The sequence below is a fragment of the Pinus tabuliformis genome, chromosome 3_1 (genome assembly GCF_031772625.1).
Source record: "Pinus tabuliformis cultivar Carrire ecotype Pingquan chromosome 3_1, CPIR1, whole genome shotgun sequence".
NCBI classification, from domain to species: domain Eukaryota; kingdom Viridiplantae; phylum Streptophyta; class Pinopsida; order Pinales; family Pinaceae; genus Pinus; species Pinus tabuliformis.
Window position 1 is genome coordinate 273,423,369 of NC_142301.1, and position 144,179 is coordinate 273,567,547.

General features: G+C 39.5%; 1 protein-coding gene across 7 annotated transcripts; it reads right to left on the reverse strand.

Annotated features, from left to right (window-relative positions):
- Positions 1-6,037: 6,037 nt before the first annotated feature.
- Positions 6,038-63,642, reverse strand: LOC149186848 (uncharacterized). Of its 7 annotated transcripts, none has more exons than XM_089411181.1 (11): positions 63,455-63,642; positions 61,292-61,508; positions 60,755-60,839; positions 59,942-60,504; positions 59,672-59,773; positions 59,387-59,569; positions 59,086-59,151; positions 7,591-7,656; positions 7,427-7,495; positions 6,754-7,272; positions 6,038-6,496 (listed from the first exon to the last, which is right to left on the reverse strand). In XM_089411181.1, exons 4-10 carry the CDS (start codon positions 60,482-60,484, stop codon positions 6,790-6,792), a joined length of 1,512 nt encoding a protein of 503 aa, XP_089267307.1. In that variant the 5' UTR covers positions 60,485-60,504; positions 60,755-60,839; positions 61,292-61,508; positions 63,455-63,642; the 3' UTR covers positions 6,038-6,496; positions 6,754-6,789. The 7 variants fall into 7 exon arrangements, with proteins under 7 accessions (XP_089267307.1, XP_089267309.1, XP_089267304.1 ...); XM_089411183.1 differs by having other exon boundaries at positions 59,942-60,478; positions 63,455-63,641; XM_089411178.1 differs by having other exon boundaries at positions 59,942-60,616; positions 63,455-63,641.
- Between the last annotated feature and the right edge of the window lie 80,537 nt (positions 63,643-144,179).

A 144,179-nucleotide genomic window follows, 5' to 3' on the forward strand; every position in this document is an offset into this window, starting at 1 on the left:
GTAGTACATCCCAAAAGGACCAACATCATAATGTGGGAAGAAGAGAGCCATTGTAATATGATGAGACTAGTCCATAGGAGAATCATTAATTAAAATTTGTGGGACATGTTGTAAACCTATCAATAAAAACATCAAAAATAGCATTTGTGTTGGAGGGTTATATAGACAAAATATCAAAGTATACGTCCATATACCTCATCTGAAAAAACTTTAAAAGTGAGATTGATGAAGTCATAGTTTGAAGAAGGGCTCACCACAATAGATCAAACCCATGTGTATAGTGCATGTCCTTATATGCATTGGTATTATTGTCAAAATTATCCATGTCACAACTTATAAATTTATTGAAGACAAACCATGTAAGACTTTGAGAGATATCGTTCATGAAAATTTGCATATATGTTTCTTATTTGATTGGCCCAAATATAAGCAATGCCATTTACTATGGAAAATATCCACTTTGAGTCCATTATGTTCAAAGATGGCACAAACAAGATGCAAAAAGTCACCTTGATTAGATCTAAAGAAGGAAAATAATACCAACTTATTCCAAAAAAATTATAGTGTACCGACTCTACACTAAGATGGAAAATGCCTTAGCTAAAGAGCACAACCAAGAGAGAGAAAACCTATGAGAAAAATGATAGCACTGTATTTGAAAGAGGATTTATTAAACCCAAAATGAGAGATGATACAAAACCTTTAGCTTCATAGACCTTGAGGCAATGCCACAAGCCAAAAATAATCACTAGATCCACAACTAATGTGTGTGTGTGTGTGATGAGGGTTGGGGGGTACATGGAAACCCTGATTTTGCAACACTTATAGCAATGCCACTAGCCAAAAAACTGAGGATCAATTGTTGAAAAAAATCGACTCTACCTACTTTGCAACCCTTGGGGCAATGCCACTGGAAAAATGTCTCTAAATGAAAAACTAAAACAATATGAGCTAGAAACCCTAATCGTATAGCCCTTTGGGAGATGCCAATAGCCAAAAAAAAATGGATTGGTTATTGGATGTAAGATAAAAAATGATGGATTGAAACGCTAGTTATATAGTGAAGAAATGATGATGCCACCAATTCATTATGATAGAGAAACTCACAAAAATATAACTGAAATAAATCAATGAAGAAGCCATAATTTTGGACACTCAAATATTGCACAAGAGATTTCAAAAATAGCACAAAAATCCACCATAAAAAGTTGTCCAACTTTAACTAGCATAATCAATATGAAACAACTCCAATACTCCACACATTAGGCATGGTCTTCTTCTGCAAAATATAATAATAACCGATAAGAATAATTCTTAACTAACAACGAAAAGGGTAAGGGATTGACCCCTACTTTGAAACCATGTTTTGATCCATGAGAGAGAGAAAGTGTGGTGAAAGGATTAAATGGAACCACCATCGAACCTTAAAATTTTGCAATGAAATGAAAAGAACGCAATATGGTAGAGTTGAACCATAAGTCCATTAGATATAATCACTAAGAACAAGAGGGATTTAAATGCCAAGGCACACGTATACATAAAAGGAAGATATGTCAATCACAATAGAATGACATCTTTATGTAGGCAACAATTATTTTGTAAGAGAGATGGTGCCCAAAGGCTAAAGAATGATGAAGTGTCACAATATGATGAATTCCAAGAGTGTGTATTTATACTCAATTCAAGAGGTAGGATAACCTCCTAAGAGGGGTTATGGGCCTGCATATAAGTTGATTAAGTTATGCTTAACCATCATCTAGCCCTGCAATAAATCAACATAAGTTGTTTGTAGTTAAATACATTAATTATACAATTTAGGTTTTTCCATAGCCACATGCGTTCTCATTCTCAATAATATCATAATTTGTAATATAGCAGTTTGAATGTGTAGATGTCTTTTTGTAGGCATTTCGACAAACTATTTGTCAGTGTCCTCTTGACTTGAACACCTTGAATGTTTCACAATGTCACTAGAGACTATATTTAGATTCTTAAAGCCCTTGCAAATGACTCGTCGCTATTCAAATTCTCTCATTGTTGCACTCTCACTACCATATGTACCAACATAGTCCTTTTTGTAGCAAACTTTGCAACAAATCATAAAGATTTTGTCCAGTAAGTACAATGCATATTATTTTTGGTTGTTGGCACTTTGCCAATGGTATGTCTCCTCTAACCTTAAGAACATTGTTCAAAGGCTTGTTACTTTCTAATTACCACCCAACACTAATGTGTATGAAAATATTTATTATTAGGTTAACCCTCTCTTCCCCCTTGCACTACATTGATAAACCTTTTTAATGTACTACAAAAGCATCCATCATTGTCAATTCTCACAAAAAAATTTGATAACCAAAACCTCTATAGAGCAAACTATCAACATTACCTCATCTCCACTAATTAGCTAGGTCAAACTAACATGTTATGCCTACCAATTTGTTGGTGCGACTTTCACCACCTTGTATAATAAGTTCAAAGAAGAAACACGAAAATGATAATAAAAAACATACCCAAATTCATCTAATTTATAAATCTTCTATAATCCAAATTTTATCTTTTACTTTTTATTTTAGTTTTTTCTATTCAAACAAATATAAATACTACTTACTATTGTACTTATCATTGTTTCCTTGTCATCATGTTATTTATTTCCTTGCATTGAGATCGTCTAAACTAAAGTATTATGCTAATAGAATATTATCATTGTACAAATATTTAGTTCAAATTGTTTAGTTGGAGTATTTAAAAAATTGAATGACTTTATTTTTAATTTCTTATATTTTGTGTAATATTTCAAATTTTGTATTATTATTTAAGAAAAAAAAATATATATTTTATCCATATTGTTTTTCAAGGTTACCTTATAGAATTGATTGTTTTTCAAGGTTACCTTATAGAATTGATTATTTTTGAGGTACACTTTACATCATAGTATAAAGAAAATGTATAATGTCCCTACCTAGCACTCATAACATATATCCAATATAAATATTAAAACTAAAAAAGAGTATAACATCAGTACCTAGCATTATCACGACATTATAGGTTAACCCAACATAATATTTAAAACATATTATAATAATAATATCCTAATATGTTTGTGTTTGAGTTCACTCACAGGGCATACATAGAACAATTAAAGATAAGGTGCACTATCAAGGAACTCTTTATTTAAAGGCCATTGGTTCAAAATATGTGGATTTAGCTAACCCAAATATTTATTTAAAAAATCAACATGTGCGAGATGTGTAACATAAATACTTTGTAAACAAAAATAAAAATAAAAATAGAATAGTAAAAATAAAATTTAACAAGATTTATATATATTGAAAAAACTGCTCTTATAAGGCTTATAAGATATTGAAAAAAACACAGTTGTGGCATGAACATGACATGATATTATGGTAAAACCTAATTAATCACCATGTGAAAACCACTCCTCTTACAGGATCTGTAAGATATTCAATTGAAGTAAAAAAAACTACTTCAAATATTGACAAAAACATCGTGAAGAAACTGACCAAGATCGACATGAAATCTTGTGGAGAAGCCAAAAAAACGAGGACACTCTTACAGGATCTGTACAATATTCAGTTGAGGGATAAAAAACTACGTCAAATGTTGAGAAAAACATCGTGAAGAAACTGACCAAGATCGACATGAAATCTTGTGGAAAAGCCAAAAAAAAAACGACATGACAAGGACAATGAAGAATACAATATGTTCAATACATAACATAATATGTACAATAGAGTGTTGTTATAAGGAAAAAAACATAACGCAATATGTTCAATACATAACATAATATGTACAATAGAGTGTTGTTATAAGGAAAAAAAAGAAAACCATTCAGAAATCTGACCAGAATGATGGAATCATGATTATAAATATTATTTCAAACATAGAAAATAATTTAAAAAAGAAAGGGGGAGACCGAAACAAAAATCACAAATGAGAAGGAAGATAGAAATAAGAAAAAGACTAGTCCACTATAAGCAAGGAATATATGATATATTCACGTAGGACGATAATTTCTAATGTCTGTTGCATTGAGAGAAGTGAGGTGCACTTTATAGATAAATATGGATTAGCTGTTTAACCTAATAGATCATTGCAAAACTAAAATAAATAAATAAAAATTGAGATCCAGAATGTAAAAGTGGAAAAAAAAATCATGATAAAAAAATAATATAAAATATTAAATATTAAATATTAAATATTAAATATTAAATCAATCGGTTGATAAATAATAAATATCAATCGGGTCTAGCCTTAGTGGCTCTGAGTGTTATCCTCCCTACCCGAGTCAATTTTTGCAAAAGACGTGTGCTTTGTGAGTATCTGTTGTAACAACCTCAAACCCCTATGTTTGACAAAGCCTCTAGCTTTTGTATAATCTGATTTTCAAAATGAGAAGTGCCGACCTAGTTTCAAAATGAGAAGTGCCGACCTAGTTTCCTTGAGATATATGCATTTACAGAGAAAAATAATAAATAATAAAATAAAGAGTGTAAATCCAACTTAATAAGTGCCCAGAGAGTTTCCTTGAGATATGTATTTCACAGAAAAATAATAAAATAAAGAGTATAAATCTATCTTAATACTGGTCATTTAAGCATTAAGATGGTTTCCCTTGGACTTCTTTTTATATATATTTTTTATCCCTCTCGGTCAATAATAGATCAACGGTTAAAACGGTTCTATACTAGTTTGATATAATCCCCTTATTGTTGATTAAAAAAAGGAAGGAATCCATTCCAAACCATGCTTCGACACGCACCAACTTCTAGCATCGAAATCAATCTTCTTAATGAATCTCCAGATTTTAAAGCTGTTGGTCTCAAAAACCTTGAAAAATCGTTCCCTGTTTCAAAGCATAAATGGCCAATATGGTTCGTGCACCTATACTATGTTTGAAGTAGAGATACAACATTGACTTATCCAGAAATCCTCCGAACATAGAACTCATACCAGACTAGAATTCCGTACTTCACCCTAGTAAATTTTAAGGTATACCTGCCCATAATTAACGAAAAGGAAAAATGGCCCCCATCATTTTCCTGTATATATGAACGCAGTAAAATTAAAAGCAATTCTAACCCACTTGCCATGATATCTTTCAATCTTGCTCTTGAACGTAAAACTTTCCAAGATTGCAGCTTTCAAGTTTATAGTAAGTATTGGTGCATGCAACTAATTTTCCTGTATATATGAACGCACTAAAATTAAAAGCAATTCTAACCCACTTGCCATGATATCTTTCAATCTCGCTCTTGAACGTAAAACTTTCCAAGATTGCAGCTTTCAAGTTTATAGTAAGTATTGGTGCATGCAACTAATTTTCCTGTATATATGAACGCACTAAAATTAAAAGCAATTCTAACCCACTTGCCATGATATCTTTCAATCTCGCTCTTGAACGTAAAACTTTCCAAGATTGCAGCTTTCAAGTTTATAGTAAGTATTGGTGCATGCAACTACGGATCATATTGCATGGGTAATAATTTTCTCTAATATAGAGATTATATTGTCTTCCAAGTTCTTATTTTAAAGGCGAGACCCTAGCTCTCTAAAGTTGCATGCGTGGTTTTCTCAATACAAATTGTCTCTGAGTTAACCTCTTCGTGCAAGAGAGTGAAGGAGTCGGCCTTCAAAGAATATATCCTTGCAAATCTCCACTGTTTCTTTGAAAATAGATGTTTATCCTACGAGAATGAATGTCATAGGTAGCCTGTTGAATCCTGACTAGTTTTCTTCCAACTGGAAAGCGACTTAACTAAGATGAAGGTCATAGAAAATGTTGTGGGACAGCACTTCACATTCTTAAAAAAAATAAGAGCATCTAAACAGTAAGAACATCCTGATAAAGATACAGGGATTAGACTAACCTATCTTGAATTTTCATTGTAGAACTAAAAAACTAATTAATGAAAATATTCTACAGGGTGGTTTTGATTGTCTAATGAGAGAGAATATTCTTGTACTGAAAATTTCCAACATTATTGAAACAGAAAACAACCCAGTGGTAATACTGATCTTGGTATTGAGAACATTGCATTTAACATTTGTTGAAGCAAATTGAAATAAGATCATCCAATTGTTTAAAGTTTGGATAAATATCCACTTATCCACAAATCAAAACTAAGGGACACAGGAAAATGGACGCCTAAGCCATCTTGGTATCTCAGTAGCAGGACCCTAGTATGGTCAGCACCAGTCATGTTCAAGTTAGAATAAATACTTGGTAACCTTAAATTTGCCTAAAAGGAAAGTGGAAATAAAAAGGTTGGCAACCTTGCACCAACAGAGTTCCACCAATATTTCTCATTAAAACAGGGGTTCACTTATACATTACACATTTTGCTCCTATTGAAATCTCACACGATCCCAGACGTGTGAACCATAATCAGTGGTATATATCATCAGCCATAACCTATCTGTTAAAAAATTGCGTACTAGAAAATCTCACCAACCGCCTTAGCATTGAGGCTCACTCCTGTCGAATCAAAACAAAGTTTAATAAATGCCAAAACCTATAATTGGCCCTTTTTCTACTAATCCAAACATGAATAGTAGGTCAAAATGATGCTCTAAAGTGTAAACCTCATTTTAGAAAATCTACTATTAAGATTATCTTTATATTTTATCTTCTTTAAAACAAATCTGTATTCTAGTATCCAAACATTATATCCAAGCAAAGAGAAATAATGCATCCCCAAAAACAAATCCTTCCAAGAAACAACCGTGAAATACCTGAATACCGAAATCAGACACACTTGTAGACAGAAATCATTGTGCTCGCTTCAAGAGTTCTTCCCTGCTCTGTGATCCAACCTTGGGCACATCAGATGATAGCCCAGGTGAAATGCCATTTGATTTTTCTGCCACAACTTTTTCTATGCTAGCTTTATTCATTGAATTCTCATTTATAGGGGCATCACTGCCAGATGCAGTAGCTCTGAGTCCCATGGTTGTCGAACTGCTACTAAAAGGTAAGACAATGGATTGCATGTCAGAATTTTGCTTCTCACTACTATCAACGCCTGTTCCTGGCACAGTAGCCAGTACAGGCTTTCCACTTGAACTTGATATAGCTGTTGCAAGTGCAATGGGCATCAAACAAAGTCCTTTATTTTGTAAATATTGCATAGCTGAGGTCATGTTGGATTCCATGAGTCTTGCAACTTCCTGTTCAAAAGCAAGACCATCCTGTGACAGAGTCAAGGGCCCACTTGCTTGGCCCAAGGCTGTTGACATGACGCCACCTGATCCCTACACAAACATTAATAATTATATATATATATATATATATAGAATAAGTGGGCTTCAAAAACAAAAGGCTCAGATTCACCAAATATGGTCCATTCAGCCAAATTATTGCACCAGGACTGAATTGTAATCATTAGAGATATTCAAGTCAGAGTACCTGAGATGGAACATCAGCAATCAGAGGTGCAACTGCACCAGCACCCCCAAGCCTACTCATGCTCAAAACCTGTAGAGCAAGAAAGAGATTACTGTTGATTCCAAAATTGCCTCTATCAGCTACAGACATGCATCTTTAAAAAGAGTGTAAGTTGTTGAATAAACCTTCACTTGCAGCTGCAAAAACTTGACATACTCTATGATCTCATCAAGCATGGATGCTTTGTCTGTCTGCACAAAATAAATATACACTTTAGACATCCTGCCGTGCTAGCTTTTAAAACTTGTTAGCAGATAAAATAAAAGATATAGTGTACAAATATGGAACTTCTGAATATCAAATAAGCCAGCTTCTAATCTGCTTCAGTGCTACAGACTAGCTCCCTTCAATTTTAATCTCAACACAATTCCAAGCTAGAATGCATACCTATTGAGATACACTACAAAGAGGATTTAACATTTCGATTGAAGCCCGGACTTCTCTATTATCCTGTGTTCAAGCATTCATAAGGGTTTTTTTCCCTTCCGATGAAGTACATAATCTCAATACTCTAGAAAATGAATTTTTCTTGATAAAAAATTGTTGGATACTAATAGATATTTTTCTTCTTACATATTATCATTTAGAGTTTTACACTCAGCAGGAAAATGTTACATTATGATTAGAAGACTACCTCTTAAGGTTATCATATTTTATGCTCCTACTTACAATTTTAGGCTCAAATATTCTATGCTACACCACGGAAGTTAAACATTTGCATTAGATCGTTGCAACAAAAATTAATGAGACTAGATTTATACCAAGAAGCAAATTACTTCACCCAGACGGACTGATAGGGACAGAAGCCATTGAAATGCAGGGGAGATGGTGTGACCAGCTTGCAGTGATTAATGGTGAGGATGACAATTCAGTGAGAACTCGAGGAGTTTATGAGACGGGACTGTAATTATGCCTCCATGATGGCCCTGTACCAGAGCTGAGAGAACCAGAACAGCACATGCAGTGGGATGATTAATGCCACACAAAAGGATTCAGGTACCGCATCATTTTCTTTACCAGCTATTGTCCGTAGTCATTTGATGGGTAGAGGCTATAGGAGCATAGCAATAGAGGCCGAGGAAGCATATAATTGCCTTTACCAGCTCTTGTCCTTAGCCATTTGATGGGTAGAGGTCATAGGAGCACAGGAATGGAGACCAAAGAAGCCATTTCCCACCACCTAAGAAGATGCCAATGCTTTGTTTGCAGAGAAAATATGGCCACTCCTGCAGTGAATTCTTCTTCTACTGAGCCCAGTCCGAAGCAAGCCGTCCATCCAGATTCCAGCTACATAGAGCAGCGCAAAGGCTGATGCAGTGCTCCAGGAGGCCGAGTTTTTGATAGGGGAAATCCAGCTAGAGATTGCCTGTGGGAGAAGGGTAATTCCCTTCAGTGTTTTTCTTAGATTTTCTTGTTGTTTGGATTGCCAGTTGGGCATCCATAGATGTACTCAGATTTCACTGCTGCACCGGTTTTCCCAAGTTGGGTTTTTCCGGGGACATTTGTCCAAAAATAATTGTGTAAATTTATGTGTGCGCTAGCATTTCTTCCATAGTTTATTCTTCCACAGTTTGATTTGTGTAGGTTGCAATGTGAGTTATTCAGTATTTGTTGTACAAAACAGTAAATAAATTGTTAAATTTAATTAACAATTAGGAGAATAATTTCCAGTTGCTGCAATAGGATTCGGGTTTTCAAATTTTCACACTTACTAGAAATAGAAATAAGTTGTTGATATCCACTTACTCCTCCCAGAAGAATTAATAAAATATCCAAAGAAAACAAATTCAAAATGTTCTTATGTAAGCAACTCCATTAGAAAAGCCAACAACGTTAAAATATAGAGTTAGTTATGCACTTGAGTGTGAAGGACTTGTTACTGCTCAAACTAGCAAGAGTCCTAGGAGGGGATCCTATAGAACAACTACTAGGTCAAGGGCAACAATGGAGCGATAGCCCACTATCACCTCAGCTAAAGCTCCTTGCTCTTTACGAACTTTCACCGATGGGAGGAGACCCAGTATAAAGGGGAATCACTAGATGAATGGAACAATGAGAGGGCAAGGAGTGATTCCTAAGGCCTATTCACAAGAGAGACTCAATTATATGGCTTTCTTGCTCGAGAAGCAAGGTGATATGCTCTCTAGGAAGGGCTAAGAGGATTCTCGAGGTTAGGGTTTGGGAATATATATTGCAAAGATGATTCCTAGGCCTGGAAATCCGTATCGAGAATTGGTCTTTGTGTGATCTTTGTGGAATTGGCGTCAATAGGTTGTGGGATCACAAGGGACCAAGCGAACCCAAAATTAGGTTAAGGGTATGGAGTTGATCACCCAATGAGGGGCTTGATCTAATTAGGGAGGACAAAAGGATCAAAGGACAAATTTTTTTTGAATTCAATGATCCTAATGAGGACACTAGCCAAGGGAAAACTAAGGCAAGAAATAGTGCTTGAGCTAGGGCTTGTTATATCTCGAGATCCCACTGTCGGATTTGCTTCAAATTTGGAGGGCCTCTAGAGCAAACCTAAGTGTAGTTGTGGACCAAAAATCGAAGTGTTTGGTTTGCTAGATTGTGAGATAATTGATGCCCTAGGTAACCTATGTAGGTTAGGCCTAGAAAAAGAGGAAGGTGAAAAGAATAATCGTTGAAAATGATCACCAATGGAGGATTAGTGCCTTGTCCTTTGGGAGAGATGGAGTCAACAAGGATTTATGGTTTGGGAAAAATTCACCCAATTAAGGAGGCCTTCAACAACTTCGCGTGCCATTTAGAGCATTAGAACAACTGTTTCAAGGACTTTATACTTTGATTTGCAATAAATGATGACTTATCGAGATGTATTTAACATAAATTATCTCTAGGAACATTCACCCATTCATACATGGCCCATGACATGATGCAACGTTATAAAGAACAAAAATTCCCACAATTTCATATAGAGCAGTAGTAAATTTCAGACTTGCATAGCGAAAATCCCAGCAACATTCATGTGACAAAAGTAAATGACAAGAATAAACATCAAAAGAGTACTTATATGTATTAAAATGTATATCCAATCATTAAATTATGCCAATAATGAAGCCCCAAGACAAGAGAGAGATATCCAAACATCAAAACTCATCCATAACATCCAAACTCGTCCTCCAAGAGGGATAGCGAAAATTTCACGAGAGCAAACAACCCAATCCAAGTGATGATGACCAAAATGAATCACCTCACTTGTATTTACAAAATCACTAATGAGATTGATTTGCCTAATTTGGCATAATTGAGACCCAAATAATAAAATAATATGCAATAATAACATTCCTTGGTGACAAGTCCACCAAGATAGCTCAATAACATAATAATAAGCTTCTCAAGAGGGTCGAATGATCAATAAAGTGAGTCGTTGGGCCTTTGAGGAGGCCTAATGAAGTCCAAAATGTGCCATGATGTGAGAATGGACCTCAAACATAGTGGACAAGGGGTTGGTCCCTTGTTTCCAAGCAAATCCCTGTGGTGCCCCCAAGTCCCTGTGAGGGGCACAAGGCCATTCTCATGGGTCTCCATTGTCCAAGTGGATCGAAATGGCTGTAAACCATCTGTAAGGGCTAGGATGATGTCATAAGCCCTCTGTGGTGCTCATTTGCACCTCGAATCATCTGCCAAGTCTGTGATGGAAGTGTGGAGCCGTTTGGGCATGGAGAACCAGGTGCATCATCGTCATCCAAAAAGGTGGAACACGAGCAATCAATGAGTGGTGTTGGGGATCCATGAAGTACTCTCTGATATGGTGCAGGCCCATGGCTCTCAACGCTCAATGTGGCCCTCTGGAGGGCTAGGACCCCATATAAGGAGACCAAGCCCCAAATGAAGACCCACCTACAATCTTGCATAAGATCCAATGCGCCCCCTTGCCCTCCAATACAACAAATTATTAAAATAATCTAGTAAAAGAGCTTACAAGTCATGGAATCAATGGGGCACTTCATGGTGGCATGCCCTTCCATAGTGGGCTTTGGCATGTACAAGTATCTCCAAGCTCAATGGGGGGTTAGTCAAGGACCCTATTAGGTGGTTTCAACTTTTAAAGGGGGTGATATGTCCATGGTGGTAGGTGGCAAATGATATAGTAATGTAACAAGGTGGGGATCAGGGGAATCATCTAGACTACATGTCATGGTACAAGGGTAGCTATAACAAGGGAAGCCCACACCTGGGTATATGATTGTAGGAGGGAGAAAATCACGGTATATGAGTTACTTCGGCCTTTGTTTTCCCACCCTTCTTCATATTCCTTTTGCCTTTGATTGATTTTTCTTCATAACTACTCGGGGTTCCAGGGGATGAGAGCATGATGTGTAATATAAGCAGTGGATAACCCCTTAATGTGGGGCAATTCACCGCCCACCAGGGGTCGGGACAATCATGGGTTCCTTAATGATTGAGGGGGCTCATCTAGGGCCCATAGGAACCAGAGTGATGGCCATGGATAAGGGGTAGAGCTCATGCTTGCTTTTGCCCACGTGCTAAATTTGTATGTCCTAGCCATCTTTTGCATTTTGTGGTACATTTCCTATTGAGAGTGGCCAAATTATGCTTTTTCTTTTCCTTTTAGCTGCATCAACCTTCAGGCATCGTTCCAAGCCTGACCCAAGGTGTGGACAAGGGGAGTGGGAGGCTAACCCTATGTGGACCCAGCGAACACATGCAGACCCGAATGGGAAAAGAGATGAATGGGGCTAAAATAAGTCGAAGGGACTGATGTATATGGTGTCGGGGAGCGGGACCACGCAACCAAAATTGGGATTTCCCATGTAGAGCCAACCCTAAAGCTAATGGCCAGTAAAAGAGATCCCATGGGATTAGGATACAATGATAACCACAAAATCGGGCAATGGAGACGAGTACAGACCTAGCCCACCTTTTTTGCTGAATCCCCCCACCAATCCATGCCCAAAAGTGCCCATGACAAGTAAGGAAAATTACTTAACTATACCAATAAAAAGTCATACCTTCAGGGTTAGGAGGCCCACCTTCAAACTTACATCATAACAAGTGGGCGAGGGACCACATGGCTGGCTCAGGTGGCGAAGATAATGGCACATCGAGCTATCTAGTGGCTGTAAGGGGCTGTTGGCTACCGGCTGAGAGCCATCTAGGAGAAAAAAATTATCTTATATACACTACCCACTGGTGGCAAGTAACATCTGGCTCCAACTGGGACATGAGCTCTCAGAGAGATGCATGAAGCTACTCAAACGGGAGGTCATGAGAACACCAGCAATCTCTTGGTACCGCAGACCTGTTACCTGCACATATCAAAGACCAAGTACACGGGGCAACATGTTTTTGTGGTGTCTTATGATCACCCATGCTTAGTATTAGGCCATAAAAATCAACAAGAAAGTAAAATGCAAATTTAATCTAAATGCATCTAATCTATCATGAAAATATCATATGATGTTAGTTCTAATGAGAAAAGTGAGCATGCAATGCATCCTACCCTAACATGCATGTTACATCACCCAAATGCTAAGTGTAATCATTGACCCAATGTAACCAGCATATCATCCAGTCAATATGAAATCAATTGCCCTTATGCTCAGTCATGAAATAGATCCATACGTGGGGGTAGGAATGGCAACAAGGAAGGTCACAAGGGCGGGAGGCGGGAAAATGAAGTGAGCATGCATGGAGTATCACGGGGAAAGAGGGAGCCAAGGGATGCAATCTATACCACAGGATCCTTTCTTAAAACCAAAATATATAGATATCAACAATTAAGCTCGTAAACCTCAAGTGGATAGCAACCTCAAGCATATCACCCCCATTATTATGGTCCCCATCATTAATGGCATGTTTTATGACCAACATAGGGTCATGACTGGGAGGAAACGGAGACTAATGACAAGGGGAGACACAACAAGCAGGTTTCTCATGACGATCATATTCAAAATCTTGAGGGTACGCGTTGGGAGGAGAGATACAACTAATGGATAGATCTTCCTCAACATCATACCTATTAGGGAAAAAGGATCATCAATGATGGTGCTAATGTGAGAAAGGGCAAGGTGCGGGATTAAGGTAATGTAGTTATGCTATCGGGATCCTTGGGAAGGTATGGGAAAACAAGGCCTTCATCAGTGTCATCACCAGTGTCATAAATGGGGCCCGTCATTTCCAATAAACCCTCTTCGTGTGAGGGAAAACCATGATCCTCCCTTTCGATGATGTGAGTAGGGATATCATTATGAGTAGTGTTTGTCATAAATAGGGTCACTGTCAAAATGATGGTTGCCCACATCCCATTTTCCCTCATTAATGCACAAGAAATGAGAAATGTCATCTTCACAGTAATCTACAATACTCATATCTTCAAACCCCTTTTCTTAAATGTAAGCATCCATTTCATCATGTTCGTCCTTATGATCTTCAATGGGGCTCTTACTTTTGTCATGCACATTCTCAATCCTTAGGTTTGCATCCTGAAGGTCCTTTGTGGTATTATGGCTATCATGATCTTTTCTAGATGGATCCCCTTCTTCCATATATTCTTCACTTTCATGATGGCCCTTCACACTTGAACATACTTTAATGTCACCGTGGTCATCCGACTACATTGTGTGGGACTTTGCGACTGATTATAATATTTTTCATTGATTAGGTCAATCAGAATATTGAAAGCACAGGTTAAGCTAGCAAAGTCAAAGAGACGACTAGGATCCTTCTCATAGGCACACATCATTATGTAGAGTTGTTTTTGTGTTGACCTATGGAACCTGAGCATGAATTCCTTATCCATATTTTCCAATAAATCTTCATAAAACTCAACATATTTGTCCACATTCTTTTGTAGTTCTTGAAGATCTTAATCATTGAGTTTTGAAAATGGAGAGCCAAGTATAATTTCTCTTTGACAATAATACATTTTTCATGATTTTGCAAATTAGGATCAAAATGGAGTCACTAAGGTGAATTAAAATGCCTTGATATATGTTTGCTTCCCCCTACAAGCATTAACTTTAAAGTTCAATGAAGAACTAGGGCTTCGTTCTTCCAATGGAATCGCCAAGAATGATATGTCAAATGATGTTATAAAGAAAACAAGACACATGTCTGTCCCTGGCAAAGACGCCAAAATGTTACTGCTCAAACTAGCATGGGCTCTAGGAGGGGATCATATAGAACTGCTACTAGGTCAAGGGCAACAATGGAGCGATAGCCCACTATCATCTCAGCTAAAGCTCCCTGCTCTTTATGGACTTTCACCGATGGGAGGAGACCCAGTATAAAGGGGAATCGCTAGATGAGTGGAACAATGAGAGGGCAATGAGTGATTCCTTAGGCCTATTCGCAAGAGAGACTCAATTATATGGCTTTCTTCCTTAGCAAGCAAGGTGATATGCTCTCTAGAAAGGGCTAAGAGGATTCTCGAGGCTAGGGTTTGGGAATATATCTTGCAAAGATGATTCCTAGGCCTGGAAATCCTTATGGAGAATTGGTCTTTGTGTGATATTTGTGGAATTGGCATCAACAGGTTGTGGGACCACACGGGACTAAGCAGACCCACAATTAGGTCAAGGGTATAGAGTTGATCACCCAATGAGGGGATTAACCTAATTAGGGTGGAGAAGAGGATCAAAGGACAAAGTTTCTTTGAGATTTGAATTCAATGATCCTGATGAGGAAACTAGACAAGGGGAAACTAGGGCAAAAAGCAATCCTTGAGCTAGGGCTTGATATATCTCGAGATCCCACCATCGGATTTGCTTCAAATTTGGAGGGCCTCTAAAGAAAACCTAAGCACAGTTGTGGACCAAAAATCGAAGTGTTTGGGTGGATAGATTGTGAGATAATTGATGCCCTAGGTAACCTATGTTGACTAGGCCGAATCCCCCCACCAATCCATGCCCAAAAGTGCCCATGAAAAGTAAGGAAAATTACTCAACTATACCAATGAAAAGCCATATCTTCGGGGTCAGGAAGCCCACCTTAAAACATACAATCATAACAAGTGGGCGAGGGACCACATGGCTGGCTCAAGGGGTGGGGATAATGGCACATCGAACTATTTGGTGGTTGCAAGGGGCTGTTGGTTGCCGACTGAGGACCATCTCGGAGAAAAAATTTCTCGTATATACACTACCCATGGGTGGTGGGTGACAAGACCCAAAACTTCAACCAAACAATGGATCCAATTCAAGGCAAATTCATGTGATACCCACAATACATGCAACAAATAATCAATCATTTTGTAGGCTCAACTCAACGTAATAAAAAGGGAGCTCCATAAAATTAAAGTGTAACATTTCCTCCTTAAAGCTCATGGGCTACGTAATGGAAAGGTCAACCCATAGTATATTATCATATTTGCTCAAAGGCACAACTCCATCCATGTGAACAACTATCACATGATGGATCCAAGTGCCAAGAAATAGAAACAACTCCATAGCCTACTATATGCATCCACCACTATGATGATATGTAAACATGAGGAACCATGACATCATAATGGTGGCTCCATAATATTAAAAGGTGGATAGCCCATGTGACAAATAAATTATGTATCCTTCATAACTCATGGGCTAGGCATGTTTACCCACGACTCCATGAAATAGTGATGTACAACCCCCATGAATATGATATTGTTTCTGTGTAAACATATGTGCCATAGATAAAGAGTGGGGCCAACCATATGTATGGGCAGCTCAAATCAAGAGTAGGACTACACCATATAATGTGCAGGATATAGTACAAGTCATAAGTTTGTGCCCGCCATGGTATAAAAAGGGATTGGCTTCACCAAAATAATAATATGTTGTTTCCACATATGTGCCAATACAGTCCCAATAATAAATCAAGAGAACAAATGGGAACGTGCCAAACACTTTCCTCAAATGTGGTCCATCCTTGCCAACATGTGATGACCATAGGAAATATATCAATAAATTCTAGGGAATCTCAACAAACAAATTCATATATCACCCCACCTTGGTCTCACCAAGTGCCAAGTGATGATCAACAACATAAGAAAAGGGTAACATGTGATATGTACCTTCCTAACCACTCAATTGATGATTTATCATCACCGCAATAGCCAACCCCTTGGGGAATTAGACCCAATATACACAAGCATAGTTGTAGTACTCTCTAAACATAATAAGCAACATACCAATAACATCATGATGCTAAGAATAGCCACATGAAGCAAAGTTTAAGCACCATAACCAAATATCCAATAGCATATTGATACATCAATCATAGATATGCCACCCTAAATAGAGAACCAATGGATAAGCCATTACCACTGATCCTAAAAAGGATAAAAAAATCTCATCCAATCCAAAATACTAAAGCAACCTAATGGAATTACCATCCCAAAGTGAAATCACTTGTCATAAAGCTACCATCCTGCAAATCCCTATAATGTTTGATAAAAATCACAAATGCAATCCTCATGCAGTATGAAGGGTAAAGATGGCAGAAGTGGAAATAATATAGCACATTGATGATTGAGGATTGGAAGCTCGGTGCTTGTGGTTATGTGTAATGTCCTTGATTTTGTGAGTGTGGAAGTTACTAAGAAGTTTGCCCAATTTTTTATGATATTAATAAAAAGGGGCAAATATTATTTTATTAGAGAAGGGCGACAGATATTATTTTATTAGAAAAGGGCGGCAAAAAGTTGTTAGATTATGGTAGCAGACAAGTGTTCTAATCTATATTATCTTAGCCATCAGTTGAGATGTGATCGTGGCCGTTGAGACTCCAATGAGAGATTATAAGAGTAGGTCGAAGGGTTTGGAGAAAACATCGAGCGAGTTCAAGCAGTTCAACTACCCAGTTGCAGGGATTTAGCAAGGGCGCAATTGAAGCTAGGGAAATCATCAGAAGCAGGTGATCAACATCCATTTGGGAGCAAGTGTCTAGAGGAGATTTCCTTAGTATTTTCCAGTTTCCAGGAGATAGGGAGAAGAGGCCGAATTATATGCAGAGGAGGTAAAAAAAACAGTGCGAGTTAGCCAGTTTATCTAGTGTGAGTTGTTGGAGAGACCACGCTTCAGTTGCCAAAGGTCGGATATATCTACAGGAGGCAGAGTGAGTGGGTCTAAGCAGCTACAGGAGGCAAAACGACTTGCAGGGAAGGGTTCCCAGGGTTGTGTGAATTATCCTCAGCCAACAATGTGTATTTCAGGAGGACAGTGCGAGCGGCTAGGAGGAGGCCGAGTTGGTTAGCTGAGGGAGACAGTTAGTCTCCAAATTATTTTGTCAGTAGATATCAGTGTTTGTCGGAGGTTTGCCAGTGAAAGGAAACCAGTTGTAATTTCTCCTAAATTGTTGAATAATAATAATAAAACCTTCATCTGCTGCACTGGTTTTCCCTTCGGGGTTTTTCCAAGGACGATTGTCCAAAAATAATGGCACCATATTTTTATGCGTGTGCGCGCATATTTTCTCAGTTCTAGTTTTTATTTTTTGCGGCGTTTTTATTTGTGAATATATTTGTCATAAAGTTAATTACAAAAGACAAATAATCTCCCGTAGATATGATTAAATTCCAGTTTATTGCAATCATGGAAATTTCACAAAAGCCACTTAGTCGAAAGTAGCCCCCACAAATAAAATAATATTAAAAAAAGAAGTATAGAATCTTGGGGAGAACTCATTGACATCTTACAAAAGGAGGTTGGGGATCATTTTCTAATGATTCTATGTGATAATTTCTCATTGTTATTGAAGAGAAACTCAAGCAAGTTTCAGATCAAGGGTTTCAAGCGAAATCCTCACCCTAGTTTAGGTGGATCCCTTGCCACCCTAGCTAGCATTTCTCCTTCTTCGATGGACATTATTGCCACCCTAGTTGGTTTATTTCCAATGTTATTCTTGAAGATCTAAGTAAGTTTATTTGCAGAGGAATTTCAGTTTCGTGGGGCAAAAATTGTTATTGCAGGAAGGCAAGGATTCCTCATTGCAAGAGGTCGCGTTTCTCCAGGGCTACATCATGTTTCAATCGCCGATTTGACCTTCTCCAAAGAGGTTGAAAACCAACTGCCAAGAGGACCGATTTCTAAGTAAATTATCATTGGCTGGGCTGAGTTGTTTAGTGCAAGAGGACAAGTTGTGCAGGGGACAAGTTAATTTTTCCAGGGGTATTCGCACAGCCATATCCACAAGCCATCACAAAGATTGCATTCAGGGAAAGGAGGGTTGAGTTCACAAAAAAGGAAGTCCATTTACCCTTGAAAAGGCACACACATTTTCCAGTCAAAGCAGAGGATGAATTTTGATAAGAGAAAAAGGACCAGATTCCATCAGTAGGTCAATTTTGTGGGGTTGAGGCCGATTTTCCTTTGCCAAAGAGGATGAATTAACTCCCAGGTTGCTGTAGGGAAAATCAAGATACTGGAGCAAAGGTTATACACAGTGTGGGAGTCAAATTTCTCAGCCATAGAGGTTGTGTCTCCACTATCAATACTAGGTTGGGTCTCCACTATCAATACTTGGTCGAGTTTCCCATCATTTTTCAGCTGAGAAAGTTTGATACTGTAGGCTGTGAGTCTTCCTTCTAAGTTGGCTGAGTTCCGGGCTGAAATAGAGCAACTCTTCTTGCAAGGAACGAACCTTTGGACTGTGCACAGAAATGGCATCTAATACCAATACAGGGGTTGCGTTGTAAGGAGCTGGAACAGACTTCAAAAGAGGTCGAGTTTGTGCATGAGAGAAGCCAGATCTCTCCCTTCTTCACTAGCTGAAAAGCCACTAAAAGAGGGGTATATAAATTGTCATTTGGCTGAGTTTATTCCTGTGGTCGAATGGGGGAAATAAAAGGGTCAAACGCACAGTTGTAGCTGATTTATATCATTGTGCATCAAGTGTTGGAGTTGACTGAAGCTAAACATTCTGGGTAGCCTCCAAATCAGGTTCCCTTGCTTACTGAAGTGCATTTAAATTAATTACCACTGCTATAATATGATTTTGGGAATCTTAAGCTACCGTGTGACCTCTTGATTCATATACAAGTGAAGAGAAATGTTGCTAGTGATTGCCATTGTTGTTGTCTACGGAATTTATGTTGCTTGAGTACAATGTGAATGATTTGACATTGATTTGAAGTGATATTATACTCTTGGTCTGATATAATAATCTGAAGTAAATAAGGAAATACACCTATAGCAGTGCATCTCAAACTATTTGACAAAATCCTTCACTGAAATTTTCACTCAAACTCAAAAAATATGCAATAGACATTTTGGGTATTTTCAAGCTGGAATATTACAGTGGTATCAGAGCATGATCATGAACAGTTGTGGGAAAGCTAGCAAGATCATGGAATATTTGAGCATGCATGCATAGTAACTGGTGGAACTACAGCATTTCAGTGACTCAGGGAAGAAGTACGCAAGGAATCATGGACGAGATCCTCAAGAATAATAAGAAGCTAATAGAAATGTTGGCCCAGTTGAGTAGCAGTAAGATGATATGCTATAGCCATTCTCGTCCTTATGACAGATACCCTAGAGGTGTGCATGCCATGGGGGTGAAGCCATTTACACCATATAGGGAGGTAAGTTGAATCAGGACATACAGAAGATAGTGGGAAAAATAACCCTCCCAAGCTTTAATGATTGAGCTAGAAGTTCTACCAGAGTGGGTGTGAAAATTGGACAGTGTAACCTCTTGATTCATATACAAGTGAAGGGAAATGTTGCTAATGTTTGCCATTATTGTTGTCTACTGAATTTATGTTGCCTGAGTACAATGTGAATTATGTGACATTGGTTTGAAGTGATATTATACTCCTGGTCTAATATAATAATGTGAAGTAAATAAGGAAATACACCTATAGCAGTGCATCCTCAAACTATTTGACGAAATCCTTCAATGAAATTTTCACTCAAACTCAAAAAAATGCAACAGACATTTTGGGTATTTTCAAGCGGGAATATCACAGTGGTATCAGAACATGATCTTGGTGAGCTATGGGAAAGTTGGCAAGATCATGGAATATTTGAGCATGCATGCACAGTGATTGGTGGAACTATAGACATTCTAGTGACTCAAGGAAGAAGTACAAAAGGAATCATGGACGAGATCCTCAGGAATAATGAGAAGCTAATAGAAATGTTGGCCCAGTTGAGTAGTGGTAAGATGACAAACTAGAGCCATCCTCGTCCTTATGACAAAGACCTAGAGGTGTGCATGCCACAGGGGTGAAGCCATAAACACCATATAGGGGAGGCAAGTCGAATCAGGACATACAGAAGACAGTGGGAAAAGCAACCCTCCCAAACTTTGATGGTTCGGCTAGGAGTTCTACCAGAGAGTGGGTGTAAAAATTGGACACATACCTCTAGCAAAACCCCATGAGAGAGGTGGATGTTATTAAGTATGCCACCTTACATTTGGATGGAGATGCACAAGAGTGGTGGTATCATGGGCTGATCACTTTGGGTCATGCAGGCATCACGTCATAGTTCATACACAGAGTTTACACAGAGGGTCATAGAGAGATTTGACCATAAGGACACCAAACCTCCTCAAAAGGAGTGGACAAGACAAGGATAGATGATGAGACTAGGAGGGATCTTCAAAGGAGGAAACTTTACTTCACCTGTCAGGAGTCGTGGGCCCCAGGGCGCAGATACACTAAGGGCAAAGCTCACTACATAGAGGTGTTTCCTGACAACAGCCTGAGGAGGAGGTTGAGCATGAGGCAAACAAGACCAGTGGTTGTGAGGAGCATGTAACGAACAAAGTTTGTATACTTAGAGGAATGATCTGATACCAACGTAAGGAACAAAGTTCGTATACTCGGAGGAATGCTCTGATACCAATGTATACGACTTTTGGCCATTATATTGGTATCAAAGCATTCCTCTGAGTATACGAACTTTGTTTGTTACATTGGTATCAGAGCATTCCTCTGAGTATACGAACTTTGTTCGTTACATTGGTATCAAAGCATTCCTCTGAGTATACAAACTTTATTCATTACATTGGTATCAGACCATTCCTTTGAGTATATGAATTTTGTTCGTTACAGGGCACTTAGATCTGCCTAGTGTGACTTAGGAGTCACCACTATTGGAGAACCCATTGATGGCTCAGGTTGAGACATTGGTGGAGGGAGTAGGACATGTACCCGTAGAGCCATCCATTGATGAGGTGCCAGGTGGCACAGAGGTATCTAGAGCAGTGACAGAGTTTTCAGATGGTAACCACTAACAGCAAATTCAACAGCTTAAGGCTAGCCTTCTAGCAATGAAGTAGGCCAAGGAAGTCTGTGAAATCTTGTTACAACAGAATGATGAACTAGAGGACATGAGAGAAGTCAGTGGCCAAGCTGACTCGCGTTGGGGAACAGTTGAAATCCCTAACAATGTAGTGAGAGGAGTATATGTCTCAGTGTCAAAGCAACCCACTTCAGGCATACATAAACGGGGGTTACAGCATTGTTAGGTTACCTCTGCACATTGGAGAGAGAGAGAGGCAAATTTAATTGGACAGATCTTATGTGTTGACCAGACCAGTGAGATGAGGTGACATGAGTTGTGCAGGGCGCAGCGTTCGCATGGTGGAGTTGTTACATGCACAGGTGTTCTTGCATTCGAACCCTCTCACGGTAGGTTGCCAAAGGAGCTCGAGGGTCAAAGTATTTTTGGGATCCAAGTGGGATTCCCCATCACATCATGGATTTGGTTAGTGATGGTATTAGTGGGGTGGTGGATCCGGTGATTGAGCGCACCCACACTTTCATATCCCCATCAAAGTCCCAAACAACACTAGTGATAGGATTGACAAGGGAGCAAGCAAACTCTGTGAGTTGTCTTGGAATGGTGGTTGTATATGGGGTTGTCGGATGATTAGTGTACTCAGGCAGGAGCTTGTCGAAGGAGGTGGCATCGGCAGGCCACTAGACAGGACCATGTATGGAGACGATGATTTCCCACAGATATTTGGGGCACAAGGGTCACCAAGGAGCAACACTATAGTGACACCACCACTGGCACATAGGGAGATTTGCCTCTCAGATCTCTCAGGGAGGATCAGGAGGGGAGGTCCACACATCAAGGGTTGTGGTAATGAGACAGTGGATACGGTGATACCAGTGATGCGGGGGAGCGCCCCCCCCCCTTCGAACCCGCTCCCGAAGCGCGCTCCGGGCGGGAGCGGCTCGGGAGCGGGTCGGGAGCGCGCTCCCCAATCGCGGGAGCGATTTTCGGAGCGCGCTCCCGTAAAAAAATTTGCGCTCCCTGGTCTGTGAGGGAGCGCTTCAGGGAGCGATCGCTCCCGCGCTCCTGTAGCGCTTTTTAATGCCCGGGAGCGATCGCTCCCTGATCGCTCCCGGGCATTAAAAAACGCTCCGGGAGCGAATTTTAAAATTCCGGGAGCGGTTCGGCGGAAAAAAATTCCGCGGACCCGAAAAAAACAAAAAAATTAACTAATTTTTTTGGGTTTATAAGCCCAATGGGCCAAAACAAAATCATTTCAATGAGATTGAGCTTGAGTTTGAGAGCAAAGGAGCAAGGAGCAAGAGTTGAGGAGCAAGGAGCCAGAGCTGAGGAGCGAGGAGCAAGTGCCAAGGAGCGAGGAGCAAGCTTGCAGAGGTAAGTAACTTAATCATTTAGTTAGTTTAGTTGGTTAGGTAGTTAGTTTGTTTAGTTTAATTTACCTGTTTGAGTTTAAAGATCATTAATTTAAATTAAATTAATAAATTAAATGAATTAATCCCAATAAACTAAATTAATTTGCAGATTCAAGACTCAAACCCTACAAACATCAAACACGATGGACCTGGGGATTTTTATTGGCATTTTCCTCTTCCTGGTCCCTTTTCTGGTTATTATGGTGGTGGAGAGTAGGAAACGGAGGGGGCCTGAAACTGAAGAGGTGGATGAAGAAGCCGGAGGAAGTCAAATAGGTGAAAACCCCAGTGAGGAGGATGTGGAGGGTGAACATGAGGGTCAAAAAACTAAACAAGACCAAACTCCATTGTGGAAATATGTTCACAGGCCTGAAACAGGGAGAGGGGGTGGAACCACTAAATTTCATTGCCCCCATTGCAACAATGATTTCACAGGCTCATACACCCGTTTGAGAAGACACCTTTGCGGGAAAAGGGCATGGGATGGAGAGAAACAAATAGGAATCAGAACTTGCGACGCGGTGTCAACAGCAGATAGAGCCAAATACATAAAGGAAGAGGAGGACGCCCAATACAAAGCAAAAAGATCAAGGGGTTTCTTTGAAAGCTCACAAAGAACTCCTTCAGCATCCTCCCAAGGTAGTGGATATGGACATGGAGGTCATCATCTTTACGCCGTAGAACCATATCAGATTTCCTTGATGAGGGGTGTAGGAATGATGTGGATTCAAAAATTTACAGGTTCCTCTATGCAAATGGGATACCATTCAATGTTCTACGCTCACCTTATTGGCACGAAATGGTTTCTGCCATAAATGATGCCCCTAAAGGATACAAGAGCCCTGGGTATGACAAGGCAAGAACAGTTGGCCTTGATCATGAAAAAGCAAAAATATCACATTCTTTGAATAAAATGACAAGTTCTTGGACTGACAATGGGGTGTCCATTGTATCTGATGGATGGACAAATGTAAAAGGCAAGCCATTGATAAGTGTTCTTGCTGTGTCCCGAAGTGGTCCCATTTTTCTAGCTGCACATGATTACTCAGACAAGTTCAAGACCGCTATCAACATTGCAGAAGCATTGCTTGAAACAATTGAGCGTATTGGCCCATACAATGTCATCCAAGTCATCACTGATAATGCTCCTAATTGTAAGGCAGCGGGAGCAATTATTGAGGATAGATACCCGAACATATTTTGGTCTGGATGTTTGGTTCACACATTGAACCTTCTGTTGCATGATATTGTCAAAAACAAAAATGAACAATACCAATGGATTGGTGATTTGTACAAGAGAGGAAAAAAAATGATAAAATTTATTACAAATCATAGCAATACGCATGGCCTTTTCCGCAGTCACTCGAGATTGGAGTTGCTGAAGATTGCGAGGACTAGATTTGGTAGCTATTACCTCACCTTCAGGCGCCTTTTGAAGGTAAGAGAGGGTTTAGCTAGCATGGTATCAAGTCCAAATTGGCAGGTGTTAAAGGAAAGGGCTACAAATGTAGCTGAAATTGCAGGTTTTGAAACGGTGGAGGAGGCCGCTCTTGATGGGCAGTTTTGGACAGCTGTGAGACAGGTATTGGATTTCACCAAGCCAATTTATAACATGATTCGGTTTGCAGATACAGACAAACCAGTGATTGGCGAGGTGTATGAGCAAATGGATACCATGTTGGGGGAAATAAAAGACATTGTTAATAACAGAGATCCCGACTTGTACAATCTGATTCACGATTGTGTGTGTGAACGGTGGAAAAGGCTTAACCTTCCACTACATTGCTTGGCGTATATCCTTACGCCAAAATACTACTCAGATTCTTGGTTGGGCAAACCTGCAGCAGGGGGTGGTGTTAGGACCAAACCCCATTTAGATCGAGAGGTAACTAAAGGATATCTAGATGCATTAGAAAAGTTGGTGCCTGACAGGGAGGAATGTGCAGCTGTGCGCCTTGAAATAGGCAGATACTTCACTGGCAGTGGTTTGTATGGTAACTTCCATGCAATGGACGACAAAGATAAATTTGATTCTCTCACATGGTGGGAAACATATGGCGGCGACGGACTTTTGCGAAAATTGGCATTGAAAGTTCTTGCACAGGTTGTAAATTCTTCTTCTGCAGAGAGGTGTTGGAGCACCTACAGTTATATACATAATGTGAAAAGAAACAGGCTCAACGAAAACCGAGCAGAAAGCTTGGTTTATGTGCACTACAATTTGAGGTTGTTGAGCCATTACTGTGATCGGGCTAATGAAGATCCCACATATAAAATTTGGGACAATCACCCTGAGGACGACAATTTGGAGGATGGCATTGTACATATGGAAGAACTAGAAGATGAGCTTGTACGGGATGAAGCTGAAGCAGCTGCAGCAGCCATGCCACCTCCACCTCCACCATCCAGTAGCAGTTCTCGGGGCCCGAGTCTTGTTCCATTGCTGTCGCCACCTCCATCGACACCCTCGCGTGGAGGCTCTAGTTCTGGTCGTCGGTCTGGGCGGGAGACTCCTAGAAGACCGCCAAGACCTACTTATACTCCTGGAGACTCTCGTGGCAAGGGCCACTTGTAGATTTACAGTTTACTTGTCTTTTTTAGTTTCTATTAGACTTGTCACTTTAGTTTTCATAACTGTTCAGTGTTGAGTTTTGAGTCCTTGACTCTTGACTCTTGACTCTTTCATATCATTATGACATTATGATATTTTTTGTAAACATTATATCACTGTGACAATGAAAATTTGAAGTTTGAAGTTGGGCCTTGGCAATTATAACTCATTGGTAATGATTGTGAATTATGAATATGATGCTTTGTGAAAGACTAAAGTTGTTTCATTTCATCTCATTATTCATGTTTCATTTTATAAATTTTTAACATTTCATATCATGTTAACAGTTAGAAGTTAGGACTTAGAAATATCTTCGATATTACTTCTTGTAATGGTTAAACTTGGCTTACAAGTACAACTTGTTACTTTGGTGATCAATGATGATAAATGTTATTGAATTGAATGTTATTTTAATTTATTATTTTACTAAGGTTGATGACGATTATAATTTCTAGATGATTGATGTGATATGGTTCAATGATCAATTTATGTTTTTTTATGTTTTTTATGTCTATTTCATCATTCTACATGTTTTTGTTGACATATATGTATCAAAAATTAAAAAATATAAAAAATATATATATTTTTAAAAAATCGCTCCGGGATTCGCTCCCAAACCGGGAGCTTCTGAAAATGGTCGCTCCCGCTCCCGCTTCCGCTCCCGCTCCCCGCTCCCGCTCCCGCTCCCAAGTAACACTGGGTGATACAAACAAAATGCGAGTTGATGCATACTGACTCAGTCTTGGACCGTGGCATCCAGTGGTGTATAGGGATATGCAACGATGAGCAGTGGTATGCAAAGGAGCACAGAGGCGCATGGTGGTGTGCAATAGTGTACAAGGTTGCACAACGGGCTGGGAGAGTGCTGCTAGGAAGGAGATATCTTGTCGACAATGTCAAGCATACCATTGGGGTGGGCATACCCAGGTTTGGAGAGTGGGTCAGTCACAGGGCTAGCCATGAGTGTCCATACGGGTTCTTTGACATACCCATCGAAGCCCACGCATCTATCACTCTTTGGCATCATGTACAGTCGAGGGGAGCCTTGTTGTCTCTGACTGGTGCTCTCGTTATGGGTAGCAGGACTTGGGAGATTTGCCTAAGACCGCTCTTTGAGATTCAATGCATCAAGAACACAATGGAGATTCTCTAGTGGAGGAGCAGAGAAGGTGCACAAATCGGTAACCACAGGTTGGGGGATGAGATGATCTTCAGCAGAGGTGGTATACATTTCATCCTTGAGCCCACACTTAGGGAGATGATCATGGGGGAGACACGTGTCCTTCCTTCCATAAGACATGTCGAGATTTTGCATCAGCGAAAGGTACCATGTACGACTGAGGCAATTTTCCAATGGGTGACCGAACGCCAAACACTGTATAGGTACATTGTCGAGAGTGGGGGTGGTAGACTTAGTGGTGATGGTTGGCAGGAGCAGTACAAATCCGCATGCACTAAGTCAATTGCAGGAATCAGATATCCGTCTATTGGCAGTATTTAGGGCGTAGCTATATGGCACATGTGGGTTCCAACAACTTTTCGTACTACACAGGAACAACCAGTAGGGATCGGGAGTTGTGAATTCTCAATTTGGCTAGGGGATCCAGTTGATTGGTGGGTCGCTCCATTTCTTGGTGAGTAGGGTTATGATAACGGTGTTAGTTTTGGTAGCAGCGAACAGATGTTCTAGTATCTATGGTGTCTAAGAGGCTAAGTAACATATGATCTCCAAAACCCAAAAAAGGTTTCACAAGAAAAGCCTTAGAAACACCTCAATTAGATTAATTGACCAATAATTAAATATTTCCTAAGTTTAACTTAGGAAAATTGGTTAATTAAATCAGATTAATTGAGGGAAATCGATTTTTCTCTAGAGACTTTCAAAAAAGTGAATTGATGGAGTCAATAAGATCTTAGCCATTGATTGAGATGTGATCATGGTCATCCGTTGTCCAACAAAAGATTATAAGAGCAAGTCGACGGGTTTGGAGAAGACACAAAAGACAGTTGAGCAATTCGACTACCTAGTTGCAGTGATTCAACAAGGGAGCAGTTGAAGCTAGGGATGTTGAGAAATCTAGGGCATCAATAATAAGGATATTTCTCTTCTTGATAATTGCTTGTGACATACTTCTTCGGTTATGATCTTTCTTTGTTATATTATTAATGTGTTCCTTTCATCAAGACAATTACCAAATAATAGAAGACAAGTGACACAGTATGTAGGCTTGTCAGCTACGGCAAAAACCTATCCTTCTTTGAGAGGAAAACCCAATCAAAAAAATTATTCTTATAGATCTTCAATTGATGAATACCAATACCATGACAAAAACCCTTGACTCTAGTGTCCTCCCAAGACCCTTGTCACTAACCTGGATGTTCTGCCTCTTCTCTTTATCGGCTTCTTCCGCTCTTCTTGGCTTAATCTCGGTCTCTACTTTTTTGGCTACCCTAGAGAGTCTTGGTCTCTAATCTTCTTTCTCAGCTACCCAAGAGAATCTCGGTCTCTACTGCTCTTCTTCGGCTTCCTTCTGTGAGATCTTATACCCAAACAATGTTACTTCAAAGCAGTAGTAATTTCGATTTTCTCTCTATGCTCTCGAACCTCCTTTCTTCGTACATGGGAGAGAGTATATGCCCAAATCAGATCTTCCAAAAGTATCCCTTCCCTTCGCTATCTTTCTCTTGATCTTCGCTCTTTTCTCTAGATCTGCTTCACACTTCTGCTTATCTTGTTCACCGAATTTCTTTCTTCTAAGTGAGGCCGAGTGTGGCTATATATATGCATTGCCTCATGTCCTTTAGGCCGACATGATCACAAGGAGGAGAGTCGACATCATCTTCTAGGTAACTCCATTCATTGTAGGCCGACTTGAGGAGGGCTAGTGACAAGGTCTTGGAGGAATGTTTTACATAGACAAGTGTGACTCTATTCAATGTGTAACATGACTTCAATACATGACAATGACTCTTTTATTCTAGATGACAAAATTCCTAAAGACTCTGAATGGGAGTCTTGACTCAAAAATAAAATCTCTTGCTCATGAAACCCATGATGCAAGTATTACAATATTTTATTTTTCTTCTTTACATCTCTTTACATATCACAATTACATGTCACTATGAAGACCGAACTTAGTTACACTTTTCAACCAGGGAGACACCAGCAGCAAGGTACTCAACAATGAGAATTTCTTGAGAAATTCTTAGGAAGTTTTCAGTGTTCCAGAGTCAGGGTGAAACCCATGATGCAAGTATTACAGTATTTTATTTTTCTTCTTTACATCTCTTTACATAAAAATCACAATTACATGTCATTATGAAGACCGAACCTAGTTACACTTTTCAACAAGGGAGACACCAGTAGCAAGGTACTCAACAGTGAGAACTTCTTGAGAAATTCTTAGGAAGTTTTCAATGTTCCAGAGTCAGGAAAGGAGGCTGAGATTTCCAAGAGAGGAGGTTGATTCAGCTAGTGCAAGTAGCCAATTCCCCAGTGCGAGTTGCAAAAGCAGTATATCACTTCCAGCTATCGGAAGGAGGTGCGAGTAGCTTCAGGAGGCAGAGGGAGGTTGATCGACTTGCAGGGAGTGAGTCCCAAAGGCTGTGCGAATTAATCTGAGAAGGCAGTGTGCATTCCAGGCAGACAATGTGAGTGCCAAAGAGGAGTGCGAGTGACTTGGAGGAGGTGAGATCAATTTTCTAGAGCGAAAAGTAATTTCCAACATTATTTTCTAGTGAGATAAATTGCTAGAGCTTTGTCGTAAAGGCAAGCAATTGTAATTCTCTATTCAGCTAAAGGATAATATAAACCCTCATCTGTTGCATTGGTTTTCCCTTCAGGGTTTTTCTAGGGATAATTGTCTAAAATAAGAGTGTCAAAATTATTGTGTGTGTGCATTATTTTCTCAGTTCCAGTGTTTTATATTCTGCAGCATTTTTATTTGTGAAGAATTGCAGTATGAGTTATTCGATATTTGTCGTTAATAATTAACAAAAGACAAATAAACTGCATAAGTTAGGAGAATAATTTCCAGTTGTTGCGATTCATGGACATTTCACATGGTATCAGAGCATATCAGATCAAAGAAGTTATAGAGCAAGGTTGGTGCAGATCAGAGGGAGATCAGAGCACTGAAGAGCAGCTCTGCGCAACCCAGTCAGCCAGTGCGTGTTTCTGAGGTGGCAGTTCGATTCCCAGTCCAGGGAGATGATCTCGAGGAAGTGTGAGTTGTCTTAGTGAGCAGCAGTAGGCGATGAGGCGTCGAAAAGGATTTCCAGAGGAAGATCAAATTTCACAGAGCATATCTAGCACAAAGGGTTTGCAACAAAAGGGATTTGCAAGAGTAAATCAGCACAGAGCCTAGAAGAGAAAGTACGAGGGTTTTATAAAGCAGTTTATTAATTTCTCCGATGTATTTGAGTTCACAAATTTTCCAGAGATAGTTGAAGAGATTTATAGACCAGGATAAATTGAATTTGTCTTCTAGGTTGGAAGATGAATTCGCTCAGATAGCTTGCCTTTCTGTACTGGTGCAGTCTTATACCAGTACACAGGCTTCTACCTGCAGAAGGCTACAACCTTTTCTCGTTCTCCAACTTCTTCTGGAAGGAAGCTACAACACCCTAGCTCTTATACTAGATGATGTACTAATACGTAGGTGCTGACCTACAAAAGGCTACAACCTTCTCTCTTCCTCCAAGGACCTCGTTTCATAAATTTTCATACTGGATACTCCTAGAACACAACATTATAATCTGAAGGCCACGTTTCATCCAATTTTCATACTGGACCCATCAACAACATTGAAGCTCAAAATCAATCACCACTACAATATATCCATCAACTATATCTGCATCAACTAAAGCTCAATCTGAATCAACCAAACTCAATCAATCACTGACAACCATTGAACCTCTGACACAACTGAATCAATCATTCATTCATACTTTAACCAATCAATTGCAACAGATAGATCACTTGATAGATTACTGTAACCAGTACACAGATCTGAGTTACATTATCATTCAAAATCAGTTGCCATCTTAAAACCATGCTTCAGATTGTATACGCTATTTGGCAGAAGCCAACCTGCGTGTATACGCAGCTTCCTTGAAGCAAACCAGCGTGTAGATCTGCAAACATTTTGTGGCACTTTCAGACTTCAGACATAATCACATATAGAGGATAAAACATGTGTTAGTGATCAGATCTAGTCCATTCATTATCAGATCACATAATGTTAAGTCATTATGATCCCAATTCATCATTAGATTTCATCCATCAACACTGAAACTAATCACAATCAACCAATCTGAATATGCAGAATACTGTCACCAGAAAAATAGTCGCCAAAACACAATACAGAACCCAGAATACTGCAACATTAAACAGAACCCTTATAGATCATACTTCAGAAGATATACGCTACATCCATAAGCCAAACCAGCGTGTATGCGCTGTTTTACCAAGGTCAACCTACGTACAGATCTAGAAATACTAACTTAAAGCATCTCGATTCTCAACTATTTCAGACTTCATTCAGACCCAGATCATCACATTTACATAATAATAACATGCGTCAGTATTAAGATCTAGAATGTTCAAGATCAAACCACATAATGATAATAGATATAAGTCTTCATGATCCCAATCCATCAACGTTCATCAGCCATATAGGTGCCTCCTTAGATCAAATCAAGCAAAGCATCACAAACCCATAACCTACATACTTGATCTCATACTTCACCGGATATTCAATACTTGAAATATCTTTGCCTAATGATCTCCTCCTCCTTTTATAGTCTTAGGCGTTATTCAATACCATGGTCCAAAACCACTTAGAATCAATACCTTGGACCAAATACCTGGGGTCAACACTTCGGACAAGATACCTTGGACCAATACCATGGTCCAAATACCACAGACCAAAACCAAATTCTCCAACATGTACGCGCCTTTCCTTGCGTGAAAGTGTGTGTATACGCATACGCTCCTTTTGTTCAATGAACCTGCGTGTATACGTGGGTTGGTCGAGGTGAACCTGTGTATGCCTGCCTTTCTTCATTCTGTGTACCCTGAACTGTAATTCAATATTGTTAACCTGTAGTACTTTGATCTTCATTTGCGTGAGTTGCCATCAGGGACAACACTTGTATCATAATGTTAACTTGCTGCACTGTGAACTGTCATTGTACATTTCCTTTGAACTGCCCTGCATCACATCTCTTAACACAACTACCATGTATTAATGTCACATCTGATATCTCTTGTGTAGATTCATCTAGTTACCATATAGTTGTTCTACTACAAGTGGGTTGCCATCAAGTACAACACATGCATCATAATGCCAACAATCTCCCCCTTTGGACTTGATGGCAACAACAACACCAAGTCACTCTCCCCCTTTGACATCAAGGGCAAAGGGCCATGCTCCCCCTAAGTGCATGCTGAATTCTCTGATATGCTGAAGTGTGTTGTCCATGCTCCCCCTAAATATAAGCAAGGTCTGCAAAAAGATGTTCTAAAAGAAAAACATGACTCTATACATACATCATAAATGACCTTCCTATCATCAATGAGTCATACATACATCCATCTCCCAACCAAGTGGGGATATACCAACTTTGACTCATCCACCCAACCAAGTGGGGATATACCAATTGTTTATACATGTCAAAACAAGAACATTACATCATCCATCCCATGCATAGTGGGGTAACAAAATTGCATCATATGACCAAAAGGCACTCATCAAAAGACTACAACAGATAGAGACAAATGATATACATGGAATTTATAACAGAGACCAAATATCTAAACCAGACCATGATAATCATCAGTAACTTATCATACACTATGTATGATCTGCTCCATAAGCATCTGTCAACAACATCCAGACCAGCAACCTGTATATGTCCATGTCAGTGTAAATATCATCAAAGTATGTCTACATATAGATATCAACTCATCCTCTTGATCTCATCAAGATCAACTTGTTTCCTTCCATGAATCAACTCAGCATATGTCATATCTCCAAGCAGTAACAAAATCATTCACACCATACTATAGTCATCACATGATCTTTCACATCATCATCAAGAACTACATGATCTTTCCACAAGGACCTTCAATATATCAACCATGTATCATCACTACACCATATGAACTTTATGCATTTTTGAAGGCATGATGACAGCAACATAAAAGAAATGAATGGCTCACATCAAATAATGAAGTTGTGTACTCAAGCTTTGTATTTCTCCTTGTCCTAATGAAGATCACCATGTAAACAACATATGTGAACTATATGCATCATCAAAAATTCATCCACAGTGACCACAAGAATCATATGAGATTTTGTCATGGGCGACTCTTAATCGTATCATAACAACATGTATCATTTAGCCATATAAGCATCATCATTATTGATTAGGTATCAACGACTTCTAACCATAATGCCAACAATGCTTTATTAGAAGCATAGCATGTTCTCCCCTTGAACCTGTTCCATCTGTTCACTGTCAGATCTGATCATCCATATATCAGCAAGAAGTATCAAGGCATCATCATCAATCAGATATACATCAATTTAACTTGTGAGGAACAAAAACAACATCCTATGAGTATCAATACATTTCCACACATTATCAGCAGATTGTAACCATCATCAATCGGAGCAAATAATTGATCGAACCATATCAGACCCCTTTTTTTTCGAGTCTGTCCTACTGCTTTTCCTCAAACTAACATATACGCGACTATGCAGTGTCTAACTCACGTATGTACGCGACTTCTCTTCATGAAACTTGCGTATGAGATTTAGAACACTGAAGTTTCACACTTTCATCAGATGTTGATCTTTAATCTATGCATCAGAACCATATAACAGTAACCAGGTACAGTAAAAACAGAGTGGACAATCATACACAAGAACACAAGATATAAGGTGGAAACCCATTGTGGGTGAAAACTACTTGCTGTAATTCGTCTCTATCTTCTTTTAATAAGAAACTTCTTTTTACAATATTTCTGTACTGGTGCAGTCTTATACCAGTACACAGGCTTCTACCTGCAGAAGGCTACAACCTTCTCTCGTTCTCCAGCTTCTTCTGGAAGGGAGCTACAACCCCCTAGCTCTTGTACTAGCTGATGTATTAGTACGTAGGTGCTGACCTACAGAAGGTTACAACCTTCTCTCTTCCACAAAGGACCTAGTTTCATAAATTTTCATACTAGATACTCCTGGAACACAACATCATAATCTGAAGGCCAAGTTTCATCCAATTTTCATACTGGACCCATCAACAACATTGAAGCTCAAAATCAATCACCACTGCAATATATCCATCAACTATATCTGCATCAACTGAAGCTCAATCTAAATCAACCAAACTCAATCAATCACTAACAACCTCTGAACCTCTGACGCAACTGAATCAATCATTCATTCATACTTTAACCAATCAACTGCAACAGATAGATCACTTGATAGATTACTGTAACCAATACACAGATCTGAGTTACATTATCATTCAGAATCAGTTGCCATCTTAAAACCATGCTTCAAATTGTATACGCTATTTGGCAGAAGCCAACCTGCGTGTATACGCAGCTTCCTTGAAGCAAACTAGTGTGTAGATCTGCAAACACTTTGCTGCACTTTCAAACTTCAGACATAATCACATATAGAGGATAAAACATGTGTTAGTGATCAGATCTAGTCCATTCATTATCAGATCACATAATGATAAGTCATTATGATCCCAATTCATCATTAGATTTCATCCATCAACACTGAAACTAATCACAATCAACCAATATGAATATGCAGAATACTGTCACCAGAAAAATAGTTGCTAGAACACAACATGGAACCCAGAACACTGCAACATTAAACAGAACCCTTATAGATCATACTTCAGAAGATATACGCTACATCCATAAGCCGAACTAGCGTGTATACGCTGTTTTACCAAGGTCAACCTGCGTACAGATTTGGAAATACTAACTTAAAGCATCTCAACTATTTCAGACTTCATTCAGACCCAGATCATCACATTTACATAATAATAACATGCGTCAATATTCAGATCTAGAATGTTCAAGATCAAACCACATAACGATAATACATATAAGTCTTCATGATCCCAATCCATCAACGTTCATCAGCCATATAGGTGCCTCCTTAGTTCAGATCAAGCAAAGCATCACAAACCCATAACCTACATACTTGATCTCATACTTCATCAGATATTCAATACTTGAAATATCTATGCCTAATGATCTCCTCCTCTTTTTATAGTCTTAGGCCTTACTCAATACCATGGTCCAAAACCACTTAGAATCAATACCTTGGACCAAATACTTGGGGTCAACACTTCGGACAAGATACCTTGGACCAATACCATGGGTCAAAATACCATGGTCCAAATACCACAGACCAAAACCAAATTCTCCAACATGTACACGCCTTTCCTTGCGTGAAAGTGCATGTATACGCATACGCTCCTTTTGTTCAATGAACTTGCGTGTATACGCGAGTTGGTCAAGGTGCACTTACGTATGCCTTTCTTTCTTCATTCTGTGTACCCTGAACTGTAATTCAATATTGTTAACCTGTAGTACTTTAATCTTCATCTGAGTGAGTTGCCATCAGGGACAACACTTGTATCATAATATTAACTTGCTGCACTGTGAACTGTCATTGTACATTTCCTTTGAACTACCCTGCATCACATCTCTTAACACCACTACCATGTAATAATGTCACCTCTGATATCTCTTGTGTAGATTCATCTAGTTACCATATACAAGAGAGTTGTTCTGCTACAAGTGGGTTGCCATCAAGTACAACACATGCATCATAATGCCAACATCTAGTACATATACAGTGGAGCATCAACACACGTGACAGGAGTTAGAGACTACTTCTCTAGCTATAGGGAGGAGGAGATGGATGTCCATATTCAGATGGGAAACAAGACGAGATGTACTCCAGTTGGGAGAGGTATCATCGACATTCAAAGGGAGTCAGGTGCAAGCACCAATGTTATAGATGTGTTGCATGTACCAGGTTTGGGCATGAACCTGATTTCAGTTTTTGAACTACACGATATGGGATATGATGTCTACTTCATAGGGAATAAGGTGCTCATCAAGCACCATAGTTGGAAAAAGGTGAAAGGGATTGGGGTTCGAAGCAATAGATTATATAAGTTGTAGCTCCATACATCAAAGGCACTAGTTAGTAGCAACAGTAGCAGTGGTAGAGACATGGGTGAATTGTGGCATAAGAGAATGGGACATTTACACTATGGAGCACTGAAGATGCTCAAGGAGACAATGATGGGTGTTCCAGAATTAAGCATAAAACACGATGATGTATGGGGGTGTGTGCTTGGGAAATTCGCTAAGGTAGTGTTCCCAAGAAGTGATAATAGAGCAGATGGTGTATCGCAGTCTGTACATTCAAAGATTTGTAGTCGAATGTCCACCAAATTTCTCAGAGGGTACGAGTATTTCGTAACTTTCATAGATGACTACTCCAGTAAGACCTAGATCTACTTTTTGAAGACAAAAGATGAGTCTTCAGTCTCTTCCAAGAGTTCAACGCTCTTGTGGAAAACATAACAGGGAAAAAGATCAAGGTGCTTCATATAGACAATAGAGGAGGGTACACAGATAGTGACTTCACTAGAATCTGTGCAAAAGAGGGCATCAGGAGGGAGTGGACAACGCCATAAAATCCACAATAGAATGGAGTAGCAAGGCAGAAAAACAAGACTATAATTGGGGCAGCAAAGGCTATGTTGTATGACTAGGACATGCCCAAGTTTCTATGGGCAGAGGCATGTCGTACAACGGTGTACATACGGAACAGGGTTCCTTACAAGGCATTTGGGAAGATAACACCAGAGGAGGTTTTCACGGGGAAGAAACTAGAGGTCGGTCACTTCATAATCTTTGGTAGTATAGCTTACTACCATGTGCCGGATAAGAAACGCCCTAAGTTAGATCAAACTACAGAGAAGGGGTATTTTGTTGGGTACAGTGAAACATCCAAGGTATACAGTATCTATGTTCCAAACAGTAGTAGGATCATTGTGAGACAAGACATGAAGTTCCAGGAGGAGAAAGTCTTCAAGAGGTCTAGCAAGTTGCTAGCGAGTGGTCATAGTGACCCAGCAGAAGCTTCATTGGTTCAGCAGCAAGGAGAGTCGTAGGGACAGCAGAGCATGAGTACAGTTATCAATATGAGCACTAGCTTAGGTGCAAGTGGTCCATAAGTTTGCAACAGATGGAGCAGCGGAGGCAAGATGAGGAGTTCGTAGAACCACTCACCATTAGTGGTAGAACTAGAAGAGAAGTTCATCAGATGCTGAAGGATGCGCAGGAGTTTATGGGGACTCCTAGGATGGGAAAAAGGGAGCACAGAAAACCAGACAGGTATAAGGCGTTGGTGACAGAGATCATCAACAAGAAACCTTCTAGTTATGAGGAGGCTGCACAACATCAAGTGTGGCAGGATGCCATAGTGGAGGAGTATAGTTCAATCATGATAAACAATGTAAGGGAGGTCGTGACTAATCCTGTGGATCAGTGAGTGGTAGGCTCCAAATGGATCGACAAGATCAAGTATGCTATAGATGGCAATGTAGAAAAATACAAGGCTAGTTTCCTAGCCAAAGGTTATGCGCAAAAGGAAGGTATAGACTATGATGAGATGGGATGGCAGATTCACTAGATGGACGTCAAGACAACATTTTTTTGAACAGGGTGATAGAGGAGGAGGTATATATTGAACAACCAGAGGGCTTCGAGATGCATGAAAGAGGAACATGTGTGCAAGTCGAAGAGAGTGTTATATGAGCTCAAACAAGCTCCCAGGGCATGGTATGGTCAGATTGACAACTACTTGCAGTGAATGGGATTCGTGAAGATTGAAGTGGATTCCAACCTTTACTATTTGATGGTAGGGGTTGAGCCACTCATCCTAGTTTTGTATGTGGATGACTTCTTCTTGACAGGGTCATCACAGCTCATAGAGGACTACAAGAGGAACCTAACAACAAAATTTGAGACGAAGGATTTGATGAGAAATCTAGATGCTTGTAGATTAGGGGCGATTTCTTTTATTTGATAATTAATTGTGAATGTTGTTGGTCTTTTATTACTTATATTATCTTCTCTTCATCAAGCAATGACAAAAATATACAAAGGATGAAGATCAAAAGAGACAGAACACAAAGATGTAGGCTCCAACCCAAGGCAAAACCGCACAAAGGAGAAAACCCAAACAAATCCTCTTCTTATAGAATCAGATCAAAGTGAGATATCCAAAACCCAAAAACCAAGACCAAGGCTGCCAGAAAAGCCCCAAGTCATCCCTCCTTCAAGTCTCCTTCAATGAAGTCAAAGTCAAAGTCAACAAAGTAAATGCTAGTCAACACTCAAAATCTGGTCAAACTATGAAATTTTCGGACCTGCAGTATCTCCAAAGTTTCAGCCCTATGACAACTCCGAAATCTCACACATGTGAACAAAATTAGGGCAGAAAATCTCAATTTTCTCCTTTTGAATTTGCTCTTCCTCCTTTGACTTTATCTTGTTTTTCCTTTTCTTCTTGGCACAAAAATCAAAGTTGTGAGTGAATGATGAAATGAGGTCAAACTTGTCTTATTTATACACATCCAGGAGGGTTGAATAACTACCTCTTCTAGGCCGACTTGTCCAGGAGGACCGACTTGGCCTTGTGGATGACAAAATTGACTTTTTGACTCAAACAAAATGATTTTTCCTTTTCTTACAAACATTCCAAATGGGACTTTGACTCAAAATAAATTTTCTATTGATTCAATGAACCCTATAAGCCCTATAAGCATGAAGAACATGCTTTGACTAGAAATAGAAATAATAATTACGATCATAATAAATGAAATATAATAATTACATCAATAGTACATTCGAATTTCATTATGAAGACTAATACTAGTTACATTTTCAACAAGATTTTGAGCTGATGCATTACTTCCTAGGCCTGAAGGTATGGCAGACGGATAGGGAGATCTTCCTTGGGCAAGGAACATATGTTATTGAGATCCTGAAGAGGTTCAGGATGCAAGACTGTAGGCCCATGTCCACGCTTATGATTACTAACTGGAGGAAGATAGAAGCTTCAAAGGACATAGATGTGGACCCAACCTTGTATAGTCAGCTCATCGGTTCACTCATGTATCTGATCAACACAAAGTCAGACATTTGTTTCGTGGTCAACACTCTTAGCGAGTTTATGGTGGAACCTAAGAGGGTGCACTAGACAATGATAAGGCATATATTGGGGTATTTTCGTGGCACGGTCGAGCATGGGTTGAGGTATACTCGAGGTAATGGTGTCAGATTATGTGGATATATAGATGCAAACTAGGGAGGCAGTTTAGTGGATCAGAAAAGCACTTCAGGGTGTTGCTTCAGTATTGGATCAGGGGTTGTCTCTTGGTGCAACAGGAAGCAGAAGTTCAGGGCACTGAGTTCTGCAGAGGTAGAATACATGGCAGCTAGCATGGCCACATGCAAAGCTTTTTGGCTTTGGAAGCTGCTAGTGAGTTTGTTCGGTCAAAAAGGATGGATTTGACCAATATCTATTGTGATAATCAGAGTTGCATTAGGCTCTCTGAAAATCCAGTGTTTCATGATAGGTCAAAGCATATCGACATAAAGTGCGGCGTGGATTAGTTCGACTACAACATGTTCCCACAAATCAACAGGTTGCAGATATACTCACAAAGGCCTTGGGTAAGGCAAAGTTTGTTTCCTTAATGGATAATATGGGAGTAATGGAGAACACCTTCCTCACTAATAGGAAGTGTTAGTTTTGATAGCATTAGACGGGTGTTCTAGTCTCTATGATGTCTAAGAGGCTAAGGAACACGAGATCTCCAAAACCCAGAAAAAGTTTCGCGAGAAAAACCTTAGAAACACCTCAATTAGATTGACCAATAATTAAATATTTCCTAAGTCTAACTTAGGAAAGCGGGTTAATTAAATCAGATTAATTAAGGGAAATCGATTTTTCTCTAGAGACTTCTGTAAAAGTGAATTGATGTAGTCAAGATGATCTTAGCCATTGATTGAGATGTGATCATGGTCGTTGGTTGTCCAACATAAAAAATTATAAGAGCAATTTGATGGGGTTTAAAGAAGACAAACAAGAGGGTTGAGTAGTTCAATTACCCAGTTGCAGTGATTTAGCAAAGGCACAGTTGAAGCTAGGGAGACACCAACAGCGAGGTATTCAGCAGTGAGAATTTCCATAGAAATTCTCAGGACGTTTCCAGTGTTCCAGAGTCACGAAAGGAGGTCGAGATTTCCAGCAAAAGAGGTTGATTTAGCTAGTGCAAGTAGCACAATGCGAGTTGTAGGAGCAGTATATCACTTCCAGTTACCAAGAGAGTTGTCGGAAGGAGGTGTGAGTAGCTTCAAGAGGTAGAGGGAGGCAGATCAACTTGCAGGGAGTGAGTCCCGGAGGATGTGTGAATTAATCTGAGCAGGCAGTGTGCATTCCAGGCAGACAGTGCGAGTGTTAGAGAGGAGTGCGAGTAGAGCTTGGAAGAGGCCAGATTGATTTGCTGGAGAGAAAATTAATTTCCTAGATTACTTTTCCAGTGAGATATACTTTCGGAGCTTTGTCGAAAAGGAAAGCAGTTGTAATTCTCTATTTTGTTGAAGAATAATATAAAACCCTCATCTACTGCAATGGTCTTCCCTTCAGGGTTTTTCCAGGATAGTGTCAAAATTAGTGTGTGTGCATTATTTTCTCAATTCCAGTATTTTACATTCCACAACATTTTTATTTGTGAAGAATTGTAGTGTGAGTTATTCGATATTTTTCGTTAATAATTAACAAAAGACAAATAAATTGCATAAGTTATGAGAATAATTTCCAGTTGTTGCAATTCGTGGAAATTTCACAAGCGGGTGATCCAATTCATTCTTGGGTTGACACATGGGGGATCACTAAGGCCTCCATCATATGGCGAGGTAGGTTTTCCCTATTGTTGCTCAAGATCGTGATTAGCCATGGATGGTTAGGCTTTAACATTGTGGAGATACCTTGGCAGGATATGTTTGGCCCTTTCAAATATTTTGCCATCGAGTTCCAGGAGAGGAGGATTATGTATGAGCATAGTGGGTAGTCAATCATAATCAGAGTGGCGCAACGTCAACATGGTGGTTTCTTTTTGAGATTTCCGTGGGACCCCAACATTACAGGGCTTGGCAGCGTAGCTACCATTAGGGATGAACTGATTTTTACAGGGGAAGATCATGCAAATCTTCCAATGAACCTCAATTTCGTGGAGAGCATTTCACCTCTACATGACTCGTTGATATTATGGAGCGCCTCGCTAGCATGGCAGTGTGATCAGTAGAAGGAGGCTGTGGTTAGTTCAGGTGGACGAGGAGGATTGTACCTTCAGGAGTTCACCCTTGAGGCACATGTAGTTGATTTGCGGGTAGAGCAACTCTCTGGGGAGTTGAATGGGATTTTGCATTATCGAGATGCTCTATTTATGGGCAATAGGCAGAGGGTCACTAGTGTCTACAGTGAATGGAGCGAGGGATACTTCACATTGATCAAGATGGTTTGGGACAAAAGTATCTTGTGATTTATTCATGTTGAGGTGGCACAATGGTAGGGAGTGGTTTAGTGGCACATTTGGGACCCTAGCCTTACCTAGGGCAACTTGTGAAGTAGCAGCATATGGTGAAATTGCTTGAGGACAAGCAATTTTTGGCGGGGAGGACTATAATATTGTTGCACGAAGCGAGGACGAAGTAGGGATGTGTTTTGGAAGCGAAGTGTCGGAAGCGTCATTTTCCAAAAATCTAAGAAGAAAAGTGTCTTGGGAGCATCTACTATATATATCTAATATTTTTTTCATTTATATTAAAAAAAATCCAAAATACCAAATTTGTTGTAGAAGATATGAAAACATGCATATTTGTACATAAACCAAGATAGATATGGCATCCATTGTACATCAATGATTAATTATTCAAGCATCAACCATCTAGAATCTAGATTCTTCTCCTCTTGTCTAACCTTTGCCTCTACCTCGATTATCTAGGGATATTTGCCCAATTTTGATCAAACTACCTAATCCAAGCCTTAAAATATGGTAGAAAAAGCTTAACATGCTTAATCAATGATTTTGACTTGATTGAAAGGTAATTTTTTGCTAAGGCCATGACAAATGAGTTCAACAATTAACACCACCAACACTAGGGTACATATAGGGCTTGGTGCTCTTTATTAAATTCCAATCACATACCCTCGTACATGATATAGTCTATTGAAATGCCACAATCCCATTGATCCTGAATTCCTGAAAAATATTAATTTTGTTGAATTTTGAATAGGATATAAAATTCTATTTTCTCCATATGAAGTCCGATGAGGCTGGAACCACTCTCAAACATCCCGAATCATTTCATGGTAATGTTAAAAATTTAAGTAAAAGTGTCATTCTCCTTTATCTTTCATTTTCAGATGAAAATGAAAGATAAAGGAGAATGCCACTTTTACTTTAAGAATTTAACATTACCATGAGGAAGCATCTCGGAAGCATCTAAGGAGCATCAAGGGAGCACCTTGGGAGTGCTTGGGAAGCCCCAACCCAACTTCAGTCAAAGAAAACATTAAAAAAAAATAGAAATTGCCCTCCCCAGAACTACTCGTGTCATGCCCATGTGTCGTGCGGGCAATGTGCGACAAGTTGGGGCGACTTGCCGTCGATTAAACGCGATGAGCTGGCGTGTGACTAGCTGGTGTGTGACGAGCTGGCGTGTGACGAGCTGGTGTGCGACGAGCTGGCGTGTGAAGAGTCGGTGGGCGATGAGCTGATGCGACAAGTTGGAGAGCGGCGAGTCGGTTACGACGAAAGTTGTGACGTTCAGACGAGTTGGCGTGCGATGAGCCAACAAAGATGAAAATTTGGCTAAGTGTCAAGACTTGTGGAGACGCGATCTTATACGGAGTGCGGTCGGGTGAGTGGACCCGGCGGGGCGACGAGATGGGGAAGCCGACCTTGAGTGGGGGCATGGATGATTGAATTGGGAGATTGGCCTGGGCAGGCCGACCCACGTTGTAGCCATGGCGAATGGTATAAGTAGAGGAGGACACATGGGGGAGGAAACAACAAGCAATTACAAGTGTAACTTGGAAGTGCGATTGAGTGGCCATACGAAAAGGCTGAGGTGCAGGCGGTGCGAGGTTGAAGTACCAAGGCAAGGGCAAAGGTGAACAGAACCGCAAAACCGGGCGAGCTGCAGGTCGGGTAGCCACAGGGAGGGTCTGCCGGCAGGTGGACGCAGGCAGGCGAACTAGGAGGAGGCGAGCTGGGCGGATGGTTGGTTGGACGAGTTGATGGGCTGACCGAGCGAGCTGGGCGGACGGTTGGTTGGACGAATCGACGGGCGGACCAGGCGAGCGGGTAGGCAAGCCAGGCGAGCAGGTTGACGAGTCGAAGTTGGTGAAATAGTCGAAGGGTGCGCACGACAGTTCGACAAGCTGGGCGGGCAACCCAAACTCGGGGCAAGGACACAGGACCGCGAGCTGGATGAAATGGTGAATAGGGAAGTGCAACCGAGTGACAAGTTGGGCACGAGTGCCGGTGACACGACCCGCAACTAGGTGGACAAGAACGTCGGGTGACACGAGTTCGTGAACGGTGGAGCTACACCGTGAGAACATGCAGACGACACAGTAAAGAGTTGAACAGTGGGCAAGGCCGCACGGCAGGGCAGACCGCCCCGGGGCAAGGCTGCACAATAGTGCAGGCAGGTTGAATGGTGGTTCAAGGTGAATTTCTAAAATAAGCAGTTTGGCATTGTTTGGTCAAAGATATTTTGGGTTGCCTTGGAGAGGTTGTTTGTATTTGAACTTATAAAAATATATTGTTATATATTGTGGGCAAGCTCTTATCAGGGAGTTGCCCCTCCCTTTAAAAAGACTAATTGTACTTGTATACTTGCATATATGAATGAAGTTAAAATGAATGTTTCCGCTGTGTATTATAACTGATTAATGCTTAGTGAAGTGAACATATTCTAAGTATTGGATGTTAGGCGTAGTCTGCACTTGAAAGTATTGGTGAAAAGAAATTGGGTGGTGGTGCAGCACCTGCCCATGAGCGATTGAAAGACTACCGCCAGGATAGGGGTGTGACAGCCTGTAACCCTCTGGATCCACTCATGATCTATGCTTGAACCTCCAGGGATCCGCAAATCAAGAATCCCGAACCATGAATGGGGCTCGCGTGGTTCTAAATTTTCAAGAATCGCCTCAAAACAGTGGAATCGTGGATCCGATTTGGAATTCCGTTGGAGGATTGCCCAAGGATCTGTATGGGATGCAGTTGCAACCTTGGATCCTTAAGGGGGGGCAGGATCATGCAACACTAGACTGTAATGTCCCTGATTTTGTAAGTGCAGAAGTTACAAAGGAGTTTGCCCAATTTTGATGATATTAATAAAAAGGGGCAAAAATTATTTTATTAGAGAAGGGTAGAAAATATTATTTTAATAGAAAAGGACGACAAATATTATTTTTACTTCATTTTTTTTTAGTAAGCTTGGCAGGACTACATCTTTATCATGTCCTCACCCCAATCGGGGCGGGGAATTGAACCGGTGACTTCACATCAAGGAGTGTCTTAACAGAACACCCGATCACCGTCTATCCAAAACCCCGTGGATAGATGGTGATCGGATGTTTTGTTAAGATACTCCTTGATGTGAAGTCAACGATTCAATTCCCCACCCCGATCGGGGTGATATATTGGACATGATAAAGATGTTGTCCTGCCAAGCTTACAAAAAAATATGAAGTAAATGTAACATTACATTTGAAAATAATAAGTAATACTTACATTAAAAAATTAATAATTTATTTCAAAAAGACAACAAACAATCACTTAGTGGAAAGTGGCCCCCACCGATAAAATAATATTAAAAAAAGGAGTTTAGAAGCTTGGGGAGAACTCATTGAAATCTTATAAAAGGAGGTTGGGAATCATTTACTAATGATTCTATCTAATTATTTATAATTGTTATTGAAGAGAAACTCAAGCGAGCTTCAGATCAAGGGTTTCAAACAAAATCCTCACCCTAGTTTTGATGGATCTCTAGCTGCCCTAGCTAGCATTTCTCCTTCTTCGGTGGACATTATTGCCACCCTAGTGGGATTATTTCCAATGTTATTCCTGAAGATCTAACTAAGTTTATTTGCGGAGAAATTTCAGCTTCGTGATTGCAAGAAGGAAAGGATTCCTCATTGCAAGGGGTCGAGTTTCTCCAGGGCTACATTGTCTTTCAAGGGCTGATTTGACCTTCTCCAAAGAGGTTGAATACCAACTGCCAGGAAGGCTGATTTTTGAGTAAATTATCATTGCCCAGGAGGAGTTGTTTTTGTGCCAAGAGGACGAGTTGTGCAGGGGAGGAGTTAATCGTTCCAGGGGTATTCGAACAACCATATCCACAATCCATCACAGAGATTGCATTCAGGGAAAGGAGGGATGAGTTCACAAAAAAGGAAGTCGATTTACCCTTGAAGAGGCACACACATTTTCCAGTCAAAGCAGAGCAGTGTTGACAATATCGGCATATATTGTCGATATTAAAAAATATCGCGATATTTTCGCTCCCTAAAAATATCACGATATTTCTAAGATATCGCCAATATCTCGCGAAATATCGCGCGACGATAGGAAAAATCAGCAGTCAAGCTGGGCAATGCCTAGAAAAGGGAAAAATCGATTTTTTTCGCTCATTTTGGTTTTCTGAGTGTTGGAGAAGGAAGGGGAGAGCAGTGTGGTAGTTGTCAAGGAGGAATTGAGGATCGAAGAGCCATTATCACCACCAACTACGAATTTTTTATCGATCAAAGATTGAAGAACAGTGAGACAAACTTCATTTCTTCCATTAACAAGTATGTTCTTAAAAACCCCTATGTTAATGATTTTTTTCATAGATTTAGGGTTATTCTTGCTTGCCTTTTTGCCTACCAACATTTTGTTGTCTTTTTTTCTAATTGCTATGATTTTCATGCCCATGAGCCAATGCAAGGTTTTTCTCCATATTTGGACAACAAGCTTCGTTTTTTTTCCAACTTTCTTATGCCCCCTTTTATTGCCATTTTTCATTCACATTGCAAATAATGTAGTAAGTTTTTTTTAAATGATGTGGTTATTACTTATTATTTTTCTGTTGGGGGGTTTAATGCCAATTTTTTGTTTTTTTGGTGCCCTAGGTTTGAATTAGTTCACTAATGTTGAAGTTTTTAAGTTTACTTAGTTAGAAACCCTTCACGCACTTTTTTTTATTTATCCCTACCTACTTGTTATTTTTCCTTAACAAGTTGTTTACAAAGTAAACACTGAAAATAAACACTAGTGCATGCTCAACATATTACAGATTAGCAACTAAAAGAAACAAGAGCAAACACACCACATGACACCATTATTTTTGGACTAATGTCCCCAGAAAAACCCAATGTGGGAAAACCAGTGCATCTATCTGAGGGTTTTCTTATTTAGCAATATCATAGTACAATCTAGCTGTTGAAACTGGCCTACCCAACAGAGAATTTCCTTAGCAGTAATATCCCTCGGTTTCTGACAAATCTACTGGCTGAAACCCCTGATAATCCTTTTGGCAGCTACTCAGCACCAATCTACCCCAAAAACCCTAGCGTTTGCCCAATCTAGACTGCGTCAACCTCTCCTAGCCCAGCTTTGGCACTGCGTTAGCCCCAGGAGGCCCTGCGTCAGCTCTCTGAGCCTCTGCGTCAACTACTTTGGCCCCTCTGATGCTCTGCGCAACACTTAACTGCCTCTGCGTGGCCCTGCGTGAGCACTGACTGCTCCTATGTCTCTCTCTTTGGCTGCTCCGCTACTATCTCAGCACTATCTTTGCGTCTGTCTCTCTGTACTCAATGCCCCTCAACTACTCTCCCGATCACTGATTCTATCTCTCTTAGCAAACCCCGCTCTAGAGAATAGAATGACTGATCACTCTAGTGTTCTCTCCAAGTGACCCTCAAGTCTCCTCTTATACTTTTCATGTTGACATATCAACGGCCAAGATTAAGTCCCTAATCAACGGCTAAGATTAGATCTAGCTTGATCCATGTCTTTTGGACCACTCTAACACAGATTCATATTAATACACATTAATATTTTATTTTCCCTAAGTTTAGACTTAGGGACTCCATTAAAAATATTATTTATTTTAATATCTCCTGCTCTGTTTAGAATCTGCCCAAACCCTTTCTGGGTATTGGAGATCTCATGTGCCCCAACCTCTCCACCAAATTTCGTGGCTAGAGCACATCCAATACTACCCCAAATCAACAACTACAAATATGCCAAAAGCCTTGGACCCATTTTGGGAGTATGGGGAGCCTGATGGTGGTACAAATCAAGCATATCTATCATGCAAATTGTGTGGGACCAAGATGTCAAGAGGGGTTACGCGATTGAAATACCATCTGGCAAGACTCCCTGAACATGATGTAATGCCTTGTACAGTTTCTAGTGCGGAGATTATACAAAAAGCTCTTGAAGTAATTGATGAAAAAAAACAGAAAGATAGATTCTAGGGAGAGGGCACTGGTCTCAGATAGATAGCTACTAGTTTTATTTGTTTTGCTACAGATAAGTTTATAACTCAGGATGATGAGATACTTTTATATATGTGATGTTATTTTGTATTGGTTCTCCACATTTAAGTCCTTGATTGGAAAATTATCAGGGATTAGCAAGATTTGGTATCACCTTTGATGTATCATTTTTATTTTACATCCACTGCATCATATATATCAATGTTTTCTTCATACTTATGTGCCAATGTGTTTATTTCATGTTGTTATTGCTTTATATGTTTAAAAATCTGAAAAAATGAATATATTATGCATTTTTTATGTTTACCAATATTTGCCGATATTTTCACCGATATTGCCAATAAGATGTTTTCTAGACCCTCGCCGATATTTTGTTGATACCGATATTATCAACACTGAAGCAGAGGACGAATTTTGATAAGAGAAAAAGGACCAGATTCCATCAGTGGTTTGATTTTGTGGGATTTAGGTGCGAAAGAGGACGAATTCACTCCCAGGTTGCTGAAGGGCAAATCAAGATACTGAAGCAGAGGTTATACACACGGAGGGGATCGAATTTCTTAGCCATAGAGGCCGTGTCTCCACTGTCAATACATGGCCAAGTTTCTCATCATTTTTCAAATAAGCAAGTTTGATACTGTAGGCTGTGAGTCTTCCTTCTAAGTTGGCTGAGTTCTGGGCTGAAATAGAGCAGCTCTTCTTGCAGGGAACGAACTTTTGGACTGTGCACAGAAATGGCATCTAATACCAACACAGGGACTGCATTGAAAGAAGCTGGAACAGACTTCAGAAGAGGTCGAGTTTGTGCATGAGAGAAGCTAGATCTCTCCCTTGTTCACTCGCTGAAAAGCCACTAAAAGAGGGGTTTATAAATTGTCATTTGGCTGAGTTTATTCCTCTCGTCGAATGGGGGAAATAAAAGGGTCAAACGCACACCTGTAGCTGATTTATATCACTGTGCATCAAGTGCTGGAGTTGACTGAAGCTAAACATTCTGGGTAGCATCCAAATCAGGTTCCCTTGCTTACTGAAGCGCATTTAAATTAATTGCCACTGCTGTAATATGATTTTGGGAATCTGAAGCTACTGTGTAACCTCTTGATTCATATACCAGTGAAGGGACATGTTGCTATTGATTGTTATTGTTGTTATCTATTGAATTTATGCTGCCATGTGAATGACGTGACATTGATTTGAAGTGATATTATACTCTTGGCCTGATATAATAATCTGAAGTAAATAAGGAAATACACCTACAGCAGTGCATCCTCAAACTATTTGACAAAATCCTTCACTGAAATTTTCAGTCAAACTGAGAAAAGTGCAATAGAGATTTTGAGTATTTTCAAGCAGGAATATTACATTATGGATTCCAATATTAATTCCCTAAATAGCAATAATTGATAGTAGTTCTCGCAATAATTGATAGTACTTCTCTAGGACTTTGTTCTAGATACAAATGACTATATCCATATCAACAAAGCAAGCTAGATCTCTAATGTAGTATTGTAATACAATTCAGTTCTCAAGCATGATGTACTGATATAAAACATGATGGTAGAGTCAATGATGTTGTTATATTCCTCAATCACAGTCTACTGAAGATTGGAATCAGCAGATACCGGAACCAGGATCTTCAAGCTGGTTCGGGAGTTCATCAGGATTAGAATCTAGGTGAAATTTTCAATGCTTTAGATTTAGCCTAAACATTCACTTGATGGCCAAAACTGTCAGGCATCACTATTGCGAAAAAATCACTTTAGCACATTATAACTTAACAGAATACAAAAAGTGATTCTTCAGAAAAAAAAGAAAACTAATCCAGATGTTAGAAGCCATTTTGCCTGCCAGATAGGAAGTATCATTAGCATCACCTAACCAGAATCCAAGGAAAATCTAAAGAGCAAAATACTGTCATAAAAAACAATGTTTAAAACTCAGCTCATATCATAATCGTCTATCTAAACAGAACCCAAGGCAAATCTAAAGACTAAAAAAATGTCTCACAAAACAATGTTTAAAACTCGGCTTGACAAATGAGTTGGTGAGGCCAGAGTGTGAAAGTACTCGAGTCGCCAAAAAATCAGAAAATAAACATAGAAAAAAGCTGAAATGATTGCTCTTTCTAATATCCCCAATTTTCTAAGTATTAAGGAGGCTCACCAATTTTGACACAATTTTGGCATTAGCATGCATTTTTGGCAGCTTAACTTAGGAGAAGGAGAAGGAGAAAATTAAATTTTGGTGTTTTGCGGGGACCACCCACAAGGCATACGCACCCCTTGGGAGAGAAAAAGAGAGAGAGAGAATGGAGGGAAATCCGAACTAGTCGAGGTTGGGCCCCACCAAGGGAAAAATGAGGCAGCAAGCTTAAATAGGAGGTGAGGGCCATTGTTTATGCTTTTTTGACAATTTTACTTCTGAAGCAAATTGTTTACTTGAGCTGCTCAACCAGGTGAATAGAGTGTTGCTTAGCACAAGGAGATTTCTGGGCAGAGATCTCAGTGCGTACTTTGGTGGACTTCGAGTGCCACCCTTGAGGATTCATTGGACACTTTTGGAGACATTCTGGAGCAGGAAAAGGGGAATTGCTTCCACTTCTGCATTGTACAGGGATGATGGAGGTGAATTCGACCCACTTAAGGGAGTCAGTTGTGGAGCAGATCCATTGGCAGGAAATTTAAGGTTGAATTGGAGTAATTTTTGCAGAAGATCTGGTGTGGTTTGGAGGCCAGCCAGCGAGGGAAATTTCTGGGCCAAACAATTATTCTAGGGCCTCCGCAGTTTTTGGTAGTGGCACAAGTGTGGGCAAAGGGGCAGAATAATTTGGGGCTTAGTGGCTTAAGGAATTAAGGGAGAATTTGAGGAGGATTTTGCAGGCAGTTTTGGGAGGAATTTCCAGGGGTTTGGGGGAATACCCAGTAGCACATTCCAGCAGTGCATGTAGCCAATGAAGCTGGGTAATTCACTCATTTTGTGGGTTTCCGGGTGGTGCACTTGGAGCCAAATTCCATTCTGTGTTTGGTGGGGCTGAAGGAGAAGAGGTACCAGCTACAAATTCAGCCTTTTTGGAGCACAACTGAGGCTTGTACAACCATTTCCCTTCAGCAGCAACGTCCAGATTTTCCAGGGTAGTGCAGAGGTTTTTTGAGTTGAGCCACTGCAGCTTGTGGACCTCATATTCCCACCTGGGTTTGTCATTGCTTTCTACAACAAACCCAGGTGCCTCTGTTCCACTCATTTTGTACTCAATTTCTTCCAGATTAATAAAATGACTCAGTTGCCAGCTTATTTTACTTGTGCAGAATTATAAATTGTGGGTGTGTAAATTTTTAATTTGTTGTTCATAGTTCATGTCTCTGTTTACACTTTTCCATTTAGGAATATTACAGTGGTATTAGAGCATGTTTTTGGCCAGTGTGGGGAGATAAAAGCAGGGAATGTCACCCAGGTACTAAGGGGTCATCTTTCAGAGGGGGCCAAGGCAGAGGAAGAGTAGAGGTCGAGGCAGAGAAGGAGGGCAAAACCCATTCTCAGATACTGAGTAAGATAACTACAGAGAGCACAAGAGAGCCGAGAGGGTCCTGAGCAGCCTAAACAAGGAGGCCAGGATCATATTTTGGAGGAGTTGTTGAGCACAAATCAACAGATGTTGAGGCAGGGTCAACTTATGATGGATGATGGACATAATGCAGCAAGTGATGAGTTTACATGTGAAAGAAAGGCAAGAGACAGAGCCTCAAGGTGATGGGGGTTCCAGAGCAGGGGGAGGAAGTTGTACACTTGAGCGTACATATCAGCCACCTCACACCCCTCTGCATTGCCAAGCAGGTCATCCTACAATGCCCCATTTTGTGGATGAGCCTGAGCGGGAGAGGGAACCTGATCCAATTGCATATCTGGTGAATTTGGTTGCCTCAGTTATTGACGAGTATGAGGGGCTTGACCCAAGGATCCAGAGAGTGATGTCCTTTGGGGAGTGCATCCACCTCAAGGAAAGGCGTACCACTAGAAATGGGACGCATTACAGAGGAGGGAAGTCTAGTCAGGAAGTTCAAAAGATAGTTGGGAAAGTCACATTCCCAATTTTGATGGGCAGCCAAAAAGTCGGCCAGAGCATGGGTGCAGAAGTTAGAGACTTACCTCCACCTAAATCCCATGCTAGAAATGGACGTTATCCTATTTGCTACTTTGCACTTAGAGGGGAATGCCAAGGAGTGGTATACCATGGTCTGATCACACTAGGTCACATTCATATCACCTCCTACACCAGTTTACCAAGCAGTTGATTGAGATATTTGACAGGAAAGACCTTGAGCTTCATTTCAGGGAATTGGCCCACTTGAGGCAAACAGGGAGCGCAAAGGCCTACATCTTGGAATTCCAGAGGTTGGTCGTGATGGTGATAGACATATCAAAGGCCCGGTTGATAATGTTGTTTGTAGAGGGTTTATTTGATCCCCTGCATGGATGGGTGAGGGCCTACAAGCCCACTTCATTGATGGACGTTATTTCCAAGACCCGGGACATGATTGACATAGTGACCAGGGCCCCTATACCCACCAGACTGTTGGCTCCTCAAGGGAACAAAGACACTCGTCATCCTCAGAGGGAGGTTGGGCATGGCTAGTTGGATGATGAGACTAGGAGAGACCTTTAGAGGAGGAAGCTATGTTTCACGTGCCAAGAGCCTTGGGCACCAGGGCACAAGTGCACCAAGGGCAAGGCCCATTACATCGAGGTGTACTCAAATAGTGAGCCAGAGGAGGAGGCTGAGCAGGAGGCAGAGCATGGAGATAAGGGACCACCAACTCAAGGAGGAGGACTATTCGTCCCCTCTAGGCACATTCTAGCTTCACTTCGGGGAGTTCTGAAGTACTTGGCACTTCGAATCATGGACATAGTACAAGGGCAGCGTGTATCAGTGCTAATGGACAATGGGGCTACCCACAACTTTATCAATATGCCCAGATGGTGGAGTGTAAGGGCATACACACAGAGACATTTGAGGGGTCCTCGTTGTTAGTGCCAGGAGATCGAACGATGCAGTGAAGGAGATATGTTCCCTGCCTGACTCTGACTATGGGGAACTATTCCATCACTGACCATTTCTTTTTTGTTGATGTTCCGAACACCAATGTGGTGATGGGTGTCCAGTGGTTGTATTCATTTAGGTGGGTCACCACTAATTGGCGGAAGCTAGAGATGGAGTTTGTGGGCCCAGATGGGAAGCTAGTAGTGTTGAGAGGCATGCACTCCCGTCCACCTCAGACAGTATCCGCCCAACGAATGGAGGCATACTTATGGCGTGGGGACATACAGTGGGCGGTGGAGCTCGATATTTTAGAGACAAGGACTCAGCCATGATCAGTACATCCAGGCATACTTGCACTACTAGAGAGGCATGGCAGTTTTTGGCGAGATCCATCCAAGCAGGCCACCAGATCGGGGTTTTGAGCACACCATTGAGTTGGAGGAGGAAGTCCATGCACTTATCACCGCCCCATATCGGCATCCCAAGGCTTATAGGGACGAGATTGAGAAGGCCATTCAAGAGTTATTGCCATTGGGGCATATCAGGCCCAACACTAGCCCTTTTGCTTCATCAATAGTGCTAGTGAAGAAAAAAGACGAGACCCTCTGTATGTGCATTGACTATCGAGCCCTAAACAAGAAGACTTTGAAGAACCGGTACCCCATACCCCGCATAGATGTGCTAATGGATGAGCTTAGAGTAGCCAAGTACTTCTCTGAGATAGACTTGCACTCGGGGTACCACCAAATCCAGGTGCGTGAGCAGGATATCCTGAAGACAACCTTCAAATGCCATTATGGGCACTTTGAATTCCTGGTGATGCCTTTTGGACTCACCAACGCCCCCACCACATTTCAGTCTTGCATGAACCACATGTTCTGTAAGCACCTACACAGATTTGTTCTAGTGTTCTTCCATGATATACTTATTTACAGCAGGACATGGGAGGAGCACCTACAACACTTGGAGCAGGTCTTGAGCATCTTGGAGGAGCAGCAATTCTATGCCAAGATGTCCAAGTGTGAGTTCGGGTTGACCGAGATGTTGTACTTGGGGCACGTGATAAGGGAGGATGGAGTCAGAGTCCACCAGGAGAAGATCTGAGCCATCCTTGATTGGCCCACGCCCAAGAATGCGACCAAGCTGAGAAGATTCTTGGGCATATGCACATATTACAGGCGTTTCATAATGGGATTCTCCCAGTTGGTTCCACCCCTTACCGACCTCACAAAGAAAGGGGCATTCAATTGGTCAGACACAATGCAAGAAGCCTTTGAGCACCTCAAAGTGGTTATGAGTACTTGCCCGATTTTGGCGTTGTCGGATTTCACCCAGCCCTTTGTATTGGCGTGTGATGCATCCGGAGAGGGCACCGAAGCAGTGTTGATGCAAGGGGGCCATCCCATAGCTTATGATAGTAGGAAGCTCTGGGACTACGGGTGGTTGTACTCCATCTATGATAAAGAGATGCTAGACATAATGCATGCACTGGCCAAGTTCTGATAATATCTGGTGGGCAAAAGGTTCAAGGTGAAGACTGACCACAACAGTCTTCGATTTTTTCTTGAGCAGAGGGAGTTGCAGGAGAGGCAGCAGAAGCAGGTCAACAAGATCTAGGCATATGATTTTGAGATAGAATGTGTCAAGGGCAAGCAAAACATAGTAGTAGATGCATTATCCAGGAGGCCCACAACACTATCTCTGATGGATATCACTTAGGACTGGAAGGCTCATCTATTGGTTGAGTATTCCATGGATAGGTTGGCCTACCAGATACCGGATGGCACTTTGGGTGATGGACGACGTGATATACTATAAGGACAGGATCTACTTGGTGCTAGGGTCACAGCGCAGAGAGAGGATTATGCAGGCGGCTCATGATTCGCCCTTAGCAGGACACCCCAAATTCCTCAAAACTTACAGGGCCATCAAGGAGCATTTCTCTTGGAGGGGTCTCAAGGGAGACGTGTTGAGGCACGTACAGGAGCGTGTGGCCTGACAGAGTAACAAGGGGGAGCCGACACACCCTACAGGACTACTATAGTCACTCCCCATTCCAGAGAGGAAATGGGACAGTGTGTCCATGGATTTCATCACGAGCCTTCTGGTTGCAGAAGGGCAGAACTGCATTTAAGTACTGGTGGACAGGTTAACCAAGTTCACCCATTTCTTCGCCATTCCATCGAGTTCTCCAACCTCTCAAGTTGCAGAGTTGTTCTTCAGGGAGTTATTCAGGTTGCATGGTCTCCCAAAGAACATAGTCAATGATTGTGGCAGTGAGTTCATGGGGGCATTCTAGCAAGAGTTGTTTAGGTTGGTGGGGACAGAGCTCACTCCCAACACCAGTTATCTAATAGTTTTTGTAGCATCGAATGGTGTTCGAGTCTCGAGATTTTGTGGAGAGGCTTTAACACAGGAGTTCTCCAAAACCCATAATGTGTTTCTGGGAATTCCACCTAGAGACAGCTCAATTAATTAATTGATCATCATTTAAATTTTTACTAAGTCTAACTTAGGAAAACTATTTAATAATAGTAATTAATTGAAAAAGGTGAGAATTCTTTAGAAACTCACACGGATCGACTTGGAGATGATCTCAGCCATTGATTAAGTTTTAATCTTGGTCGTTGGAGTCCCAACTAGAGATTATAAGAGGAGGTTGATGGGTAGATGGAGAACACACCAGTGCAAACACTCAGATGCCCTAGGCAATTCGAATTCCCAGTAGTAGAAGTGATTCAGCAGTGGAGATCGAGCCAATGGGTGAGTTGCAGGTGGCAGGAGAGATCAGCAATATCCAGAGGAAGGATTTCTAGTTTCGGGGAGTCATTTGCAAGGAGGTAGAGATAGCCATAGAGAGGTTGTGCAAGGGTTGAGCAGTAGGCAGTTTGATTTGCAGATTCAGAAGGTCATTTAAGAGATCTGGAGGCAGAAAAAAATTGCAGAGGTCGTGAGAGACACTTCCAGAGTCAGTGGCAGGCTAGACAGAGATTTCAAAGAGAGATCCAAGTAGTGTGAATTTGTGTTTGTGCAGAGCCTATGCAGAGGGTGACATGGGGCAATTCGCAGAATGGTTTCTAAGGCCAATTTCAGTATCAGATTGCTCGTGGGGTGAGGAAAATTTCCTCACAATATTTTTGCCAGTATTTTTTTTGTAGGATTGTCAGTTCATGGCATCCAGAATGTACTCATAGTTTTTGTTGTATATAATAAAATATAAACCCTTAGTTGTTGCACCGGCTTTCCAACATTGGGTTTTACCAGGGACTTTTGTCCAAAAATAACAAAGTCAAAATTTTTGTGTTTGCTAAAATTTCTCAGTTCCTATTTTTGCTTCCGCAGTATTTTATTTTGTGAAGAAATTGTAGTGTGAATAATTGGATTTTTTTTGTAGACAAAATAAACGGCATAATTAATTTTTTCAATTAGAAGAATTATTTCCAATTCCTACTTTTCAAGGAATTTTCACACTATCACCCCCAAACGAATAGGCAGGCGGAGATTGTAAATAAGTGGTTGCAGACAGATAGTACTTGCGTAATTATGTGACCAAGCAACAGAGAGCATGGGTGAAGTGGTTGCACCTCAAAGAGTTATGAACTTATGCTACAACTCCACCTACCAAATGTCGATCAGTATGTCAACCTTTCGAGCCCTATATGGTTATGATGCACTTTCATTTTCTGATATGAGTTTTGGAGAAAACAGGGCCCCAGGGCAAAGGAATGGGTCCAAGACAGCCAAAAGATTCTCAAGGCTCTCAAGGATAATTTGCAGGTGGCACAGAATCAACAGAAAATGTATGCTGATAGGCGCAGGGTTGAGAGGCAATTCGAGGTGGGGGACATGGTCTACTTGCGTCTCCAACCATACCAGCAGTCCTCACTAAAGCAGAAGGGGGCAGAAAAACTTAAGCCCCAATTCTATGGGCCATACAGAGTGACAAGACGAGTTGGGGAGGTGGCATATGAGTTGGAGCTTGCACCCGGAAGCAAAGTACATAACATTTTCCACATTTCATACTTGAAGAAGGCACTTGGACAGCAGGTCTACCACCATTGGATGATGAGGGGCATCTAGAGCTGGTGCCAGAGGCCATTTTGGAAATGAGGGAAAGGAAGCTTAGAAATAGAACCATCAGAGAGTTTTTGGTCAAGTGGAAGGACCTTCCTGAGGAGGACACTACATGGGAGGGTTAGCAGGTGTTGCAACATCCAGCGCTTTGGCAGCGGGGACTATAATATCCCCAATTTTCTAAGTATTAACTTTAAGGAGGCTCACCAATTTTGACACGATTTTGGCATTAGCATGCATTTTTGGCAACTAAACTTAGGAGAAGGAGAAAATTAAACTTTGCTGGGTTGTGGGGACCACCCACAAGGCATACACACCCCTTGGAAGAGTACACACTTGGGGGAGAGAGAGAATGGAGGGAAATTTGAACTAGTGGAGGTTGGGCCCCACCAAGGGAAAAATGAGGCAGCAAGCTTAAATAGGAGGTGAGGAGCATTGTTTAAGGCTTTTTGACAATTTTACTTCTGAAGCAAATTGTTCACTTGAGCTGCTCAGCCAAGTGAACACGATGCTGATTAGCACAAGGAGACTTCGAGTGCCACCCTAGGGGAGTCATTGGACACTTTTGGAGACATTCTGGAGCAGGAAAAGGGGAGTTTCTTCCACTTCTGTGCAGTACAGGGACGCTGGAGGAGAATTCGACCCACTTAAGGGAGTCAGTTGTGGTAAATATCCATTGGCGGGAAATTTAGGGCTGAATTGGAGTAATATTCGCAGAAGATCTGGTGTGGTTTGGACTCTGGAGGCCAGTCAGTAAGGGAGATTTCTGGGCCAAACAATTATATTCTAGGCCCTGTGCAGTTTCTGGCAGTGGCACAAGTGTGGGCAAAGGGGTAACATAGTTTGGGGCTTAGTGGCTGAAGGAATTAAGGGAGAATTTATGGAGGATTTTGCAGGCAATTTTGGGAGGAATTTCCAGGGGATTGGGGGAATACCCAGTAGCACATTCCAGCAGTACGTGTAGCCAGTGAAGCTGGGCAATTCGCCCATTTTGTGGGTTTCTAGGTGGTGCACTTGGAGCCAAATTCCTTTCGGGGTTTGGTGGGGCTGAAGGAGAAGAGGTACCAGCTACAAAATCAGCCATTTTGGAGCACAACTGAGGCCAGTACAGCCATTTCCCTTCAGCAACAGCATCCAAATTTTCCAGGGCAGTGCACAGGTTTTCTAGTTTGAGCCATTGCAGCTTGTGGACCTCATATTCCCAATTGGGTTTGTCATTGCTTGCTACAGCAAGCCCAAGGTGCCTCTGTTCCACTCATTTTGTACTCAATTTCTTCCAGATTAATAAAATGACTCAGTTGCCAGCTTATTTCCCTTGTGCAGAATTATAAATTGTGGGTGTGTAAATTTTTGATTTTCTTTTCATAGTTCATGTCTCTGTTTACACTTAATATTTCCATTTAGGAATATTACACTCTTTTGCTGTTCTGTTTATATACTGACACCAGAAAAGTTTTTCCCTACAGCTAGCAAGTCAAACTCACTGAGCAGGGAAAAAGTCAGCAAGTAGTATGTGTCAGAATCACTTATGGCCAAAATTATCAGGCCTCGCTATTGCACAAAATTTACTTAAGCACACAATAACTTAACAGAATAAAAAAGAAATTCTTCAAAGAAAAGGAAATACAATTCAGATGATAGAAGCCATTTTATCTGTCAGATAGGAAATATCATAGTCATCAATCTAAACAGAATCCAAAGGAAATTTAAAGAGAGAAAAAATGTCATACAAAACCAATATTGAAAAACTTGGCTTGGCGAATGACTCAGTCTAGAGTACGAGAGTTTGTCTCAGACTTGCCAAATCTCAGAAAATAAACATGGGAAAAAAACAAAAATGACTGCTCTTTCATTATTTTAGTTATAAACTGACACCATACTAGTTTTTCCCCCAGGTTTGCAATTCAACTCGCTGAGCAGGGAAAAACTCAACAAGTAGTGGTGAGTCAGAGTCCAGACTTAGATCTGCGAGTACTCACAAGCTTAACTCACAGCCATATAGTAATGGCTCAGTTTTGAGGCTAATTTGGCTTCTGAGTAAGAATCAAACTCAGCAAGCTTTTCAATGATGTACAAGACACAACTATAGAGCAGGGGAATTAATACACAAATACTTACGTTGAGTCGGACTGTCAGACCCATTAGTCTAGAACATAAATTTGCCACTCCTTCAGAAATCTCACATTTGAATATTCGACATATTCCCAAAAGAGGTGGGCAATTGAAAGAGCGAACAAGATAATAAACAAGAACAAGGTGCTTCAGGAAAGTGATAACCAAATATTGAGTGGGCAATCCACAGGAAAAAAGAAAACTCCTTGCAAAAACAAATACAGCAATATGAAATTTGGAAGGGACCTCATCCTTTTATAGGTTTGATCTTAAAAAGAACACCCTAAAGCAAAAATAAAGTGAAATCTTGCATTACAGTTGATAAAGGTTTTTCTTGAAATAACAAATAATGTACATATCTCTGTGAAATTGATGGAGCCATAACAGCTTCAATATTATGAAAAACAAGTTTCCAGAGGAGAAAATAAATAATCAATCAGCCCTGGAAAAAGCAATTCATGTCTGTCTTCATACCTTGTTAGAGTTTGGAACAAGTTCTTGTAAAGATTTCATCCTTTCTGCAATCCTCTCCCTGCGAAGCTGCCAACAGATATGTGATATTCAATGACAAAAAAATTGAGATATTAAATTAACAGACATTAAAAACAGTAATCAATTATTGGAACTTCCCAAAAGGTTGCAATCCTTCATGACAACAACTGTCAGAGGGACCACGTGGTTGAGTTAGTGAAAACAACCATTTTAAAAATAAGCCCATGTACATACACATTAAGTGGCTTCTGTTACAATGCTTCAAATAGGAACATATTCTGACCCGCTCAGCAATACTGTGTGGATCGGTAGCTTGACCTCGACGTGCCCTGACACGTGGCCTTGCAGCTCCATTTGCAGCATTGCCACCACCAGCCCCAGACTGCAGCTGAGAAACAGCTGAATGGTTTCCATACTGCTGTAGAGAAGTTCCTTCACCTGATTGTATAGTTTGTGTGCTAAGATTCTGTTGAAAGACATTCTCAGGTAAGAGTGTATCATCAAAACATTCAAAGAAATATAAGTCCCCATTTGCAACTTTAGAAGAGCATGTAGTAGATACCCATACCTGTTGATGGGATTGTGCCCCTGGAGTTCTAGGTAGCACTGTCTGACCTCCTTGTGGTCCTGTATAAGATGTCAAAAGGGTCCCTTGAAGATCATCATGCTCCTGCAGGCATTTACCCACAATATCTGATTTGACAAATTACTAGAGAATTCACCTCACACATGGTTTGATCAATCCACATTGTTTATGTTATAGTACCTCTAGTTCCTAACTTCATGAGGAATAAGTAACAGCAAATGGCAGTTTTAGTGCCAGATAGAGAATACTCACAGTCTCTCCAGATCTATTTTCTCTGGCTAGCATTTTGTCTTCAGAGTGAGACCTTTTGCCCAAAATGTGCCCGTCACCTTGAACAATTTCTTCTTTCAAGGTAAATCCTTCTACCTTGCCTTGCCCAACTGCTGCAGGAAGAGCTGCAGAAACTGTGTAGGATTCACTCCAGGCTGGAGCTGGTGGATGAGGATCAGCCAGAGCTTGCTGAAAGCCAGATGCTTCACTGCTGCTGCTTCCAGCTGAAGCTAATTCAGGTAGTGAAGCAGCTGTTCTTGATGGACCTACAACTGCAGTCAGAAATTGGGATGTGCTTCCCTGTCGTGTCACTGGGACAGATGTGTTTAATTGCAAAGAAACAGGACTACCTGCAACAGTGTTGCTATCAACTAGTCTATGCAGTGTGTCACTAGGTGTTGTTGCATGTTTTAAGGTCTCTTGAAATGGTCCCATTGAGTCACCAGCCATGCCACTGGCTTGTACTCCGCTCATATCCATCCATGATGATGATGATGATAAGAATTGATCAAGAAAGTCCTCCATGACAAATTTCAAGGAGTCAACTTGCCAGGAGGATGCGACAAGACAATGATATTAAAATACTCTCTCACTTCCAACTACACAACAATACCATCTTACTTCCATGATGGAATTGGTAATGCCATATTGCTAATACTGACATGACATGATAAAGTAATCAAAAAATATCCAGTAACAAGAAATCAGCAATACCAATCTTTACTGGTTATTTATAACCAGTGAAAAACAGAAAATTAAAAAGTTCATGTGTGCTAGCTAAATCATATATCTTACAAGAAATATTTGATAATTTTAATATCCCGGTACTAGCCAAAGCACTTCATCTTGCTCTTTTCTGATCGAAATTTTCTCTGGCTGCCTGTGAATAAAAATGCCGGAAAAGACGTTAGTAAACTGATTGAGAAAGAAATAATGAACATAGCTAAAAGATGATAAAATATCAATATGCTTTAGCTTGTCGATTGAGAATAAAGTCTTAAATCTTCATCTGAAAAGAAGAATGCACGATAGAGATATAATTTGAAACTTCAGAATCCAGACATCTCACTAAAAATGGTGACCAGTGAAAACAAACTCCGAGAAGCATCAACCTAGGATTATATTAAATATTGCAAAGGATTGATTGTAATATCCAGTTGAAGCTACAATGATGTCAGTTTTATGGAAGTCAAAAGCTTTTTGTTTCTAACTTGTATGTTTTGAGAGTTGCAACACAGTTACAATTGAACCGCAGTAGCTGCTGAAAGTGAAGGCATAGTAAATACTAAACAGTTAATACTAAAGTTCCAATCTAGTGCCGGGCATAGATACCTTAGTCTTGTATAATGTCAATGAGTGGTCCTTATCAATGTCAGACTGAACATCCTCTCCTCCTTATAAGCTACATTTCCACCTGTCCTTCATCATCCCCTATTGTTAATGGAAGACCATCTCCTTACATGTTTTCTTAGCTGCCAACATGCTATACACACTTTTCTAGTCCTTGCTAGCTTCAATTTTGAAAATTTGTTATCCCCAGCCGTTATAACTGCATGCAACACAGACTTTTAAATTTTAACATTTCCAGTTTGAACTTGACTTAACTCTGTCTAATTTCAGCAATTTTTTCCAGATCCCTGCATGCTGCTTCTCAAAATCCACCTATTCAGCCCCCTCCAAAAAAACCAGAAACGAAAGTTTTCTTATCATTCACTGGAACTAGATTGGCAATCGAAAATGTCAAGAAGAACCTATAAATTTCATCTAAATGGCCTTCAAGCCAATTTTCAAGTTAGGTAGTAGTCCTCTGGAATATATTGATTGTACAATATAAGCTGTCAACTTGAAATTAGGCACGATAATAATATAATGTAATGTATCTGTTAATATAAAAGTTTAAACTCGACATCTTATAATGGATTAATCGTGAGCAGAGCAATCAGGAAGAGTTCTCAGGATATAGCATAACATTGTTTATGGATCCCATCAAATGCAAACAGTACTTAAAACAATACATGCAGCCTAACAGACAAAATACACTTTGTACAGATGGATTTTGACAGCTACATATGGGTTTTGACAGCTTTCTTTGTTTAATATCAAATAAGATCTCCTCCTTTGAAGGCCTGCCTTATTGTCTAAAGTATTGATCCTTCCCGAAAAATTACCTGGAAAGGTCCTATCGGACGTTTGGCGTGAATAATTAGTTACGATGTGAAGTTGAGTCAATGTTTTGAGAAATAAGGCCTTGAAAGTCCCTAAAGCAGGCACTAAGCTGCTCCAGGAAAAAAATAAAGACAGTCAGTAACCATAAAGAATTCTATATGTTATAATCCTAGATATATATGATACTAAATTTTAGCTTGCTGGGATAGCTCCAGTGGTTAGGTGCTTTGAGCTTCATTGCGGTGATTTTGGGGTCAACCCCAGGCTGGCTGCCTCTGTTGTGTGCCTCCCTTGACGTCCCTACTGGATCAGGCACTGTAATCAGCATTGATAAGTTTACACAGAGTAACATCCACAAAATGCAGGGAAGTGTCTGGCAGTTTTTCCTGTGAGGTTTTCCTTTACAAAAAAATTATATATATAACTCTAAATTTTATACTCTTTTTTCTTAATTGAGATAAAAGCATAACATAGTACTGTTACTTAAATCAATGTGAACATTGATTTAAGTGACAGTTAAGATGTTCAAATTGTCAGCTGGCCATCCTTAGCAGCATTATTACGCTACTCGTAGTACATGGGATCTGTAAACTAGTGGTGAAATTTGATGATGTCCTACCCTGCATTCAAGAAAAATCCATATGATAGTCCAAAGGCTTACAATGCGCTTCATTTGACAAACTACAAGTAGTCATATGGTAAAAAAATTTCTTGGCATATACAGTATTTTTGGATTTATTTTATTTATGATATGGATGAATAAATTTCTACAGCGAAGATATGCATCTTTGACAGTCAATATTTTTGAACTGCACAGCACACGCTTCCAGAAAAAGAAAAAAACAAAAACAAAAACCGTGAATACAACTATCAATTTTCAACAATGACTGTAGTAAACCAGAGATGCTGATACAAAGCACTGTGAAATCAATTAATAGACATTAAATTCATATGAAAACAATGCTTCACGTAGAAGTCAGGAAGCTAAGATGCATTTTCTTGTTTTCTTGCCCTGTATTTAAAGTGACAAAAAGTAAGTCAATGCCTCCTCAAATTAAGTGTAAATACGAGAAGTTTATAAAATTATTCCGGAAGTAATGCGAAGTAGAGAAACATATTCATAGATACAAAAGGATGGATAGCTGAATTTGCTTAAATTTAACAGGAATCACTATAGTGATTCTGTACTTCGTTTTTTTTTGGGGAGGTAACCTCTAAGATTTCGCTAAAGCATTGAAAAGATAAACCCTCGCATAAAATCTGAACCTGCGATTTCAAACAGCAAATGCGGCATGGAAGGCCAAAAAATACTGCGGAAATTCCACTCACCTGGAAACGGAAAAGCGCAAACGCGTGCTGGAGGAGCCTGAGTTTGGTCGACATGAACGAATTCAAACGTTAGGGTTTGAAACAACACTTGTAAGTTTGAAACCCATTGCCCCTGGGAATCCAAGAATGAGAACAGAAACCAAACGACGGATCTAACAGAAAATGCAGAGAGAAAGCATAACGTTGACTGTACATATCGGCATATTTTATGGCCATGCTTCTCATCCATAATCCATCATGCCCCAGATTCCTTTGGAAATTAAAAGGCATGCCTTTTTCTTGAGGCTGGACGGCCAAAACAGTGACAGGTGGTAAGTCTTGTTGAGATCGTCCCACGTGGACGGCGATTTAGTGGGTGGAGTTCGGTCCGTGATGGGAGACGACATGGCGTGGCATGTGAAATGCTAGGATATGTGTATTCGACTGAGATATTCCGTTGTACCGATCATATCATCATGGGAACATGTGTAACATTAATGGCGGCAATCATTAGTCATACATGGCGGCCCCTTTAGGTTGCGATTTTGATGGTCCGTGTTTATTTCGGTCTACTGTCAATGCCACGGTCATATGGAGAGCTTAGACCGTTTGGGGATTATCATATCGTTGTCCATAAGACGAGGAAAAAGGAAGAAATTTTAACATTGAACAAGATTTCAGCGATTTGCAGTTGTACAAAGATGGTGAGTGATAGGTATGGCTAGAAATTTGTGGTCATATTGGGTGTTTGATATTGTGTCCTTGGATATTGGGTGTTTGATATTGTGTCTTTGGATAAGGTTGCTTCATAATGAATGGTTTTTAAGACAATCACAAGAAAAAGATGGCATATATGTATTCATATCGTGAACAACATTGGTATCAACGTGGAGTAGGATCCTTGAATCTTTATTGATGATGTTAGTGTAACCATGAGAGAGGATTATAAGTGATGGATAAGTACATCAATTAATGGGTGAAGTTGGTATTGGAGCAATGGATGTTAGTATTAGAGTGAGGGAAGATCTACTGATTAGATTGTTTTTGTTGATCAGGTTAGTATTAAAGAAAGGAAAGGGAAGTTTTTGATAGTGAATTCAACTTAAAAGCTTCAATTAATAATGTAAGTATCAGAGTGAAAGAAGATTTTATAAGTGAAATTTATTTTATAATGTTAGTATCAAAATTAATGAGGGTAGTACCAAAGTCTTGACATCAACAATGTTAGTATCAAAGTGACGAGAAATACTTGGTATGTAAAAGACCAATAAAGGAATGAATGAAATATTACTAGCATAAATCCATCTTAACTCTAGATTTATTGAGCACCACTAGGGATTAAAAAAGAAACTGAGACGCAAATCTCTCAATGCTTTAAAGACCCTAATTTAAGTTGGACCTATGCTAGGGTGTGTGTGTGCACGGATTTAGTATCGTGTAGCACACCATTGACACAAATAAAAAAGAATAGCAAAGAATGGTGTCATATAGATTTGAATCAATTTCCTCATCTTTTAATAGTATATGTATTTTATTTTTCAATTAAGTTTAGCTTGGGTGGTTGGTTGAAATCATTGTGATCCTCCCCACCCACATTCAAGTCTTTTAAGTTGGCATGTTTAAGCTCTAAAATAGAGTAACTATGTTGTGCTCTTAAGTGAATATATATTATGGGTTGGCCAAGTACCAGCAACCTCTCTCTTACCTATGGGCTAACTGGGAGGCTTAGTTCTTTCCTTGGGCGGTCCTTAATGCCTAAAATTTTCATGGAAAAATATATAATTTTGTATATATATATATATATATATATATATATAGAGAGAGAGAGAGAGTATATTTTTTGTATAACGTATAACATGGGTTGATAAAAATGAGGATTATGGACGGATGGAATGGACATTGCAATCTCTTCAATACTAGATTATATTGTGACTCACTTCTCTCGATCCAATTAATGTATTTGGAGAGGAGAAAGAAAGAAGTATTATTAATGTAGAACAAAATTCCATGATGAGAATATGAATAGTTTACAGTGACGAGGATCACATGGATAACCACAATTGGTCAAAAGCGAAGTCCACAAGGCATGACATCAAAATCCTCTGCAATGTCAGTTCTAGTGTGGGGGAGGGCATTGTCCAACCAACCTAGCAACTTGCACATCAAAGCTAGCTTTTAAATTGGTAAAACTTTTATTGTAGAGATTGACTTATAAACAGCGTTTACATCCCAACTATCATGCATGTGGGATTAATAGGGGAGTATTATTATGGAACAAAATCCCAATATTGGAGAAAGGGTGTGAATTTAATGTGAAAGAAAATCTCAACATAGTAAAAAGGGTGGAATTTTGATGTAGAATGAAGATCTTAAGATGATGATATGAAAGACATCCAATTATTGTTGACATCACATAGTCAAAAACCACCAACCAAAAAAGGGTCCACAAATGTACGATGTTGGCACAAGTGAAAATGACTCACAAAGATTGAAGTTAACACAAGTTAGAAAGAATCCACTAGAATATCACAGTGAAATGCAAGCAATGATATCACATCAATCTAAACACTTTGCACATCAAAATCATTTGAAAGCCAAGAAGAATATAAAAATACTTGGAACCTCTTTTAAGAGTTGATATTCAAACCTTAAGAGAAACATTTACATGAATAAACTCTTGCAAAATAATAATAATAATTTATCTTTGAAAATATTATTATACAATATTTAAAAGAATAAACAACAATATTTAGAGAAAATGAGTTTTTTAATAAAAACTTATATTTATAGAATAAGAAGGAGAATATTAATGTGGAACAATATCTCAATATGGGATATATTATTCTAGCAAGATAACTTGTAAAATTGCATAGGAGAATTAAGGAATTGACATTGAAATCACCTCTAATGTTAGTATTGAAGTAACAATTTTATTGCATCAACTCATGGACTTATACAGTAAAACCAACAACCAAGTTTTTATGATATTAAATACTAACATGAATCATGATAGGGAAAAGCATGCAATGTTTATGGATTTAATAGCATAAAGATATACATTTATTGAAGACAAGAATACATAAAGATCCATGTAATTATGTTAACCTCAAACCCCATAATGTCATGATGAGTCTTTTCCAAACAACAAAACATATGTTTGGGAAATTAAGTCATATAATGCAAAAGGTGGTAAAGTAAATTTCATAGTCACATTTGAGGGTGAAAATGGTCATTTTGACCATCAAATTCCAAGATTGATGGATACCTTGCTAAAGACTTTGGTTTACTCTTTTGTTTAAGTTTTCAATTATGTGTATAAGAGGTTTAAAGTTTTATATTCATGTATCAAGAATTAGGCAAGTTATTAGATTGATTTGATGGTGAAAATGCTCATTTTGACCATCAAATTCTAAAATTGATGGGTACCTTGCCAAAGACTTTGGTTTAGTCTTTTGTTTAAGATTCCATTTATGTGTATAAGATATTTAAATTTTATATTCGTGTATCAATCAAAGAATTATGCAAGTTATTAGATTGATGACCAAATCACTAATAACACATTTGATCTTTTAATTAAAAATACATATCTATTTAATTAAAAAAACAAAAAAAAAAAAAAAAAAAAACTTAATTTTCCTCTTCATATTTTTACATCATAGCAAATATATAATAAAAAAAATCCCATTAATAAAAACTTAATAATAATAATAATAATAAATATCTTGTAATTACCTTAAATTTATACTTAAATATAAAAGATAAAAAGTTTGAATTTCATTATTTTTTTACATTAAAAATTTTGAATTCAACCTTTTTAAATCATAATTAATATTTTTGATTAAAATAATTAGCCACATTTGGAAAAAATTATAAAACCCTAAATGAGAGAATCAAATGATCTAAATGTCTAAATCATAGTTGAAACTGAAAATGATATGCATGTCTTTTTAGAACTTTTGTCAAAAAGCTTTTGAGAACTTTTGTCAAACCAAGCTTTTTGACCAATATTTTAATTGATATGCATAAAACAAAGTATTATCCATCAACATTAATTAATATGTGCAAAGACGTCAAATTTTATGCTATTACATGGACCCACATACATGTACCCAAAAGCCAATTGCAAGGTCATAGTAGAAAATGAGGGCATGCCTGGAACCTCTATTTTAAGCATTGAAAATCGGGTTGCCTTCATTCCAACTCATTCTAAGAAACATTCCCATAGGACTAATTTATTTATATCTGAAAATGAAGTATGAAAATAATGTAATAAATTTATTTTTATTTTAAAATGTGTTTTTAGTGTTATTTTAATTTGAATGTGATAGATTAATTTTATATTTGTTTTGATTTTTTATATTCTATAGTGTTAGGTTTTTTAAATTTAGTTATAAAAATAAAATATTGAAAAATTATAAAATTGATGCTCTTATATTTTAATGAGAGTTGTTAGAAAAGAATCATTTTATTATATTTTAATATTTATTTTGGGAATGAGAATATTATAATTTTATATTATTTAAAGGTTAACTTTTTTTTAAGTAGTTTATGTTTTTACACAATAAAGATAAAGTTTTATTTTTTTACCTATTTTTTTATTTTGAGTTTTTCTTTTTTTCTTTTCAATGCTTTTCAATTTCTTTATTTATTAAAAAAAATTGCTATAATAATTGAGGAATAGTAGGATAAGTGGTTTTGTGGTTTTGTTTCTATTTACCATTATGAATTGATTATCTCTTTATGTAGGTTTAAATGGTCACTACATGTTCTTTAATTATAAGACAAAATTACTTAGTTCATGATTTACTTATCCAACTTTATTTTTTTCGAATGCTTGTCTCAACATCTTTCCTTGATGATACAATGACAAGGTGATCACCTCTCTAGTCTTTTTACTTTACATACCTAAATCAATAAGCCCTTGTTGTCATTTATCTTTATGTAACTAAAGCTAATTAAAATGGACTTTGTCTCTTCTCTAAGCTCAATAGATTACTTTTGACAATGTTAAACTAAAAACCAATGTTATCCTGCATAAGGAAAGACCATTATTCTCTTTTGGTCACAAGGAGATATATGACTAGTTTTCTCAACCATTAAACACCTTCACTACACAATAACATTCACATTATTTTGCAACAATGACAACCTTCTATGTTTTAAACTATGGAGGAGGTGAAAATGTTGGCTTATGCTTCCAGTTTTAGTATTTATCTTCTTGCTCAACAACCATTATCCTTTCTGTTACTTCAAGATTGATGACTAGTTCTCTCATACACTTAACACACTCATAACCACAATATCCTTCACATTCTTTTGCAACAAAAACTCACTTTGTTTAGAAGTGTGGAGGAGGAAAAAATGTTGCCTTATACTTCCAATTTTAGCATCTAACATCTTACTCAACAAGAGGCTTCCTCACTTCTCTAGTTTTAAAACTATTATCCAAGGTGAATAGTCCCACTCATGTTGCTCAACAAGGAGAGCCATAGTTTTATGTGATAAAGGCCCATTATGTCTAAGCACTATGAACTCTAAACGCTTCCTTGTATTTTATTGTCCTTTGACTTATTTATTTTTTCAATAATTTTCAATACTGATAGACAACAATTTTGTGTTTTCAAATTTATTTTGCCATATCAATTTGATATATTTTTCAATTTAATCTATTGATATTTTTGTTAAGAATTTCAAATTAATTATATATATATATATATATCACTCTTATCAGTCCTTATCTAAAGGAAACAAGGACGATTGTAAATGATTTTTTGATTTGCAATACTTTTACATGTAAACTAAAATATTTAATCTAAAGATTTACTCTCATAGTGCATCAAACATTTTTTCTCCACAAATCAAATACTCACAACAAATTTTTTTAACCAATTAGCAACTTTAAGGTCTTATTTGACCTCATATCGAGGTAAATTTGGTTTTAAACATAGGAAATGATAATATTAAGCTCCCATTGATATCACAACTTGAATTAATGTTATGCTTCATGTTGACATTAATTCCAAATATTAAATGTTTCCATATACATAATCCATACGTCATATTTGTTACGTAACCTATTGAGGTGTCCAACAATGGTAAATATGGTGTATATTTCTAACTTCCATGCAAAATTCCTCGTGTTATTTAAGAAAGATGAGCAGTCAAGGAATGTCAAGGAATGGGTATCCTCCACAATTAGAACATGTCCTTTGCAATTGAGTCAATTTAGTTCATTGCAACCCAAACAAGTCCTATGTTTCTCCCTGCAAGATTGAAAGGAAAAAGTGAGTTGAGGCTCAATTTTGGTCAATCTATGAAGCATTGTCCTTGCCTAAAGGCAACAGGGATTATTGTATGCAGATTTCCATTTTCCAATACTCTTACACACAAGTCAAAATATTTAATCCAAATTTACTCTCATATTGTATCAACACTTTTTCTCCACAAAACAAATACTCACATTATTTTAACCAATTAGAAACTTTGAGGTCTTATTTGGCCTCCTATCGAGGCAAGTTTCTTTTTAAACATAAGGAACAATAATGATAAGCTTCAAGTTATATCACAAATTGAATTAATGTTATGCTTCCTGATAGCATTAATTCCAAACATTAAATGTTTCCCTATGCATAGTCCATAAACCATATTTGTTACTTATCCCATTGAGGTGTCTAATGATGATAACTACAGTGCCCAACTGTTACTTGCACACAAGATTCCTCATTCTAAAAAATTAAGACGAATAACCAAGGAATGTTGAGGAACGAGTATCCTTTGCAATTGGAACTTGTCCTTTGCAGTTGAGTCAATTTAGTTCATTGCAACTCTAATGAGTCCTCTATTTCTCCTTGCAAGACTAAAAAGGGTAGAGTACGTTGAGGTTCAATTCTAGTTCAATTTATGAAGCATTTTCCAACCAATCTATTGGGTGAATTTATTAACGTTAAATTCAGAACATAAACTTGTTAATCCGAGAGTGTAAGCTTAGAGGCACTACACTATATGTGTAGAGGCATAAACACTAATGGTTTTGTTGTCTGACTATTGCAATGGAAATCCTACCTTTACTACCATGTATAAGAGGTTTGGTCACTAGGTAATAGACTCAAGGACACTTTTCTTCTATAAGGATAATTAGATTCCTACATGTTGTCTCTAAGTCTCGTCTACAGTAGACCATGCCCCTACACTTTGATAATAATATGATAAGAAAGGGTAATCTATAAATATTGTATTCAACTTCGTACCTATTGCAGAGCCTTCACATGTCATATCCCCTTTAAATGGCTTCTCGTTCTTTAGACAACAAACACTACATGCAAAGTTACAATGCATTTTGGTCTCCTTTAGTGGACAAGCTTATAGCCTACCTGATGCAATAAGAAACCTAACTATTGTGACCACTAGGCATTCGATGGAGGGCCCTCTCCTTATTGACTATTGCCTTTCATACTCGTGGAATTAATATCTTTCCATAGTCACAAAAGGTTGCATTGCCTCAGTATGAGCCTTCAGTGATCATTTTCACCCCTTCAAACTTAAAGGGAAATTTGGAACAAATTATAGGGAATCAAGCATTCAAAGAATACAAAATCACCACGCCATGTGCAACACTACCAATATAATATCAACACAGTACAATCCTAGAGCATAACTGTGTAGCTATTCAAAACAAATCAATCCCATATTCATAATTCAAAGCCTATTGTGTCCATTATGACGTGTTACATGTCGAACACGTACGCATTACACAAAACATAACAGACCAATGTGTTAAGCACTTAATATTGTTATTATCAAAGTGGATCCACATATCAGATATAAAATATAAATAATGCAAATCAAATCCCTAAGTTACAAGTCAGTTGTGATCAACTCAAAACTGATCCACACATTATCTATATGTCAGAGAGCTAGTATTACGAAACAAACCCACACATTAAATGCCAAAGACATAGGTCTACTACAAACTTAGAGTAAATATAGCAATGAAACAATCTTCACTTCCATAATCCTAGATAATTGGTGGGCTCCAGTATTGTAGCAATAATGCTACAACTCCTGGAGCTTCCTTCTCTAATTTTATCAACCCGGTAGTTCGTAACAAACTTGGAAGCGACGGTGCTGTATGCACAAGTACTAGCTCTTGTCGCAGCTGTCACTTGGTCAGCCGGCACAAGTCCGCTAGGGCTCAAGCCAACTTCTATGAGCTCTCAGAAGAAGCTTTTTAACTGATGAACGAAAGCTAACTCAAAGGGAATTAACCTACTTTGCAAAAATGAACTGAAAGCCAACAAGAAATGAAAACCCTAGCAAACCCTAATTCTACCGGCCAGTCCTTCTGATGCAACAGTGGGAATGCATACTACTGAAAGTGATGCCATTACTTCTATTAAGGTGAGATGCATGTGTCTAGACTACTTTCATTTGAAGAGAACATATTTTTGTATTTTTGCTCAAGTTGTTGGAATTATTATGCATGTGCTTCTAACTGGGTCTTGACTGTGCAGGGATAGATCAAGGGGAGGAATCCTTGGAAGAGGTCAGGAAGGCTCAGAGAGGGTCTAAGGAGTCCCTAACATCCTTTCAGAGAGTTTCACAAAGTCTGGATGCCAAGCAACCGTGTTTATGAGCTTCTACAGGAAGTCTGCAGGGGTTCTACAGGATGTTCAGAATTTCTACAGGAAGTTCAGTAATTCCTATAGGATGTTCTGCAATCGGATTTTTGGGTGATGGATGAGTGGAAGAGGCTGCATGGATGGATAGGGAGGTAGGAGGGGGGTTTATAATGGCTTATGGACAGAGAGATGAGATGAAGAGGGGGTGTGCTAAGCTGGTTGGTCTAAAGGAGGGTAGAGGGAATGGAAGGCCGAAAAGGTAGAATAACGTGGGTGATAGAAGAGTTAGGAGGCAAGTGGTCTAACTGGGAGATGAGTAGATGGCCTAGGCATGGCTTAGAAGGATAAGGGAGTGAGGGAGTAGTACTGCACAGTGTAAATGAAACAAATCATCCACGTCTTGCACATAACCGAAATTTCATCAACCTATTCTAACTGTTTTAATAAAACCAAAGAACAACAACGTTATTTCTGAGGAAAATCATGCATGGTGCTGAAGCAAAGAATCATTCCACAAGATCTAAACGCATGGACACTTCTACAAACGAAAATATTGCATCAAAGATTGCATGAACATGTAAAACAATGTTTTTGGTGGGTGGCACGGTCTGCAATTCCAGTCCCTAAACAGAGGTGAAAGTGAGTGTGCAGTCAACCCTTTTTGGAACTCTTATTAACTCCAATCTCCTTACTCTAATCTAAACTACTGAAGCAACTCTGTTCATAAAACTAACCTACTTAACCACACCAAGAAATTCAACTCAGCAAACTGCGTTTCCAAATGCATGTAAAGGGAAAGAAATACAATGCTGAAAGAAAGGTAACAATACAAAGGAAGGAGGTCTTAGGCTCTCAGGTTGGGCCCAACCCCGAGAGCTATGGCTCCTTTAAGAACTCAGAACTGAACTCAAATCTGCCTGCTTTTCATTAAAAGATAATAGTCATAAGTCAAATAACATGCCAAAAATGGCTTACAAAAGAGCAAAACAGAGCTATCAGCTCGTAGTTCAGAATATGTAACAAGGTTTCAAAAGTCCCCCTCGAAGGCTACAGCCTCATCATTTATACATTACGAGGGCCAAGCTGGCCTCCTAAATTAGTGGGGTTTGGCTGACCAAACTAAGAGTGATCTGCTGCTTCCTCGAAATCCGTTTGGTTGCCTTCTAACTCAATGGTGGTGGCTGTTGGAGCTCAGAGTTGGGGGTGAAGATCACAAGGAAGGCCATTCAATGCTGTGGACAACCTTCCTACAAAATCTCAATCCCATCTTGGTTGTCTCCTAGCCCTCATCTGCGTGGTTTTGCTCCATTAAATGTCAAAAAACCTGAAATAAGCATGTGTTAGCCACCTAGGAATAGTGACTGCCCTCATTCGTACAAATGACATAAATATACTAAAAAATGATGCATAAGTTATGAAAAATGAAGGGTTGAGCAAGGGTAGTTAGGCCAAATGAGCCCAAAATGTTACCAAATTTGGGGCTCATCATCACCCCCCAACTAAAATGATTGCTCATCCTTGAGCAACTAATCCAGCTCCTCGTCCTTCATTGCCTTCACTGCCACCCTCACATCCCAAGCTTCTGCAGTAGTGTCCTCCTTACTGACATGGAACCCAGCCTTTCTTTCCACCTCTTCCCACTGTTCCTGCTCATCTTTCTCTGTGCTGCCTTCCATCAATCCTAACAGCAGAGGTGGGCTTAGTTTGAGGCCAATCCAGCTGGCCTGGAGGTTCTGCATAGATTTCTTATAGAGGGGCACCCGTACTAGAGCTTCCCTCATTCGAGTTGGAGTGTGATATTCCCTGATTTTTAGACTGTGGGCCAATGTGTTCCATCGGCGGGTGCAAGCTTGAGTACAGTTGTCCCCTAACAGTCTCTCCATATCCTCGAAATGCGCTATGGCCTGGGCCTGCTGATCCATATATTTCAATAAAGCTTGAGGGTTGGTGGATAAGTGTTGGTGTGCCGATATTAATGCAGTTGGATCCCCTGGTTCTGCTCTAATTAGTAATGGCTCATTCAGCTCTCGGTTCATGACCGCTTTGGCTTCTGCTGCTCTTTTGTCTTCATGGTTCAACCATGAGGCAAATGCCATTAACTGCATATCCCCTAAGACCGTGTTGGGATCCCATGAAGTCACATTAGGAAGGGCCAAATTATGGAGGTAGAACTCCGATAGTTTGGCCTTATCCTCTGATGAACTGGTATTGCATAATTCAGTGAACTGCTGCGGGTCTTGGAGCTGAGAGATACCCCTTTGCGCCAAGGTATTGATTTGAAATTGCAGCCACTGGTCTCTCAGGTACAGGCCATAGGATTTGGCCGGCTGTCTGCATTGTATAGCATCCATGGCCCAACTGGCCATGCAGGCCAATTGTGCCTCTTTCTGCTGCAGCTGCTGTTTGAGAGCTTGTACCTCAATTTGCGCTTGCAGTTCTGTTTCCTGTAGATGCGTGGTTGGCTCTCCAAGACCGACTTGCAGTCCTTCTCTGCCTTGCTGTTCTGCTGTGATGTCCCCTGAGGATGTGCCCTTTCCTTTCTTAAGTTCTTGTAGCTGCAGTCTCAATTTTTCATTTTCTTCCTGTAGGAACACCCACTGGCAATTTGCCCCGTGTTTAGCCATAGCTAGTTCCTTTCTTGCCTCCTTGAGTTGCTCCTCCAAGGGTCCTATGTCTGCCACACCTTTTGATTTGGCTATTTTCATCCACGTGTGGGCTCATACTCTCTCTTCCTCCAATGCAAAGAACAGTGGCACAGTGAATTTCTGTGGTATAATTTTGCCAGCTTCTAAGAAGTTATAATATGAGATCAGACTTGGCTGAGGGCTAGGCTCCGGAATATGCTCTTTCTCTTCTTCTCTTGGTGGCTCTACTTCGTCTTCCCTTGGTGGTGATGAGGGTGCTTCTCCCTCCATCCTCTTTGTTTCCTTGAGCCGGGCTAAGGTTTCCTGTAGAGCAGCCTCAACATCCTGTAGCCGGGCTTTTGAGGCCAACTGGTCCAACCTCTCTTTCCAAGTAGTTTTTTTCGGGCTCCCCCTCTCATAGGTGACTGATATCTTTGAGGGGGACCTCTCCCTGGGCGAAGTAGGGGCATCCTCTATAGTGATTCCTCTCCTCCTTGTCCCAAGGTACCCCCATTGGGAGCTTAGTGACTCGGCTGATGAATGGTGGGGTGAGTCTGAGACTCAAACCCCTGAAATTAACAGTGGCCAGTGTTTTGGATTTTAGCTTCAGAGCTCGCAAGAACTCCTCTGCCACCTCATCATCATATCCTTGCAATTTGTCGCAGAACGACATCCATTGTGCACGAGTGAATAGCTCTACCACCTCAGGGTTCTCCCTTAATTTCTTTGAGTCGGTCGGTTCCTTTCTGATGAACCCACCCGGCATGGTGAAAAACTGCTACGTTAGCTGGAGGTGGCGGGTGCGTATTAAAAAACTAGCCTTTTGGGACAGAGCGTAGAATTACGCTTCTGCCACGCACACGATTCGCGAAAACTGTCTACAGATGAGCCTTAAAAATCACTTCTTGTAGAAAACTTTACATACACTTTGACGACAATTCATGCAAACGGAAGACAATACTTGCAATTTTTATGATCAGACTGTAGAACGTCGACTCCGCCACCCTCGAAACCAATTGCATGGGAGGCACAGGTTCAGGCTTACCTTTTTAATTCGCCACCTTTGACGTGAAGAGACTAATTTTCCTCGTGGCAGTGAGCTTCCTGTAGTGGAGCTTTCCTGTAGAAGCAGCGCACGGGTTCTGGAGAGCACTGCGGTGGTTCTGCGCCTTCTGTGCTGCTACCAGATGTTCGAACAGGCCGAAGACTTGGAGTATCGAGCTTCAGAGGAATTGGATACTCACTCGACTTCTAAACGGCTGATGATAAATGCGTGGGGTGGCGATCTAGCCGATAGATTTGAATCCGGCGGAATTCGTGGCGCGGGGGTGAGCTGTCCCTGCCGGACCGTTGGACGACGTCATCTACTCATTCCACTGCAAGTTCCCTGACTGTTGCATCATTCTCCGCAGATCCGCCGCCGTCATTTCTGTTAAAATGCGCTTCTCCCCGACTGGACGGTTCTCACGTGTCCACTACCCGTCCTTCTTGCCACGACCACCATTTTACACATCCGACTAGACCATCTAACTGGTCGACGTGGCCAGTCAAATGGCCATACGACTGCTCAACCCATTCATTTCATACTTGCAAACATTTCAAAGTATTATTCATGTAATTCGACGAAAGAAAGGGCGAGGCACTTACTTGTGCGGCCGCGACATGATTTTCCAGGGTTCAGGACGATGATGATTAGATTTGCTTGCTGCTGTTATTTGCACAGGCCCGGAGGTCCTTCCTTTCCGTAGGCTGCTGATGGTTACAATGCTTATTACCTGGCTGCGGGTGGTGCATGTGCCTGCTCGATTATTGCATGTTGCAGGCGATTTAATGGTGTACACTCTAGCTGGCTGAACTGCTATGGGATTCCTGTAGGATGTCCTGTAGCAGTTTTTCCTCCTCGGGTGCATGCTGAATGGTGAAGACAGTGGCATCACGATCACGCTCGCAGGGCCCTTGGATAGCTGTGATAAGTATGGCATGGCATCTCTGCATCTTTTCCATTTATTTGAGAAGCGCTTCCTCTGATAATTCAGTGTTCTGTTTTGACGGTGCGGGTTTCTTCATTGCATGGAAACTGGGGTGGTAGAAAGAGGTGACAATAGTGGGTGATGGAGAAAATAGTAGCTTGCATGCCTCCATGTCGAACCTTGGTCGTTAGATCTCCCCACACAATTAGTTCTAGGCCGTCCAAAACTTCTACAGGAAGTTTCCTGTAGAAATACAGAACTTCCTGTAGAAAGTCTGTAGCTTCCTGTAGAAGACTAAACTGTGATCAAATCGTGCCCATACCTTGGAGAAGATGAGTGTTTTCGGAGGGGGTGCTGGTGAGGTCACCTGGTAGCATAATAAGGACCCTTGTCTTTGAGTTGAGGGACCTCTTCTCCTTCATAGAATACCTGCAACCTGCATGCATTGCCACATTGTGAACTTGCTGTCCCTGTTTTTTTTGTTTATTGTTTTTTTTTTTTTTGAAAGACAGCAGGGGTGCCTCAATGAGGTTTTCACCCTTGCCATCTGCCTTAAGCGCCTCAGAGAGGTTTTCACTCAAGGGTCTTTTTCAAATCCCTTTTTTTTTTTTTTGAAAGACAGCAGGGGCGCCTCAATGAGGTTTTCACCCCTACCATCTGCCTTGGGAGCCTCAGAAAGGTTTTCACCCAAGGATCTTTATTTTTTCCTTTTTTTTTTCAAGATCTTCAGGGTGTGCCCAAAGCAGAGGTAGAACCCTTCTCTATGACCAGCACTGATTTCTCCACAATTTTGATGAATTCTTGTCTTGAGGGAGGTTTCCTGTAGATCTTCAGTCGATGCCCATTGACAAGCATGGGGATGGCCTCCTTATCAATGGTCCGAATAAGAACAGATCCATTGTCATGACATTTTTCCACTACATATGGTCCCAGTCATCTGGTTCTCAGCTTCCCCTTGAAATCTTTATGCCTGGAATCATACAACAGCGCCCAATCTCCCGGCTGAAATTACTTGTCATTGAGGTGTTGGTCATGCCACACCTTCCTCTGAAGTTGAACTACTTTTGAGTGAAGAAGGGCCTGCATTCAGTGCTCGTCCAATCCATTCAGCTGCAATAACCTTTCTTGTTGGGCATGGCTGAGATCTAGGTCCAGCTGAGCTGCCATCCTCAAAGTGTTGTATTCGAATTCAATTGACATCAAAGCTCTCTTCCCATAGACCAGCTCATAAGGTGTGAAGCCGGTTGTGGTCTTCCAAGTGATGTTGTAAGCCCATGTGGCCTCAACCAGGCGATCTGCCCAATCTTTCCTGCTGCTGCTCACTACCTTAGTCAAGATCCCTTCCAATGCTCTATTGGTGACTTCCACCTGCCCATTTGCTTGAGGATGATAGGGGGTGGAAGTCCTATGCTTGATTTTGTGATGAGCTAGTAGGTCTTCAATTAAGTTGGAGGTGAACTGGCTTCCCTGATCAGTGACTATCTCTCTTGGGTATCCAAATTTGTAGAAGATGTTTTCTCTTAAGAATTCAGCCACCTTTTCTTCTGTCGTTGCTTTGATTGCCTTAGTTTCTGCCCACTTTGTCAGGTAGTCTGTGCACACAATGATGTAAGACCTTTGCCTCGAAGGAGGGTTGATTGGACCCACAAAATCCATACCCCACTTCTCAAATGGCTCAAGAGTCACTTGAGGTTGGAGAGGCATCTCATCCCTTTGAGTCGGTTTCCCCATCCTTTGGAATTGGTCACACTGGCTGATATACCTTCTGACATCTTGATGAAGCGTGGGCCAATAGTAGCCTGCCTGCAGGATTTTGAAGGCAGTCCTCTTTGCTGCAAAATGTCCTCCACAAGGCCCATCATGACAGGTGAGGAGGATATCAAAGACTTCCTCCTCCCTTACACAACGCCTTAAGATCTGATCAGGGCCAAGCTTGAACAGGTTGCCCCCGATCCAAGTGAATGAGGCACTTTTTCTGACGATTCTGCTCTTCTCTCTTGAGGATAGGTGCGGAGGGAACTGTGCTGAAACAAGGTAGTTTGCTATATCAGCAAACCATGGAGAGAGTACTGAAATAGCAAACAGATGTTCATCGGGCATCTGGTCATCCACTATTCCATCCTCATCTGCAGATAAATCCAATCTAGACAAAAAGTCAGCAACAACATTTTCTTTACCTGGTTTGTCAACGATAGTCAAATCAAACTGCTGCAACAAAAGTAACCATCTAATAATACGAGCATTCACATCTGGTTTATTCATTAAATATCTAATTGCAGCATGATCAGTATGTACAAATGTTTGATAGCCAGTGATATAATGTCGGACTTGTTCAGTGCATGGACCACGACCAAGAATTCTTTCTCAGTTACAGTGTAGTTCAATTCTGCTTTGGATAAGTTTTTGCTAACAAAGTAAATGGCATATGGAAGTTTTTGTTCAACTTGTCCTAAGGCTGCCCCTATGGCTTTATTCGAGGCATCAGTGTGGATGTGGAAAGGTAGGGCCCAGTTTGGACCTCTCAAGATTGGGGCAGACACCAACTTGTCCTTTAATTCATTCAGAGCCCTTTGACAATCGTCAGTCCATTCAAACTCCACATCTTTTGCCAAGAGGCCAAACAATGGCGAGGCTAGCTTGCTGAAGTCTTTAATGAATCTCCTATAATACCCTGCTAATCCTAAGAGACTTTGGACATCCCTTACCTTCTGAGGAGGTGGAACCTTCTTGATGAGAGCAATTTTGTTAGGGTCCACCTGTAACCCTTGGCAAGAAATGGTATGGCGTAGCACGGTCCCTTCAGTCATCAAGAATTCACATTTTTCAGGACTAAGGGACAGGTTCATATCAATGCATTTGGTTAGGACTTTTCCCAGATTGGACAATGCTTCCTGGAAGTTGGACCCATAAAGAGTGAAGTCATCCATATAGATTTCCACCGCATCATGGACCAGCTCAGAGAAGATGCTCAAGACGGCTCTCTGGAAGGTGGCAGAAGCATTGCATAGTCCAAAGGGAAGAACTCGGTAAGCAAAGGTACCCCAAGGACAAGTGAAGGTGGTCTTATCTTGGTCTTCCGGGCTGATTTGGATCTGGTTGTACCCGCTAAACCCATCCAGGAAAGAGAAAAACTTCTTTCCTGCCAATCCATCCAACACTTGATCTATGAAAGGTAGAGGAAAATGATCTTTCTTGGTAGCTTTGTTCAGTTCTCGGTAGTCCACACAGATTCTCCACTTCCCATTTTTCTTGGGAACCAACACCAAAGGGGACACCCATTCGCTATCCGAGATGGGGTAAATGAATCCGGCATCCAACAGTTTTTGCAATTCTTCCTTGACGATGTCCTTAAGGGCTGGATTCATTCTCCTCTAGGGTTGCCTAACCGGTTTACAATCCTCTTTGATGTAGATGTGATGGGTACAGACTGAAGGATGGACTCCTTTCATATCCTTATAGCTCCAAGCAAAAGCATCTAGATGACTGGCCAACAGACTACACAGCTCCTTTTCCTGGGAAGGAGATAGGGAGGAGCTGATCTTTAACGTTCTCTCAGGGCCGAACTCCACATTTTTGACTCTGGGAGTGACAGGGTTGGTCGCACAAAGGTCCACTAAGGTGCTGGCTTGGGCATCCTCCACCAATTCCTCTAAGGACAGTGCACTGGGAGGTGGATTCTGGATCAAGGTCTCAATCAAATCATCCTCTGTTGGGGAATCTCCCCTAGTGGTGTCTAGGGTGCACAAAGGTGTTGAGTACACCTCATCCTCTTCTCCTTCCTCCAACCAAAGTGGTAAGTCATGCTCTAATGAGGGTTGGGCAGGAGGGTATAGGACTAGCTGCTTGGACATAGGACCATTTTTGATGGTCATGTTTCCTGCACGGAAGTTTATGTAAGCATCTGCAGTGGCTAACCAAGGCCTTCCCAAAATAAGAGGGTATCCAGTAAGCTTTGCCTTTGGTTGCAGAACCAAGAAATCTACAGGGTATTCCCAAGAGTCAACAGAGACCAAGACATCCTCTACAATCCCTTCGGGAGTCACGGTGGAGCGATCTGCTAGTTGTAGGACTTTCGAGGTCTTTCTCAAGGAACCCTGAAGGTTGAGTTTGAGCATGGTATCTCTGGTCATCACATTAATGGCAGCCCCCAGATCAATCAAGGTGTGAGGTATGATGGTGCCATTGATGTGGACATCTACTACAGGACTCCCATGATCTAGATACTTTGGGCAGATGACTTGTCCCAACATAAGGTCAGACAGTTGTCCTATGACATTGATGGTTGAAGCATCTCTCTTTCGCCTGCCTGGGTGTCTGAAACACTTTTCCTTAACCAGTTTGTTGTATATCGTTACATCTTTGATGGCTTGGAGAAGTGGTATTTTCACACACAACTGTTTGAGTTCTCCCAGAAGCTCATCCTCCTCTGGGTTGGGTTGTGTGGTGGCTGTTAGTCTCTCAGGAAAGGGTGGAATAGCCTTTGGTTCACTTTCCTGTTTATCTTCCTCGTCCTTTGGGGGAGGAGGTTGGCGATCCGGAAGAGTCTTTCCAGATCGCAGATTGATCTCCTGGATCTCCACAACATAGGTAGGGCATGATGTTTCCCCAGTATATACCTACTGGGTCTGTCTGTTGTTGGGGTTCGGGTTCGGTTGAGCAGGCATTTGAGGTTGCCTTGGAGGAGCAGGAGGTAATGGTTGTGGTTGAGCTGGCAGTGGAGGCAAAATGGCGGGAGGAGTATTGTACTGGGGCCTCCACCCCGATTGAGGTGCATTCCACTGAGGCTGTGGCTGGGCATGTGAGTGATACGAATGAGTAGTGGGTTGAGTATGGTACTGAGGTGGGTAAGACCATGGAGGAGGCATAGACCAGGAAGGATGAGCAGGGGGACCCCAGGAAGGCATAGGAGTAGATTGGTTGGGGCTGTAATAAGCTTGGGGTGTCCCTTGCATCCCCTGCTGGTAAGGTCTAGGTCCTTGTGGCCTCCTTTGGTTGAGGAAATAGAGAGGTTCAGTGGGGGCTTCTGTCCCTTGATACATGGCTTTAAGCCCAGGTAAGGTTGGACATTGGTTTGTGGGGTGGTCCTCCTCACAAACAAAACATACTTCAACCGAATGTAATGGGCATTCGTTCTTAAGGTGTTTCCTTGTACACCTAGGGTAGAAGATAGCCAAGGCCCTCTCAGCTTCTTCCTTCTTCTGCTGGATTCGGAATGTATCAAGTTGCATGGCGATGGTCTGTCTCACCTCACTCTTGAGATCTTCTAATTGATTTGCAAACTCATGTTTGGAGAAAGGAATACCAGCTGAGAAGAGGTTTCCTCTACCTCTTTTCCGGGCTGCCCTAGAGTGGTTTCTAAACACAGTCTTTATGTCCTCATAAGACAGTTGGTAAATATCTCCTCCAGCTAGCATGTGAAGGGTATCTAAGATGTCTTCAGGGACTCCTCGGAGCAGAACCAACTTGAGGGATTCAGGGTCAAGTGTGCATCTGGCCCGTTTATAGCTAAGTTGGAACCTTTCCTCGTAATCCTCTAAGGACTCATCATTTCCCATGGTCATCCGAAAGATTTCTCCCTTGGTTTCCTTGGACCTACAGTAGTCCCGGTATTTGGTATTGAAAGCTTGCTGCATCTGAGCCCAAGTGGTGATACTATTCCCAGGTAAGCCCATGAACCAGCGTAATGTTGCATCCTTAAGGGTTGAGGGGAAGAGTTTCAGCTTCTGCTCATCTTCAGTATAGTCATAGGTTCGACAAAGGACAACAAACTCAAACAGGAAGGTGTCAGGATCTTCAGTAGTCAGTCCATGGAAGTGAGGTAAAGCAGAGGGGCTAATGTTCTTCATTTTCATGTCTCCATTGGTCTCTCGGATGGGGAAGGCACCTTCTATTCTCTCATCTTCTCCCCTATTGTCAGCCATAGCTTCAGATGGAATGGTCTCTAACTCTTCTTCTGCTATAGGATCTTCGTATATCTCAGGAGGTTCGCTTATAGGTTCTTCTGGATCACTGTCACCAAAGAAGAGAGAAGGGTGACTCAGTGATGTGGTGGGGTTGTTGGGTAAGAATTTGCATGTTTTATCTCGATTCCTACGAGGCATGAAATGGAAAGACTTTTGATTGCTTTTGTTTTTTCCTGGTACCTGCAAAAACTGAAACAGATTGATCTACAACTAACTATCTTGCTGAAATGAAAATGCAGAATTGAAATGAAAGCAGGAAAGAACTAATCTACTTTGCTCAAATGGAATTGCAGGAATTGAAATGCTAATCTACGCTTGCAAAAATGAAATTGCGGAATTGAAATGTTAATCTATGAAAGCAGGAAATGTCTATGCTACTTTTGCAGAATGGAAATGAAATAAACTACTTAGCAGAAGGCGAGAGTAGGAAAATAGAAGAAAAGCAACAATTACTAATACTCTGACGCTTCCCCGGCAACGGCGCCAAAAAGATGGTGGGCTCCAGTATTGTAGCAATAATGCTACAACTCCTGGAGCTTCCTTCTCTAATTTTATCAACCCGGTAGTTCGTAACAAACTTGGAAGCGACGGTGCTATATGCACAAGTACTAGCTCTTGTTGCAGCTGTCACTTGGTCAACCGGCACAAGTCCGCTACAGCTCAAGCCAACTTCTATGAGCTCTCAGAAGAAGCTTTTTAACTGATGAACGAAAGCTAACTCAAAGGGAATTAACCTACTTTGCAAAAATGAACTGAAAGCCAACAAGAAATGAAAACCCTAACAAACCCTAATTCTACCAGCCAGTCCTTCTGATGCAACGGTGGGAATGCAAACTACTGAAAGTGATGCCATTACTTCTATTAAGGTGAGATGCATGTGTCTAGACTACTTTCATCTGAAGAGAACATATTTTTGTATTTTTGCTCAAGTTGTTGGAATTATTATGCATGTGCTTCTAACTGGGTCTTGACTGTGCAGGGATAGATCAAGGGGAGGAATGCTTGGAAGAGGTCAGGAAGGCTCAGAGAGGGTCTAAGGAGTCCCTAACATCCTTTCAGAGAGTTTCACAAAGTCTGGATGCCAAGCAACCATGTTTATGAGCTTCTACAGGAAGTCTGCAGGGGTTCTACAGGATGTTCAGAATTTCTACAGGAAGTTCAGTAATTCCTACAGGATGTTCTGCAATCGGATTTTTGGGTGATGGATGAGTGGAAGAGGTTGCATGGATGGATAGGGAGGTAGGAGGGGGGTTTATAATGGCTTATGGACAGAGAGATGAGATGAAGAGGGGGTGTGCAAAGCTGGTTGGTCTAGAGGAGGGTAGAGGGAATGGAAGGCTGAAAAGGTAGAATAACGTGGGTGATAGAAGAGTTAGGAGGCAAGTGGTCTAACTGGGAGATGAGTAGATGGCCTAGGCACGACTTAGAAGGATAAGGGAGTGAGGGAGTAGTACTGCAAAGTGTAAATGAAACAAATCATCCACGTCTTGTACATAACCGAAATTTCATCAACCTATTCTAACTGTTTTAATAAAACCAAAGAACAGCAACGTTATTTCTGAGGAAAATCATGCATGGTGCTGAAGCAAAGAATCATTCCACAAGATCTAAACGCATGGACACTTCTACAAACGAAAATATTGCATCAAAGATTGCATGAACATGTAAAACAATGTTTTTGGTGGGTGGCACGGTCTGCAATTCCAGTCCCTAAACAGAGGTGAAAGTGAGTGTGCAGTCAACCCTTTTTGGAACTCTTATTAACTCCAATCTAAACTATTGAAGCAACTCTGTTCATAAAACTAACCTACTTAACCACACCAAGAAATTCAACTCAGCAAACTGCGTTTCCAAATGCATGTAAAGGGAAAGAAATACAATGTTGAAAGAAAGGTAACAATACAAAGGAAGGAGGCCTTAGGCTCTCAGGTTGGGCCCAACCCCGAGAGCTATGGCTCCTTTAAGAACTCAGAACTGAACTCAAATCTGCCTGCTTTTCATTAAAAGATAATAGTCATAAGTCAAATAACATGCCAAAAATGGCTTACAAAAGAGCAAAACAGAGCTATCAGCTCGTAGTTCAGAATATGCAACAAGGTTTCAAAAGTCCCCCTCGAAGGCTACAGCCTCATCATTTATACATTACGAGGGCCAAGCTGGCCTCCTAAATTAGTGGGGTTTGGCTGACCAAACTAAGAGTGATCTGTTGCTTCCTCGAAATCCGTTTAGCTGCCTTCTAGCTCGGTGGTGGTGGCTGTTGGAGCTCGGAGTTGGGGGTGAAGATCACGAGGAAGGCCATTCAATGCTGTGGACAACCTTCCTACAAAATATCAATCCCATCTTGGCTATCTCTTAGCCCTCATCTGCGTGGTTTTGCTCCATTAAATGTCAAAAAACCTGAAATAAGCATGTGTTAGCCACCTAGGAATAGTGACTGCCCTCATTCGTACAAATGACATAAATATTTTAAAAAATGATGCATAAGTTATGAAAAATGAAGGGTTGAGCAAGGGTAGTTAGGCCAAATGAGCCCAAAATGTTACCAAATTTGGGGCTCATCAATAATGCATCACACTGCATTAGAAATGAAAGAATACAAAGGGGGCAATGTGTTGGGTTGGTGGGCCCTTGCCAACCAACAACTTTGCATTAAGAAAACTTAATCACACCAGTTTTAATATGCAACACATTAGATAATATTCAACAACAATCTTCTATTATCAATCCAAATATTACATTGACATAAATGTGAGTAGGAGTGCTCCCAATGGACCAACGAGATTGTATTTACAATATTAAAACAATAATCAACCTCATTAACCTAACTCAGAGGCCAAGATCTGTTTTTATACATCATGTAATACATTGCAACAACACTAACATTCATGGTCTAAATTGAGTAAGATCCAGGCTATCTAATGACCCATGTACATATTTAAAGCAACAAAATAACAAAATGTTGAAGTTGAGAAGGTGTGTCCGCATCCTGGCTAAACAAATTCGATATAGAAAACCCTCAATCTCGGCCATTTCTCACTCTAGTTTACCACCAATGTGGAATGTTAGCTAAGCACCCATCATCCACTATTGCTTTGGTCTGACAGGTGAGAGAGCATCTCGTGGATGTCACCAAGAGGACCCATGTGCTCATTTTTAATATGAGGCTGCACACTTGTGCCAACCATGGAGTGTGGTTGCAACCACCTACATGGGTTACAAGATCTGCTTCATAACCTTTGTTAGTGGCCTTAATCAAGATTAGTCATTTAAATGCATTTATAACTATAGACATCCAACAATACTTTAAATCCCCCTTAGTCATAGTTTTCCTTTAACATGCACAAAAGATAATTGTATATGGGAAAAAATTAGGATTTAAAGGGGTCCAAAATGGTCAACTGGAAATAAGGATATCATTCATTATGATCCTCGAACAATCTATAAAGCATTCTCGACTTCTCACCCTCTCCTTGAAGCTTCAAATTTGACTTGACTCAACTATAGGAAAAATGGAAAAAGAATGAGAACTTATAGCTTTTTTTCCTCTTTCGCTTTCAATAATTAACATATAAATCAATATTATTATGAGACCACTACTAATGTTAATATTGAAACTTAAACTTCTATTAGCACAACCATATAAATTAAATGGATGATAAACATTGATAGCCATCAAAACATGTGTGTTCCATTTAATTATCAACCATTTGATTTATGCAACCCTGAGAACTTGTAACGGATAGAGTGGAGGTGGCAAACACACTACATAAGTTATGAAATAGAAAATTTGTTTGGAAACCCTTGATTTCATCTATTAGATTATGTAAATGACGAAGAATAATCTCAGATTATTAAATCTAGACCATCCATACATTTTTATTTTTTAAAGAATGGAAAATTTGGAACCCTTATTCCAAAATAGACCATACATATCGGTGTAATTAAATCATCTATGATAGCTTGTAGAGGATTGACATATAGTTTTGTTTAAGATTGTTTTTCAATGACATACTTATTCACCATTATTGAGTACCCTAGGTATCTTTTTGTTGGATTTTCATAAAGATTCACAAAGCAACATATTTACCATATACCCTTAATAAACTAAAGCATGAACTTATAATCTAAACAGAACGATGATGTAAAATTGTTATAGTTTTTTTGTTTTGTTTCTAAAAACATTTGGTTTAGTTTGTCATATGCTACCTAACATCTAGATTGTTGTTGGTGTCTCAATTTCAACACTAACACATCATTAATATATTTTAAAGTAGAGCTCATATAGAAAATAATGGTATAACCTGAGGTAGTTGTTGGAAAGTCTTGTACATATACTAGTCAATCATGTGCCATGCTACTTCTCTTCAATTTCCTTTGGCCCGTCATCATCTGCAACTAAATAATCATTTTGTCTTTTTATTTTAGTTTGTTGTCAATTAAATTTGATGGCATCCTTTAAAACCTCTGATTACATCAAATAAATTGTCATTATGTCCATGGAATGAAGTAATATAAGTCAACATGGGTAGAAATATGTACTTTTGAAAATTTTGTCCACAATATTTATGCAACGTTGTAATATCCAAATTTAGGCTTATGTGATTCATATCTTGATTACTAAAAAAAAATTATGTGATAGTCACATCAAATATAATTTGTCGTTTGAACCATCCAGTGTGGTTCAATTGTCTTGGCGATGAACCACATTAGATGGTTCGAAACGTGTCGACAAATTATTTCTGTTGTGTAATTTTTTTTCTTAGTAATCAATATTTAAGCAATAATTGTTTTTTTCCTAATGATGAACCTTAGTATTGCAACAACAGTGTTGCAACTCCAAAGGCTACTAGCTTTAATTATCAACCCTAGGTTCGTACAAACTTAAGAGGTGACAATGTTATATGCACAGTAGGTTAAGTTCTACTCATGTCACCTTCAAGCAATGGACCAAAGCAAGGCATACAAAGACCACTCTATCAGCTAACTCAAGGAAGGAAATTGCATAAAAAGAGAGTTCTATTATAATTGTAGAAATGGAAATAATATTCTACTTGTAAAAAGAATGAAGATGCTACTTATCCAAATGTAAATGCTAACCATAGTTGCAGGAATGTAAAGGCTATATTACTTGCAGAAATGGAAACATTAATCTAATTGCAGAATGTAAATTCTATGCTACTTGTAGGAATATAAACATTAGTCTAATTGCAGAATGTGAAAAGTTGCATTGAAAAGGAAACTAACTTATGCAATAACAATGCTTGTAATTGAAACCCTAAAATAAGCATAAATTCAAAAGAAACGGTCCTAACCTACTTTGCATGGATAAATCAAAATTTAATCACTGTGTTCAAGGAGATTTATCTTTAGTGGCAGAGTTCATTAGGCATTTCATGGGACAATCAAGAAATTCATCTCTGTAACTTCAAATTCAGAAATATGTCCTCTAACCCTAATCGCAAAATTGTGTTGTAGTGAAGAAAAGGCAAGTCTTAAGTGGTCTTTTCTCTTCCTCAATCATGGTTTCAGAGCCTAGGGGACATTATTCAAATATAAGAGGCAAAAATAAATCTTTTGGAGCAAATCTAGTCAAGTTTACATGGTGCTATAGGATGCTACATGATTGCTACATGATTGCCCTATTTTGCTACAAGATTGAATCTGTGAGCAATTTGAGGGTAGAAAAGGTGATCTAAAGGTGGGAAAGGGTAGATTAATGTATATGAAGGTTGTATGAAGCTTTTTCCAAGATTAGCACCTGTTAGAGGCCCATGTTGCACAAAAACAAAGGCACGTGGTGTCCTTCAATGACCCATAAATGTACTCTCGGTGGCAGAGTTTTGAGGGTGTTGTGAGGTGAGGAGAAAGAGGCTAATGATGATAGGAGGAATTAAAGATGAATATGTCAACCCTTCAAGTCACTAGTAGTACCTGAACACCAGACAAATAATCCTTTTTTCAACTTTAAAAGAATGCTAAACTAATAACCAAATTGCAACAAAATGAACTAAACAAGAAAGGATGAATGAAATTAAGTAAAAAGGATGAGTTGAATTTTATTTGCATCAAAAGACAATCTAACTTGTAGCATGCATATGACCTACATCCATGAAAGCTTAAAGAAGATTGTGATTTAATCCCTAAGTATGTAGAAAACAGAGTATGTAAAAGAGCATTAATCTAAGATCTAACAATTGCAAAGGAAAGTAACCACATGTTTTTGGCTTGCTAATACATATTCCTCAACCACACTTCCCATAAGAGAGGTAAACCAACAACTTTTATAAGCAAATTTCTATCAAGAAAGAAAATAGATGTTGCTAACAAAGGCAATGCATGGATAAAATACACAAAGAGAGACTAGAGCCTCTGGGTTGGGCCCTAACCCAAGGGGACTTAACCCTCTAAAACAAACTTAGATGAAATATAATAGTAAGTTTCTAATTGAAATAAAACATAGTTCAAATAAATCATGTAAAGGGAATGAAAATGAAAATCTCAAGCTCCTAACTCTTAGTAGCTCATACCTGCTCCAAAAGTTCAAATCCTATTGAGCACATAGGCTTACTTATTTATACAAAAATGACTAAGGGGCAACCTCCTTAGAAAGAGGACGGTTCCCTCAAAAATTTCTAAAAAAATGGATCTATATCCCTTAGATCCTCGTAATTCCTTGAGTTCATCAGTTGCTAGTAGATCCTCGAGTTGTAGGTGAGTGATTTTAGGGATCAAGTCAAGTTGTAGGTGAGTAAATGCAGGGGACAAGCCTCCTACATCTCCTCCAACTGCCTCCAATGTACCTCTGCATAATAAATGCACTCAAAAGCACTATTTTCCTACACATTAACCATGTGAGGACACAAATTGTGACAAGCATCCTTTAGTCTCCCTATTAAGCTCATTGTAGTAAAAAATATGTTAATAAATGCAATAAAAAAGGAAATTATAGGTTGGAGGATGGAAAAATGGGCCTTATGATATACCTATTGATGGGGCCCATCACCTAAATTGGGTGAAATCATAGGGAAAGTGTTGGCTGACAATTATTTAAGGTTGGTGCCTCTCTCAAGTATCCTAATGTTCCCCAAATATGATAAGTTGAATCCAGTCATTCATGTATTATCTGATAACTTGATTGACTATCTTGTTCACCCAATCTTATTCTAGTGTAGCCCCCAAAAACCAAGGAGGTCATCACCATTCCATTGTCCCTGTTGCAAGAATAGTAATCCCATGAAGTTCATGGGTATGATAAAATAAAAAAACACAAGTTTTTCCCTACCCCATGCCTAAGATTTTTCTACATTTTTCCTTGATATCCAAATGACAAGGAGGTTTCTTGGTCTTTGGTTAAGGCAATGGCTATCCCCTCCCAAATGTTGAATCCACTTCCACATGCCCACTAACCACCTATATTCTCTCTTCAAGCACATCTATATGGACCCATCTACTATACACAATGACCCACTAAAAATCTCCTTAAGGGGATCTAAATATTATATCATGCATTCTAGGCCCACAACAATGTTGTTGGTATTATATAAATTTTTATTTATATAAGTGAATGCAGGAATTGTACAAAAAAGTTCTAATTTTACGAGGTGGCCATGGAGGCTTCAGCTAAAATTAAAAACATTGTGCACAATAGGGTCATGCAAGGATGGCAAGGTTCCTTGGCCGTATCAACTAAATACATTGATTAACTAGGTCCAAGAGCACTTCAAGATAGTGATTCATACATAGTTGCTTGAATCAAACACCCTAATTGATTTGGATTGGATCAATATATTATTTTTCATCCATTTCAATGCTTTTAGGGTGGAAAATTTGGAGGAATCAACTTGTAAGGTCATTTTTACCAGCGGTCCCAATTTGGAAAATTTCGGGTAAAAAATTTAGGTGCCATTTAAGGCATTAAATTACCACCTTTTGTGGTCCCAACCTTACTATTGACCTATATTCCATAATATATACATTGGTATCTGTCCAATAATGCAATAATTCCCTTAATTAGAGCTCATATGAGTAAGTTATGCCTCCCAAAAGTTGACCTATCGAAATTGATCACCATAATTTGAGAAGATGACACATTAGCCCTTGTTACTCATGGAAAAGGGGTTAGCCATGCAAGAATAGTGAAGAACACTCTAGAAAGGCCAAGTTGTAACTCATATTTAGGGTTAAATAGGCCAAATTTAACCCCTAGTTGGTTATCGGGCAGTTTTATAACTGTGCCAGTAGGAGGGAAAGGGGTGTCATTCTATTTGAGTGCATTTTGTTTCATAGACGAGTATAGGAGTTGAGAGTGAATATAGAGAGAGAGAAACCAAAGAGGGCTTTTGTTCTATAGTTTCCCATGGGCCACTTGTATTGCTCCTTTTTACTTGCATCCATTTCAATTCAGAGAAAGAGAGAGTAGAGCACGTCGCCTTCTCGTTAGGTTTTGTGAGTGACCGTTCTATTTGTTCTCTATTATATATATATTTCATGCATATGCAGTAAATAGTAACTTACTAATTCCATAAATCTAGGGAAAAATCCACTGTAACATCCCCGTGTTAAAAGGTTCATGTAATAAAGTTAAAAAAGGAAAACTAAGACCAAGGTCATGGGACACATATTCCAAGCTGAATGTTGGGCAAAACATCCTAGTGGGTGTTCATTTTTGGTTTGTTATGGCTAAGGGAAATTAACAAAGGCATTAACAAAGGTTTTGAAAATGAAAATATACATTAATTGGTATTTTATTTATGAAAATAAAGAAAATAGGAGAAAAGGGAGATGAAAGGTCACAAGTTTGCATGAGAGGAAAATTGAAGGAAAAATAGAGAAAAATGAAGAAAATAGAGGCCTCAATGGTAAAAAGGCTTTTGAGGATCAGTTCACAGCATTTTTTCAGTTTTAGCTTGGAGCTCTCTCTATTCTCTCATACTACTGCACACTTAGAGCATTCTTGGGGCACTCTAGCATTGAGAAAGGAAAGCAAAGGAAGGAAAAGGAAGCAATGGAAAGCAAGGGACAAGCAAATAAAAGTTGGATCAATCAGCTTAAGCACGAATACTTGTAGGTAACAAGTTGCATATGTGATTTCCTATTTGTTTTGTGAATGCATGGTACATGCGTTTGTGTAGTTGGTTCTCTCTTTGTCATTGGCATGGGTTTTGCCAGGTGTGAAAATGGTTTTTGCCTTGCCTTTCCATTTTCAGATAGCCATGGTGTGATGGGGTTCTTTTATTTGGCTGAGCTTTGGATTGTCGGATGGTTTCAGAACCAGGTGAGGTGGTCTCAGGAAAATTCCCAAGGGCCTAGGAATCCCTTGACCTGTTTTGGCGGGATTGCGATAAAGCTTGAGGGTGGAGACATGAAAATTCCTCAAGGTATTGGTGAATAAATTCTAAGGTAGTGATCCCTTGACTGGTTTTGGTGGGATTGTGATAAAGCCTAGTTTTTTATGTGCTTATTTTGGGCCTAGTGATCCCTTGACTATTTTTGGCGGGATTGCGGTAAAGCCTGAGGGTGGAGGTGGTTTCATTTCCAGGAAGCCCTGGTTGTTTTGTCTTGAGTCCCACATTCATTCTTGGAATATGGCATGGGGGTGATTGGCTGAAAGAAAGATTTGGTTCAACTCAATCTATGGTTGGGTGGTACGTGGAAATCCCTGACTTGAGCTTTTGAATATGTTAATAAGAGTTTTTTCCTCTTATATTTCATTAGTATTTGTACTTTTTATTATGTGGATTTGATGGTTGTTTTATCATGGTCATTATTCTAGTTATATGTTGGTGATAAGCATGATTTCATAACACGTTCTAGTTATGGCTCTTGACATGTTTAATTATTTGATGAATGGTTAATGAATGCATAAGCTAACAAATGTTATTATAGCTATTATGAGAGGGAATTAGACCTTCTTGATGATTCTCAAATAAGTATCAAACCCCTATGTCTAGATATGCATTCATGACCTATAGATTACATGTTCTGAATATGTTTGACGAAAAGAGTGTCATGATTAGGTTTGGTTAGGTCAAGTCTTTGACTCAAATTGAATGTTTAGATTTGTTGTGATGTCATTTATGCATCTGAGAAGTTACAAGAAGTTCTGGGCAATGTTTTGGATGTTGACATGAAATTTAGGTTCAAAATCTAGGACCGCATGGTCCTAACTAGAAAGTTTAGGTTGCAACCACATGGATGTAGGATTATGCACGTGGTTGGAGGCTTGCAACCACATGGAGGCCTTGTTGTGGGTGTGGTTGAAGACCTAAGGTAGAGAAGGAGGGGTCCAGCTCAGGGTTTGGCCACTTAGGATGGTTTCTTAGCTCCCGAGTGTCCTGTAACCCCTGTAGGATGTTGTGAAAGGTCAATTTGTCGTCAGTATCCTTAATGAGACCTAGGAGGTTGCGTCATGTCATAGTAGCTCTCTGTCTCATATTTACCCTGAGAGGCCAGTGAAAGTGGGTAAATCTGGGAGGGGGTGGTTACAAATTGGTATTAGAGCATGGTTCAATACTTGGACATAATGTGTATAATGTGTTTGTCATGCTTGCATGTCAATATCTATATGGTTGTTATGCATGCATTGTCATGGTTATGGATGTCATGCATGAAGTCATGATATGTAGTTGGTGTTATCATGCATGATGTCGATATATTGATATGATTATGTATATACATGTATCGTGCTAATCTGGATTGATTTTGCAGACGAGATAGTCTCCCTTGAACTTCACTGAGGTATGTTGATTATGTTTATATTTGGTTTATCTAGCATGTTATGTTTGCAGGAAGAATAAGATCAAAGATAACTAGAAAAATGGTAGATTACAGTTCACAAGACTCCCCTTACAACTCAGATGAGTAGCTAAGAGATGAGTACTCTCCGTACATAGCAGACACATTGAGAAGATTGAAAGAAGAGATCAAAAGTTGTAAGGAAGATAATGACATAATTAGTCAGTCATAGGAAAGACTTGTCAGGGAATAGGAGAAACAAGTAGAGTTCAATGCAGTTATCCTTCAGAATTTGTTAGACTTGTATAGACATGGACATCCATGTATTAGTTATGGATAGGAGGATAGGACTAATGGGGCATATGGCAACAGGTCTCATGGTCGTCACGGGTCAGACAAAGATGACATAGTCAGAGATGGCGGGTTCTTGGATACACCTGATAGGAGAGGTAGTGGACATGGGTTCTATTTTAGTTCTGGTTTAGATAGGTATCATGGCCATCATCACTATCATCCTTACAATAGGAGTGAGAAGGGATATTTCCAGATTAGTTCAAGAAAGCCAAGCCACTTACATTTTATGGAGAGCTAAAGAAACCGGAAGATTCAAAGATATGGTTACTTGGGATGAAGAATTTCTTTGAGCTGCATGACTATATAGAGAAAATGAAGGCCAAAATAGCTATATTCAGTCTCAAAGGGAAAGCAAACATATCGTATGAAGATGTAAAGCGTGTTAGAGACATCAGGACAGAGGAGTTGAGTTGGCATGAATTCAAGAGACTCTTCAAGAAGAAGTACTTATCAGAGAGGTACTATGAAGGAAAGGCCAAGGAGTTCTACGAGATGAAGATGGGATATATGATAGATGAGGAGTACATGACTAAGTTCTTAGAGTTGTTGAGGCATGTGTCGTATCTTAAGGATGAGAAGACAAAAGTTCAGAGATTTATTGGGGGATGACCATTAGAATTTTAGGATTGGATTGAGTATGATGAGCCTCGGTCACTGGAGGAAGTCATTGGGAAGTTGAAACAATGTTATGAGAAATCGAAGCGTAAGACCGAGTCTAAGCCAGGTTGGAAAGAGAATGACAATACTAAAGGTAAATGGCCATCGGATCAAGGAAGACCTCAGGATGTAGGTGAGAAAAATAATGTTTCTCCTTATAAGAAGTTTAATGCAGTAAAGAACAAGCATGGACCTCAACCTAAAGAACAACATAATAGAGGTGATGGTAGGAGACGATTGCAGTTTTGGATATGTGGCAAGGAGCATCTTCAGAATGATTTTCCGTCGTATTAGGGTGGTAGCTCTCAGATCTATAGTGCTTAGAAGGTGCAGAAAGTTGGGGATGTTGGACATAACATTCTTCAAATCTATGCAGCATTGGATAATAGGCATGCAGATCGTCGGGCTATTGAGATGGAATGTAAGCTCTGGGATCAGGGTGCTTCTATTTTGATTTACCCTAGATCTAATTATAGTTATGTTAATCTTGACATGGTGGATAAGTGTGGTTTGAGAAAAGAAGTGCATGCAGAATCTTGGTTGGTGCAGTTGCTACAGGTACTAAGAAAAGAGTTCATCATTGGGTAAGAGCTTGTGCATTTGAGCTAATTGGTATGCCTACATCAACGCATTTGAATGTGCTTCAGTTGGGATCGTATAATATGCTTATGGGTATGGATTGGTTGTACCTTGACAAGACTAAGGTGGATTGTTATGAAAAGGCTATTGAGTGCTTGGATGACAATGGAGAACAAAGAATCTTGCAGGGTAAGAAGAAGGTGACATCAGTTAGAATGGTTACATCTATGTAGGCAAAGCACAATCACAGGAAATGGTGTGTATTGTTTGCAGTGCATGTTTCTAGTGAGAAAGGTAAGGATGTTGAGGATGCAGAAGTCTTAAAGAAGTATCTAGTTTTGCAGTAGTTTCGGGATGTATTTCCAACAGAGATTTCAGAGTTGCCACCTCGTAGGGACGTGGACTTTTCTATTGAGTTGGTAGTAGGAGCAACACCATCATCAAAGGCATTGTACATGATGAGCACACCAGAGTTAGTGGAATTGAAGTTACAAGTGAAGGGAATGCTTGAAAAGGGATGAATTACGCTAAGTGTATCACCTTGGGGTGCACCGATATTTTTTGTGAAGAAGAAGGATGGTACTCTCAGGTTGTGTATTGATTACATGCAGTTGAACAAGGTGATGATTAAGAACATGTACCCTTTTCCAAGGATCGATGACTTGTTTGACTAGTTGAAGGGAGTAACAACATTCTCGAAGATTGACTTGAGATCATTATATCATCAGGTACACATCAAAGATGAGGACATCTACAAGACTTCTTTTTGAACCAAGTATAGGAATTATGAGTTTGTTGTGGTTCCTTTTGGTTTGACTAATGCTACAGCTACTTTCACGTGTTTAATGAATATTGTGTTGCATCCTTATTTGGACAAGTTTGTGATTGTATTCGTTGATGATATATTGATATATTCTAAGAATGAGGAATGGCATGTCTAATATGAAATGTCGGGAAAAATTGTTAATGCAATGCAAGCTCCCTCATCAATATAAAAAACGTGTGTTTAGGATCATCTCAAATTAACCAAAATGTAAGGAATTATGTGTCAAGTGTTGAGTGTCTGTTTGGTCAATTTAGAGTGTCCTAAATTACTATTTTAATTGTCAATCCGGGAGTCGTAAATTGTTGAAGTGTGGCGCACTATATGTGCAAGATAACCTATTCCTTACTTTTTGTCATTTTTTATTTTTATTTTGTTTTGGGAGTTTTTATCTTCGTTGATTTCCTAATGTGAAATGGAAATTCTAAATGGATATAAATATTCAAGGCAATTATGTCCTTTGAAATGATTGCCAAAACTTCAAACTTCAGAAGATCTTAGAACATGCAATGATGAAATTAATTCCTAAAAGAAAATGAAAATGTGCCACTATTCTAGTTAAACAAACAGTGAACTATTGATCATGAAACCATTATCCCTGCTGCTGTCTAAATACCAAAGAAATGAATTAAACTACTGTACTCAAAGAAATCAAAAAATTGCAATTAAAGTAAAGCTAAAATCAAATTATATCAGTTCATATTCTGACCCCTCGCCAGTTAGTCTCAATATGGCTTTCGGAGGTAATCATCAACAACCTGAGCAATCTGATATCTAATTTGCAGAAAAATAAACTAATATCAAATTACACACTCATACTTCAATCCCTCACCATTAGTCTCGCTATGGCTTTCGGAGGTAACTGATAATGACATGAGCAATTTAATATCTAATTTGCAGAGAAATAAACTAATATCAAATTACACATTCATACTTCAATCCCTCACCATTAAGTCTCGCTATGGCTTTCGGAGGTAACTGATAATGACATGAAAAATTTAATATCTAATCTAACTAATAAAGCCAATGAACAATCTTGAAATAAACAAAACAGTGTTGGAATTAAAAACTAAGAAAAATAAATCAGCAAAAAGATAAGACTGATTCCATGTCATTAGTCACTGTGGAAACTATATGCAAATTCTCGGGCTGCCTACTATAATCTGGAACAAATACACTGATTAGCGTTAACAACAATGTAAAGCATGTAAAATTATGGAAAAAAATGAAACATTAATACCATAAGAAATGCAACATATACAAGTGATTAACTATGGCATAATGAACGTAAAGAAACACTGCATGAAACTGTACATCAATAAACAAAACCTCGGCCTGTGCAGGGGCCCTCTGCACAACCTCGGGAAACAGCTATCAACCAAAAATTATGCTTATAAACAGAGTCTTCTCATATATTCAAAACGCAGTCATAACAACGAAACAATGTCACGACACAGTGGGCTCTTTAACAATCAACAATACATTCAAAAGACTAACTATTATGCATATGGAAACACATTATTTATAACAGAAGGCTACATAACTAATTTCCTAAAAACTGCGCTGATAGAGGACACGTGAATGACAACGTCCATGGATCTAGCATCATGGATGTCGTGATGATTAAATCTATTGAGGGTGGCTGTTGGATTCGCCTTATGGAGCATTCCACAGGTGTCGATATGTCCCCAGAGATCTAGGAACGGCCATGAAAGTCTTCACGTGTTGAAAACAGAATCCTATTGCTGTAGGACTCCTATATTTGACCACCGCTTGACCACCTTTGACCACGGCCTTCTTTGATGAATTCGACTGAGCCAATAGGACTCGGTCTATGTCCACGTCATTTTCAACTTGCCCATGTGGTTCGATTTGCCTGAAGACACCTGCAATATAGAATTTAGCAAAAAGATTGCAGAAAGTTGAACTGGCTGCGGAAAGTGACAAGATTCCGCAGCTTATGAGCAAAAATCTAGTTCAAACAACAAACACAAGACATAGTTAGAAAACCACTTTATGTGCTCTTTTAAACTCAATATGCAATGATGTTGATAGCTTATGAGGTCCAGGTGGATGGAAAAAGTTTAGGAAAATGTGTAGGAAAAGTGTGGTTTCGGGGCTCAACATACCCCCACTGCGAAGGTGTTGCATGTCCCCATGCAACCAAAATTTTGATCATCCTCCCTTTAGTCCATGTGCTCTGGAACTTCTTCTAGCACATCCAGCCCTGTTCTCCTCTTCCTTGGTACTACTACCATCCTAGGCTTCCTCATCAAGCATTTGAATTTGAGGTTGATCAATGCCCTACTCAACTTCCTGCACTTTCTATTTAATTTCCTATTCTTCTTTTGCCATAGCCCAAGGTGTAACATTGTGTTGTCATGAATGTTCTTGTCTAATCTACTTTGTTCTTTTAGTGTTCATTTTCTTGTTTAATGTGTCTATTTAAGACCTCCAATTCAAAAACTTCTTGTTTCAATGATTGGACTAGAGCTTCTTGGGCTGTGTGAGGCTGAGTGGATGACGTGCTTGGACCTGCAGTTGTCTTCTCTAAGGATTCTATATAATCATACATCTCTTGCTGATTCGGGTCTACCTCGGGTGTAGTCTTCCTTGGGCTGACCCCAAAATCTTGTTGAGAGGGACTGATTTCAAAATTTTGCCGAGAGGGACTCATGTCAACATCTGGCTGTGAAATGGAAGTATGGTGTGGGCTATGGTCAGGAGAGGTTGCTGGAGGCTTTTCTGGGGTTTCCCCCCCCAAATCAATAAAGTGGGGCCCTTTGGTTTTTAATGTTTTTAATTTCCCTTTAAGCCTAGAGCTTCTTCTTACATGCTGTGGACTAGTATCTTCCTCCATACTCTGCTTTCCTTTTCATTTATTCTTGGATGCAACCGCTTGTTTTCGAAGATAAGCTAATCTTTCAGACAGTGTTTAGTGATCTTATTTTTGAGAAGGCTTTGAAGTTTGATATACAGCTTCTATGTTTCATTTCCCTTTTGATTTTCCTTGGTTTCTATCCTTGGTTCTTTCCAGCCTCTCTTCTTGATTAACTTCTTTGGTTTTGCTAATAGGAGGGTCTTGAATTCTTACACTTGTCTCCTTCCTCCTACTCCTTCTTGTTGTATTGCTCTTTGGAATGTTGCAGGTGCATTACATAATCCAAAAGGAAGCACTCGATAAGAAAAAGTTCCCCATGGACAGGTAAATGTGGTCTTATCTTGATCTTCGGGTGCTACCTGAATTTGATTATAGCCACTAAAACCATCCAGAAATGAAAAGTACTTTTTGCTTTTTGCCTGTTAATGTATCTAATACTTGATTAATAAAGGGCAAAGGAAAGTGATCCTTCAAAGTTTCTTTATTCAATTCCCTGTAATCAATGCATACCCTCCATTTACCATTCTTTTAGGTACTATAACCAAAGGAGAAACCCATCGGCTATCTGAAATTGGATAAATGAAGTTTACATTGAGTAGTTTTTGGAGCTCTTCTTTCACTATCTCCCTAAGGTTTGAATTCATCCTTCTCTGAGGTTGTCTGATTGGTCTATTATTTTCCTCAATGTAGATGTGATGAATGCAAGTCTTAGGGTCAATACCTTTCATATCAGTATACTCCCATGCAAATGCAGTAGAATGTTTTCGCAAGATTTTGGTTAGCTCTTCTTGTTGTGACTTTTCCAAATTTTTATTGATATTCAATGTTTTACTGGAAAAATCTCAATGGCGGAACTACCGAACTCTTCCATAAAGTAAAGAGACATTTGTCTTTATGATAAATACTCAATGTCAGAATCTAACTGAAATTGTGTGTGGTCATATTATGAAGATGTTTCAAAGTTTTCTAATGTGTTCAGAATTTGACTATCTTCACTAATTTCAGAAATGGTAAAGCCAGGCTGTATAATGTCCTCATCAACTATAGGAAATCCAAATGAGTTATCTCCATCCCTATTTCCCCCATTGTTGCCTCTACCTCCTCCATTGCTTCCTCCTCCTCTACCTGTACCTCTACCTCCTCCTCCTAATCCATTTACTACTTCCTCTATCATGATAGTTTCCCCAGAGTTTTCAGAGTCCTCTGGTTCTTCTACTAATGGCAAACGAGGAGGAATTTCTCCCTCTTCTTCTTCAGGTGATTCTACTTCTTTGATTACAATATGTTCCCCTGTAGAAGTGAAGAAAGGTTCTTTCCCTAAGTCAGATTTGATGGATAGTGTGGGAGAGTCTCCTAATTCAGTTGTTGCCCCTTGAATTCCAGGAATCCTAAGGCTGGGAGTGTGAGTTGGAGATGATGGAGGTGTATCTTGTCTATACCTTGAAGTAGATGGAGTTGTAAAAATCGAACTCTTGGCCTTAGCTATAAACCTTCCCCTAGAATCTCTTGCTCTATGCATGTCATTTTTATTTTTATTTTTATCTTCAAGTTGGGCTAATAATTCTCTTTCTAATCTTCCAGATCACACTAGGTGCAAGAAGAGAGCATACTCAATAAATTATTGAACCAATAACTCTCTTTTCTGATCCTCCAGATCACACTAGGTGCAAGAGGAGAGCATACTTTGAGAAGTTATCAATTTTTCCCTTCTTTAATTTTTTTTCTCTTTTTTTTTTAAGAAATTGGCTACCTAGTTACACTTCCCTGGCAACGGCACCAAAATGTTTGGTCAATTTAGAGTGTCCTAAATTTCTATTTTAATTGTCAATCCGGGAATCGTAAACTGTTGAAGTGTGGCGCACTATATGTGCAAGATAACATATTCCTTACTTTTTGTCGTTTTTGATTTTTATTTTGTTTTGGGAGTTTTTATCTTCGTTGATTTCCTAATGTGAAATGGAAATTCTAAATGGATATAAATATTCAAGGCAATTATGTCCTTTGAAATGATTGCCAAAACTTCAAACTTCAGAAGATCTTAGAACATGCAATGATAAAATTAATTCCTAAAAGAAAATGAATGTGCCACTATTCTAGTTAAAAAAACAGTGAACTATTGATCATGAAACCATTATCCCTGCTGCTGTCTAAATACCAAAGAAATGAATTAAACTACTGTACTCAAAGAAATCCAAAAATTGCAAGTAAAGTAAAGCTAAAATCAAATTATATCAGTTCATATTCTGACCCCTTGCCAGTTAGTCTCACTATGGCTTTCGGAGGTAATCATCAACAACCTGAGCAATCTGATATCTAATTTGCAGAAAAATAAACTAATATCAAATTACACACTCATACTTCAATCCCTCACCATTAGTCTCGCTATGGCTTTCGGAGGTAACTGATAATGACATGAGCAATTTAATATCTAATTTGCAGAGAAATAAACTAATATCAAATTACACACTCATACTTCAATCCCTCACCATTAGTCTCGCTATGGCTTTCAGAGGTAACTGATAATGACATGAGCAATTTAATATCTAATCTAACTAATAAAGCCAATGAACAATCTTGAAATAAACAAAACAGTGCTGGAATTAAAAACTAAGAAAAATAAATCAGCATAAAGATAAGACTGATTCCATGTCATTAGTCACTGTGGAAACTATATGCAAATGCCCGGGCTACCTACTGTAATCTGGAACAAATACACTGATCAGCATTAACAACAATGTAAAGCATGTAAAATTATGGACAAAAATGAAACGTTAATACCATAAGAAATGCAATATATACAAGTGATTAACTATGGCATAATGAACGTAAAGAAACACAACATCAAACTGTACAACAATAAATAAAACCTCGGCCTGTGCAGGGGCCCTCTGCACAACCTCGGGCAACAACTATCAACCACGAATTATGCTTATAAACAGAGTCTTCTCATATATTCAAAATGCAGTCATAACAACGAAACAGTGTCACGGCACAATGGGCTCTTTAACAGTCAACAATACATTCAAAAGACTAACTATTATGTGTATGGAAACGCATTATTTATAACAGAAGGCTACATAACTAATTTCCTAAAAACTGCGCTGACAGAGGACACGTGAACGACAACATCCATGGATCTAGCATCATGGATGCCGTGATGATTAAATCTATTGAGGGTGGCTGTTGGATTCGCCTTATGGAGCAGTTCACAGGTGTCGATATGTCCCCAGAGATCTAGGAACGGCCATGAAAGTCTTCACGTGCTGAAAACAGAGTCCTATTGCTGTAGGACTCCTATATTTGACCACCGTTTGACCACCTTTGACCACGACCTTCTTTGATGAATTAGACTGAGCCAATAGGACTCGGTCCATGTCCACGTCATTTTCAACTTGCCCATGTGGCTCGATTTGCCTGAAGACACCTGCAATATAGAATTTAACAAAAACGCTGCGGAAAGTTGAACTGGCTGCGGAAAGTGACAAGATTCCGCAGCTTATGAGCAAAAATATAGTTCAAACAACAAACACAAGATATAGTTAGAAAACCACTTTATGTGCTCTTTTAAACTCAATATGCAATGATGTTGATAGCTTATGAGGTCCATGTGGATGGAAAAAGTTTAGGAAAATGTGTAGGAAAAGTGTGGTTTCGGGGTTCAACATTGTCTTTTATGAGAAATTTATGAGGTTAATTAGTTGTTTAAAATACATATACAACAAGTAAATTGCAGAGAAGTAAAACAGAACATACTCATAACACAAAGCTGATAAAGGAGTTCACCCCTCCTAGGTTACATCTCCTTGGACCTGCTTCAATGGCTAGGCCCTCTTTGGATTAATGGTCAATTCTCTGATTACATGCACCTGCAGTGCTCCAATGGTTTTGCAACATGCTCCATTGGATTCATAAGACCCAAAAACCCAAAAAATGAGTATCCAAGCTCTGGAATTGGACTCCAATTGATCTAGGCTTGACTTCCTCTCCTGGTGGCACTAAGCTTCCTTAAACTTTAACGTAGCAAAATCACATACATAAGTGCAATTATACCTCTACAACTTGTTCCATTGTGTTTAGGGCATCCAAATAATCTAGGAATGACTCTTTCTAAGCCAAAATTGGTCAAAAATTGAAGAAGTTATGGTCTCTTCAGTTTTCCCTAGGAAAACTCCACCAAATCTGGAGAAACTCCAGTTAACCCCGCCAAAAATGGAGCAATGCCGGATTTTTCGGACCTGCCAAAATTGCTACCAACTAAATCCGCGCTTAATTAAGGGTTAATCATGTGTTATTTAGCACTAATCTCCATTTAGCATGTTAAACGCGTGGTTAGTTATAGCGCTGGCCTCCGGTTATGGTATTGGTCAAATGCGGAGGGGGTTGGCCTTCTTCTCCCCCAAACCGCCACGTGCTATGTCATGAAATACATATTGCACCCATTTTATGTTAAGAAACATTGGTGCAACATAGTGGTAAAGCTTTGGGTTTGTGTGGGCGAGGTCGCGGGTTCAACTCCACCGACCTGCCAAATAAGTTTTGTCATTACGCGTCAATTCTGATAGGCCCTTGGGGAGGGACACATGGTGGCCTCCGGGTTTGCCACATGTCCTCTTCTCATTGGTCATTCTCTGTCTAATAAAAAAATGCCAACCCATAAAACTATAGACCAATAAAAAAGTGTCACTTGGCGTGATCTCATTGGTTGTTGACCAAACTTTTGACCTGCATAGTCATCTACCACGTCAATAATACAGACTGCCGACTGGGTAGTGATTGTAATTTTTTTTTGCAAAATTCTTCTATTTGGAAAAGAGGACAAAAGTCTCTATCTTTCTAATATGAGCTCTGTTTTGAGTGAAATGAGTTGTGTTGGGATTATATCACCGTTACGGACGCGGTCATTTAGTTTTTGAGTGATTTTGAGCAATTTGATTTTTGAGAAAAATTTTGCCCCTAATCCAGATTTTGATCAATGACGAACACTTAGCAACAATATTGAGATTGCTAAGAGAGCATCAGTGGTTTCGCAAGATTAGTAAATGTTGTTTTGGGACATGTTGTTTCTAAGGAAGGAATAACAATGCATCCAGAATATATCAGAGCTATCATGGAATGGGAAGCTCATAGGAATGTGGATGAGGTCATATCATTCAGTGGTTTAACAAGTTACTACAGGAGGTTCATCAAGAACTTCTCACAGATTTCCTATCCTATCATATATTTGCATCGAAAGGGAAATACATTTGAATGGACATAGGAATGTGCAACTAGTTTTGAGAAGTTGAAGCAGTGGTTACAAATGCTCCAGTTCTAAAGATTGCAAATCGAAATAAAGAGTTTTTGGTATGTATAGATGATTGCAAGAGAGGACTTGGTGGATTCCTGATGTAGGAAGGGAAGGTGGTAAGCTACAAGTCAAGGAAACTGAATGAGCATGAGTAGAATTATGTGATGCGTGATCTTGAGTTGGCAACGTTCATTCATGCATTGAATATGTGGAGGCACTATCTTCTTAGCAAGAGGTTTGTGTTGATGAGTGATCACAGTGGGCTAAGATACGTGTTTGATCAGCTGAATCTGAATGCCAGGCAAATTAAATGGATGGCCACACTTAGTGAGTTTGACTTCGAGATCAGGTACATTAAGGGAAAATAGAACATGGTTGCAAATGCTCTTAGCAGAAGAGTGCATGTAAATCATATAACAGCTATGAGTACATATGGGATAAATTACAGGATCAAATCTTACATGCAGGACATCATGATGACAAATACAAGGAGATTAAGAACATGTTATAGCAACAGGCTACATGTGAACAGGATGTGGATTATCATCTTACGATAGATCATTTGGTTAGATTTAGGGATGGGATCTATGTGTTAGACAATAGTGAGCTCAAGAAGCTTGTCTTGCAGGAATTTCATGTTAAGCCGAATTTAGGTCATCTGGGATATCAAAAGACTTTGACAACTGTGAATAAATCCTACTCTTGGTCAAATATTAAGAAAGAGGTAGCTGAGTTTGTCACAAGGTGTTTGGATTGTCAACAGGTAAAAGCAAAGTGCAAGCATCTAGGTGGTCTATTGTAGCCGATTCTGATTCCATAGTGGAAATGGGAGGTCATTTCCATGGATTTCATCACAGATTTGTCGAGAACATCTAGACAACATGATTCCATCATGGTTGAGGTTGACAGGTTGACTAAGGTAGCTTGCTTCATAACGGTTAAGTCTACTTATTCAACTAGTGAGGTAGCTCAGGTATTCATCAGGGAGATAGTAAGGTTGCATGGTATTCTTAGGAAGATTGTATCTGATGGAGATGCTAAGTTCACTTCCAGGTTTTGGAAGGAGTTATTTACAGGTTTGGGTACAAAGTTGGACTTCAGTACAACTTATCATCTGCAAACAGATGGAAAAACAAAGAGGGTCAACAGGTTTCTAGAGGACATGTTGAAGATGTATGCTATGCACCAATGAAGGATGTGGGAGGAGTATCTTCCGCTATTTGAGTTTGCTTACAACAATGGGTATCAAGAGTCACTAAGGATGAGTTTGTTTGATGCACTTTATGGGTAGAGTTGTAATACTCCCATCAACGGGAGTGATCCAGTGAACAATGTATTGATCAGACTGAACATGTTGGTAGAGATGGAACAAGAAATGCAGGTTATCAAGAAGAATCTAAAGGCAACATAGGATAGACAGAAGAGTTATGAAAATTAGCACAAGGCATTTAAGGATTTTCAGGTTGGGGAGCATGTGTACTTGCACTTCAAGCCCAATAGGAGTTCCTTAAGGATTGCATCATGTGCCAAGTTGACATCTCTATATTATAGGCCTTTTGAGATCTTGAGAGGATTGGATCAGTGGCCTATAGACTTGCACTATTGTAGGAAATGAAAGTCCATGATGTTTTCCATGTTTCATTGCTTAAAAGATATGTGAAGGATGTTGATCATGTGATTTATTGGTCTATATTGCAACTGGAGCGAGAAGGAGAATTCCAGTCGGAAACTATGTGCATTTTGCAATGGAAACAACTCATGCCCCAGAATCGAGAAATTGAGCAATTTAAAGTGTAGAGGAAGCACTTTGGGCCCAAAGAAGCTACATGGGAGATGGCTGATCAAATGTGGGCTATGCATCCTTCATTGTTTGTTAGTTGAGGCAAAGGAGTTTTGGCATATGTATATATTTATGTATGGTTGTTATCGTAAATACTGTAATGAGATGTGTTATACAGTTCGAATAAGTAATATGGTTGTCATGTTGTTATGTTCTTCATGTTGGTTTTTCTTTTCAGCGGGTTGTTCATTGTAAATACTACATTTGAGCTAAGTTATAAAGCTCCATGGGTAGTATGTTTTGGTTTTCAACAGTCTTGCTGGTCATAGGTGTCATAGAACACCAAGGATGATGTGCCCCTAAGGGGGAGGGGTCTATAACAACCCGAGGTTAAAAAGTTCATGTAATAAATTTAATAAAGGCAAAATAAGACCAAGATCATGGGACACGTATTCCAAGTTGAATGTTGGGCAAACCATCCTAGTGGGTGTTCATTTTGGTTTATTATGGCTAAGGAAAATTGGCAAAGGCATTGATGGAGGTTTTGAAAAGATAAAGAGGCATAATTGGTGTTTTATTTATGAAAATAAATGAAAATAGGAGAAAGGGGAGATGAAAGGTGACAGGTTTGCATGAGAGAAAAATGAAGGAAAAATAGAGAAAAATAAAGGCTTTTCATGATTAGTTCAAAAACTTTTCTCAAGTTTAACTTGGAGCTCTCTCTATTATATCATACTATTGCACACTTAGAGCATTCTTGAAGCACTCTAGCATTGGAGAAAGGAAGGCAAAGGAAGGATAATGAAACAAAGGAAAGCAAGGGATAAGCAAGGAAAAGTTGGATCAACCAACTTCGACAGGAATACTTGTAGGTAACAGGTTGCATGTGTGATTTCCTAGTTTTTTTGTGAATGCATGGTACATGCACGTGTGTATTTGGTTCTCTCGTTGTCATTGGCATGGATATTACCAGGTGTGACAATGGTTTCAGCCTTGCCTTGCCATTTTTAGATAGCCATGGTGTGATGGAGTTCTTTCATTGGCTGATCTTTGGATTGCCAGATGGTTTTGGAACCAGGTGAGGTGGTCTCAGGAAAATTCCCAAGGGCCTAGGAATCCCTTGACCGGTTTTGGTGGGATTGTGGTAAATCTTGAGGGTGGAGATAGGAAAATTCCTCAAGGTATTGGTGAATAAATTCTGAGGCATCTAAGCTTGTTTTGGGCCTAGTGATCCCTTGACTAGTTTTTGTAGGATTGCGGTAAATCCTAGTTGTTTATGTGCTTGTTTTGGGCTTAGTGATCCCTTGACCATTTTTGGCGAGATTGCGGTAAATCCTGAGGGTGGAGGTGGTTTCTTCTCTGGGAAGCCCTGGTTGTTTTGTCTTGAGTCTCACATTCATGCTTGGAATATGGCACGAGGGTGATTGGTTGAAAGAAGGATTTGGTTTAGCTCAATCTATGGTCGGGTGGTACATGGAAGTCCGTGACTTGGTTGGATTTTTCATATGTTAATAAGTGCTCATTTCCTCTTTTATTTCATGAGTATTTATACTTGTTATTATGGGGCTTTGATGGCTATTCTATCATGGTTATTATTATGGTTATATGTTGGTTATAAGCATGGTTTCATAATAGGTTCTAGTTATTACCCTTGACATGTTTGATTAATTGATGAATGGTTGATGAATGCATAAGCTAACAAATGTTATTGCAGCTATTATGAGAGGGCATTAAACCTTCTTGATGATTCTCAAATAAGTATTAGATCCCTATGTCCAGATATGCATTCATGACATGTAGATTACATGTTCTCAATATGTTTGATGAAATCATTGTCATGGTTAGGCCTAGTTAGGTCAAGTCTCTAACTCAAATTGAATTTTTAGCTTTGTTGTGATGTAATTTATGCATGTGAGAAGTTACAGGAAGTTCTGGGTAGTAGTCTGGAGGCTGACTTGGAATTTAGAGTCAGAATCCGGGACCGCATGCTCCTAACTAGAAAGTTTGGGTCAACCAAATGGATGTAGGTTTGTGCATGTAGTTGGAGGCCTCCAACGACATGGAGGCCTTGTTGTGGGTGTGGTGGAGGGCCCAGGGTAGAGAAGGAGGGGTCCAACTCAGGGTTTGGCCACCTAGGATGGTTTCTTAGCCCCTGTAGGATGTTGTGAAAGGTAAGTTTGTCATCAATAGTTAGCTCCACTTCTTTAATGGGACCTAGGAGGTTAGGTCATGTCATAGTATCTCTCTGTCTCATATTTACCCTGGAAGGCTGATGAAAGTGGGTAAATGTGGGAGGGGGTGGTATCAACCCTCATAGTATAAATTTTGAAGTTCAATAAAATTTCTTTATCATGTCTATTATGACGAACTATCTAGTAGAATGTCAATGGAAATTTATAGATCACTGACCTCGCATAATAAGTCTCCATCAAGACCTTGTCCCGTCCAAATCACTACCTATGGAAAATCATATATACTCTTAATTTGAACATGGAACCAAGGGAAGGAGTGATTGGAACTTAACATGTAAACTTTACGAATCATTATTGTCTAAAGAAGGAAGAAATTAAATGTTAACCACTTGTGTGATACATGTAATCCAAGAGGAATCTGATGCACAAGAAACATGTATGGAAACCAAGTGGACCATACACAACTATTACATGCATTATATGACATAAATCTCAAAAAATTTCAACAACTTCCACATGTAATTTTTTTCTTGGAGATTAATGCATGAAAACCACATAACATATAACATATCTTTTTGCCTTGTGATTTTTTGTTTTGTTGGAAATTAATGCATGAAAACCACATAGCATGTAACACACTTTTTTTCCTTTTGGAAAGGATTTATTGCTTAATATCTTGCAACAACCTTGGTTAACAAAGACTAGTTGCTTTAACAAACCTACTTGTTAACCATTAACATCCATTTTCACATTATAAAATGCACATACATTGCCTAAAATATTTCTTTCTAATTTACAAGACATACCATATAGATTATTAAGATTTTATGTTGTTGTAAGATCCCCATGCATAACCAAAGCATAATATATATACCTCGAGGAATGCCTTTTTCTCTCTCTTTTTAGCTAATTATGCCGAGAAGTGTTGTTCAGCCCAGTATGGGTCCCTATAATACTAGTGATTACCCCATTACTATTGTAGTTGTATCCCTTATTAATATTGTTGTGCCCCTATTGTCCCCATATTGTTATTACTGTGCCCCATAGAATCCCTCTATTGTTATTTTTGTGGCTTTATATTATCATTGTTAGGTCGGCTGGGTTATATTGTGACTCCTTAGACTCCTATATATAGAAAGGAGGTTTTGTCATTGAATCATCCAAGAATTGTTCATTTGTGTGATGTAAAGGAGGTTGCCCCCTCGAAGAGGCTGAATTCTAAGGCGGTGATCTCTCTTTTCCATCTTTTTGTGAGCTGGTTTCATAACATTTAGTATCAGAGCTTTGGATTCTAGGGTTTCGCTGCTCCAAATAGGTTATCGTGGCATTTTCGCTATAACTTTTTTTTATGCGACGTTTCAGAAGCTAAAAAAAAAACCCATTTGAGAAGAAATCGCGCTGAATCTCGAGTTCGAATTTCAGAGCTTTTCGCACTATATTTGCGGAGATATGATCTAAGGAAGTTGGTCTTTTTGCAGACTCCTGAATTACATTCCAAACAGGTGACCTGGGGAAAATTGTCATAACTTTCTCTCTGAGCATTGGATTGAAATTTCATAAGAAGGTATAGAAAGAGGACGGACTATAGTTTCTTGTATATATTTTTTAGAGCCAAAGGTCGAAACAGTGACTCGTGGCACGTCGTAAAAGTTCGCTCTACTGAACTAGTCTATAATCAGGTCAACTTGGGAGATTGTGCATAACTCTTCCTTGGAGAATCCAATTTGGATCAGACTGGTGGCATTGGAAAGAGGAAACAGAGGGCTACTACATGTTGTAATTTCAAAACTGGATGATCCGAAATTACAGAGATATATCAGATTCAATATCAAGCTTTTACAAAGTGAAAAAAGGTGTGTAGTTTTTTAAATTTTTTTGCATAAGCTTGGTTTGAAAAATTAGTTTGAATCAGTAATTGATGCCCCGAGGAAAGAAAATGAAAACACTTATTAAGCAACCTGAAATCTATAGCATGAATCATGAGGAAGATGAAGAAATGTAACATGATATATCAAAATTACGAGACCAAGTGCAACAAGTGTCACTTGCACAAAAAGCAACAGAATCTAAGATGGATGGTTTAAGGAAAGATGTAGAAGCTAAGATGGATGGTTTAGAGAAAGGTGTAGAAGCTAAGATGGATTGTTTAAAGAAAGGCTTAGAAGCTAAGATGGATGGCATGGAAGCTAAGATGAATGGCATGGACACTAAAATTGATGGCATGGATGATAAGATGGAAGAATTGAAGATAAATATGAATAAGTTGCTACAAGAAATGGTCACTAATGGTGAAAGGGTAGTAAAGGAAACTCATGATGAGAACAAATGAAATGTTAATCATGATTCCATAGACTCTAATGTTGGATCAAAGACCCACCATATTCCAAAAATTGATATGAGGAAGTTTGATGGCAAGGATCCGGCAACATGGATATTACAGATGGAGCAATTTTTCGATCTCAATAATGTGCAAAACACACAAAAGGTACGTATTGCAACTTTATATTTGGAACCAAATCAGTTTGTATGGTATCAATGGCTTTGCTCTCGTAAACAAATTATCACTTGGGCAATTTTTACGGAAGAATTGACAACATATTATGAGGATACAAAAAGAAACACTTTTTTTAGCCAATTGATAAGTCTCAAACAAAAGGGTTCAATAATGGAGCACATTGAGGAGTTCCAAAAATTGAACATAAGGGTAAAAAATATTCCAGAGGAGCATAGGATTGATGTGTTCATAGGGACTTTAAAGGATAATATCCAACATGATGTTCACCTTTGGGAACCTGATTCATTAGAGAAGGCATTCAGGTTAGCAAGAAAAATGGAAAGCAAAATTATGGCAACCAGGAAGCATACCACTCACAACTATAAAGATGGCAGTGTCGTTTCTCCTAGTATTCCACAACCTATAAGGTTGACACCACAACTATTGGAAGAAAAAAGAGCAAAAGGGATTTGTTACAGTAGTGATAGCAAATACACTAAAGGTCATAAGTGTGCTGAGAAGAAATTATTCTACATAGATTGTGAAGAGGAAGAAGAAAATGAGCAAGAAAGGTCAAAAGAAGAGGATATACTCCAGGAACAAAGCCTAGATAAAGAAGAAATGAATTCGACCATATCTTGTAATGCATTGGCGGGAATTACCACTCCTCAAACCATCAAGATAGAAGGACAAATCAAGAAGAAAAACGTAATAGTGTTGATTGATTCAGGAAGTACCCACAATTTTATTCATTGTAAGGTAGCAAAAGAATTGAATTGCTTCTTATATCCAGCACCAGAGTGTCAAGTGATGGTTTCAAATGGAGGAATAATAAATTGCTCTGGAAAGTGCCATAATATCAAGCTATCCATGGGAGAATATGTATTGACTAGCCCAATGCTTTCCATTCCAATGGGAGGTGCTGATGTTGTACTAGGAGTCCAATGGCTACAATCCTTGGGTGCAATAGCTTTTAATTTTCAAGAAATTTTCATGAAATTTTATGTGGAAGGAAAGGAAGTTGAATTAAGGGGTATTGCAGGGAAACCGAGAAAGATAATAAGCTCTAACGGTATGACAAAGCTTCTAAAAAAGGAACAAAGAGGTGTAATTGCACAATTATGTTCGCTAGATGTTTCCACGTTGGAATCATCTATTTCCCCAGATCTCCAAAAAGTCTTGGACAATCATTCCAAGGTATTTGAGACTCCAAAAGGTCTCCCACCTATTCGTGATCATGATCATGCTATTCATCTGATTCCAGGAAGTGTTCCTCCAAACATCAGGCCGTTGTTGAGCTAATTTGTGGACCTAAGTTAACACAATTATTTCTTATCAATCCGGGTTGTTTATGCTTTGAGGCAAGTTCACTATATGTGAAGATCAGATATAATCAAACCTTGAAAGATAAGTTATTCAAAAGCTAAAAGTAATACATCCTATAACTCTAATTCAATCAGCTTAAAAAGAGAAAAATATTGAAAGGGTTCTTGACCTCAAGAAGTCCACCTTCACCTCAATTATCACTTAATGAATCAGAGATTGAAACCAAAAGCTTAAGATGGATAAATTATTAATGAAAGAAGCTCTTAACTTAAGAGACACATAAGATATTCCATCATAATTCATTCATCTCAATATCCAAATCTCAATGAAAATAAAACTACTTGCATGCAAACAAGAGAAACTAGTTTTGATTCATCATTTTAGCAGAAGGGATGCCCAACTTGAACACCTGTTTTTCCAACTCAATAAAGTGATGAATAAGCTATTAATTAATGAAATCAATCACTATGCATAAACCATAAAGCAAACTGAAATAAAGCTTTGAAAAACTAGTGCTACAATCAACCAGATTACAAGGAAATGAAACTAGTTAACAAGGAAGTGTACTTAGCTTGGAATGAGGGCCCTCCACCCTTGCCTTGCACACTTTGAGAGGTGATATCAGAAGCTTAAATCAGTCACACATCCATAGCATTGAACAACAAAATAATAATAACACAAGTCTTCAAATTAACTCCTCAATCCAAAGATGTCACAGCATAAAAGTATATCACAAAATCAATACATAAGCCATCAAAGTTTTGGCTTTAAATAAGAAGTCTCATGAAAAAACTGATCTATATTCACTCAAACAAACCCATCTACTCTCATCCACCTATCTAAGTCGAATTCATTATCCCCATCCCAAGAAATATGACCATTCCTATGAAATCTCAAAACTGCCCTATTTCTATGGGATTCCTGCATGACTAGTCATGGGTGACTAGCACCAAATGGGCCTAATAAAGCTTGTTCTGTTCGAAATAAGCATTGCTGGATTAGTCCTAGTTCCCAAGCTGTCCATCCATGCATTCCATTCGTGCCCAAGTGTCCTGCAACCATATCAACCATAGAGCTATTACGGGAATTTCTGAATCTGCCAATTTTGCACTAAAAACCAAATTTTCATAAAAACTTTAGAAATTGAAAAATTAAAATTAAATACCTGAATGGATATCAAATATACATCAAAATGGGATAAATGAAGGGAAAATGGATGGAAAATAGATGGATAAGTAAGTTTCTTTGAGCAAAAATAAGACCAAAACTAAGGCCCAACAACCGTACAGATATCCCTATGCCCAAAAGAGTGAAATTGAACTAGAGGCTGGTATAATTCAACCGAGTCAAAGTTCTTTCTCTGCTCCAGTAGTATTGGTGCACAAGAAGGATGGATCATGGTGCATGTGTCTGGATTATAGGGAACTCAACAAGCTCACTATTAAAAATAAGTTTCCCATTCCTGTCATTGATGAATTACTGGATGAATTGCATGGATCAATTTACTTCACCAAGTTGGATCTTCGTTGAAGATATCATCAAATCAGAATGAAGACTGAAGACATTCTGAAAACAACATTTAGAACTCATGAGGGTCATTATGAATTTTTGGTCATGCCTTTTGGCCTTACCAATGCACCTTCAACATTTCAAGGTTTGATGAATTCCATTTTCAAACCATTCCTTAGAAAATTTGTGTTGGTATTTTTTGATGATATACTAGTCTACAACAAGTCTTGGAAGGATCATGTTGAGCATGTTGACAGGGTGCTACAACTATTGGAGGAGAAACAATTATATGCAAAAATATCCAAATGTTTCTTTGGAGTACAAGAGGTGGAATATCTGGGTCATATTGTATCTCATGAAGAAGTTAAGGTAGACCCTAGCAAGATTAAAGCCATTAAGGAATGGAAAATCCCCACATCCATAAAGCATCTGCAAGGATTTCTCGGTTGACAAGGTATTATTGCAAGTTTGTTAAGAATTATGGGAGAATAGCAACACCTCTAACAACATTATTGAAGAAAGATGCATTTTCATGGACTCTAGAAGCAACAAAGGCCTTCGAGCATCTTAAAGAGGTAATGTGCCAAGCACCAGTCTTAGCTACACCAGACTTCACAAAAACCTTTATTGTGGAATGTGATGCTTCAAGAAATGGAATTGGTGCTGTTTTAATGCAAGATGAAAGACCCATTGCTTTTGAAAGTCATCCAATCAAGGGAAAGTTTTTACACAAAGCTATTTGTGAGAAGGAAATGTTGGCAATACTCCATGCACTTAAGAAATGGCGACCCTACCTAATGGGAAGACACTTCAAGGTAAAAACAGATCATGATAGCCTTAAATACTTTTTAGAACAAAGAGTATCCTCTGAAGAGCAACAAAAGTGGGTCACAAAGATGTTGGGTTATGACTTTGAAATCATCTACAAAAAAGGGAAGCAAAATGTGGTGGTAGATGCACTCTCAAGAAAGGATGAGGATGTGGAAGAATTGTTGTGCGCCATTTCTATTATCCAACCAGATTGGATAAACGAAGCAAGGGAGGAATGGAAGAACGACGAAGAAGTGTGGGCACTTATTCGAAAGTTACAACAAGACTCCAGTATGTTTGATACATTTCGCTGGCAAAATGATTCGTTATGGTATAAAGATCGCTTATACCTCTGTAAGAATTCCCAACTAAAACAAAAGATTCTTATGGAATTGCACACTTCTCCCTTAGGAGGGCACTCAGGATTTTTAAAAACTTACCACAGGGTTAAGAAGAAATTTTTTCGGGAGGGCCTTAAATTAGATATTCAAAATTTTTTGGTGGAATGTTTGGTTTGCCAACAAAATAAAGTTGAAACAATTAAGACATCGGGTCTATTACAACCTTTATCCATTCCAAGCCAACGTTGGGAGGAGGTTTCAATGGATTTTATCACACGTTTACCCAAGTCTGAGGGAAAGAGTGTCATCATGGTGGTAGTTGACAGATTTACCAAGTATGCACACTTTTGTGCATTATCACATCCATTTATAGCCAGTACAGTTTCTACTGCATTTATGGAAACAATTTAAAAGCTACATGGAAACCCAAAGATTATTGTAAGTGACAGAGATCCCATTTTCACTGGAAATTTTTGGACATAATTATTTTCTTGTCTTGGTACTCAGTTAGCTCATAGCTCATCTTATCATCCTCAATCTGATGGGCAAACTGAGATAGTAAATAAATGTTTGGAAGGATATCTTCATTACTTTGTATCTGATAAACAGACACAATGGGTCAAATGGTTGCCTCTAGCTAAATGGTGGTATAACACTTCCTTCCATACAACAACAAAAATGACCCCATTTATGGCACTTTATGGATATCAGCCACCATCCATCACATCATATTTAAGAGAAAATTCTAAGGTTCAAGCAGTGGAATATCACATCGAACATCAACAACAAGTCCTCCAACTCTTAAAGGATAACCTCGTGTTGGCACAGAATAGAATGAAACAACAGGCAGATCAACATCGCAGCGAAAGAAGTACTGATGTAGATGATTGGGTATTCCTATGGCTACAACCATATAAGCAAATGTCCCTCAAGCAAGCTAATAAGGATAATAAATTATCACCAAAGTATTATGGTCCGTACAACGTGTTGCAAAATATTGGTACTATGGCATACAAATTGGAGCTTGCTGCAACTTCTCGATTGCACCCAGTTTTCCATGTTTCATGTTTAAAGAAGGTTATAGGCGACAAGCTCCCAGTTCAAGCAATATTGCTAGAACTTGACGAGGAAGGAAAAATTATATTGGAACCAGAAGCAGTCACAGAAAAAAGAACTCGACAGTTATGAAATCGATCAATTTCAGAGTATCTTATCAAGTGGAAGAACTTATCGATTGAAGATTCACATGGGAGGATGAGAATTTTATACAGAAGCATCCAGAACTACTCAAGCGTTGAGGACAACACTTTTTTGAAGGAGAGGGGCATGTTGGGTCCCTATAATACTAGTGATTACCCCATTACTATTGTAGTTGTATCCCTTATTAATATTGTTGTGCCCCTATTGTCCCCATATTATTATTACTGTGCCCCATAGAATCCCTCTATTGTTATTTTTGTGGCTTTATATTATTATTGTTAGGTCGGCTAGGTTATATTGTGACTCCTTAGACTCCTATATATAGAAAGGAGGTTTTGTAATTTGAATCATCCAAGAATTGTTCATTTGTGTAATGTAAAGGAGGTTGCCCCCTCAAAGAGGCTGAATTCTAAGGCGTTGATCTCTCTTTTCTATCTTTTTGTGAGTTGGTTTCATAACAATGGAAGAGATGTTGTAAGTTTATGTTATGTAAACATTTTACCCTGAAAATATGCTATGTAAACATTTTGACTTAGTCAAATTACATAAAAATAAAATAAAATAAAATCATTATAATTATTAATTATTAATAATTAAACCAACCTATATCCATCTTAACTGTGGATCTATCAAGCATGAAGAGGGATCAAATCTCTCGAGGTGCAAAACTTTCCTCAAGTTTTGTACTCATTTGTGCCTTGAGAGATTTGATCCCTCTCGATGCTTGATAGATATGGAGTTAAGATGGATCTAGGTTGTTGATATAGATCTACAGGGTTTCTAATTACAACTAAACATAATTCATATACAACTCAAGGAATGCTTTTTCCTCTCCTATTTATGTAATGATATAAATTTGTGGGTTTCCTTGCCCAAAAAGATAAAGATGAAATCTTACCTGAGGTGTTTTTATGTTAACCTTTTTTAGGGTGGACAGATTTGTAAGAAATTTATATGAAAATATTCATTTTTTCTTAGCGCATATATTTTGATATAATGATGAAAAACTTAAAAATGGAGTTGTGAATTAGGTTTAGTGTGATTCATTAAAAGGAGAAGTTGTTATTTTGTTTATCTAATTTTATAATATGTATGTTTTTTTTAGTTGATTAAGAGTAACAAGGTGAAATCTATCTTCTAGATCCATCACGTGAATATTTTAGTTGTCAACGTTTCAAACCAACCAATGTGGTTTATCTTCAGGACAAATAGATGAAAAGAGTCTTCATCTATTTGTCCCAGAGATAAACCACATTGGTTGGTTCAAAACATCACAATTAAAATATTGATGTGATGGATTCAAAAGACATATTTCAAAATAACTCTACTCACATAAGGCTCCATTCAATAACAAGGTTCTAAGAATTGTACTTTCATTTAGGCTTCTGAGGGTGGGATGAGATGTTTCAAACTTTTTTAACAACCCAATGAACTAGTTCAAGTGGTTGAATGATTTGATCTTCCTATAAAAGACCTTATGGTTGATCTCATATGTTAGTTTCCTCTATTTTGTTTCTCGCTTGATGTCCCTACTAGATCAAACACAATAATCATTACTGACATATTTACACTAATTGTGTTAGGTCCCTATAATACTAGTGTATTCCCTTATTATTGTCATTGTAGACCCTTATTGTTATTGTTGTGCCCACGTTGTCCCCATAATGTTATTATTGTTCCCCATAGAAGCCCACTATTGTTATTGTTGTGCCCTTACATTATTATTGTTATGTCAGCTTTGACTATATTGTGACCCCTTAGAGTCCTATATATAGAAAGGAGGTCTTGTCATTTTTATCGTCCAAGAATTGTTCATTTGTGTAATGTAAAGGAAGTTTCCCCCTCAAAGAGGCTGATTTTGAAGTCATTGTTCTATCTTTTCTTCTATTTTGTGATATGGTTGCATAACGATTGGTATCAAAGCTTTGGATTCTAGGGTTTCGCTGCTTCAAACATGTCACTGTGGAATTTTCGCTATATCTTTTTTCTATGATGTTTCAGAAGCCAAAACTAAAACCCATTTGAGCCGAACTTTTGATGAACCTCGGGTATGAATTTTAGATATTGTCTCACTATATTTTTGGAGATATGATCCAAGGAAGTTAGGGTTTTTGTAGGCTACCGAATTATATCTCAAACAGGTGACTGGGGAAAATCATCATAACTTTCTCTCTGAGCATCAAATTGAAATTTCATAAAAAGGTATAGAAAGTGGGCGGACTATAGTTTTTTGTGTATTGGTTTCAGGTCCGAAGGTCGAAAAAGTGACACGTGAAACTTCGTACAAGTTCGCTCTACTGAACTAGTCTATAATCAGGTCATCGTGGGAGATTTGGAATAACTCTTTCTTGGAGAATCCAATCTTGATCAGACTTGTGAGGTTGGAATGAGGAATTAGAGGGCTAACAAAAGACAACATTTCAGACCTTGGAGATCTGAAATTATAGAGATACAACAAATTCAATATCGAACTCCTACAAAGTCAAAAAAGGTGTGTAATCTTTTTAAAATTTTGCATAAGTTTGGTTTGAAAAATTAGTTTGAAGGAATTCAAAGGACATAGTGAAGCATAATTATCATTAATTGATGCCCCAAAGAAATAAAATGGAAACACCTAGTAAGAAACCTAAAAGCTCTAGCATGAATCATGAAGAAGAGGAAGAAATGCAACATGATATATCAAAATTACGAGACCAAGTGCAACAAATTTCACTCTCACAAAAAGTAACAAAAGCTAAGATGGATGGTTTAAAGAAAGGCGTGGAAGCTAAGATGGATGGTTTAAAGAATGGAATGGAAGCTAATATGGATGGTTTAGAAGTAAACATTGAATATTTGAAGAAAGACATGGAAGGTTTAAAAGGAGGTTTGGACAAGTTGCTAGAAGAAATGCTTCCTAATGGCGAAAAGGTAGTAGAGGAAACTCACGATGAGAAAAAAAGAAATGTTAGTCATGATTTCATAGACTCTAACGTTGGATTGAAGACTCGTCATGTTCCAAAGATTGATATGAGGAAGTTTGATGGCAAGGATCCTGTAACATGGATGCTACAGATGGAGCAATATTTCGATCTCCATAATGTGCAAAACACACAAAGGGTACGCATCACTACTTTATATTTGGAACCCAATCAGTTTGTATAGTATCGTTGGCTTTGCTCTTGTAAACAAATTGTCGCTTGAGAAATTTTTCTGGAAGAAATGATAGTACATTATGAGGATACAAAAAGCAACACCTTTTTTAGCCAATTGATAAATCCCAAACAAAAAGGTTCAATGGTGGAGCACATTGAGGACTTCCAAAAATTGAATATAAGGGTAAAAGATATTCCAAAGGAGCATAGGATTGATGTGTTCATAGGGACATTAAAGGATAACATCCAACATGAGGTTCGCCTTTGGGAACCTGATTCATTAGAGAAGGAATTTAGGTTGGCAAAAAAAATTGAAAGTGAAATTATGGCAACAAGGAAGCCTACCAATCACAACTATAAAGATGGAAGTGTTGTTGCCCCTAGCCTTCCACAACCTACAAGGTTGACACCACAACAATTGGAAGAAAAAAGAGCAAAAGGTCTTTGTTACAGTTGTGATAGCAAATACACTAAAGGTCATAAGTGTGCTGAGAAGAAATTATTTTACATAGATTGTGAAGAGGAAGAAGAAATGGAATAAGAAACATCAAAAGAAAAGGTTAAAACACACCAGGAAGAAATCCTAGAGAAAGAAGAAATGAATCCGACCATATCTTGTAATTGTTAAAATTGGCAACTAGGGCCAAACTCCATGTGGATCATCTTATTAATGGAAGATGATATTTTTCTTGGATCCCTCTCATCGAGAGGTGTAGGATTGATCTAAAGATCATCTGATTCTGATAAGTATTCATGGAGATATGAATTTATTTGTGTTATGGGACAATTCGTCAAGGTCGGCCAGCAATCAAATAAACCCCACTTGTGCTCAACGTTTTAGTATAAATAGAGGTGGCCTTCAAGTCATTTCAACACACTTGGGATATCTTCCTCTCTACTTGTCTTTGGGTTTTAGTAGGAGGAGAGCTCGTAAAGGATAACGATGCCCTAATCCAGAGGGCAGAAGCCGGAACTGCCGGAACAGCCGGGAAAGCTGACACAGAGGGCAGAAGCCAGAACTGCCGGGAATAACTGAAATTGTCGGGAACTTTCGGAACTACCAGAACTTCCAAGAAAATGACGCAAAGGGCAGAAGCCGGAACTGCTGAGAATTGCTTGCAACAATCGGAATTGCAGAGAACTGTAGGAACTGTCAGAACTGCCGAGAAAGCTGACGCAGAGAGCAGAAGCCGGAATTGCCGGGAATAATCAGAACTGTCAAGGACTACCAGAACTATCGGGAAAGATGACGTAGAGGGCAGAAGCCGGAACTGCCGAGAATAGCCAAAATTGTCGAAACAACTGGGAAAGATGACACAGAAGGCAGAAGCTGGAATAGCCGAAACTGTCAGGAATTGCCGGAATAGCTGGGAAAGCTGACGCAGAGGGTAGAAGCCGGAACTGCAGGAACTGCCAGAACAGCCGGGAAAGCTGACGTAGAGGGAAAAAGCCAGAACTGTCGGGAACAACCGGAACTTCTTGAACTGCCGGGAACAACCGGAACTGCTTGAACTGTCGGGAACTACCGGAACATCTAGAGCATTTGTCTCCGAAGGAGAGTAGCATGCAAGGTACAACTAACTAACATTGGGAGAGTTGTATGGTACTTAGCAGCGAATACACCAAGCATGCAATGTTACAACTAGCATGCAAGGGATAGCTAGCATGCAACAACAAGCATGCTAAGGACAACAAGCATGCTAGGGACAACAAGCAAGAAAGGGACAACAAGTAAGCAAGGTGCAACCTACACATAGGTCAGTATGGAAACATGGTGCAACAATGACACATAATGCAGTACAATGATGGGTATAGTCATGATTAATGAAGCGTGATAAGATGCAGCATAGTGATGATGGGTGCATCATGGTGCATCACGGTGAGGTGCAACATGATGACGAAATGCAGCACAACGATAGGTGAAGGAGTCACCTTGGAGAATTAGTTGAAACCGCATGTCTTCAACTGATCTCATGTATCATCTTCTTAGAGATGATCTATGCTCTTATCTAGATAAGTCAAAGTGTTGACTTCTGTTGTAAACGTACTATCTCTCTCTCTCTGCTTAACTATTGAAGAACATATAAGAAGAATTGATCAAGGGTTTCACCACAATGGGGTTTGTCCCTGGCTAGCGCCACATCTTGTGTCCTCTTGTCTTGGCTTGCCTTCTGCGATTTATGTTTATGTTCTATCTGTAGTTTACTTTAATGTTGATGTGATTGCTAATTTGGAAAAGATATTGAGCTAACTGTGAAAATTGAAATAAATTTCTCTAAGCATAGAACATACCTAAAATTAACATGGTATTAGAGCTAAGGTGAAGGCAATGCCCAAGCAAGAGTGAAAGAGCAATCACCGAAGACAGTTGGGAAAGGAAAAAAGGATTAATGGATTCCTCATCCCTCTTCAAATTCACCAAGGGTGAAGTCGAAATAGAGAATATTATCAGAATGGTGGAGCAGAAGTTTCTGATGGTCTACTTAAAGATCACTTCAATGGGAAGTTCGGATCTAAGGGTGGAAGGAAAGGAAGATGCATTGGTTGTAATAAGTTCGGCCATTATGCGAAGGAGTGTCTGAGGTAGGGACACATCACTTGATGATGATAACAATCATTCCAGGGACATCTTTAATGAACAGAGGAATGATAGGTAATGCAGGTCATTAAGGAAATGACCGACTCTTCAAAGAAAGCAAGGAACCCCAGGCATGAAGAATCAAATGTTGTTTCTGATAAGATAAAGAAGCGTTATCTTGTATTGGACCTCTCCTTCAGATTCTTTGGGAATCTGGCTTATTGATCGTAGTGCTTCAAGGCACCTCATCGGATAGAAGGGTGCTCTCTCGAATTTGGTAGAGACAGAAACAACGGTGGGATTATACTTGGAGTTGATGCCACCTATCCTGGAAAGGGTGTAGGGAATGTTACCCCTCAATTGAATGAGGGTAACTCTATTCATTTAAAAGAATCTCTTTTATGTACCTAATCACAAGAAGAACCTGGTGTCCATCTCGGAAATGGAAGTCAAAGGTTTCAGGGTGGCATTCATCGATGGAAAGGTATGTGTTAAAAAATAGAATTTTCAAAGATGCTTTTTCTCATGGGTTCAAGGTTGGAAATTTTTATCAAGTTGCAGGATGGTCCATTGGGGATCATGTCAATTGAAATATCGCATCTATAACACCAGAAGTCTACCTATGGGGCCCTATCCGATGTGAGTCAGATGGTGATAAGGATGCCTAAATTCAAGAAGAGCATGAAGGTACATGTCTGAGATGTATCGAAGGAAAATCTTATAAGGGGACCATTCCCCTCATGCAGCAGGTCCACAGGTTTGGAACAACCTGAGGAATTTGAGATTCATGCGGGAATCTCATGTATACAGGTGGAAGAAAACCCTCTATGGCTTGAAGAAAAACACCCTGGGCCTAGTATGAGAGGATTGATAGCTGTCTGATGAAGCTGAGATTCACTAGGAGTGAAACCGATCCAAACCATTACCCGAAGGTTGTGGATGATAGACCTCTCATACTAACACCTTATGAGGATGACCTATTTCTGACAGGTGCAGACCCTCTCATTTGTAGAAGTAAAAGGGAGTTGGATTCCTTATGTGGAATGATAAACTCCAAGCCTGTGACTACCTCGAGAATCTTAACTTTAAGAAGTTATATGGTAGTGATGTCGGACCAGATTTGGGAAATTCCTCTGAGTTTCATAAACTCATTCGCGTTGATGTTCTTGGTGAAATTTCGTCCAGACATATCTTTTGCAATTAGCATGGTGAGCTCATATTTGGTTGAGCCTCACTAGATTGGTGCCAAGAATCTTCTGAGATATCTTTGGGGCACAATCTCTCATGGATTGAGATACACTGCCAAAATATGAAACTGCATGATTATTCGAAGGCTGACTGGGCAGGCAGTGTGGAGGATCACTAGAGCACTTCTCAGTGTTGGTTCTCTTTGGATTCTGCTTCGATATCATGGATGAGTAGGAAGTAGAAGTTGGTTGCTATAAGCACCGCCGAGACCGAATACATAGCTACGAGTATGATCTCGTGTGAAGCTACATGGTTGCAGAAGCTCTTAATTGAGTTGTTTATACACATGATGAATACCACTATGATTTTCTATGACTACCAGAGGGGGGATTCGATTAATGAGGAATCCCGTATTCGATGATTGCTCCAGCAGATAGACATCAGATATTGCCTTATCTGGGATATGGTAAGTCGATGAGCGAGGAGGCTCCATCACATTGAGACTAATGTACAGGTCACAAACATTTTGTCAAAGCCCCGAGGAAAGGTCAAATCTGTGAATTTCTCGAACGACTTGGAGTCGTTGAAAGACCTTCTTATAAGGTTCCTGCATGTTGCATGCATTGAGCTCTGGGAGCTCTGGGGGGCTTGGGGTACTTATTGGAGCAACATGCGACCAAAGGGCGACTCACCCTAGCCTGGTGGTGCGCTATGTATAGGATGATAGGTTCAACCTTCCCTTGTGATAGCCTGTGGCGACTGTGGCACAAGATGATTAGTTCTCCTATGGGCCGGGATGATTAGTTCTCCCATGGCAACTTTGGAACAGGATGATTAGTTCTCATGTGGTCCAGGATGATTATTTCTCCCGTGGCAACTGTGGAATAGGATGATTAGTTGTCTTGTGGGTCGGGATGATTAGTTCTCCCATGGCAACTGTGGAACATGATGATTAGTTCTCCTGTGGGCTGAGATGATTAGTTCTCCCATGGCAACTGTGAAATAGGATGATTAGTTCTCCTGTGGGCTGGGATGATTAGTTCTCCCATGGCAACTATGGAACAAGATGATTAGTTCTCATGTGGGCCAGGATGATTAGTTCTCCCGTGGCAACTGTGGAATAGGATGATTAGTTTTCTTGTGGGCCGGGATGATTAGTTATCCCATGGCAACTGTGGAACAGGATGATTAGTTCTCCTATGGGCCAAGATGATTAGTTCTCCTATGGCAACTGTGAAACAGGATGATTAGTTCTCCTGGGGTAGGATGATTCGTTCTCCTATGGACAAGATGATTAGTTCTCCTGTCGAGGCATCCTACCCATGCAGTCTGGGACTCATGGGAAGTACTTCTCATCTGATCAATGAGCAGGAAATGGGGTTAGGGACCATAGTAGTACTATCGATGGACATATCGATGTATCTACCATACTCCCTATGCTAGGATGACCTCCATTGATCTAGGATCAGTATGAGTGGTTTGAGACATTCTCTTGTGATATTGATCTAGGATCAAAAAAACTGACTTCGGGCTAGTAAGAGTGATGTGACACACTCTCTTCAGATGAAACTAACTTCGGGCCAGTAGAGAATGGTATGAGACGTTCTCGATCAATTATTCTTCTTCATGGTTCTGAAAAGCAGAGCAGAGTAAAGCAGAGCTTAGCAGAGCAGAGTAGTGCAGGGCACTGATGGCAGAGATAGTACAGTCGGACATATGGATTAGCAGATGGAGTTCTCCCTAGTTGAGAGGGAGTGTTAAAATTGGCAACTAGGGCCAAACTCCATGTGGGTCATCTTATTAATGGAAGCGGATATTTTTTTTGGATCCCTCTCATCTAGAGGTGTAGGATTGATCTAAAGATCATCCGATTCCGATAAGTTTTCATGGAGATATGAATTTATTTGTGTTATGGGACAATTCGTCAAGGTCGGCCAACAATAAAAAAAACCCCACTTGTGCTCAACGTTCTAGTATAAATAGAGGTGGCCTTCAAGTCATTTCAACACACTTGGGATCTCTTCCTCTCTACTTGTCTTTTGGTTTTAGTAGGAGGAGAGATCCTAAGGGATAACGATGCCTTAATCCAGAGGGCAGAAGCCGGAAATGCCGGAACAACGGGGAAAGCTGACGCAGAGGGCAGAAGCCAGAACTACCGGGAATTGCCAAGAAAGATGACATAGAGGGTAGAAGTTGGAACTGTCGGGAACAACTGGAATTGCCAGGAACTGTCGGAATTTCCGGAACTACTGGGAAAATGACGCAGAGGGCAGAAGCTGGAACTGCCAGGAACAATCAAAATTGCCGAGAACTATCAGAATTGTCGGGAAAGATGACACAAAGGGCAGAAGCGGGAAATTTTGGGAATAGCTAGAACTGCTGGGGATTGTCGGAACTTCCGAGAATAGCCGGAACTGTCGGGAATTTCCAGAACATCCGGGAAAGCTGACACAGAGCGCAAAAGCCGGAACTGCCGGGAAAGCTAATGTAGAGGGCAGAAGTCAGAACTTCCAGGAATTTCCGGAATAGCTGGGAAAGCTGACGCAGAGGGCAGAAGCCGGAACTGCCGAGAACAACTGGAACTGTCGGAACTATCAAAACTGCCAGGAACTGCCGGAACTGTTGGAACAACCGGCACTGCCAGAATAGCCGAAGCATCTGTCTCCTAAGGAGAGCAACATACAAGGGACAACTAACTAACATTGGGACAGTTGTATGGTACTTAGCAGCAAATACACCAAGCATGCAATGTTACAGCTAGCATGCAAGGGATAGATAGCATGCAACAACAAGAATGCTAAGGACAACGAGCATGCTAGGGACAACAAGCAAGCAAGGTGCAACCTACACATAGGTCAGTATGGCAACATGGTGCAGCAATGACACATAGTGCAGTACAGTGATGGGTATAGTCATGATTAATGAAGCGTGATGAGATGCAGCATAGTGATGATGGGTGCAACATGGTGCAGCGTGGTGAGGTGCAACATGATGATGAAATGCAGAACAATGATAGGTGAAGGAGTCACCTCGGAGAATCAATTGAAGCCGCATGTCTTCAACTGATCAGATGTATCATCTTCTTAGAGATGATCTATGCTCTTATCTAGATAAGTCAAAGTGTTGACTTCTGTTGTAAACGTACTATCTCTCTCTCTCTCTCTCTGCTAAACTATTGAAGAACATATAAGAAGAATTAATCAAGGGTTTCCCCACATTGGGGTTTGTCCCTAGCTAACGCCACATCTTGTGTCCTCTTTCCTTGGCTTGTCTTATGCGATTTATGTTTATGTTCTATCTGTAGTTTACTTTAATGCTGATGTGATTGCTAATCTGGAAAAGATATTGCGCTGACTATGAAAATTGAAATAAATTACTCTAAGCATAGAACATACCTAAAATTAACAGTAATGCATTGGCAAAAATAACCACTCCTCAAACTATCAACATATAAGGACATATCAAGAAGAAAAAGGTAATAGTGTTGATTGATTCGGGAAGTACCCATAATTTTATTCATTTTAAGATAGCGAAGGAATTGAATTGATTTCTATATACAACACCAGAGTGTCAAGTGATGGTTGCAAATGGAAGAACTATATATTGCTCTGGAAAGTGCCATAATATCAAGCTATCCATGGGTGTTGAATAGTCCAATGCTTTCCATTCCAATGGGTGGTGTTGATGTTGTACTAGGAGTCCAATGGCTACAATCTTTGGGTATGATAACTTTTAATTTTCAAGAATTATTTATTTATTTTTTTTTTTTTTAATTTATTTAATTTTTTAGAAGGAAAGGACGTTGAATTAAGGGGTATCACAGGAAAACCAAGAAATATAATCAACTCTAATGGCATGACAAAGCTACTAAAGAAAGAACAACATGGCGTAATTGCACAATTATGTTCGCTAGAGGTTCCCACATCGAAATCATATATTTCTCCAGATCTCCAAAATGTCTTGGACAATCATTCCAAGGTATTTGAGACTCCTAAAGGACTCCCACCTATTTGTGATCATAATCATGCTATTCATTTGATTCCAGGAAGTGTTCCTCCAAACATCAGGCCTTACAGATATCCCTATACCCAAAAGAGTGAAATTGAACGTATGCTTGCAAAAATGCTAGAGGTTGGTATAATTCAACCTAGTCAAAGTTCTTTCTATGCTCCAGTAGTATTGGTGCACAAGAAGGATGGATCATGGCGCATGTGTGTGGATTATAGGGAACTCAACAAGCTCACTATTAAAGATACATTTTCCATTCCTGTCATTGATTAATTATTGGATGAATTGAAGGAGCAATTTACTTCACCAAGTTGGACCTTCGTTCAGGATATCATCAAATCAGAATTAAGACTAAATACATTCCGAAAACAACATTTAGAACCCATGAGGGTCATTATGAATTTTTGGTCATGCCTTTTGGCCTTACCAATGCACCTTTGTTAAAATTGGCAACCAGGGAAAAACTTCATGTGGATCATCTTATTCATGGCTAATAATATTTTTATTAGATTCCTCTCGTCGAGAGGTGTAGGATTGATATAAAGATCATCCAATTCCGATAAGTATTCATGGAGATATGAATTTATTTTGATTATGGAATTATTATCAAGTCGACCTACAACTCATGTAGGCTCAGAAGCCCAATAGTCGCATCTATTCACCCACCAACGTTGTGTATAAATATAAGAGGACTTTTCCTCATTTGGAATCACTCATCTCATCACATCTCTCTCTCTACTACGCAGATATGAGTCTCTTCTCTACTGCGTTGAAATGGGTCTCTCTCTCTTACACATGTGAAGCCGGAAGCTGTTGAATTTGAAGCTGCAACTGCAGAAGTAAAGATTGAATTGCGTGGCCTAGAATATCTCCTCTTTGGAACTGCGTTGTAGGTTCATCTGAACCTCCTTTGAAAGCTGCAACTTTTGGTGGTGGAATGAAGTCAATCCGACGAACGGTTTGCAAGATATCGACTGCCCTAGTTTGAAGCCGGAAACTACTGAAACTGAAGTTGCAACTGTAGAAGTAAAGATTGACTTGCGTGGCCTAGAATATCTCCTCATCTGAACTGCGCTGTAGGTTCATCTGAACCTCCTCTGGAAGCCGAAACTTTTGGTGGTGGAATGAAGTCAATCCGACTGTCGGTTTGTGAGATATGGTCTGCCCTAGTTTGATAATGAAGCCACTAATGTTGATGCTACTGATCTAGGGTTTGCTACTGCTGATACGAATCAGATTTATTGTACTATTTCTCTCTGCTGAATTATTGAAGATAAAAGAAGATTTGATCAAAGGGTTTCCCCACACATTGCGGGGTTTGTCCCTGGCTAGCCGCCACATCTTGTGTCTCTTGTCTTGGCTTGTTTTCTGTCGATCGTTTAATGTTCTATCTGCACTTTAGTTTATGTACATGTGATTGCTATTCGGTGGAATATAATAAGAAAAAGAAGTAAACTGTTATAAGCATAGAACATACCATAACTTAACATGGTATCAGAGCTGAGGTGAAGACAAAGCCCGAGCACGAGCAAGAGCAATCATTGAAGAGAAGATTGGCAAGGCTATCCTAAAAGAACTATGGGGTCCTCAACACTCTTTCCTGCCGAAGACAAGCTCTGTGAGAAAGCTGACTATCACAGATAGAAGATGTCTATCGATCTAACCCTTGAAGATCAAGGAGTGCTGGACCATGTAAGAGGCAATATTGTTGAGCCTTCATCAAATGCATCTGCTGCTGCCTGGAACAAATGGAAAAATGGAGAAGTCAAAACAAAGAAGATCATCCGGGACTCTATCGACAAGCGCTTGGTGGCCTACATCTCTGATCTAGACACCTCCAAGGAAATCTATGACAGACTGGTGAGTTTATTTAAAGTTAATGATGCAAATCAAGTTTTGTTTCTTAGAAATAAGTTGAGGGAAATCAAGAAGGGTAAAGATGAAAGTATGCAAGCATACTTCTTAAGAATCACCGAGATTAAGAACGATCTCCTATCTATTGGGGAAACCATTACTGACAGAGAAATGGCACTCACAACTCTCGGAGGATTACCATCTGAATGGTATGTGTTCAGGACTACTCTTCTGAACAATAATGTAATTCCTAGTTTCGAGGAATTAATGGCTAGATGCATTTAAGAACAAACAAGGGTAGAAGAGCAGGAAATGCCCTTGCCTAAAGGTCCTCCTGTTGCTTTTTCTTCTCATGCTAAGAAAAGAAATAATTCTGGGTCTAAATCGAAAAGAAAGGTTGGATATAAGGGTGGAAGAAAAGGACGATGTTTCATTTGCAATAAATCAGGTCACTATGCAAGGGAATGCCCTGATAGAAAGGACTCTCACCGTGACGATGATCAAAATCCCTCTCATGGTAATTGAAGGAATGGAAAATTCAACAACAAAGGAAAAAGGAATGTGGGAAATCAAGGAAGGGGGCAACCATTCAAGAAGGCTAGAAATTCCAAGTATGAATCTAACACTGTTGACGATAAGCAGGCTGAATATTATCTACCAGCTGCTCTATCTACCTCTGCTCCTTCAGACTCAATGGGAATTTGGCTCATTGATAGTGGCGCCTCAAGAAATTTCACTGGTTACAAAGAAGTACTCTATAATCTGGTAGAGAAAGAAACTAACCTGGAAATTGTCCTTGGAGATGACATGAAATACCCAGTGAAAGGTGTAGGCAATGTTTCTCTTAAACTGAATCAAGGTAATACGATTCACTTACAAGATGTATTATATGTACCTGATCTCAAAAAGAACCTGGTATCCATCTCGGCAATGGAAGACAAAGGCTATAAGGTAACCTTCAGCGATGGTAAGGTACGCATATGGAAAAATAATGTTAAAGATGCTTTCACTCTTGGGTTTAGTGTTGATTCATTATATCAGGTCGATGGAAGTCCGCTAGGTGTCATGTCTTGTGACACATCTCTTTAGTCCGAACTTTGGCATCGGAGGTTTGCCCACCTTCATTACAAAGCTCTACCCGATGTAAGACAGATGGTAACAGGGATGCCTGAATTCCAAGTAGAGAAAGAAGGTGTATGTCCGGGATGTGCCGAAGGAAAGCTCAAAAAGGGGACCATTCCCCTCAAGCCAAAGCAAGACCTCCGATATATTACAATTGGTTTACTCAGGCATACCTGAGGTTGGCATTAAGAGGGAGACTACTACACCACATACTCCTGAGCAGAATGGTGTGGTGGAAAGGAAGAACCGCACAATTATGGAAGCTGTCCGGGCCATGCTACATGATCAAAGTCTTCCTAAGTTTCTATGGGCTGAAGCTGCAAACACTGCCGTATATGTACAAAATCGATGCCCTCATCAAGCATTGGGTTCCAAGACTCCTGAAGAAAAATTCTCCGGTAAGAAACCTGATGTTTCTCATTTTAAAATTTTTGGAAGCCCTGTATACTTTCATGTGCCGAAAGAGAAAAGAAATAAATTGGGAGCATCTGGAAAGAAGGGAATTTTCGTGGGCTATGGTGAAAATACTAAAGGCTATAGAATCTATGTAGACGGTCAAAGGGAAGTCATAATTAGTCATGATGTCACCTTTGACGAAGATATGGCTCTCAGCAAGGTGGACAATCTACTGACTTTGAGTAGCTCTCAAGAAGCCGACACCAGGGAACCGAAAGAAAAGGATGATGAATCAATGCCTGATGTAGAAGAACCCATGGATCCGATTGATCCTCATCCATATGAGCCTTCCTCTTCTAGGAAGAGGCCTTCATGGCTTAAGGGGTTACTTGATGATGCTGAAGGACATGCTGCACCCCGAGGAACCTTTCGTGAAAGTAAGAAACGTAATAGGTATTAAGGATACCTGACCATCATGAGCACGATCATACAAAATGAGCCTACGTCATTCTCAGATGCCTTCAAGCATCAAGTATGGAAGGATGCTATGACCGAAGAATATGAGTCTATCATAAAGAATGATGTTTGGGAAGTAGTTCCTAGACCCCAGGACAAGATTGTTGTTACTTCCAAATGGCTTTACAAGATAAAGCATGCAGCAGATGGAAGCATGGAAAAGTATAAGGCTCGTTTTGTTGCTCGAGGTTTCTCCCAAAAGGAAGGTATAGACTATGATAAGATATTTGCACCTGTTGCTAGATATACGACCATCCGCTTGATCATAGCCCTTGCCGCTTCACAAGGATGGAACCTACATTAGATGGATGTCAAGACTGCGTTCTTGCATGGCTCGATCAAAGAAGAGGCCTACGTGGAGCAACCCGAAGGATTTGAGATTTATGATCGAAAATCTCATGTATGCAGGTTGAAGAAAGCTCTCTATGGGCTGAAGCAAGCACCCCGAGCATGGTATGAGAGGATCGATAGCTACTTGATGAAGCTGGGATTCACTAGGAGTGAATCCAATCCTAACCTTTACTTTAAGGTTGAAGATGACAAGCCTCTCATACTGGTGTTGTATGTGGATGACCTCTTTCTAATAGGTGCAGACCCTCTCATTCACAAATGTAAGAGGGAGCTGGCTTCTAAATTTGAAATGAAGGACCAAGGACTTGAAGTGTGGTAGAAGCCAAGGGAAATTTTCCTATCTCAAGGAAAATATGTGGTAAATATATTGGAAAGATTCGGTATGATGGACTGCAAGCCTGTGACTACCTCGAGGATCTTAACTTTTAGAAGTTATATGGTAGTGATGTCGGACCAGACTTGGGAAATGCCTTTGAGTTTCAAAAACTCATTCGCATTGATGTTCTTGGTGAACCTCCATCCGAACATATGTTTTGCAGTTAGCATTGTGAGCTCATATTTGGTTGAGCCTCCCTGGATTGATGCCAGGAATATTCTGAGATGTCTTAAGGACACAATCTCTCATGGATTAAGATACACTGTCGGAGATGTGAGACTATTTGGATACATAGATGCTGACTGGGCAGGCAATGTGGAGGACCGTAAGAGCACTTCCGGGTGTTGTTTCTCCTTGGGATCTGCTTTGATATCCTGGATGAGCAGGAAGCAGAAGTCGGTGGCTTTGAGCACCGCCAAAGCAGGATATATTGTTGCTAGCATAACCTCGTGTGAGGCAGTCTGGTTGCAAAAGCTCTTCAGTGAGATGTTTGGATTTACATTGGATACCACTGTTATTCTCTGTAACAACCAGAGGTGGGATTCGATTATTGAGGAATCCCGTATTCGTCAATTGCTCCAGCAGACAGACATCATCTGGGATATGGTAAGTCGATGAGCAAGGAAGCTCCATCACATTAAGATGATGTACAGGTTGATACAACTTGTCAAAGCGCTGAGGAAAGATCTAATCTGTGATTTTCCCAAACGACTTGGAGTCGGCAAGAAACCCTTGTACAAGGGTCCTGCATGTTGCATACATTGAGCTCTAGGAGCTCTGAGGGCTTGTGGTTCCTATTGGAGCAACATATGACCACATGGTGACTCACCCTCCCCTGGTGGTGCACACTGGAACAAGATGATTCGCTCTCTTGTGGGACAAGATGATTCGCTCTCTTGTGGAACAGGATGATTCGCTCTCCTGTGTAGTAGGATGATTAGTTCTCCTGTGAGGCCTGGATTGATGTGTTCTCCATGGCAGCCTGGATTGATGTGTTCTCCATGGCAATTGTAGCAGGATTGATGTGTTCTCCTGTGAGGCCTGGATTGATGTGTTCTCCATGGCAATTGTAGCAGGATTGATGTGTTCTCCTGTGAGGACAAGATTGATTAGTTCTCCTGTCGAGGCATCCTACCCATGCAGTCTGGGACTCATGGGAAGTACCTCTCATCTGATCAATGAGCAGGGAAATGAAGTTAGGGACCATAGTAGTACCGATGGATGCATCGTTGTAACTACCGTACTCCCTACGCTAGGATGACCTCCATTGATCTGGGATCAATGATACTGGTCTGGGACCAGTGGTAGGAGTTGTACCATACTATGATGCTGACTTCGGGTTGGTTGAGACTGGTCTGGGATCAGTGGTACATACTCCGAGACTGACTTTGAGTCAGTGGAGGATGATATTGGTCTGGGACCATTGGAGTTGTACTCACTATGATGCTGACTTTGGGTTGGTTGAGACTGGTCTGGGACCAGTGGTACATACTCTGAGACTGACTTTGAGTCAGTATGATACATCCTCGATCATTTCTTCTTCTTCATAATTCGGACAAAAGCAGAGTATAACATAACAATGCAAGAGCAGAGAAGAACAAAACAAAACATTACAGATCAGTGCAGGGCAGAACAAGACAAAGCAAAACAGGCAAAATAGAGCAGAGCAGGGCAAGGGTCATGCTATACAAGGCAGTGCATTTGATGGATGAATAGTAACGACCGATAGACAGATTGCAGATGAAGTTCTCCATGGTTGAGAGGGAGTGTTAAAATTGGCAACCAGGGAAAAACTTCATGTGGGTCATCTTATTCATGGCTAATAATATTTTTATTAGATTCCTCTCATCGAGAGGTGTAGGATTGATATAAAGATCATCCAATTCCGATAAGTATTCATGGAGATATGAATTTATTTTGATTATGGAATTATTATCAAGCCGACCTACAACTCATGTAGGCTCAGAAGCCCAACAGTCGCATCTATTCACCCACCAACGTTGTGTATAAATATAAGAGGACTTTTCCTCATTTGGACTCACTCATCTCATCACATCTCTCTCTCTCTCTACTGTGCAGATATGAGTCTCTTCTCTACTGCGCTGAAATGGGTCTCTCTCTCTCACACATGTGAAGCCGGAAGCTGTTGAATTTGAAGCTGCAACTGCAGAATTAAAGATTGACTTGCATGGCCTAGAATATCTCCTCTTTGGAACTGCATTGTAGGTTCATCTGAACCTCCTTTGAAAGCTGCAACTTTTGGTGGTGGAATGAAGTCAATCCGACGAACGGTTTACAAGATATCGACTGCCCTAGTTTGAAGCCGGAAACTGAAGCTGCAACTGCAGAAGTAAAGATTGACTTGCGTGGCCTAGAAGATCTCCTATTTGGAACTGAGCTATAGGTTCATCTGAACCTCCTTTGAAAGCCGCAACTTTTGGTGGTGGAATGAAGTCAATCCGACGAACAGTTTGCAAGATATCGACTGCCCTAGTTTGAAGCCGGAAACTGCTGAAACTGAAGCTGCAACTGTAGAAGTAAAGATTGACTTGTGTGGCCTAGAATATCTCCTCATCTGAACTGCGCTGTAGGTTCATCTGAACCTCCTCTGGAAGCTGAAACTTTTGGTGGTGGAATGAAGTCAATCCGACTGTCGGTTTGTGAGATATGGTCTGCCCTAGTTTGATAATGAAGCCGCTAATGCTGATGCTACTGATCTAGGGTTTGCTACTGCTGATATGAATTAGATTTATTGTACTATTTCTCTCTACTGAATTATTGAAGATAAAAGAAGATTTGATCAAAGGGTTTCCCCACACATTGTGGGGTTTGTCCCTGGCTAGCCGCCACATCTTGTGTCTCTTGTCTTGGCTTGTTTTCTGTCAATTGTTTAATGTTCTATCTGCACTTTAGTTTATGTACATGTGATTGCTATTCGGTGGAATATAATAAGAAAAAGAAGTAAACTGTTATAAGCATAGAACATACCATAACTTAACAACCTTCTACATTTCAAGGTTTGATGAATTCCATTTTCAAACCCTTCCTTAGAATTTATGTTAGCATTTTTTGATGATATACTAATCTACAACAAGTCTTGGAAGGATCATGTTCAACATGTTGATAAAGTGCTCAAACTATTGGAGAAGAAACAATTATATGCAAAAACATCCAAATGTTTCTTTGGAGTACAAGAGGTGGAATATTTGGGTCATATTGTATCTCATGAGGGTGTTAAGGTAGACCCTAGAAAAACTAAATCCATTAAGGAATGGAAAATCCCCACATCCATAAAGCATCTGCGAGGATTTCTTGGTTGACAGGGTATTATCGCAAGTTTTTTAAGAATTATGGGAGAATAACAACACCTCTAACAACATTATTGAAGAAAAATGCATTTTCTTGGACTCCAGAAACATCGAAAGCCTTCGAACATCTTAAAGAGAAAATGTGCCAAGCATCGGTCTTAGCTACCCCAGACTTCACAAAAACATTTATTGTGGAATGTGATGCCTCACGAAATGGAATTGGTGTTGTTTTATTGCAAGAAGAAAGACCGATTGCTTTCGAAAGTCGTCCAATCAAATGAAAGTATTTACATAAAGCTATTTATGAGAAGGAAATGTTGGCAATACTACACGCACTTAAGAAATGGCAACCTTACCTAATGGGAAGACACTTCAAGGTAAAAACAGATCATGATAGCCTCAAATACTTTTTAGAACAAATATTATCTTCAGAAGAGCAGTAAAAATGGGTCACAAAGATGTTAGGTTATGACTTTGAAATAATCTACAAAAAATGGAAGCAAAATTTTGTTGCATATGCACTCCCAAGAAAGGATGAGGATGTGGAAGCATTTTTTTGCGCCATTTCTATTATCCAACCAGATTGGATAAACAAACAAGGGATGAATGGAAGAATGACGAAGAAATGTGGGCACTCGTTCAAAAGTTACAACAAGACCCCAACACATCTGATACATTTAGCTGGAAAAATGATTTGTTATGGTACAAAGATCACTTATACCTCTGTATGAATTCCCAAATCAAACAAAAGATTCTTATGGAATTGCCCACCTCTCCCTTAGGATGGTACTCAGGATTTTTAAAAACTTACCACAGGGTTAACAAGGATTTTTTTTGAGATGGCCTTAAATCTAATATTCAAAAGTTTGTGGCGGAATGTTTGGTTTGCCAACAAAATAAAGTTGAAACAATTAAGACCCCAGGTCTATTACAACCTTTATCCATTCCAAGTCAACGTTGGGAGGAGGTTTCAATGGATTTTATCACAGATTTACCCAAGTCTGAAGGAAAGAGTGTCATCATGGTGGTAGTTGATAGACTTACCAAGTATGCACACTTTTGTGCATTATCTCATCCCTTTAAAGCCAATATATTTGCTATTGCATTTATGGAAACAATTCAAAAGCTACATGGAAACCCAAAGATTATTGTAAAAGATAGATATCCCATTTTCACTGGAAATTTTTGGACATAATTATTTTCTTGTCTAGGTACTCAGTTAGCTCATAGTTCATCTTATCATCCTCAATTTGATGGGCAAACTAAGATAGTGAAAAAATGTTTGGAAGGATATCTTCGTTGCTTTGTATATGATAAATAGACACAATGGGTCAAATGGTTGCCTCTAGCTAAATGGTGGTATAACACTTCCTTCCATACTACAGCAAAAATGACCCCATTTATGGCACTTTATGGATATCATCCACCGTCCAACACATCATATTTAAGAGAAAATTCTAAGGTTCAAGCAGTGGAAGATCACATCGAGCATCAACAACAAGTTCTCCAACTCTTAAAGGATAACCTCACTTTGGCACATAATAGAATGAAACAACAAGCATATTAACATTGCACTGAAAGAAGTTTTGATGTGGGTGATTGGGTATTTCTACGGCTACAACTATACAAACAAATGTCCCTAAAGCAAGATAAGAAGGTTAATAAATTATCACCAAAGTGTTATGGTCCGTACAAGGTGTTGCAAAAGATTTGTACTATGGCATACAAATTGGAGCTTCCTATAGCTTCCCGAGTGCACCCAGTTTTCTGTGTTTCATGCTTAAAGAAGGTTATAGGTGAAAAGCTCCCATTTCAAATAATATTGTCAGAAATTGACGAGGAAGGAAAAATCATATTGGAACCTGAAGTAGTCACAGAAACAAGAAATCGAAAGCTACGAAATCAGTTAATTTCAAAGTATCTCATTAAGTGGAAGAACTTACCCGCTGAAGATTCCACATGGGAGGATGAGAATTTTATACAAAGGAATCCAAAAATACTCAAGCGTTGAGGACAACGCTTTTATGAAGGAGAGGGGCATGTTAGGTCCCTATAATACTAGTGTATTCCCTTATTATTGTCATTGTAACTCATTATTATTGTTGTGCCCGTGTTGTCTCCATATTGTTATTATTGTGCCTCATAGAAGCCCACTATTGTTTTTGTTGTGTCCTTACATTATTATTGTTATGTCAGCTTTGACTATATTGTGACCCCTTATACTTCTATATATAGAAAGGAGGTCTTCTCATTTGTATCATCCAAGAATTGTTCATTTGTGTAATGTAAAGGAGGTTTCCCCCTCGAAGAGGCTGATTTTGAAGTCGTTGTTCTATCTTTTCTTCTATTTTGTGAGCTGGTTGCATAACAAATTGTCATCCATGAAATGTGGGATAGTACTTTATAATTTCCCCATGAAATATTCCTTATATATATATATATATATATATATATATATATATATATATATATATATATATATATAAATAAGACCATGATAGAGATGTCTTAGCTAATCTTTCCACTTCCTCTATAAGATCACAAGTATTTATAACTCAGTTCAATTGATCTGATTTAGAATATTATTTTGCAGTGCTAAGATCTTCCTCAGATTATAAACAAAATGCTTTCATTGTGCTTAAGGATTCATCAATTTTTGCAAGTAAAATGAAGAGTTTTTATGTTAATTTTATGAGCAATTTAACATAAACCAGAAACTGAACAACAACATAAACATGTACAGAACATCATCAAAAACACATTACAATAAGCACATGATAAAGGAGTTCACCCCTCCTGGGTTATGTTTCCTTGGTCCAGCTTCCAATGGCTTGGACCTCTCTATTATGCTCTAAAGTGTAAAAAATATGTGTTTAGAATGCTCAAATGCTTCTAAAACCTACTCCAATCAGTTCAGAATGTCAAAAAATGGCTATCTAGCCTATTTTTGCATTCAATTTGGTGAAAAATTGAAGAATTTATGACTTCCCCTTGTTTTCCCACTATTCACTCCACAAATTGCCCTATTTCCGACATGATCCTACAAATTAGCTCAAAAAACGAGCTAACTAGGCAAAAATTTCGTCGCGCGGTGGGCCATATTCTGTCGGTCGACTATCTAATGCAAATAGCAATTGGCGAGGAAACCAGCGGGCTTTATAGTCTGTGAACACGATGGGTGAAGTGCGATTGCGATGTGGCAGACCCGATGACACTATAAACTGGAACCGATAAACATCTCACATCCGGGAACTTATCGCAAATCACAGTTCGACGGTGAATTAGTGGGTAATCATAATGTGGGACTCTGTTTTCCTATGGTGTGCGATTATGATCTACAATTCATCGCATCGCAACTCTAGGTATGTTGGGGCCGATTTTCCGTAATGCCTTCCCTTCACCAATGTGCGATTGCGATCCATCGCATCGCGTCTCCAACCGATTCTTGAAAGCCTTCCTGCCTGCCTTATAGCATTGCACCTTGGCTATTCTAGGGCCGATTTTTAATGTCGACCCGCCTATGATTGCAATTTGCGACATGCGGGGGAAAATGGCGACTTGCCACTCGACGTCTCCTCATTCACTGAAGGACCTTGCCACATCATCCAATCTTGCCATGTGTTCAAATCAAACCTGAACTTTGACTTTCTCTAACTTCTGCATATGAGCTCGGATTTGAGTGTTGTTCACACCGTTGGAATCAAAATGATGAACTCTTCGATCTGAAGCTAAGTTTATCAAGATTCTAACACTTTTATTTTTGAGCCTAATTTTGAGCACCTGATCACTCCTCCCCACTGAAAGCCTTTTGGACCCCAAAAGATCACTTTCAATTGACTAGCAGGTGAGGGTACAGTTCCCTCACCTTTCCAATCTCGATCCATTGATCACTGAATTGGAACTTGTGATCTCCATGATTCTTGTCGTGCCTTTCTGTGTACTTGCCTTTAACCTTTTCAAGTTGTTCTTGCACTGTTTGATGTACCATTTAGAGTCATTAAATGAAATCTTTGGCCTTGTCCATGTTACTATCAGTAGCAACATCCTTCTTACCAAGATGATACAATACATTATGATGCAAATGGTAAACAAATTCCTCCACTTGATTCCTTTGACTCAAGCTTGAATATACATCTTGAAAGTATGTATTTTTCTGAACATAACTTTCATGTAAAATGAAATGATGCTTAAGGAAAATAGTTATACAAACTATAGGCCTAGAAATTACATCAACAAACTTGTCGCTTATACCTTTGACTGAGTGGAATAGAAGAAAACCCATCCAATGGAAGTGCCTTTGTTGCTGCAACTTAAACACTTTATCATTGAAAATTTCTGAATGAAAAGAAATGGGCTTACCATATTGCAAATAGACTGCGCCCATGGCATAGTCACATACATCAACCTGAAACTTAAATGACTGTCTCAAGTCTGGAAGTGAAAGTACTGGAACTGTACTGATCTTTTGTTTTAAAACATCAAATGCCTCTCGTTGTTTGCCTCCCCACTGGAAGACCTTTTGCACAATTGCCAACAAATGCAAATGAACTACAATAGAAGAAAAATTAACAAAATTTATCCTCCAACATTGGGCTGCTCCCAATAAACCTCTTATCCAAATGACTATCTTGAGCATGCCTGCATAAATTACGAGCATAGAAAAGGTGTTTGTGGCTTCACGGGGATGTATGATTCCTTCACCTGTGTCTGTAGGAATGGAGTCAATACCACCATAGATTGTTACAACTTCAATCTTGGAGAGTTCTAACTTCATCTAACCTTCTCCACGTCCCACGCAGACTGCCAAAAAGCCTTTGGTAACTTGAACACGCTTGGAAGAACCAATTTCACGACTCAAGTACATCAAAGAAGTTTTATCCAACATATACTTTGACATCTTTAGAAATAAATGTTCTTGACATACGACATCAAGTATTTTTTTCTCATACATGACATGTTCATAATGATATTTTCTAAAAATGAAAATGTCATCTGAGTAGACTATCATGTCTAAAAATGGCTTCAGCACATCTTTCTTCATATGGGTAAAAGTAGTAGGAGCATGACAAAGACTAAAAAGCATAACTAGACATTCAAACAAACCTTGCTTGGTTTTAAATGTCGTCTTCCGTATATCTCCTTCAACAACTCTACTTTAATGAAAAACACTTGTTGAATCCCTTTCAAGGAAATGCTTACCATTCTTCTTGGGCACTGTTGGGTCCCTATAATACTAGTGATTACCCCATTACTATTGTAGTTATACCCCCTATTTATATTGTTGTGCCCCTATTACCCCCATATTGTTATTTCTGTGCCCCATAGAATCCCTCTATTGTTATTTTTGTGGCTTTATATTATTATTGTTAGGTCGGCTGGATTATATTGTGACTCCTTAGACTCCTATATATAGAAAGGAGGTTTTGTCATTTGTATCATCCAAGAATTGTTCATTTATGTAATGTAAAGGAGGTTGCCCCCTCGAAGAGGCTGAATTCTAAGGCGTGGATCTCTCTTTTCTATCTTTTTGTGAGCTGGTTTCATAACATTTGGTATCAGAGCTTTGGATTCTAGGGTTTCGCTGCTCCAAACAGGTCATCGTGGCATTTTCGCTATAACTTTTGTTCTGTGACGTTTCAGAAGTCGCAAAAAAAACCCATTTGAGAAGAAATCGCGCTGAACCTTGGGTCTGAATTTCAGAGCTTTTCGCGCGATATTTGCGGAGATATGATCTGAGGAAGTTGGTCTTTTTGCAGACTCCTGAATTACATTCAAAACAGGTGACCTGGGGAAAATCGTCATAACTTTCTCTCTGGGGATCGGATTGAAATTTCGTAAGAAGGTACAGAAAGAGGACGGACTGTAGTTTTTTTTATGTGTTTTAGATTCAAAGGTTGAAACAGTGACTCGTGGCACGTCGTACAAGTTCGCTCTACTGAACCAGTCTAAAAGCAAGTCACTGTGGGAGATTTCACATAACTCTTCCTTGGAGAATCCAATTTGGCTCAGACTTGTGGCATTGGAAAGAGGACGCAGAAGGCTACTACAGGTAGCAATTTCAGAATTGGATGATCCGAAATTACAGAGATACATCAGATTCAATATCAGGCTTCTATAAAGTGAAAAAAGGTGTGTAGTTTTTTTTTTTAATTTTTGTGTAAGCTTGGTTTAACGGAATTCAAAGGGCATAGTAAAACATTATTATCGGTAACTGATGCCCCGAGGAAAGAAAATGCAAACACCTAGTAAGGAACCTGAAAGCTCTAGCATGACTCATGAAGAAGAGGAAGAAATGCTACATGATATATCAAAATTACAAGAACAAGTGCAACAAATGTCACGCTCACAAAAGCTAACAGAAGCTAAGATAAGTGGCGTGGAATCTAAGATAAATGGCGTGGAATCTAAGGTAAATGGCGTGGAATCTAAGATAAAGGGCATGGAAGCTAAGATGGATGGCATGGAAGCTAAGGTGAATGACATGGACGCTAAAATTGATGGCATGGATGATAAGATGGAAGAATTGAAGAAGTTGCTACAAGAAAGGGTCACTAATGGTGAAAAGGTAGTAAAGGAAACTCATGATGAGAACAAAAGAAATGTTAATCATGATTCCATAGACTCTAATGTTGGATCGAAGACTCACCATGTTCCAAAAATCGATATGAGGAAGTTTGATGGCAAGGATCCCGCCACATGGATATTACAGATGGAGCAATTCTTCGATCTCAATAATGTGCAAAACACACAAAAGGTACGTATGGCAACTTTATATTTGGAACCAAATCAGTTTGTATGGTATCAATGGCTTTGTTCTCGTAAACAATTTATCACTTGGGCAATTTTTACGGAAGAATTGATAGCACATTATGAGGATACAAAAAGCAACACTTTTTTTAGCCAATTGATAAGTCTCAAACAAAAGGGTTCAATAATGGAGCACATTGAGGAGTTCCAAAAATTGAACATAAGGGTAAAAGATATTCCAGAGGAGCATAGGATTGATGTGTTCATAGGGTCTTTAAAGGATAATATCCAACATGATGTGCGCCTTTGGGAACCTGATTCATTAGAGAAGGCATTCAGGTTAGCAAGAAAAATGGAAAGCAAAATTATGGCAACTAGGAAGCATACCATTCACAACTATAAAGACGGAAGTGTTGTTGCCCATAGTCTTCCACAACCTACAAGGTTGACACCACAACAATTGGAAGAAAAAAGAGCAAAAGGGCTTTGTTACAATTGTGATAGCAAATACACAAAAGGTCATAAGTGTGCTGAGAAGAAATTATTCTACATAGATTGTGAAGAGGAAGAAGAAAAGGAGCAAGAAAGGTCAAAAGAAGAGGATATATTCCAGGAACAAAGCCTAGATGAAGAACAAATAAATCCGACCATATCTTGTAATGCATTGGCGGGAATTACCACTCCTCAAACCATCAAGATAGAAGGACAAATCAAGAAGAAAAAGGTAATAGTGTTGATTGATTCAGGAAGCACCCACAATTTTATTCATTGTAGGGTAGCAAAAGAATTGAATTGCTTCCTATATCCAGCACCAGAGTGTCAAGTGATGATTGCAAATGGAGGAACAATAAATTGTTCTGGAAAGTGCCATAATATCAAGCTATCCATGGGAGAATATGTATTGACTAGCCCAATGCTTTCCATTCCAATGGGAGGTGCTGATGTTGTACTAGGAGTCCAATGGCTACAATCCTTGGGTACAATAGCTTTTAATTTTCAAGAACTTTTCATGAAATTTTCTGTGGAAGGAAAGGAAGTTGAATTAAGGGGTATTGCAGGGAAACCAGGAAAGATAATCAGCTCTAATGGCATGACAAAGCTTCTAAAAAAGGAGCAAAGAGGTGTAATTGCACAATTATGTTCGCTAGATGTTTCCACATTGGAATCATCTATTTCTCCAGATCTCCAAAAAGTCCTGGACAATCATTCCAAGGTATTTGAGACTCCCAAAGGTCTCCCACCTATGCGTGATCATGATCATGCTATTCATCTGATTCCAGGAAGTGTTCCTCCAAACATCAGGCCGTACAGATATCCATATGTCCAAAAAAGTGAAATTGAACGTATGGTTGCAGAAATGCTAGAGGCTGGTATAATTCAACCGAGTCAAAGTTCTTTCTCAGCTCCAGTAGTATTGGTGCACAAGAAGGATGGATCATGGCGCATGTGTCCAGATTATAGGGAGCTCAACAAGCTCACTATTAAAGATAAGTTCCCCATTCCTGTTATTGATGAATTACTGGATGAATTGCATGGATCAATTTACTTCACCAAGTTGGATCTTCGTTCGGGATATCATCAAATCAGAATGAAGATTGAAGACATTCCGAAAACAACATTTAGAACTCATGAGGGTCATTATGAATTTTTGGTCATGCCTTTTGGCCTTACCAATGCACCTTCAACATTTCAAGGTTTGATGAATTCAATTTTCAAACCATTCCTTAGAAAATTTGTGTTAGTATTTTTTGATGATATACTAATCTACAGCAAGTCTTGGAAGGATCATGTTGAACATGTTGACAGGGTGCTACAACTATTGGAGGAGAAACAATTATATGCAAAAAGATCCAAATGTTTCTTTGGAGTCCAGGAGGTGGAATATTTGGGTCATATTGTATCTCATGAAGGAGTTAAGGTAGACCCTAGCAAAATTAAAGCCATTAAGGAATGGAAAATCCCCACATCCATAAAGCATCTGCGAGGATTTCTTGGGTTGACAGGGTATTATCGCAAGTTTGTTAAGAATTATGGGAGAATAGCAGCACCTCTAACAACATTATTGAAGAAAGATTCATTTTCATGGACTTCGGAAGCAACAAAGGCCTTTGAACATCTTAAAGAGGCAATGTGCCAAGCACCGGTCTTAGCTACACCGGACTTCACAAAAACCTTTATTGTGGAATGTGATGCTTCAGGAAATGGAATTGGTGCTGTTCTAATGCAAGATGAAAGACCCATTGCTTTTGAAAGTCGTCCAATCAAGGGAAAGTTTTTAAACAAAGCTATTTATGAGAAGGAAATGTTGGCAATACTCCATGCACTTAAGAAATGGCGACCCTACCTAATGGGAAGACACTTCAAGGTAAAAACGGATCATGATAGCCTTAAATACTTTTTAGAACAAAGATTATCCTCTGAAGAGCAACAAAAGTGGGTCACAAAGATGTTGGGTTATGACTTTGAAATCATCTACAAAAAAGGGAAGCAAAATGTGGTGGCAGATGCACTCTCAAGAAAGGATGAGGATGTGGAAGCATTGTTGTGTGCCATTTCTATTATCCAACCAGATTGGATAAACGAAGCAAGGGAGGAATGGAAGAATGACGAAGAAGTGTGGGCACTTATTCGAAAGCTACAACAAGATTCCAGTACTTCTGATACATTTAGCTGGAAAAATGATTCGTTATGGTACAAAGATCGCTTATACCTCTGTAAGAATTCCCAGCTAAAACAAAAGATTCTTATGGAATTGCACACTTCTCCCTTAGGAGGGCACTCAGGATTTTTAAAAACTTACCACAGGGTTAAGAAGGAATTTTTTTGGGATGGCCTTAAATCAGATATTCAAAAGTTTGTGGCGGAATGTTTGGTTTGCCAGCAAAATAAAGTTGAAACAATTAAGACACCAGGTCTATTACAACCTTTATCCATTCCAAGCCAACGTTGGGAGGAGGTTTCAATGGATTTTATCACAGGTTTACCCAAGTCTGAGGGAAAGAGTGTCATCATGGTGGTAGTTGACA

What these genes read in the sequence shown, in the direction of transcription:
- LOC149186848 (XM_089411179.1), bottom strand. Translation starts at nt 60,484, where the DNA reads ATGGAGGACTTTCTTGATCAATTCTTATCATCATCATCATCATGGATG. An exon ending in GGGCACAATCCCATCAACAG is followed by an intron (nt 59,570 to 59,671) that starts GTATGGGTATCT and finishes GTCTTTCAACAG; the next exon opens with AATCTTAGCACACAAACTAT. An exon ending in TTGTTCCAAACTCTAACAAG is followed by an intron (nt 7,657 to 59,085) that starts GTATGAAGACAG and finishes TATTTTGTGCAG; the next exon opens with ACAGACAAAGCATCCATGCT.